General features: G+C 42.2%; 1 protein-coding gene across 1 annotated transcript; it reads right to left on the bottom strand.

Moving 5' to 3' along the window:
- Positions 1-30,562: 30,562 nt before the first annotated feature.
- Positions 30,563-89,337, bottom strand: LOC124613470 (odorant receptor Or2-like). The gene is made up of 6 exons (XM_047142177.1): positions 88,517-89,337; positions 77,078-77,177; positions 69,853-69,954; positions 64,715-64,870; positions 59,241-59,390; positions 30,563-30,619 (listed from the first exon to the last, which is right to left on the bottom strand). The coding sequence occupies exons 1-6, from the start codon at positions 89,335-89,337 to the stop codon at positions 30,563-30,565; spliced, it is 1,386 nt and encodes a 461-aa protein (XP_046998133.1).
- Positions 89,338-144,179: the final 54,842 nt, after the last annotated feature.

Raw genomic sequence — 144,179 nt, 5'->3', positions numbered from 1 at the left:
CTATGTAAATTCGTACAGTTCTTTGATAATAATTCTGAATTAAAAACAATTTGTGTAAAGCTTGAACACCATTATACTCTGTCGTAGAGTAAGGGTCCACTCCTTGCCCCAGTCATTTATTCTCTAGACGCTAATGCACTCAAAGGGTGTTTGTGCTGATGTCTGACGGCAGAGAAAAGAAGTGGAGTGTCAGAAGTGGACACACGGTTTGTGATTTTACAGTCTTTAAAACTAGAGAGCTGAAGAACAATCCTCACATGCGGTTTTCCTCTATGCATAAGATTTTCGTATGATCATCATACGAAATACACACCAGAATACTTCGGAGCCCAGTGATCTTGAAAAAAGGTTCCCAGTGACGAAAAGTCTGGATGTTGTGACACTTTCCCGAAAGTCAAAGAAAATGGACAGGTATGGCCTAGCTAAAGTGATATTCTTCACTGTAAAGGAGGGTGTCCCGTTTTAAGACTGACTGATAGCTGAGGGACGCTTCAGAGTTTCGAGCACCTGAGACACATTAGCAGGAGATTAAAAGAGTTCCCATTAAGAATAGATGGGGTTGTTGTTAAGCTGCAGTTGTTAAACCTCTCGACGGCTCAGAAATACCGAGACACAGTGGCAGGTGGTGCAAAAGATGGTGTGAGATCGATCACCAGAGTTCCCGTGTTCGACACTGCCTGCCGTCCAGGGACTTTTGGAAATAAGATTGTAAAGTTTGGCATCTTATAATAAAGAATGCTAAGGGTGGTTACCCACCGTGTCATTCAGTGAGTGACATTGAAAGCTGAGCCTACCATTGAGATAAATGATATGACTGGAAAGTCGGTGCCCTGAACGGTTCAGCGGGGGAAAATGAAGATATCTGCAAACAGGGGCAGCTGGGGGATCTTGGTGAGCTGGAAGCTTAGTGAGTGCACATTCAGAGGATTCTGTCATTTGAAAGTCTTGATGGTTCTCTTGGAGATCATTCAGAGTTCATCACGGGGAACTTTGATTCAGAGATGAGTAGAAGAGGTGACCGCAATATCGCTCTAGAGATCAGCAGGAGATTCTCATGCGTCATGCTAAGTGATTCTAATACTGTTTCGCATAACGTGTTCTGACTTTACGCTATACAGGCATGCCAGCCTATTTTCTACTGTTTTCAGACTGTGGGTCATACGTGCATACGGCCTTATGCGTATATTTACCTTGTGGCATGTCATTTTCCATTCCATTTCGGACGTTCTTTCTTGAGGTCCAATGCTTGAATTACTAAAAATCCGACTGCGTTCCCTTCGTCTGACCTCACCTTCTAAATATAGCTGGGACACACCCTCTGCTATGTAATTACTGTAAACAATAACAAGTTTGTTTGCTTGGCCATCGTCCGCAGCAAGCACAGAAGTATTATTTTTGTAAATAAAAACCGCCTTTTTTCTTGCTGCAACGTATTTTATTTCTCCCAGATGCGCTTCGTCTTTTACTTTCAGGCATTCTTCAGTGGAATATAGAATGCTATAGGTTGTAAATCATAAAAAAGATCACGTCTTATTTTTTACGTAAGGAAGTGATTACTTACAGTTATTTGATTTTGGGCTGGTGTCTGCATTTCTTCTCATCTGGTCACATGCTGGAGGTTGAACTACAATTTTACTTACGAAACGTAAGTACATTTCCAAATTACGAACTTTCTTGTTCACGATGTTCATGTTCTTTGCGCTAATTTCTGTGGAGCACTATTATTCTTTTGTCACTAGCAGGGAGTGGTTGAAAGTTTTGCTGGTTTGAGCTGGTTTGAGCTTTTTTAAAATTTTTGTGGAGGGGTTCATGGAAGAATTGGAGGTGAGGGGTTGGGTGGTATTATTATGGTAATAATCATCTGTTGGGGTGTTACTCTACTATTCTATCCGTTAATGCAAACAGTGAGTTGTTAGTTATGTATACTTGCTCATTCAACAGAGGTTTCTTTCTACCTTGGCTTTTTGTATGTGATAATTTTCTCGCAGGATTAGAAAGTGCTGTTTTCTTCTTTGTACTAATTATTTTCATGTCTTCTTCTCTAGAGGTTGGCTAGTGATTGTGTTCTACTAGGAGCTCTACATATGTGGAGTGGTTCGTCTCATACTTCCAGGTTCTCATATGTTCTTTGAATCTGTCATCAGACGTTCTGCCCGTTTGTCCTACGTATATGCCATCATAAGTGTTAACATTAAATTTGATGTGTCCATGCCTCTGCAGACAAAAGACGACACGTGATGTTGGGAGCCAGCGAGTGGCCAGTCCGCCGAGGAAAACAGCACCGAATCGGTCGCTGAGTGGTACCTGGAGAGTGGTTAGGTGGGAAGAGCAAAGCGACAGATGGCTTAAGCTGCACTGAAACTATGTTACTGTGACGAAGATTTTCGTCCTTTGTAAATAATTTAAGAGTGTTATCGGTTTTTCTTTAGTTATGTGTGCTTCCAACGTAATGTTTTACTGCCAATTTTTATTAATACCAAATACAAAGCGCGTTTATTCGTATATGAGTGTATTTAATCTCTTTTGAATATGCATTACTTTTGTTGTACATCTATATAGAGTTAAAATATTGCACACATAGCGTTACCGCAAACACTTGTGGTCTTTGTAAATGAAGTACTATGCCCGTTGGGCCGAAGTAACATCTACATCAGTAAATGAACAAAGAGACACATGAAAAGAGTTTCAGTGGAGGCACATTTGTGGAAAATATAATTTGTGTAACAGTGGAAGTAGGAGTGTTATCGAGCAATATTCAGTCTAGGACGTGTGGAGAATTGTGCAGGGAGAAATTCTTCCATGAGAAAGGTTTAAAGTGAAGCTAAGTGGAGCAATTTACAGCCTAACTAAGAGTGTTACGGCGAACTGTAATGGAGTCGTACTAACACAGGAAGACGAACTGTAAACCATGACATTCATATGTAGAAATTATTTTGAAAGATCGTGCAAGTGTAGTAAGAAAGAAGAGTTGCTAACTGAGAGACACAAGAAGAGCAATATTAATTTATGGGTGAAAATTGCAAGACGAGAAGAGAAGAGAAGAGTGAAGAACTGTTTAATGGCGTGTGGCAGATGTGGCGATTTTGAAGAAAATAAGTTGCTTATAGAACTCAGATTAAAATTTGGGAGAGTTGAAATAACTGATTTAATGAGAAGTGACGGTACGAGTTATTTTAACGGTCAGCAAAGTGAAAAGTAGATGTGGACTCTGTTGTGTGCAAGGACTTTGACGTCAGAACTAACTGGTTTACCGAAACCTGTGAATGTTGCAGTGACTTTCGTTTGCAACAAATATTTAGAATTGCTTTTAAGCAACTGTGAGGGTATAGTGCATGTGTGAGGAAATTTTAGATAAATGTATATTGCACAATCCAAATATATGTAATAGTATGAGTGTTCATTGTTGGCATAAATCAACATGTTTCCCCTGGAGTGACTGTTAACATTTCTACACAGCGAAGCATTTTCTACAATTATGAGTTGAAGAATAAAATTTTCAGTTTGTTTATTGAAAGTTGAAGCAGATGAACCACCATATTGCCCCCTCTTGGATCGGCAACATCGTTGAATCCAGCTACTGTCTACAGAAGGTAAGAGCATCGCTGATACACATCTCTGGGAGCCTTCTGATTCACAGCAGTAGCAAGACAACAATCGTAACAACACAATAACATGCAACCTCGAATAAATCTGTGCAGTTCGATGAATTAATAAAATATTAGAACGGTATTGTACAGTAGGGAATTAAATAAAAAAAATTTAAACTAACCTGATTTGCGAAAACTGTAAAAAATAAGGCCAAGTTATCAGTATCCAGCATAAAAGTAATTGTGTACAGAGCCATAGTAAACTTTCTTGCAGCTGTTTGTCATATAGCGTCGATACATATACAACTAGCTACACTGAAGTTACATGTGAAGTTTGTCGAAGATTGAATCAAAATTAATCAGAATACTTGGCGAAGTTTGAACCAAGATAAATACTCGTTTGTATTGAAAAAACTGAACTGTAACGTCAGTGTTTGAAGTACTTTTTTCTTATTGGAATTCGTTCTACTAAATTTATCTCTTGTTATATACATGTGAGCTGCATGTGAATGTGTATATTTTGTCATCTATGGAGTGACGTGAGCCAGAGCAGTAACAGAAAAGTTTGTTCATCGGTGCATGTTGTAATCAACTGAACAGATGTAAAGAGGGTATAGGAGCGTTTGGCGTATGTCTGATGAACACCAAAGAGCACACGGTAATCGAATCAATAACATACTGCGAAGAGATAGTGCAGAATTGACAGCTGTTTTCTTTTTATTGGATAAGATGGCAGTAACTGAGAGGACGTGAATTTCTGTTATAACTAGCACCGTTTCAGCACATGAAGGTAAGAACTGCCCATTGACAAGCAAAACCACCAGAGACTCACTGGGAGATCGGCATGACGCACTGACATCACACCAGCTGCCCATGGTTACATGTGTCATCGTTTATCATGTGTTGGGATTAAGTGGTCAGATATCGAGCAAGATCTACGCCCAGTCAGATCAGCTATGTAATTTTTGTACTGATGATTTGTGAATGATGATAATAAAAGTAAATTTTCATCATGTTTTCTCATTTTTGATTTATTCCATTTGCATGTCATTACAAATTTGAATTTTATTCGGAGCATGGGGGTATTTGTAATCATTTGAATTTCACAGTAATGCATTTCTAATGAAAGTATCATGATACAATTATGAATAAAATCATATAACTAATGGACATTCTTTGATTTTATATCGTATGTCAAACTCTACGTCAAACAAGTAGCAGTACATCCTCTGTTTAATTATTCACTGCAAAACAAATATTTTAGGCAGACTTCTTACGAACACGCTCATCTTTTTGATTAAAAATTCTGCTCAAACACCGCACTGTTACTGTCAATATGATTCTTTGTCGATCAGGTCTGATCTATTGCTCTTGAAAGTTCCTATGGGATCACTTTGGTATCTGACAAACCATCTTTAAATAACTTCCTCCTTTACATTTAAGCAGAACATGAGAGCACAACACACACAGAATCAGCTCTGGATTCGTACACGGCGCATTTTATACGACAAAGACTCATACAGTTTTAAACTTCTGATTAGAAATTTGGTAAGCAATAGTACCGTTCTGTGTCTAAGCACAACAACCTCCCGTCTGGACTTTCACGATAAACAACAGAATGGTTCCTCCTACAAATATGCTACGCCGAGTACCTTCTCGTCTCACACTCGCACGCATCCATAAGAGGGCTGACTTCCTAAAAAATCCCCTCTTCCTTAATTCTATTCTTTTTTGCTTTCATGCCTATAGGTTCCAGTCCCCCAGCCTACCGCATAGCAGACCTACGTGCTGACCACTTGGCTACAAAGGGGGACAATTCCTAATATGTACATTATGTAATGACTTATTTCCAGTTCCATGTCGTATAGCATTTAATTTCTGCTTTACTCACCGATGAACCAAAGCATTGTAACCAGTACCCACCTAATGGTGCTGCAGGCACTTTATGCGGCAAGTAAAGTACTGGGTGTTTATAATTTTCAGTACAGTTATTCACAGAGGCCAACATGGGCTGTAATTAGCGTCTGGCAGCTGGCAGCGAAACTTTGTAGATGTTCTAATGCGTTAATGCGGAATCGCTTTACACTGAAAAAAATTAGTTCCAATTTTGGCCACCATGTACAACTCTGGCGATGTGAATGCAAGAGCATGGTTATATAATGGACTACGAACGGCATGTGGGCAGAAAGGGTCGGAAAAGTGCGAAAGGCATCATGACGGTACTATTATTAACCGACAAAATCACATTTTGCTCCAAATGAATGCCGGAGACGTTGAAGAGTTTCTGTACAGCATCAGATTTAAACTTTTTTTTCCAGCGTAAATCGTTTCCACGTTAATGCACCATCATATCAACCAATTTTTGCTGCTGTACAATAATTACAGTCCACACTGGACCTCCATGAGTAGGTGGACTTTAATTATAACCACCTCGTACACTGCATAAGCTGAGCAGAGACGAATAATGAATTATTCTAGCGACGATACGAAACACAATATGAGAAATTCGTTGACACAAATGAATTTGAAGAAGGGCAGTTTATTACATTCTGGCACAGGCAAACATGCATGTCGGATACAGTGTAGCTGGTCGGCTGATAGTTTACTACAGTCATGAACATCTAGGGGAGTGGTTGAAGAGCACTGATATCACAAACAGATGAGCTGGTGGACGTACACGCCTCATCACATGGATGCGGAGGCTTGGCCGCTCTATGAAGCTACCTCTGTAGCTGACCGGCTCGTAGCTCCAATCATTGCCATGAGATGTCGCTCAAAACGCCAATATTTCTTTGTTTTTATTACTTATTTAACCTGATCTGATTAGGGCCATCAGATGCTTTCTTACATCAGACCACGGTTTCACACATATATTAACTTTTTTACCTGATAGTTGCCTAAGAAATAATAATTTTAATATGACAAATAGGATTAAAATGACTTAAGTATCTATAGAGACGTTGTGAGTATGTAACACTGACTATTGAGTAATGAAGTTAATACTGGCAATATTTCTACTGCTGCTCCCGCTGCTGACTGTAACAGTACCCATGGTAATAATAGTAATAATAATAATAATAATCACAATAAAAGTTATAATAATAATGATAATGATAGTGACACTTACAAAATGAGTTTATAAATGTAGAAAATGGATATTTTATGATATAGCAAGTCTGGGCTAAGAAAATTTAAGAAGTCTACACGAGCTAAGAATACTGGGAAATGAGGAAGATCTAATATCAAAGAAGATGAACAAGGCTAACAAGTGTGTACAGGGACAATGGTAATCATTATTGCTGCTTTAATAGATATGCCATTAACTGTCTTCTGAACCTGGAGATATTATCCTGTTCTCTAATATAATGCGGGAGGTTATTCCTGAATCAGATTCCTGTTAGTGAGAAGATTTCGAGAAGGTGGCTGAACGATGGAATGGGACACAGATGGTTTTTGCTCTGATGGGAATGGGTGTTTATACCATACTCTTCAGATAAGAGCGTTAAGATCAAGGAGAGATATGGGGGACATTGTGCAAGGATAAGACAATATAGAATGGTGGAGAGTATGGAATTCTCTGCACTTTACTGTTTGCAGCCACGATAACTGTGATATGAAGGTGAAATATGATCAGATTCGAACATCACAGTTGTAGTGAATACGGGCGTTCATAACCAGTTCATCGCGACGTGAGCTCTGCTGAGGAAGATGTAGCAGGATAACATCACTGTAATCAGTAATTGGAAGTATAAATGTTTGTGATAGTTTCTTTTTCAGGTCAAGAGGGAAGACCTTTTGATATTTTTGTAGGTCTTCGAGAGAAGCTGATGCTTTCTTGCAGATTGCAGTTATGTGCTCTGTCCAATTTAGAGTTTAATCTGTTATTACTCCCAGACTCTGCTGAGGAAGCGAAGTTACTAGTTTTCCCATTTAGGATTACAGATGGTAGGGAGTCCCGATATTTCGGATTAGTGAGGCAAGAATAACTAACCAGTACCGCTAAGGTTTTGGCTGGGTTGAGTTTTAATCATATATACTACGTACATTTGCTAGTGCTGGCAGGTCTATATCGGCGTGACAGATGTAGCATTACATATAGTTCATACTCATCATTGCTATAAACATAAGTTATACGCAGAAACCTTCCTAATGAAGTAATCTATCTATTAGTAAAAGCTATATCTAAATGCCTATAGTGGCTTGTGTGATAAGCCTTCATATACAGATAAAAAACGCAGCAGGGGACTTTAATTTACTGTCTGTAAACTGAAGGTGGAGGGGGAGAAAAGAAAGGAAAGAGAAGGGATTATTGATGTCAGCTGCATCGGGACATTATGCGGAGTTAGCAGTTACGCGCGAAAATGTGTGCTGCACCGGGATTCGAACACAGGACCTCGCGTTTAGTGGGCACTTGCGTTAACCACTGCCCCACCCAGACGGGGTCGGCCGAGAGGTGTGCCGAGACAGTCCGCGTAGGTGCCCTGAAGACTGTGTCCAGGTGGCGCAGTGGCTAACGCAACTGCTTAGCCGGCATGGTAGCTCAGCGTGTTCGGTCAGAGTGTTGGCTGCTGTTTATAATAAAAAAAATTGAGTGAAGGGATCATCAAGGAACTTCAACGGATAACAGATGTCACGTGACGTCCGCTACGACCAAACACAACGAACAATTACACAAAAAAAGTAAGCGAGAGATCCTGGGTTCGAATCCCAGTAGGGGGCACATTTTCACTCGTCGCCGCTGATTCTGCGTAATATGACGATGCAGCTGACATCGCCGGCCGAAGTGACCGAGCGGTTCTAGGCGCTTCAGTCTGGAACCGCGAGACCGCTACGGTCGCAGGTTGGAATCCTGCCTCGGGCATGGATGTGTATGATGTCCTTAGGTTTAAGTAGTTCTAAGTTCTAGGGGACTGATGACCTCAGAAGTTAAGTCCCATAGTGCTCTGAGCCATTTGAACCATTTTAGCCAGCTGACATCAATAATCCCTTCTCTTTCATTCCCTTTTTTTCCCCTCTCCACCTTCAGTTTACATATAATGTATCACAGCTGCAGATTCTCCTTGATGTCTGTTCTTTCGGACATGTGCGAAGGAACAGACACCACGCATTCATATACTTTAATTTATACTGTGTATAGATTTTACTGTGTTATCATATCTTGTATTGTTGTATTATATTCAAAGTCATATTTATATGCATATGATTAGTATTTTATCACAAAGGCTCACTGTAGGTGTAAGTAACGCCCTCAGTGTTTTGTATATATGTAAGGACTACGCAGCAGGTTTCCCATTCAGAAATCACACTTCATTGTCGGTTGTTTTTTAGATGGTTGTTATTATACTTCGTGCAAGATGGAGAAACGTTTAATAACTTGTGTTCGAATTTGACAGCAGCAGGGTCATGGCGTATCGAGAACACAACTAATGTTCTGCCTTAGTGTTGCTTGAGTTGCTCGGGATCTCACGCTTATCATGGGAACAGCCCGTTTATCGGTTCAGGATGTCAGCCATGCAGGATCTTAACGAGCACAGCTGACTAACACCAGAGACGACCGACATATTGTTTGCTCGGCCGTACAGGATGGTACAGCGGCGTCACAAGCATCAGTCAAGAAATGGGTTTCTTTGCAGCAAGACAAGTAACAACACCGACAACAGGAGCGACAGCACGGCAACCCTAGCTCGGGCAGCCGAGAATTGTGCTGACTTTGATGCGCCTATGGACGACACTGGACATAGAAGTGGACCGAGTCGCAAATTCAGACGAGACCCGGTTCCGAATAAAGTATCAGGAGGGCCTATCCGGCAACGTTGCTCGCCTCAGAGACATCACCACAAGGTATGATGGTATGATGCTGTGGAGTAGCATTGAGCACACAACACGATCACCTCTGGTTCTCTAATTTGAACAGCAGTCGGTACATTTCTGAACATCTGAGGCCCAAATGTCAGTGTCGTCCCTATAGAATGTTTTTCTTGCGTAATATGGCAATTGGCTTAAATGTGGCTTAGTTCCTTAATGAGAAAAATGACCCTTGTTAGAGGAATGGTTTTTATGAGATTCGACATGTGGAGGACAGTATTCTACGGAAGTGAAACGTGGACCACTGAGTCAAAAACTGGAGGAGAGAAACCTGGAAACTTTCCAAATATGGTGCTGTAGAAGGACTTTAAATACTGAAATGGAAAACCAAAGTCCAAAATTAGCTGGTACTACAATGACTTGGCGAGGAAAGAAGTTAAAAGAAAACTTGTATCAGAACAATAGAAAGCTTGTTCGACCCATAGAATGAGTGACTGAGAGGTTATCATGTCTACTGCAGGTTTCATTCCTGGGCATTTGAAATGTGAGGGGCTTGAAAGGGACTTCCTGTATAGTGTGCTGACTACATTAAATACGAAAATTACTAACAGGAAATGAAAGGTTTATTACAATGAGTTCTCAGTCGGGGAGCTCGGGGGAACGTTTTTCATGGAATTTATGTACCCCTATTTATCCTTTTGACACGGAACTTTTGTACCATGACAACATGGGGGTGAGGATGACGTCAGATGGTTAAGTGATTTCAATTTTTACACCAGATGCTGAAAATGTAAGTGTTCCGAAACCGGTCGTGTAAGCAATAATAAAAAGATTGTCGCTTCAACGATTGTTGTTCGGTGTCTTCGTTTTACAAAATAAAAAAAGAAAAATTTATTGCTTCTTCTGGCTACGAGCGTTACGACAGAGAGCCAAGAAGAAGAATTATCACTGACCCCATTAATGATCAGTGCTGACAAGATGATTAGAAAATTTATTCTGGTCCATGTCCCACTTACACTTTACTCATTGATTACATTGCCACCGAAACGGTGTCATGATATACTATAGAAATTGATAAATTAGGTACTATACTAGCCCAGTTTTTAGAGCGTTAGGTTGGAGTATGCTGTATAATGCAGACCCCTCTAATTGATGGAGATTGGTGGCTCAGTAAAGCTACTACTGAAGATGAAAGCTATGAATGAACTGTGCAACTAGTCCCTCAGAAGAAGCTGATATTGTGTAAATAACGCCATCTACGTTTCATTCTAAAGCGAAATACATTTTTACATACTGCATTTGGTACGGTAGCAGCAGAGATGCATCGTCTGCCAGCTGTTACGTAACCAGTGTCACAGGGGTACGTACTGCACAAGAGGCAATGTGGTTCGCTCATCGTACATTAAAGTTTCGGGAAAAAAATGTGCTTATGATACTACAAATGTTTATTTTGAGAAAAAAGAGATACGTCTAATGTAACACTTAAAAAATTGTGTGTAGTATTGCAAATATGTTAACTTCCTGCAAGACACACACAGTAAACGCCGTTTTACAAATTTAATTTGACACGTTTATTCAGCTGCAGGAATAAAATCACGAAAGGTAATGCAAATTCTTAGCTTATGTGAAGGAAGGAATAATTTTCGTTATGAAGCGTGCAGCTAATTAAATATTGCAGTCATTGGCGTAAGGTTCATAACCAGAATTAAGTAAATAAAACTTAATCACGTATACATGGTTCAAATGGCTCTGAGCACTATGGGATTTAACTTCTGAGGTCATCAGTCCCCTAGAACTTAGAACTACTTAAACCTAACTAACCTAAGGACATCACACGCATCCATGCCCGAGGCGGATTCGAACCAGTGACCGTAGCGTTCGCGCGGTTCCATACTGTAGCGCCTAGAACCGCTCTACCACACCGGTCGGCCACGTATACAGTTTTCGAAACTATTTGCATGACTGCAGAGTGGCTTATAGCGGAGACGACAGGAATCTGAAGGCATGTCTAAGTTGTGTGCCCTATTTTTATAGTTCTGCCGCCAGGTATTACAGAGCTCACAGTTCACGATGGCCGGCCGAGGTGGCCGAGCGGTTCTAGGCGCTACAGTATGGAAGCGCGCGACCGGTACGGTCGCAGGTTCGTATCCTGCCTCGGGCATGGATGTGTGTGATGTCCTTAGGTTAGTTAGGTTTACGTAGTTATAAGTTCTAGGGGACTGAAGACCTCAGAAGTTAAGTCCCGTAGTGCTCAGAGCCATTTTAACCATTTTTGAGTTCACGATGGTCCCTCTTCCCATGATTCGCCCTATTTCGTATATATTATCCAATCAAAAATATCCGGACATCTAACCTGTTAGTGGACTTTAATGTGGAGTGTATTCACCCTACCGTCTTATGACTACTTGAACTCTGCTAGGGACACTATCAAAGAGCTGCCTTTATGTTTTCTCAAGTGCCGAGGCCAGAGGGTACTGATGTTGGTCGCTGAGGTCTGGAGCGTGTTCGACGATCTAGCTCATCCCAAAGGTGTACCATTGCGTTCAAAACGGGTCTCCGGACAGAGCAATCGAATTTAGGACTTTACTTGTCCACAGACTACTGCCTCACATATTTTGCCTTATGAAAGGGTGAAATATTGTGCAGGTACGAACAGTCATCGCCTCCAACAGTTCCTCTTCTTTATGCACTACAGAATGCTGTAAAACGTGTTCATATCTTCCGGCATGTAGTGTCTTCATAACCGCAATAAGGGAATACACCCTAACCACGAAAAACATCCCCATACCGTAACAACACCTCCACAGTACTTCACTGTTGGCATTATACACGACGGCAGGTAACGTTCTCCAGACAATCGTTCCATCGGATTGTGGCAGAGTTCAGTTCCCCAAATCACTGATTTCCGTTCGTCTACTGCCACCACCTCAACCGTCACTTAGCACTGGCTGCAGAAATGTGTGGCTTATGGTGAGCTGGTCGACCTGATCATCGTTCTCCATTACTTTTAACCCTCTACGCACAGTCTTTGTGCTAGCTGGTCTTCTGGTAACACTTTGGAACTCACGAGTGATTCCTTCCGCTGATCGCTTGCGAGTTTTCAAAACGACCCTCGGCAATGCTCGACGGACGGTCCATGTCTGTCAATACATCAGCTCTATCTTGTCATGATTTAGCGTTTTGACTCACAATCCTATCACCAACAGTGGTCTTGGGTGGCTTTAGAAGGGTTGAAACGTCCTTGATGAATTTGTTACTCAGGTGACATTTAGTGAGTAGTCCTCGTGCAAAGTCAATGAGGTCTCCTGATCGATTCACTCGGCCGTCACTGCTGCTCTGCTTACAACACGATACTCCCCCCCCCCCCCCCCACTCCTTTTACTCTGGAGACATGTAGCGGTCAGTTCCGTATTACACAGGGGTGCTGGGATACTACTTGAAACGTCCCTTTGAACAATTTATACACGACTGTGCTTAACCTGACACACAATATTTTGTTAGCGCAACGCAATCTGACTTTCAAAATTCCCTACAAAAGAATGGCCCTGACTAACATTAAACTATACCTTTCACAAATCACTTACCTCACAAAAATCTTCGCTGCTCAAGCTACTGCAATACAGCGAGCGCCACTACTGCCAGCTAAATAAAAGATTCAAACTATGGAAGGCACTAACTACTGATAGGGATAGTTAGCAAATGAAAGATATTAATAGAGAACAAACAATGTATTTACCTTGATATCATCATATATAAATATAGCAGTTCATGACAAATTTCAAAACTCCGCCATCTCTCTCCCCACGTCCACCACTGCTGGCGGCTCACCTCCAACTGCCCAACGCTACGCGCTGTTCACATCCAGCTGCCTAACACTACAATGGCGAGAATTACAACAATGCAAAGCAGCCACAGACTGCACACAGCACAGCCAGTGATTTTCATATTGAGCGCTACGTAACGTTGCCAATAAGAAAACATAAACAGCCTACTTACATAGAGAAAACATAAACAGCCTACTTACATACTGATGAGATTGTGTAGGCTCCATGTCGACTTCTGTAGGCAAAATTTAACAAATACGCATAATGATCTAGAAGCTCCAATATTGGGAAATGGTAAGCACTTAGTTTTGGGAGAAAATAACATTATTTCACCATTTCTCCAGAGAACTCTCACTTGCTAAACGAAGAAGTCAAATTGCGGAAAGGTAATTTATAACGAAAAAAAACTGAAATCGTACTCGCCTCCTCTATCAACTTATCAGATTCAGCAGCCTATTCTTCGATCTTGAACACCTCAGAATATTCCACGCTACACGCTCGACGCAACCCATCCCCTAGTTTCCCCACTGCTCACTGCTACTGTTACTCTGTCGCTGCTCTACCAGCACATTCCCCCAGCACTACACCTCATTACCCTCCATATCCTCTTCCAACGAAACTTTAATCGCCTTCACTTACCTGATCATTAAGTCCGTTCTACCAGATCTATGAGGTCCCTACCACCCACCCCTAATCAAGGCTCCCTTTCCCTCCAATTCCCTCCACTCAGTTCCGAAGTCATTTTCGGAACCACATCCCCTCTCCACTTTCCCCCCATCCTTTCACTAGGCTTCCCTAAACATCCATCTACAAGTCCCCTCCTACGCACTACTTTCAAATTCTAAATTCCTCTGATGCTCTCGTCCCTGGTAGTCTATTTCCACTCATCTGTGTATCTATTTTATTAAGACACACATTGACCTTTCTGTTTTACTTTATGCAACCGTCTATCTGTTTTTATATCTTCGGGTGCGGCGCTCATTTTCCATTCATTCGTGACTGTATTTTAATTAATCACCGAATCAACCTCTTATGTTTTAAATTACGCAACTGACAATCTGTCTTTTTATTGTACAAAAAGTTTTTGTCAAACGCTATGTCCAGTTTTTATACTATTCCGCTGACAGTCCTCTTACTTCGATATGGGTTGGTGGTGGTGGTGGGGGGGGGGGGGGGGGGAGGGGGTATACCACCAAAGAAAAAAAAAATCAATCATATTACTGTGATTACCCTGTAAATTAGAAACTCAGATAGAGTCAGTTGGACTACCTGACGCTCTGCTAATCTTCAATCTCATATCACCAACACACCCAAGTACTTCTGAATCAACTTCTCGCTGAAGTAAGACAAATGCTCGTGGAATATAAATGAAAATCCTTGGAAGGAAGACAACGAAGTTAATGCGCAAGCCAGTTAGGTAAAGTTAGACAACATATATTGGAAGAATGTATGACTGCTACGACACCACTATCTTATCTCGGGTAGGGAGCATCAGAATGAGATAAGAGAGATCATGGGCATGTACAGAGTCATGTGACAATCATTTTCCCCTCACTCAGTGCGTAAATGGAATAGGAAAGGTAATCGATGACATTTGTACGATAATATACCCTCAGCCATGCACTGCACAGTGGTTTGTGTGGTATGTACAAGGTGACAATTATTGAACTACATGAAATATAATCGACATAACTTCTGAACGATTTTCGTTAGGACGTTCAAACTGCACTGTTGGCCCCGGGGCACGATGGGAATTAGTATGCACGTGCGCACCCCCCTTCTTGTTGTCGGCCCACTTTCATTTTGATGGGTTCGCCAATAAGCAAAATTGGCGCATTTGGGGGATTGAGAATCAGAGTTTCGCGATCTAGAAGTCTCTCCACCCTCAACGGGTGACTGTGTGTTGTGCAATGTCCAGTCACGGAATAGTCGGTGCGATATTCCTTGATGGCATGGTGACTACCGAACGGTATGTGAAGCTTTTAGGAGATGACTCCACCCCATTGTCCAAAGTGAGCCTGATTTCGACAAGATGTGATTCATGCAAGACGAAGCTCGACCCCATAGAAGAGGGAGTGTGTTTAATGTTCTAGAGGAGCACTTTGGAGACAGCATTCTGGCTCTGGGGTACCCAGAGGCGACTGTCATGGGCCTCGATTGCCACCGTATTCTCTGGATCTGAAAACATGCTGTTCATTTTTGTGGGGTCATATTAAAGACAAGATGTACACTTATAACCCAAAAACCATTGCTGAGCTGAAAACAGCCATTCAGAAGGTCATCGACAGCATCGATATTCTGACACTTCAGCAGGTCATGCAGAATTGCGCTATTCCTCTGCGCCACATCATCGTCAGTGATGGCAGGCATAGCGAACATGTCGTAAACCAAATCCGAAAGTTTCTAGTGACGTTTGCATGTTGAATGAAGTGTGTGCACGAATCATTTTGTAACTAATTTGCATTTTTTTCATATAGTTCAATAATTGCCACCCTGTATGTACTCAGTGGTTATGCAGCCACTCACGGTTCAGTATGGGTTATAATTATTGTATGACAATGAAACTTGATAGGTGTGCTAAAGCTTTAATGAGGAACCGATTTACGTTGAAAAAAGTTGTTCTGGTTTTAGACATCAGGGGAAAACATGGCGAACACCCATACTGTCATTTTATAAGCCATATGGTGAGTGAACAGTATGGCTATAGAGAAGAGCGACCGTCTGCTGTTAGTGACGCTGATTTACGTCAGCGGCAGCGGCAGCAGTCACAGTACTGCATTGAGAAAGTATCGCCGACTGAAAGGTCTAAGTAAAGACTCGATGTCATTAAATGGTTTTAAGGAAATGGTAATGAAATTTGATAACACGGCTGAGCTGAAAGATAAAGGTGTCCTGTGCCGGTGGAAGTTACTGACGTGGCTTCTGTTTCTGTTGCTTTAACTCATCATACAGCATTTTCCCTGGGTAGTGCTAGTGTCCATGCAACATCAAGAGGGTTTGCGAGCTAAATTACACTGGTATCCGTGCAAGATCAAGATGGTGCAGCATCTTCATGATGTGAATCAACGTCTTAATTTGCTCTTCGGTTCCTTGCACGGATCAAAATTGATGACATATGGGCGGTAACATTCTTCTGAGCGGTGAGGCGTATTTCACACCACAGTGTGCACTGAATACATAGAACTGCCGAATTTGTGGTAATGTTGAAACACGTATTGTAAACCGAGAGCAACCGCAGTAGCCGTATGTGATTGTATGGTGTGGATTCACAAGCATCTTTATTCTCGGTCCCTTCTTCTTTGAAGAGAATACTCCCAGAAGTCCTGTCAGGTGTACCGATACCTCTGCACGTTATTGAGACCTCCTTGTGATTCCTGCTTTGGAAGAGCGTAACTGTGTGGAAACCACTGTTTTCATGCAAGGTGGGGCAACACCTCGTGCCACTAGCCCAGTGAAAGATCTGCTTAATGTAACCTTCCACGAACATATTATCTCAAGAGGTTTTCCAGATGCATGGTGTGCAAGATCATCTGATCCGAATCCAAGAGATTTGGGCTCAGGAGACATCTGAGAGAATGGGTTTACCAGGGACCGTTCAGTCCCTACCTGATGTGAAGCCCTATGTACAGGAACACGTTGCTCATATTCCACCAGAACTGCTGTGAGCACCTATTGATCAGGTCCTTTTATGGATGCAGCGTCTCGTCGACATTTACGGAGCTCATATTGAACTAACTGTCTAAGTTTTTGTTTATAATAAAATAAACATTATACTTTTGCCAATTTTTTTAACCTTTTCTGCCCACGCCCAATTCCTAACCTATTACAAAGGGAAATATTTCTATACGTCTTTCTTGAATTCACAGCGCCAGCCGGCCGTTGTGGCCGAGCGGTTCTAGGCGCTTCACTCTGGAACCGCGCGAGCGCTACGGTCGCAGGTTCGAATCCTGCCTCGGGCATGGATGTGTGTGATGTGCTTAGGTTAGTTAGGTTTAAGTAGTTCTAAGTTCTAGGGGACTGATGACCTCAGATGTTAAGTCCCGTAGTGCTCAGAGCCATTTGAACAACTTTTTCACAGCGCCAGAGTTGCATATGATTGTCAAAACTAAAACTAATTTTCTTGCAGTGTAAATCGGTTCCGCATAAACGCGTTAGCATATCTGCCAAGTTTCGGTGTCATACGATAACTACATCCCACAGTGGACCTCTGTGAGTAGCTGCATTTTAGTTATAACCATCCGGTACATGGAGATGTACTAAACGCTAATCTAAACTATGCCTTATGACCCTCGTCAATACTAAGATGTCGTCCTGTATGCCACTTACAATTACTCGAGCATCTTCGTGTATACTCGCTGAGGAGTAACGAGTAAATTTATTTTCTCCCTGCCTTTGTCTCAGCTATTGATAGTGATATCACCTTACCAACAAATTTCAGATGTTAATCAGTGATGTGGTAGATTATCACCAATGTGAAGGATGTACATTTTGTGGTCAAATGAAGCTGATACATTGAAGCAAATGTAAAGTCAAAATAACGTACATGCTGTCTTTAAAAATGGACTTCTAGCTCCGAAACATATTGAACGTAACAGAAAAATAAAACATAGTGGCGGAAGACGACGTCTTACCAGTAATAATCTTAGTTTGTGTTTAATAAATAACAGGGATTTCTGAATCAGCTCGTGACATTTCTCTGTTGAAATGACGTAACTATTCACCAGGCGTGCGTGATACAGATTGCGGTAGGAAAATAGAACGATGATCCTTGAAGAGGGGTCCATATGAACTCATAAGTATCGTTTACATCTACTTACAGCGCTAGGCAGAAGTACGTGGCACTCGCTCATATAAAGATGACAGTGACCTTGTAATACACATTGCTCAGTATTTTTAGCAGAGGTGACTGAATGCCCCTGTAACAAACCACAGGCACAGGTTAAGGCTCTACCGTGATACGAGCAGCGGTTAGCTTGTGGTAACATTGTGACAGACCTCAGTAATTCCTACTCTGCTTAACCAAATGGCTAAAGCGGTCACCCAGTGACAATTGCAGGATGCTTATCAGCTGTCAGGGCAACAAAAATTCCATTTTCGGTATTTCGTATAATTATTGACAGAATTTAAAAATTGAAAATGCTTTCGTAATGAACTCATTAAGAGATATGATATTATGGCATAGGTTTAACATAGTACGTCAAGAATTAAATTTAGAAACCATATGTGACTTAAAGTAGCGTAACTCATGGCGCGAAGAATATCCAGACTACAAGATATGAAACTTCCTGGCAGATAAAAACTGTGTCCCAGACCGAGACTCGGATCTTTGCATTTAGCTGGCAGTGTTCTACCAGCCGAGCTATCCAAGCATGACTGACGACCGTTCTCCCAGCTTTACTTCAGCAAATACTTCGTCCCGCAAGTTTTTCAGGAGAACTTCTTTGAAGTTTGGAAGGTAGGAGACGGGGTACTGGCGGAAGTAAAGCTGTCAGGACAGCACATGGCTCCTGCTTAGATAGCTAATTGGTAGAGCACTTGCTCGTGAAAAACAAACGTCCCGTGTTCGAATCTCAGTGCGGCATACAATTTTAATCTGCCATGAAGTTTCATATCAGCGCATATTCGGCTGCAGAGTGAAAATCTCGTTCTACACAGAGTACGTTCATCCATTATTTGCGAATGAGAGCACTTAGCAACTTTCAATAAACTTTGCAAACAATTTCAATCTTTTTCTAAACTTTTTTTCTCGCTGACGCCTTCCTCCCTTCCACTAATAATCAAGGGGAAAAGAGTTATTGCTTAGTACATTTTCGCTGCTAATCCGGCAAAACTTCGCCATTATGCATGATTACTTCTTTACTACAAACTCTATTCGCAACAGGTTTTACGGACTGTGTCCACATATACTACTGAATATACGTGCAAGATTAGATCATGTTTGACATATAGTTCAGGAAATATTACGTTATAAACACAGACATGAGTGAAAAACCGTTTCACGTTTTCGTCTATAAAGATTTTTACATGCTTAAGTGAAACATTTAACACACGACCTCACTTTAAAGTAATCAGGCAGTTCAATTTGTTTTATACATAGAAGTGCAATTCTTTAAAGAATCGGGTATAGGGGTTATTGATCATGCTGTAAACGGTTAAAATCACATGAAAATTTGATCATAGAACACAAAAAAGTGTCCAACGAGAAGGTGACGACTCACGACTCAGTTCATTTTACATTCGCTAATCTAGATCACTACCTAACTCCGACATGACAAATACGGAACACCTCATCAAGAAACCAAAACATTAAAACAAGGTCGAACAACATGTTCGTTTCATTCAGCCTCTTAATCTTTATTTCTGCGAAAGTGGCGTTAAATGAACACTGTAGAACTCTTCAGTTCATTTTCTCCGGGACAAGCTGATTCATGTCGATTACCCATTCCTTCAAATTGGAGAATAGAATGGTGGTGGACATTTCAAAAAGTCTGCTAAGTAATGTCTTTATTCGAATGGTATGAGAAGGTTATTGGACTTACGTATTTACAGATTTACGTGCAGTACATACGAGATGTTTCAGGAGGAATGGAAAATATTTTAGGAGGTGGTAGTGTAAACTAATTCGAATAAAGCATTCTGTACAAGATGTCTCCAGTTATTATTCGTTACGGAGATACAGCTGCCTAAATAGAAAAGTTCATTTCGTATGTTGGTACTCAGGCTGCCGTGGGTTTATTTATTTACTGTAATTTTTGATTTCAAGTTGTAGTTGTCCAGCAGATCTTCTTCTTCATTTTCCCTTTCTTGTGTTTTGTCTCTCATCGGTGTAGGGTCGGCGTGGTTGATTACGGATTTGGCATGGTTAGTTTAAAGGGTGGGCGGCTGTCCTTTCAGTTGCGTAACATGCTCTCGGTACGGAATTTATGTACCCCAAAATTTGCGTACAGTATTCATGTGAAAGCTTCGTAAACGTCTGCGAATCATGTAACTGAGTCCGGGACGGGTACCAGACCGGTATTCACCTGTGAGATGTGAGTAGTCGCTTAAAAACCAGAGGTGGGTTGGCCGGCACAAAGGCCATCGTCGATAACAGAGGCCAACGAAAAATTTTTTTGAAAAACACTTTTTTACTTTGATAGCTGATAGATTTTTATGAGCTGAATCCAAATCTAGCCTTAGTATTTTTGTATCACCCATAGTTTTCGAGCAACATGCTTTTTATTATATTGTACAAAAATCCTATGCTATATGGTAAATTGGGAAACTAATGAAACGCTTTATTACAACATAAGCAATGTTTGTATTTACAGTAAGATACTTAAAACAATGATATGTGTTATTAGAGGTTCCACTTGTCAGTTGAAATTGGTTTGTATTTTCTTTCTCCTTTTTCTTTGAAGCTTGTTGTGTAGCTTTTTCTACGATGAGTTGCTTGCTGAACTTCTCAGTGAAGTGACCAACAGTAGTCCCCCATCATGTTGGCGTTCCAGCGGCCTTGGTAACGTTTTTCCATCACTTTAATGTCCTGGTGAAAACGCTCCCCTTGCTCATCACTAATATCTCCCATACTGTCCGGGAAGTAATTAAGGTTACTGTTCAAAAAGTGAACTTTCAGGGTCATTAAACATCCTAAACTTCTAAACTTTTTTAACATTGTAGCTATAATAGATACATATTCTGGGTCTTTTTCATGTCCTAAGAACTTTGTAACGACTTACTTGAATGATACCCACGCTTCTTTCTCATTTAAGGTCATTGTGGATTCAAAGCTAACATCAAACATCAGTTTTCTAATGTCAGGCCGACAAAGACGCCTTCTTTTAGTTTAGGTTCTGAAAGGTGTGGAAACGTTTGGCAGAGACACTTAAAACATGGTCCATCTTTAGGCAAAGCCTTTACAAACTGTTTCATGAGCCCTAACTTTATATGTAGAGGTGGTAGGTGTACGTTTTTTGGATCTACAAGGTTTTTGCATAGAATGTTCTTCTCACCAGGTTTTAAAGACTCTCTCACAGGCCAGTTCTTTCTGCACTAGTGTTGGTCCATTGTCCTACTGCCCCATCCACACAAGAAACATGGAAATGCAAATCTAATCACGCTCTATTGGTCGGATGGCGGACGGAAGCTTATTACCTTCTTGTTTTTCGAATTATGACCAGTAATGTCAACATTGCAAAAGTACGAATCATCGGAATGACTTCTTGGCTCCCTCCATATTATAGGAACAGCAAATCTAAAGGTTTTTTCTCCTTTTTCGACCATTTCTCAGATCTTCAACACGCGCATAACATACCTTATGTGGCGCCCAAGATTTATCTTGATCACCAAGTTCAGATCCAAAGTATAATAGATAAACGTTTTTCACAAAGTCTGTAATGTTTCTTTGATGTTTTTTAATCACAATTTCACCACAAATGTAGCAGAAACTGTCAGCAGAGTTTGCACAACCTCTATTAGACATTGTACTGAGCACGTGTACATGAAACGGAAAAGTGAGGTTAGGTTGACAGTAAACAAAACACCTTCTGTTAGCACAAAAATAGAATCGACCTTTTTTGCCGCAAATGTTTTTCAGCAGTGCCACCACGTCATCTACATTCATTAACCTCCTTTTTAAATTATTTTGAGTATACAAAATCAGTTGAATTCTTTAAAAAATCGCTTAATTTAATAAATTTAACTGTAAAACGTGTAGAAATGGTGGGTGATACAATTTTTTAGTATCATATTTGGATTTCCCACCCTAAAAAACATATGAATAAGGTATTTTAAGCAAAAAAGTTTTTGGATCGTTGGTCTGTGCAATTGGATGATCTTGAGACACAGGACTATCTGGGTCCAGCAGCACTTCAGCTTCTATAATTGAATGTTTCTGCTGCGACTGTGATTATTTACTGAAATATAATGTATTGTTTAACGTGTCGTAAGTACTTACAAACTCTGAGTATGCAAATATAGTATTTGCGTATGGGTTTTGTAATGGAAATGCTGTTGCTATTTGTGAAGAATACGGTAGACGATTTTCTTATTGCAGAATACAACATTCACTATTGATTACTCGTGTTTTCACTAAACAGTGAGACGCTATTGCATCACTTAACAGTTATATTTCATCTGAACGTGCAAATGAATAGCATGTGGATGAAGCAGAAGACATTCAGTTGGTAGAACTTAGTTCTTCAACTAGAACACAAAGAATTTCTATATGTATTAGTTTTCCACATACAAGAGTATGTTAGAAATTACGTGTGCACTGTCTCTGTACTTATCATGTATAGCGGATTCAGCAACTTCGAAAAGGAACTGAAGGTACACTACTGAACATTTGTCGTCGAGTAATCCAGTTAATAGCATTTGCTGATGAAGCCCATTTCACATTAGTGGAACTAACAACTCATATTAGTGGAACGACGAAAACGCACATGCTTTTGTGGAGACACAAAATATCATGTCACATATCGTGACCAATATGTGGCATCAGATGCTGTAAAGTTTTAGATGTGGGTTGAACCTAATGTAATTATGGAATATGACGTCTAATTCTTAATGTATAAAGTAAAAGAAGCTGATAATTACAATAGGCAATACGTGACACTACAAATGTCCTTGAAAGTGACTTATTGTCTAAATTAGCTAATCGCACTATTTAAATAAAGAGTTTTTACCTTAGATCCTACAACGGATCAAGTTTTCTTTTATAAAGGGTTTAGAGATGTGGACCCTCACAAAGAAAATCGCAGTTAATAAAATACACGCATGGATCTGTGGTCAACTGTATGCTACAGCTGTTGAGATAATGATAGACTTGATTTACTCCGATGCTGTCGCCAGATTGCGGGATGTTTAGCAACATTAACGAGGTTGTTTTTCCTAATGATGGCCACACTAAAATATGTGACTGCGGCGTATGTCTTTCCTCGGCCGTCGGGGTGCCCTGAGGTTCTATGCGTTGAATGTTTTTATGATATATAATGCTCTGTGGAATGCACAGATTCTCTTGAGGTATTATTAAAAAAACGGAAGCAAAAATCGAAATACTGGGTTTTATACGTTTCTCATACAAGTCTGTATAATATTTTTGATGATAAAAATCTATTTTTAACAAGATTTGAAATCCAAATTTCGTGTCTCAGTAATACCGTTGCATTTCTCAATGTCACAAAAAATATTGATCCCATTAACGACACGGACTTCTGCGAAAACAAACAACATAAGAATGGTTTTAAACATGGAGGACAAAAATTCGGAACTGTGTTCTTAGTCACCAAGCTACCGACTCGCTTGATCTATACTGAGCGCGCTAACTCGTAAAGTAGTGTCGGAACGCTGACTGTCATTTTCGAGGAATTATTGAGTGTTGGCACCTACGACAATATAAATGTCCTTTTATTTTCATCTTTCTTTCACCAAGAGGAATTTCGACTGCATCAGAGAGCGACCTGTAACGTGCTTGCCATGTAAGAGGTTAGCGTAGGAGAGGAATTCGTGGCGGGCCGCATCAAACCAAACAAAAGACAGATAACCCGAGAAGGGAGTCCCTGATATTTCAGGCAGACACAGAACACATCTCTTATCACAATTCGGGTCATTGAGGAGCTGCAATCCCTGTTGCGTGACTTACTGTTCAAGTTACGCCAAGTTCGTCACGCAAGCCTTCCGTGTTGCAGTCCGCTCTGGCTCACACAGTTCCTTAATGATTGATAACCCCAACTGAAGCAACAGATACGACCAAACAGATGTTTATTTCAGTTTATTAATTTATTTTCTCCCCTCATTCGCCCCCTTCGCCATTTCAGTCTAATATGCATCGATATGATAACTGACCACTCTGTATATTTTTCCCTTTCGAGTTAAAAACATTTTCCTAGTTTAAAAATGTAAAAAATTGATTTCAAATACTTTCTTAATATGGAAAACAACAAGAAGTAGTTTAAGTTACGAGATGATTAGTCGAAAATAAAGAACACTACATGAAAAAAAACCAAATTTAGACAGCAAAATTGTGACCGATGCTGGAGTCAAATAGTTTATGGAACGTTAACGTCGGTACTAGGCTAGCCGTTTTTCATTGCTCACAGGTAATAAACGCTTAGCTAAGCTGATGGTGTTTTATATCCTTTAGGTAGCATGTGTTGTTCATTATTTCATTTGTGTATAGTGATGTTATTCTTTTCCTGAATCACTCCGTCAAGTGGGTAAAACACAGTCTTCGTCCAGACGTGGAATAATGGTATAAGTTAATTTTCTTTGGCACATCAGTGTCGAGTTATGATGAGCAAAAGCCAACAGCTTACATTGGTTTATCAATATGCTCGTTAACAGATGTGATACGACTAGTCTGCTGTACTGAACAACCAGTCTGAATGTCTGAATTACCTACAATTCCAAGTACTGGTATCACAAGGAGACACACCATTCATGAAACAGGTGATTACAGATATTTGATAAAAATAACCATTGGACTTTATTAGAGGTAAAGTATTCGAACTTTGAAGTTACTGAAAATAACACATTGTCTGAGTCTTTAAAAAATGAATACTGAAATAATAATGACATTTTTTCAACTAAACATTTTTAAGCAATTTATTAAGACAAAGAATAATTTAAGGTTATCTCAATATCGAATCTAGTATTGCCTAAAAGTAAACCGTACAATGAAGTAATTATTCCTACAGAAAATAGCAGAACACTGATAATGATTAATAAAATTGTAAGATACTTTGGAAGAGAAGTGGAGCAAGCAGTGGAGCTTTTTGTCTTGCGGGTAGCATTCGAATATAAACCATAAAGGGAAGAGTGAAATCTGTTTGGAGGCACTGAAACAGACACTTTTTACAGTTAGAGAGGTCCTGAATACTTTCAAGGATCTCATCAGCTTCGTGACGTTGGATGAATTGAAGAGAACAAGGGAAATTGCTGATTGTTTTTCTTACAGATCACGACCAGTAAACCATGTAGACATACATCCACAAGCGTTCTTGAATAGCTTGGAGTATGTAATATCCAGGCAATAATGAGGTTTCTTGCAATCTGGCTACAAATCACACTTATCAGTCTCAGTGCACACATTTTTCTCGACATTTAGGAAGGTGTTTACATAAATTTATACCTCATTCTGCAGGTCGGGAGTCTCCTGTAACATCTGCAAATGTCTGATTGTTGTTGCTATAAAGCTACTCAGTCCGATTTTAGTCTGTCAGTACAGAACTATTGGTTCGCTGTCATAATATGAACCAATAGTTCTCTACTGACAGGTTACTCTGTAATATATGATCTGAAGATGGGCAGCTAGCCTGAAACCGGTTATTGAAAATAAAAAATAGCGATCAAAGACTGAAATGTCATATTTTTATTCAAAGAGCTATCGCGGATATCCCAGTAAGACAATCATGTCTAGTTTTGATATTACAACAATATTTCAATTACTTACCAAATAAAACAAAAAACAAATTACAGGTCGCTAAATCAACAAAACAATATTTAAGACAAAGTAAGGTCTTTGTAATAGAAGAAACAAAAGAGTAGTCTTGATGGTGCAAATTTCCGATGGCTGGCGCTGTACTTCTGGCAGCTAGATGTTTGCGACATTGCACATAAGCTTAGAAGCGACGACACAGACAAGTACGGGTTTATGCTGCAACTCACAGGCACTCCTCTTCAGCACAAAAGCGTACAGGCCGACCTCGTCTGTTGGCTGACAGAGACCGCCGACAGTTGCAGAGGGTCGTAATGTGTAATAGGCAGACATCTGTCCAGACCATGACACAGGAATTCCAAACTGCATCAGGATCCACTGCAAGTACTACGACAGTTAGGCGGGAGTAGGGAAAACTAGGATTTCATGATCGAGCGGCTGCTCATAAGCCACACATCAAGCCGGAAAATGCCAAACGACGCCTCGCTTGGTGTAAGGAGCGTAAATATTGGACGACTGAACAGTGGAAAAACGTTGTGTGGAGTGAAGAATCACGGTACACAATTTGGCGATCCGATAGCGGGATGTGGGTGCGGCAAATGCCCGATGAGCGTCATCTACCAGCGTGTGTGGTGCCAACAGTAAAATTCGGAGGCAGTTGTGTTATGGTGTGGTCGTGTTATTCATGGAGGGGACTTGCACCCCTTGTTGTTTTGCGTGGTACTATCACAGCACGAGCCTACATTGATGTTTGAAGCACCTTCTTGCTTCCCGTTGCTGAAGAGCAATTCGGGGATGACGATTGTATCTTTCAACACGATCGAGCACTTGTTCATAATGCACGGCCTGTGTCGGAGTGGTTACCGCACAATAACATCCCTGTAAAGTACTGGCCTGCACAGAGTCTTTAACATTTTAATTGTTCGGATGATAAGTTGCCGTCTCTTTAATCTAAGAATAGATGATCAACGCAGCTAGCCGTTATCTCTGTGTAATGTCTTGTCTGTATAGACGTGTATCTGTTGTCTTTAAGATCCCTTCACCTTCACACATAAGTCTATACAGTAAAGTAAGGCTCTCCCAGTTCTTGGCTGATCCGTGATAAGACAGGCGAAACATTAGACTAGTGGAGGATTATTAGTATTATCTCTATTTTCATTCGCTCTTTCTCTTTCTCTCCTTTATCTATGTATAGTATTTAATGTAAGATTTCATTACGTGATAAAAAGAATCAGCCAAATAGAATCTTTGGTGGAGTCCTTCGTCTTGGTAATCAGCGGCTGGCTTGCTGTAAGAGATCTTTACATTTATTATTACTGTTAAACACTGCAGTCAGTCAGGAGAATCAATCGTTTGGACAATTTGTTCCTTTTACGAAAGATTGCGAATTCCAGATGTGTACGAAGCCTTTTTGGACGATTTAACACAGACTCAGTGATTGCAGGCTCTCTTCGACACAGCTGAAACTTCCCCACTAATTACAGGGCCAACGTGATCATCAAATGATTCAGACAAAAACTCATTCGTTCATTCACTCCAGAACAAAAAAGTCACAAACCTTATTTATGGAGGAAATCGTGTATTAAATCCATCTCCATTACATGTCCAGATCTCCGTTGATTCCACGCCTTAATTATTTTCCTTTTACAATCTCTTTCTCTTCAAAACAAACCGCCAACGGCACCAATGTTCATTGGCTCGCTTTAGCGAGAAGAAAAGCAGAATATGCATCTCTCAGAAACACGTCAATCCCTCAACAGATACTCCAGAAGCTGTCCTAGTTACCACTCTAACAACCATGGAGAATGCATATATGCATCTCTGTTATTTCAAAGAATAAACGCACTAGAAAATACTTTGGCGTCGACGAGCTGTCGCCTTATATATTACGAGAAAATCAGATCGGATAACTTTTCCAAAGTGAATGAATGTGGATGGTTTGATTGAAAATGATTAATTGGTGCGTGGTAGAGGGTATTTGCTGTGGGGACATCACAAGTCTTGACCTGAATCCTATAGAACACCTTAGGGATGTTTTGGAACGCCGACTTCGTGCCAGGCCTCACCGACCGACAATCATACCTCTCCTCAGTGCAGCACTCCGTGAAGATTCCTCAAGAAACCTTCCAGCACCTGATTGAACGCTTGCCTGGGAGAGTGGAAACTGCCATTAAGGGTGGGCCAACACCATATTGAATTCTAGAATCTCCAAAGGAGGTTGCCACGAACTTATAAGTCATTTTCAGCCAGATGTCTGGATACTTTTGATCACATAGTGTATGTAGGTGCATATGTGCCGTACATGCCATACTTATATTTTTTCCCGGTTTAGCATTGCCCTTATTGGATAAGACTGAGTCGACCAAATTCTTGGTAAGTGATCCATCCCTCCATTTGCTCGGAGTAGCTTGAGGAGGGCACTCAAAACAGCAGTCAGTATGGCTGGACAGATATTTAAAATCACCTGCCTCAGAATATGATAAATAGTGAGTCACCTCATTTAGCCTTTACGGAAGATTGACGGTGGCGTTTCAGCGTAACGGAATGATAAATTTTTAAAGGCATATAACAAACAGAGAAGAATTCCGTCGCAGGCTTCCTAAAATTCACGTGTCTTTGTTGAATTATTCTTACTGTTCCTGGCCTTTATCCCCCGTCTTCACGGGGTCGGCATATTATTTTATGGATTTGGCAATATTACTGGTAGAAGGTAGCACGATGCCCTTTCGTCGCCACCAGTTTCCACCCGCCTCCCCAACCTCTGCCACCCATCAACAAGCCCCCTCTACACGCACATTGGGACGGAATTTGTGTACACTTGTTTGTGTCTAGTGTTATGCTATGGGAAAGTGTACGTTTTCTAAATGTTTGTGAATCGTACAACAGAGGCGAGGCCTGGATATGAGCCCCTGAAAACCACTTTCAGGCTGGCCGGCACACCGTCTCTCATCGTTAAGCGGTGACGTGCGCGAAAGCAAGCAAAATTGCGTAAGATTTTTTTATTGTTACTTTATTTTCTACGTGATACTGAAATTTAAATTCCTGAATATTACATTCCAATTTCACTTCTAGGTGTGATAAACATGATAATTAACAAAACCATGCACGGGGCCACGCCTCTGTTTCGTTCTGTGTTTCCTCACATTATTTATTTCTGCGGTGTTTTCTTCTGGTTTTTTGGAGTACAATGTAGGGAATATGTTGGTGTTTAGCAAATCCAGAACTTATACTAAGTTGAGTGCATAGAAAAATTAAAAATGGTAATGAAAGTTACAACTCTCTGATAGGAAACCTATGCCCAAAGACAACATTTGTTTTCACAACTGCTGATGAAGTTGCAGCGTATGAAGAGTGTTTAGTTTTTAACTGTGCTAATTTTGGCACTCTACGGACTTTACATAGGATTTGGTCCAGAAGCTTACACACTGTCGATATTGAAGGAAATCGATAGCAAGAGGATTGATGCAGCCAACGTTATTGTTACTTAATTTGAAAGACAAATTAATCTAAGAGGACAAGCAAAGAAAAGGCTGCTTGAGAATGAAGGGAAGAACGCATATGGTTTGCACAAGTTCACCTAGATAAGGTAAGGCCTAATACAGACACGGTCAAATCCTTGATTCAGGTTTCCCGTAACTTAGATTTTAGCAACTTCATGTATCTTTTCCTCACAAACCACTGACATTATAGCGCTTAATGTGCCATACAATCAATGAGTAGTATAGTGAAACATTATGTGGAAGAAATTATCATGTACAAAAACACTAAGGCATTTGTGTAAGAGAAAAGCATTAAGATTTGGTATTTTGTTCAGAAAAGAAGATATCAATATTCTGTTCAACAGTTATATGTAACAACGTATTTCAAACTTTGGGCAAAAATACATTAATTATCGTTCTGAGAGATTTTTCAAGAAAGGAACATTTGTACTCGCGTTGTTGAAAAAATTTCAGTCGTTTATAATTAAAAAATTGGAAACTTCAGTAAGCAGGAAAACGTATATGTGTATCCATATAACATTCCTTAACAACTGTGACTAATTTAGTTACTTTTCCTTGAGAACTTTGGACTTCATAAGGTTTTTTCAAAGTATTGTAACGTCCATCCGGATTCTATCTGCGATCGCCACGTCTCCCCGAGTCCCAGAAACGACGTGTCAACGCGCGCTGCTGTTCAGGTGTGTCCTCCTCCCTGTCTTGCTGAAAATCGAATATAATTATAAAACAAAAAAATGGTTCAAATGGCTCTGAGCACTATGGGACTTAACATCTATGGTCATCAGTCCCCTAGAACTTAGAACTACTTAAACCTAACTAACCTAAGGACATCACACAACACCCAGTCATCACGAGGCAGAGAATTACAAAACATCCAAGGCCACTTCGTCCTTGTATCTTTATGATAACTGAGCTGATTTTCGGGTTTTAATATATTCACAGACATATAAACTTTAAATAAAGATACAAGTCTAGACGGCCACCCAGATTTAGATTTAACTTTGTCTCCATAAAGGCGAATGCTGAGTTGTATCTTCGAAACGCCAAGGTCGTATTACTTTCTCATCCATCTATGATGTGAGCTTGTGCTCCGTTTCTAATGATATTGCGGTCGACGGGATGTTAAGCCCTTGTCTAAGAATAAATGAAACTTTACATAAAACGTTTTTGTATTTGATTTTTATTTATTTTAGTTCAGTATTGAATAAGTGACATCATAACCTTCATTACAGTGTCAAGTACGATTGTGCAATGGGTTCACTAAGAACAGTGATGTAATAGTATGGCGGCAGGTTTCAGTGACAAACAAGGGAGCTTCAAACTGCTTCGTGTTGATGTATGATAAGCTACGTGTATGTTCCATATATTTATGACGCTCTACTCCTGGTGGCAAGCAACGTGTGTGCTGCTGTGGAGATTTTCTGTTGCGAGACGTCAGCGGCCGGCGAAGTTCTTCAGCACCGCGTAGTAGGAGTAGCCCGCATTCAGCAGCTGCAACAGTTCAGTCAAACCAAGATGCAGCTGTAACCATACAGTGCACATATACACCGAAGCGCCAACGAAACTGCTATAGCAATGCGTATTCAAATAAAGAGATGTGTAAACAGGCAGAATACGGCGCTGCAGTCGGCTGCGACTATATAAGACAACAAGGGTTTGGCGCAGTTGTTGGATCAGTTACTGCTGTTACAATGGCAGGTTATCAGGTTTTAAGTGAGTTTGAGCGTGGTGTTGTAGTCGACGCACGAGCGATGGGACACAGTATCTCCGAAGTAGCGGTGAAATGGGGTTTTCCCGTACGCCCATTTCACGAGTGTCCCGTGAATATCAGGAATCCGGTAAAACATCAAATCTCCGACATCGCTGCGGCCGGAAAAAGATCCTTCAAGAACGGGACCGACGACGACTGAAGAGAATCGTTCAACTTGACAGAAGTGTAACAATTCCACAAATTACTGCAGATTTCAATGCTGGGCCATCAACAAGTGTCAGCGTGCGAACCATTCAACGAAACATCGATATGGGCTTTCGGAGCCGAAGGCCCACTCGTGTACCCTTGATGGCTGCACGACACAAAGATTTACACCTCGCCTGGGCCCGTCAACAGTGACATTGGACTGTTGATGACTGGAAACATGTTTTCTGGTCGGACGAGTCTCGTTTCAAATTGTATCGAGCGGATGGACGTGTGCGGGTATGGAGACGACCTCATGAATCCATGGACTCTGCTTGTCGGCAGGGGACTGTTCAAGCTGGTGGAGGCTCTACAATGGTAAGGGGCGCGTGCAGTTGGAGTGATATGGGACGCCTGATACGTCTAGATACGACTGACACGAGACGCGTACGTAAGCATCATGTCTGATCACCCGCATCCGTTCATGTCCACTGCGCATTCCGACGGACTTGGGCAATTCCAGCATTGCTACAGAATATCTCCAGGAACACTATTCTGAGTTTGAACACTTCAATTGGCTACCAAACTCCCCAGACATGAACATTAGTGAGCATATCTGAGATGCCTTGCAACGTACTGCTCAGAAGAGATCTCCACCCCCTCGTAATCTTATGTGTTTATGGACAGGCCTGCAGGATTCATGGTGTCAGTTCCCTCCCGCGCTACTTCAGATATTAGACGAGTCCATGCCACGTCGTGTTGCGGCACTTCTGCGTGCTCGGGGGGCCCTACACGATATTAGGCAGGTGTACCAGTTTCTTTCTCTCTTCAGTGTATACCTGGTATGTACAACGAACTGCACATGTCGCCAATACAGACTGGGATTGTCATGCACATCCGTATACACTAACTTCCAAAGTACGTATTTGGACTCCCCTATGTAATGCGGAATCGACCACTAAATGTCACGAGAGGTGGGCCCGCCAAAATAAAAAGGAGGCGGGGAGTATCGCCCTATCAAGAGAGAAGCAGTAACAGAAGTAAGAGGAGAGTTCAGTGACTTAGAACGAGAACTAGACATTGGATGTCGCGTGGGTAATAACCGCATCATGGACATTAAAACCCTTCTAAAGCAGCTCAGGTCGACTATTGTTAGTGTGATTGTGAAGGGGAATTGCGGAAGAATAACAACAGCTAAAGCAGGACGAGGCAAACCTCAAATACAGATGAAAAGAGGTAGTTCAGTTTTTCGAGGGTGGTTGTAAAGAGTCCCATGAAATCAGTGGAAGCAACCAGTCGTGAGCTCCAAAGTACGGCAGTCCAGATAGCACAATGACACTGCGCAGGTATTAAAAAGAATGTGGTACATTGATCGAGCTGCTCCCCATGAGCCTGAAGTTCCTGTAGTCTATGCTGAGTGACGCGTGTGGTGATGTAAAGAGCGACGCCACCGGATAGTGCCTGACTGGAAACGGAGGGGTTTGACATGGTGAAGTACAGCCGATGGAGGGGTTTCGGTCTGATGAATGTCTGAAGACGTTACTTGCCATGGTGTGTAGTGCCATCGGTGAAGTACAGTGAAGGTTGTATTACGGTATAAGATGGTTTGTCTTGGTTAGGATGCGGGCCCCTTATTTCACGCAAGAGGACGCTAATGCGTAAGGATGTGGACTTATTTTATGGCACCGTGTACCGCTTACGGCATAGGAACAGATGGATGTTGACGACTGTATCTTCATGGCAATGCAACCTCACATTGAGCAGTGTCTGTGAGTCAATAGTTCGTACACAATAACATTAATGAACTGGACAGGGTTGCACAGAGTGCCAAATCTGAAACCAGTGGAATACTTTTGGAATGAGTTAGACCGTCGACTTCTTTCCAGACTCTAGCGTCTCACATCACTACATTCTACGGATTCGGCTTTTGAGGAAGAACGGGCTGCCGTTTTTCAGCAGACATTCCGACGCCTCACTGAAAGCCAACATAAAGGCAAAGCGTGGACACACCCCATATTAATACCCTCTAATAGGTGTCCGGATGTTTTTTTATCAGATTTTTTAAATAAAAGAACAGCGATCGCCAGACATAAAAATAAGCTTATTTTGATAAAAAAGCATCACATGTAACTGCCTTGTGATGAATATTTCCAGTTTTGATTATACAATTTGCAATGCCATTCGTTTACATTTGGGCTAAAAGTTGAACTTAAATTTACACTTATTTGCCTTTTTTTACATATTTCTTTATTAGTAACAGCGATGATTCACAGCTGTTGCTGCTATAGATGCAAATCGAAGTAAGTCAAAGAGGTTTCTTATTGGAAACGTCTAATTTGTTGGACTTGATGTAGTGACGAAGTAATACGTGAAACCGATCCAAGTAACACCTTATGGCTTTGCTTGCGAATCTCTGAACAATAAGGGAAATAAGCCTCACGAATCAAGACAAGAAAATCATACAGAGTGCAACATAAGCGATACACAGAACTGACGCGAGCGGTGCAACCTAAAACAACATAGTGCGGGTGAGAGTCAGCGCTGCTCCACGCATACACAGGCGCGAGTCGGTGGTGGACGGCCGTGTGCACACTTCCTAAGGCGGCCTCTGGTGGCCGGCTCGCGCTGATACAGTTGGTTGATTTAAGTACACACGCGAGGCGACACTGTACTCCGCGCACTCACACGCAGATGCAGTAGCAACAGAATACAGCGGCTATCATACCAGTAAGAGGCATGTAAGTGTTGAAACGATTTCGAGACAGAGGATAATACAGATTTGATATCACAGGCCTCATTTGTGTAGCTGTATAGCGATATATTCTAATAAATATAAATCTGGCAGTGTGGGACTGTCCTGCTAGTCTGTCTGCTGAATATATGCCATTTAGAGCAATTTTCATTTGTAGATAATAGCTGAGTTGGTGAAAAACACAAAATGTCGTCTGGGCGGAGGAATTAATGTAGTCACACATGTTTGTGCATTGGTGGTTGAGGTGGTAAGGGGGAGGTTCAAAAAATGGTTCAAATGGCTCTGAGCACTATGGGACTTAACTTCTAAGGTCATCAGTCTCCTAGAACTTAGAACGAATTAAACCTAACTAACCTAAGGATATCACACACATCCATGCCCGAGGCAGGATTCGAACCTGCGACCGTAGCGGTCGCGCGGTTCCAGACTGTAGCGCGTAGAACCGCTCGGCCACTCCGGCCGGCCTAGGGGAGGGGAGGGGGGGGGGGGGGGAGGTCACGAGCAACATACTAAAAGTCTTCACTAGTATGTCACTGGGTGGTGAGGGGGGGGGGGGCGGGGGGTAGTAGCGATTAGTCAGTCGTGTAAAGGTCATTTTTTTAAAGGTTTTTCTTGAGTATTTCGAAAACCGCAGGTTCTAGTGAATACTGCGCAGTACAAACGTAAAATACATTAAATGTCTTACAAAGAAGGTCGTATTTATCTTTCATCTAGGACTAATAGGAGATGTAGGACCCGCAGATTATAAAAAAACTGTGTTCCAACGGTATAAAACTGATGTTCATTGTTAAATGAAGTGGCTCAGGAAGAAATATTAGATATGTGTACCACATCTCAGTGTAGTAGAACCGTATTAAGGGATAAATTGTGTTCTATGGGTTAAACAGGGTGGAAAAACGGGGGCGGAGGTTTGAGGCGTGAGGAAAGGTAGCTCAGCGGATTATGGTCATGCACTTCCCTCTTTCATACGTCTGCAATATTAAGAGTGAGCAGACAATTCCCCATTCTCTCTTCCGCACAACCGCTTGAAAAGCATGCACAGGGAATTTCACAGTTATACCGACCGTTCTAGAGCTTTCCTCATGAACCACAGGCGAAGCGGTATGCAGACACGTCCAGAGGGATATGTTTATTTTTTACAAAGTCTGTTAACACTACTTTAAATACCGATAAGGTAAGAAAAGCCTCCGGAAAGATTCTACGTAAATCTATGCGCACAGTGCCACAGTGCTATAGGGGAATTTGATTCTTAATCGTAATTAACCAGTATGGCAGATGTAGCCTTCCTCTGGAAAACGCGGCTTCCTCCACAGCATTTCATGTCCATTTCTCTTATGAGACAAAATACTTCTCTGAGCTCGTGTTTATTTAGTAGAATTAATTTCAGTCTATTGAGTACTTATTTGCAGTTGTTAAATGAGCATTTATGTAATGTAAGTTCCTATAAGCTATGTCTGAGAAATACTTAATTTGTGATTGTGATGTTGTCAGTGACTTATATAATGTTGGTTGGAAGTGTTGGATTGGTAAGTGTGACATCTTGCTGTTGTCGGTCGCTGAAAGCATATTGTAAAGCCATATAACCATATTGTAGTCGCTTGGTGATGATTTAATGAATGACCAGAAAGTGCAGTTTGCTTACCATTAATTGTTACTGGTGGACTGCATAAATCCTCCCCATTCAGGAATTACCGGTACTAATACGTTTGACTGCACTGAGTTGAGACACATGCCAGACTTCCACAGTAATATTTTGCCAGGTGTGTGCCAGTATTTCTGTTGGAATAGGACGGACAATGTTTAAATCTAGAAGAGTAACCTGCTTGACTTGTGTTGAAATATCTGAAATTCCATAACACTGAAGCGACCTACCTGTGTTACAGATAGAGCCAGCGTAAGCCTGTGGGTCTCTTCCGATTTTGGAAGAGCTGAGGCTGGGTTTCATGCATTTGATACCCTCAAGCAACGAAAAGTATTCCAGACATTGATAGCGAAGACAATGAAATCAACATTGTCGAATAAATATAACAATATGTTACATTTGGGTAGGCCCTTCTGTGTGATAGACAGTTGACAGCTCCAGCTGTTGAGCTTTTTACGTAATAGCACTTTTAACAACTAAATAAAATACTCACCTATTAAACTGAAAGTAGCTCCATTATGATAAACACAAGCTCATTGAAATTATTTTGTCTACTCACATAAGAGAACAGGATACGGTACGCTGAGGAGGTATAGTCTGACTGTAAACTGGAAAGGTTCAAAATGGTTCAAATGGCTGTAAGCGCTATGGGACTTAACATCTGAGATCATCAGTCCCTTAGACTTAGAAATAATTAAACCTAACTATCCTGAGGACATCACATACATCCATGCCCGAGGCAGGATTCGAACCTGCGACCGTAGCAACAGCGCGGTTCCGGACTGAAGCGCCTGGAATCACTCAGCCACAGTGGCCAGCTAAACTGGAAAGCGAGCTGCACTCGTGGTGGCGGAAACTGCCTTCCCCTCATGAACGCTACAGCGGATGACTAAGGAACCATTTCCCCTCAAACGTTGCAGAATAGTGTGAAGAGATTTCATGCATTAGTGCTACTGTAATATATATCTGTATTCAATGGCCGTCCGTAGTGGCCGAGCGATTCTAGGCGCTACAGCCTGGAACCGCGCGACCGCTACGGTCGCAGGTTCGAATCCTGCCTCGGGCATGGATGTGTGTGATGTCCTTAGGTTAGTTAGGTTTAAGTAGTTCTAAGTTCTACGGGACTGATGACCTCAGATGTTAAGTCCCATGGTCCTCAGAGACATTTGAACCATTTTTGTATTCAATGCACTGTTAACTCACTTTGTGGAAAACGACCACCCCAGGCATGTCTGCTCACTGCATCACCACTGATTCATAAGACAAGCGGAAGGGCCGGTATTATTTTGTGAAACGTCCTGTAGTTGCTATGTGTGACGCGATGCAGTAGAAAGAGTGGGGAATTGCCTTTTTGCTCGTCATTTTACTGAACTGTGAAGAACTGAAGTGAATGACCACAATCTGGCAACATACCTTACCTCGTGCTTCTACCTTCCAACACCATCTTTCCAACCTGTCACATACCCAGAACAATGGTTCTACTGCAATTATATGTGGTACAAACAGTTAATATTTCTACTTTGTTATTTGTTATTGAGCAACATACATTAACTTTATGCCATTAAGACACTATTTTAATTATCTGTGGTTCTCTATCCCCTGCAACGTGGAAATTACTTGTCATAGAGAAAAAGTGATACGACCTTTTTGTCCGAATTTTAATGTAGTTGAAGTTTGTACTGTGAAACATTACCGCTAGAAGCCGCCGTTTTCAAGTTATTCAAGTAAAACGTAAGAAAGTGACCTTGAGACATCGCCCCCCCCCCCACCCCCACCACCAATCCCACCACTACGCTGACACCCCGCCGATCAAGAATTTTTTGTAGTTAGTTTCTTACACTCGTCTCTATAACTGTATGAAATTTGATGCTCAACGAATTTTTTGCCTAATTTTCCTTCTTTCACAAGACTGTGAGATTTATAATATACAGCATAAGCATCACATACTCATTATACAGATGTCCAATTAATTATGCTCATTTAAAAGTTGCCACACAATAATATTTTAATTTCTACAAGGATAAACGAAGAGTAAACATATGGCACCAAAATGTAAACCTGGAAATAAATCGTCACTAAAATAATATAGCGTGATAATTCGCTATTTTGCCCAATTTCATAGATCGAAATTTGATGTTCATCGAAGTTTTCGTTCTAGTCATTATTTCCTTACGATGTCTTACATTTATCATTGTTGTATATGGAAAAGAGACTGCACGTTATATCAGAAAATTGAGTCCGCCTTGATGCAAAACACCTTGTTTTTCGTTTTTTCTTTATTCTCCCAAACTAGTTTTGGCGACAAATATCACCATCATCTGTGGGGCTTTTTTAATTTAAACCACGCAGAAAGTAGCATGGTTATACAAACACAGTTGCACATTATTACATTTTTACTATTAGTTTTTTGAAATATAATTTTCTGAGGACACTTTTATACCACCACATTTATTGTATATTACAGCACGTTTTAAGCAATTATTGTCGCTGTCTGCGACATATTTTCCGTGCGCTTTTTTCTGTTGCCGTTTTTTCTTAGCGAACATCATGTCATTTGCAACCATGTGAGCTAGAAGGTGAATTTCGTATGTCAGCAATATATACTTGGGGTTGTGGTAGTGTTGTGGAAACTAGTTGTTTGGTGTGTACTGAGCTGTTACTTAGCTATTCGTGTACTCACGTTCGTTGGATGGTATGTGGCTGCTTTTATGCACAAACAAAACTTTCGCACTCTGTTTCTGATGCAGAACATTACGCCATATTGCTGTTCGCCTGGGTCGCGAGAGGTGTATCGCATGTGGCTAGAAAGGCTATAAAAAACTGTAGCGCGAATTACGACGACTTACGTTCATTATTTATGTCTTTGTGTGTGATGGGGAAGTAGTTCTTTTGCGTGTGTGTGGTTTCTGTTTCGTGTCCTTGGTCAGTTCTCTCAGAGCGGTAAAGAGTGTGTTGCTACAAAGTGTTGTGTTTTCGTTTATTACATTTTCCCCCTCGACTATAGCCTTTTGTACGTAGTGATTTTCTTCTATTGTTAATTGTCGGTATAGACTTTTGCTGTTTTTCAGAATGTATAGATCGTTTTCGATATTAGTGGTTATGGTTTTTGTTCATTACATGTTCTGCAACGATTGAATGTGTGCTGTCAGTCCCAATGTATCTGACATCGACAGTTCCTTTCCTTTCTCCTCCCTCCACCTACAATTTACATGATGTTCACAGCTGCGGATTTCGTGTGGTGTCTGTTCTTTCAGACATGTCCAGAAGAACTGACACCATACATTCATATAATTTACGAAATACTTCACCCCGTAGATGAAGATTTTGCTTGAATCAGCACAACAACACGACGAGGATCTTGTATGTTTAATTGAAAAATACGACTAATTACGTGAATATAGTAAACAAACGTCGTAATATTGTTAAATTAAAGTTTAAAAATAAGGTTTTAACTACGTGAAATATGTAATGAAATTATTGGAAATATAATAAAACAATATCAGAGAGCATTTGAGGTCAAAAACGATAAACTTTTATGTAACATCAGGTACCTGATATGTGGCTGGATAAAGAAACTCCGTATTATTAGAGAAGTATAAACAGTCAGTGTAATACTTGAAGAGAATAGAAGTGTCGTAATATGTGGTGCGCAACCCAGAACATTTACATATTAACGTCACCTCCAATCATGTCTAGCCGAATTCCGATATCAGAAATTTTGTGCTCCTAAGACTAGTTTGATATTCCCGGATAAGAAAAAGAGGAAAACGTTACAAACAAGCTGTTCTGACGAACTATAGAGATACCGCACGGCATTAATTACGTGAAAATATTCAGCAAATGAAAAAGATCCTGTAAGAAGAAGATGTAAGACAAAGCAGACAAAACATCAGACAAGAACACGAAATCTTGAGACACAGAAGAAACTCAAACCCCAAGCACTCAGGAAGTAACAAACAAAATGACTATTTCTAAATAAATCAATGAGGTGAAACTTTGGTACAAAGTATGCCAAATTTTGTGTTGAACTTGAAATAAATTTGAAGATAGTGTTTAAAAGAAGGAGCAGAACAAAGATAAATGTGTCTCAGAGCACCAAAATGAAAGAAAACGAGGAAAATTCATATACACACCATATGCATTACGTAACCCAAATCACATAAAGTATGTAATGGGGTCTGCTACAAATCAATGTGGTCGCTAGTAGGTAGTTGTGGCACGAGCACAATTTTGATAACAAACTGATATGTAAATTAATTAAATGGATCAATTAATCACTCCCACACCCGGCCACGCCCACCCCAACCCCCGACCACGCCCATCCCCGTCAGATGACGCCATGTTTTTCTCAGCTTGCTCATGGGCCCCAGCCCCTTCCCTCTCCCCCAACCTACCCTATTGGCAGGAATTTCGAATTTTGGCAGGAATTCCTTGGTCCCGGGGCTGTGCTGACGACCCACCCCCACCCAGGATTTGGCAAGAAATTGCAATTGGTGGTAGCCTTTTCCGCAACTGAGACCCTGGTCCTCCTGGACGGAATGTCCAAGTGCAGCCTCCTAACACAATTATATCACCAGAGGCGCTTGGAATTGACAGAAAATTAAAAATGGCGGTGCCGTTTCCGATACTCGAGCCCTGATTGAAGTGGATGGAAGGCCCAAGTACTGCCTCCAACACATGGAAACTGTCCAGATACAGGAAACGAAGGTTAGGTTAGTGTACTTTATTTATCCAGAATAAGATATTCACTCTGCAGCGGAGTGTGCGCTGATATGAAACTCCCTGGCAGATTAAAACTGTGTGCCGAACCGATACTCGAACTCTGGACCTTTGCCTTTCGCGAGCAAATGCTCTACCGTCTGAGCTGCCCAAGCACGACTTGCCTCGTCCTCACTGCTTTACTTCTGCCAGTACCTCGTCTCCTACCTTCCAGACTTTACAGAAGCTCTCCTGCGAAACTTGCAGAACTAGCACTCCTGAAAGAAAGGATATTGCGGAGACATGGCTTAGCCACAGCCTGGAGGGAGGATGTTTCCAGAATGAGATTTTCACTCTGCAACGGAATGTACGCTGATATAAAACTTCCTGGCAGATTAAAACTGTGTGCCAGATCTAGACTCGAACTCGGGACCTTTTCCTTTCGCCAAGTGCTCTACCATCGCAGGAGAGCTTCTGTAAAGTTTGGAAGGTAGGAGACGAGGTACTGGCAGAAGTAAAGCTGTGAGGACGGGACATGAGTCGTGCTTGGGTAGCTCAGATGGTAGAGCACTTGCCCGCGAAAGGCAAAGGTCCCGAGTTCGAGTCTCGATCCGGCATACAGTTTTAACCTGCCAGGAAGTTTCATATCAGCGTACACTCCGCTAGAGAGTGAACATCTCATTCTGGAAACATCCTCCAGGCTGTGGCTAAGCCATGTCTCCGCAATATCCTTTCTTTCAGGAGTGCTAGTTCTGCAAGGCTCGCAGGAGAGCTTCTATAAAGTTTGGAAGGTAGGAAACGAGGTACTGGCAGAAGTAAAGCTGTGAGGACGGGGCGTGAGTCGTGCTTGGGCAGCTCAGATGGTAGAGCACTTGCCCGCGAAAGGTAAAGGTCCCGAGTTCGGGTATCGGTCCGGCACAGTTTTAATCTGCCAGGAAGGTTCAGGTCTTTGATGCTTTCCTCGAAAAAAGACTACCATCTTGCTCTAAACGTACTTGTATATGCGTTAAAGGATGACAGACAGTGGATGGAGTGATCGGTTGAGATGGAATCGTAACGAGGTAGGATTTAATGGTAGACTGATGATACATTCTAGAGAGAGAGGGACATGTTGCTGCAGGTCATTTGACCATTTTTTCCATTGTTTTGTCGGGATGCAACGGTTGTTTAACATAACCTGCATTCGACTCTCATACAATTGCGTGTTCTTTGTGTGACTTAGAGCACAGCTTACTTGCGATCGTTAACAGCAGACCTCTCGGTCATCAGAGGACTTCCATCCTGTTTCGACGCATTCCTATAGGCGGACGAAGATTTATCCGATGTACTCCATTCACCTGCGCATCTTGGGCATACAATCGAGTCTTCACTTTCATAACTATGGTGATTCTAATTTAGCGACAGCTGTTTGTGAGGTACTACAATCCCCGTGTATAAATCTGCTTGACAGATATCCTGTTTACGGAGCTAATGGCGGCATTATGTGTAATTTCACATGTCACACACCACTGCTATGCGTTTATTTCTTTCGTTGTTGGAGGCTTTCCTCATTACTAATGATCATTTTATACAGGACTGATGCGAGCACAGTATAACTTCTGAACCATGATTGGATGTGAATAGTGGGGGCTATAAACCTCTGGAAAGCTGTATTGTACATATATCACAAGGAATTGATGTTTTAAGGAAGTAGTTTTTTTCATTTTACAGTTTGTCACCTTAGTTTATTGTAGAGAAACCTGCAAGGAGAGAGTATGTCATGCGCTAGAAATATATTTCTTATATTTGGATAGTAACAAATTTGCATTCTGTATGACTAATAGGTCAGAAACCGCAACGATCTAATGTTACAGCATGTCTTAAGTGCAGAGCCTTGTAGCCTTTGCCGCGCGGTGTAGCGAAGCGGTCTGAGGCGTCTTCTAACGGTCCGCGCGACTTCCCCCGTCGGAGGTTCGAGTCCTCCCTAGGGCATGGGTGTGTGTGTCGTCTTTAGCGTAAGTTAGATTAAGTAGTGTCTAAGCTTAGAGAGTGATGACCTCAGCAGTTTGGTCCCATAAGACCTTACCACAAATTTCCAATTTTGTAGCCTTAGAAGTGTATAGGTTTATGTTCTCTCTTACCAATACCTTCTTGTTAATGACCCCAGACACTAGGGCAATACTTTAGAATTTATAGTACAGTTAATTTACATAAAATGCTACAAACTCCATCTGACTGGAGCTCCATCACACATAAAAACCATCCGTTTCTTGTTCTTAACCGTCTGTTATATCGTCACAACAGATGCATCTCTATTATACACTGGTAAGGGGTGCTAAGCTCCTCGACATTCGCGCATCTGAAGAAATCTTGTGCTCTTTGATGGGTGCAGGACAGCAGTTATAGCTCAGTTCGCACTGTTCCTACACGAAATGTGGAATGCTGCGGTCTACTTCCGATTAGTTGCAGAGAGCGTTGGTCAAAGACAATGCGAGGAGATCTTACGCTCTCTAACTTTATTCTAGGAATGCGAGAATGCCCCGTGACTCACATCCACACAGAGAAAAATCATAAATTACGCACTATGACCAAAGTGCTAGAGGTATGTAGGTCGCTGTCTGGTATACTTTGGTGTATAATTAACAATGAATTAATGTACTGCACAGTCACCTGTTTACATTCGTAATGGTGCTCGCAAAGTAGTGAAGGGGCTGTTTAGCGAATATACAGAAATTGGTAAGCATTCTGCCGCGTCATTGGTCGGTGCCGAAATTATGATAAAATTGCTAAAATTGATCGCACCATCAACTATGATGTTTATTATTACGGTACATCGACGGTGTCTTTGACTGACTGACATCGCTTGTTTGGGATGGAGAAAGAGTCTTGGTGGATGGGTAATACCTTTCTGGGATGGCTATCACCGAAACAGTGGTCGCATGCATGGCAGCAATATGAGGAATCAATCAAACGTAACACAGTGCCATCGGCTATCCCGTCACTGTGAATGATGAGTTTAGACGTAGAGGTCATCAATCACCTTCAGACAGCACTTTGGAAATGCGCCACAATGCCTCAAAACTCTTCCAGTTTTCTTTTGTTGTGACTGTCTTCTATTTCAATCACCCAGTGTGTGGGTGTGATGTGAGATCAGCAGCATCAACATGATTTACACTGTGCGATGTCTAGTTTCCTGGGGCAGCCAATGGACCAAAACGTTTTAATGTCAGTTTAGAACCTGACACAGACGTCGAAATCGTGGTGGAAAAAAAAGTATGGCAATGTGCAAAGCGTGTTTCAGCAGAAAAAGCGGTGCATCAAACAAAGAAACAGGGACCCTCTCCTGTGACTGATAATCTGTGGGAGATGGTCCTCGTAGAGTACAGGCGATGAAACTTTACACCGGTTTGTGCGAGAGACGTCGATCACTGGCTACCTGCTCCAACGGATCAATACCTCCATATTTAATAGGATCGCTGCATATACCTGACGCCGGGATGCAGACACTATTTGTTTTCGATATATCAGAAGTGAGAGATGCTGTAAAAATCTATCAGATGAAGTTAGTTCTCTGTTGGATGGTACAAAATAACGATGATAGGATGTTTGGGATGTGGATCTGGTTCAGACTGTAGTATCTGTATGATCTTGGGTCTTCCTAATTTTCCCGTTAAGAAACACCACCGTAACTGTTCGTAGTGTCTTTTATACTAAGTCGTGTTGTAGGAGCGGGCTTCGTTTGGCTCCGACCTTACACATCGTACACGGTTGGTGGAGCCACAACAGCATGTTCCATATTCCAGAGAGTGGTCGAAACACGGTCTTAAGGCATTAACTCAGCTCACTCTGTTTCTACTCGAGTTGTAGAATGTGGCAGATATCACTCTCTCCGACTTCTGGGTAAAACTGCTAAAATTGATCTCACTATCAACTGCGATGTGCATTACACTACATTTTCCCATATCAACAGTGTCTTTCCCATTCTGACCATTCACTGAGTACACTGTTGATTACCGCAGAATGACTGACGGACACCACTCTGTTGAGATGTAGGGAGCCTTGGCGGAACACCGGGTACCTGCTACTTGTTGCTGTGGAGCACGGGATTAAATATAGAAGTCATCACCTTCATACAGTTGTTTGGAAGCGTTCCTAATTGCTACAGACTTGTCCTGTTTCCATATGCTGCGATGCCCATCACATATTTCTTTGTTCAGCTTTCTGTGAGAGCCAAAGGATCGAAATGTGTTAATGTTGATAGCTGATATGGATGTCTAAGTCATGGTAGAAAAAACAAAGTGTATGCGGTGTACATTGATTGGATGTGTTACAAAAGGAAAAAGAATGTATTAAACTGCTTATGAAGGAATCTTCTCGTGTGATTGATAGTCTGTTGGATATGGTCCTCCAACTGTACAGGTGATGAAACTTTACACTGGTCTGTGGAAGCGACTTAGCTCATGAGCCACCGGCTCCAATGAACCAATACTGGTATATTAAATAGGATCGCCACATATGGTCAATCTCGGAAAACAGACTGTATTTGTTTCTGGTATATCAGAAGCCAGGGACGTGGTAGTATCTTATCGAGTTCTCTAATGGATGACGTAAGTGGGGTTTTTATAGTTCGTAGGTTTCCTCTGTTGGATGGTACAAAATACCGAGGTGGGAGAGAATGTTTATGTGATAGATATGAATGCACCCTGAGAGAGGCAGATCTCCTTCGGACTGCAGGACCTGTATGAAGTTTGGAGATGTGTTGCAATGCAATAGCAAAATCCTCGTCCTTCCTCCAGCCCTGTATGATGCGGAATCTTCCTAATTTTCCAAACAAGAAACACCACCATAACTGATTGTACTATCTTTTCTACTACCTCGTGTTGCAGGGTAAAGCTTCGTTTTCCGCTGGCCTGACACATTGTACACGTGTTTCCATTTCCACTGAGTGGACGAAACGCACTCCTGTTGCATTAACTCAGCTCGTCCTGTTTCTCCACGAAATGCAGAAGTTGTTAGATATAGCGCTCTCCAACTTCCATTCAAGTCTGACTTAAATTGGGAAAATCACATAGGGACTGTCTAAAATACAGCGTTGGAGTGTTTGCTGTATGGGATCTTAGCAGATAGGTTCGAAAAACCTGACTCGTTTCGAGATATGAGTACAGCACGGACATGATTCACCAGTGGCTGTAATCATTAACAGACGCCTCTAAAAGATCCAACGCAAACATGTGGCAGAATGGATAAGCTTGATTCCAAATCGCAGACAGCATTTCTACCAGAAAGCGTAACGCTATCACTGACTCATTTGCGCCTGTAGACTCAAGACTGTTTTTTATGCAGGGTTATGGTAACATAGTCACTATGATCGTGTTGTTAATAGCGCGGTCCTTACGTGAAAGGTATGTTGTGGCCTATAGAATCCCTCTGTGGTCAACTTCAGATGTCGTTTCTCAATAGCGTTCCTCGGAAAAAACATTGTGTTCCCTCCATGGATCCCAGTTGCCCTGCCTGGTGAGTATAATCCGACCACTGAAAAAAAAATTATTCGCCATGCAAAGTGACTCTCATGATCAATTTCATTAATTAACCTGTCTATTTGGTAACAATGACGTGCCGCCTGGCAGGTGGAAGGGATGGCTAGGGCGTCACAGAATGATTCATGACAAGCATTTTTTTTCGTTGCGGCGATATCATTTAACAAAATTTCAATCTCCCACCCACCCAGGGCGAGACAGGCTCTCACGATTTATTTCGTAATTGCTATTATGATATGGCACTGCATTGGTAAAAGGAGACCGGGTCACAGTATAAAATCTCTTGAATTACAGATTGTTGTTGACGGATGTAAAATGATTGTGTTTTTTCTGTTGTATAAGTCAATGGCGTGAAAGATTGTATTCTCTAATGTTACTTCAAGCATCTGAAATGTTTGTAATACACACGTGAATGTGAGTGGAGGGGCGACTACAGTAATAAAGGCAATATGGATGGAGAACCCGAAGGAAGTAGACGACTGGAACGGCCGAGAACGAGATGGAAGGACCACACCATGAGAGAAATGCAGATACTGGATCTGGGAGATGAAGATGCAGCTGACAGGAAGGTGTGCAGGTCTGTACTGACTGAGGCCAAGGACCATCTGCGGTTTTTGTAACCAGTATAAATCGGTAAGTTTTGATTATTTACATTGAATATTCAATTAAAATCTTCACAGATGACAGTTTACATATTTCTTCCATTTTTCATTTCCATAATTTCGGCTCTTTAAATGCTCAAGTTGGGTATTTATTGTATATACTGACAACCCGTCTACATCTCATCTTATTCTTCTTTTGAACAGAGAGCGTAAGACGGAGTGTTTAAGAGAATTGCAGTCGTGTCAGATCCCTAGAGCTGTTCACGCATTAGAGTGGCAGATAGACCTGCGTTCATAGATGTACACTTCTTGTAACAAATCAGTGTCAGTTACTGGAGCATATAAGAATTTTTCGAAGCATTATATTTACACATTAATGTTAGTTAATATTTGAAAAACAGAGGTGTGAAGAGTTGAACAGCTGCTTCCTCTTTGTCAGTGTTTGGTATAACATGACACAAGTAGTAGGGAGTTGGGGGTACAAGCACAATTTTGATATCAAATTGATGTGCAAGTTAATTAAATTGACCAATTAATCATTCCCCGCCCCCAACCATCACAGCTCCCGACCATGCCCATCCCAGCCTCCGACCACCCACTTCCCCAACTCCAGATGACGTCACACGTTTTTCACTGCCTGCACGTGGGCAGCAGCCCCTCCCCTTCCCCTAACTTACCCCATTGGCGATAATTACGAATTTTGGCAGGAACTTCGAATTTTGGCGGGAATTACTTTATCCCAGGGTTGTGCTGACGTTCCACCCCAGTCCCATCCAGGAATTGGCCGGAAATTAAAATTGGCAGTACCCTTTCCGCTACTCGAACCCTGGTTCTCCTGGATAGAAAGCCCAAGAGCACTCCCCTAACACAATATCACCAGAGGCCCTTGGCACTGACGGAAAATTAATAATGGTGGTGCCATTTCCGGGACTCGAACCCTGATTGTACTGGATAGAAAGCTCAAGTGCACCCCCCAACAGATGGAAACTGTCCATATGCAGGAAAGAAAGGTTAGGTCCGTGTACTTTATTTACTTTGGTCGGAAAAATGAAGTAAAGATCGGTCCTAATTGCGTAATTATTCATAAAGATTGGGCATAATTACACAACTATATGCATAGCGCCGCACTGGATGGCCTATAATTGCAGTACAGCTCAAACCTTGACGATACCATACAACTGGTGTTATCCAGCAGGGAAAATATTTCGCAATACCATTGAAAACTAGCGACAGACGCACTCATACTTTACCCTTCACCTGCAAGCTAGATGGAAAAAGGCATTTTTGGTGGAAATAAGTTCAACTGACGATATGATGCTGTTGGACAGAGAGGAGTTTTACCTGTAAGCAAGCAGTACCTATCGTTGTTTGATGTCAGAATACGCTACAGACTCCTACTCAAAAACCACCCTGCAGCCCAGCTAACTGAAACCAGTACACAGTACTATAACTGATGGAGAAAAATGCATCACAATTCTAATTACACTTCGAAATTTGTCGTGAAAAAGCCAGCACTCGTAATGAATAAGTCATAATGCAGCACATGTACTGGGGAAAATCGTCGTCCTAAAAAAATGCAAAGGAGGTGGTAGTTGAACATGCCCTTTCCTCAATGTAGAATCACAAACTGCCAAAAATCGAGGCCCTCTCCCTGCCTCCATCCATCCCTCCCTTCCTCCGTCCATCCATCTACAGGTGGGACACAGGCTTTTTCAAACGGCCAGCTGCTCCGCCGACCACCTCGCCGTACGTGCTGGCCGCTGGCGCCCTTTGCGGTGTTTCTGCCAACCCTCTGCGGCTATGGGCCTCACCAGGCCCTCAGACAACCTCTGCGGTAGGAGGCATGCTTTAAGGCGACGGTCTAGACAACACAAAAGGGACATGTAGAAGCTCAACCCCGCCTATCCGGAAAACATAATCGCCATGATAATAAATGTCCTCTTTTCACAAAAATAAGCAAAGTCCATTTTGTTTAGTTTTTATGTTCGACTGCAGGATGCAATTCGCATCTCATTATTTTGTGATGTCCAATGAAGTGCGCTGCCACCGATCACAAATGATCAGCAGAGACATGTCCACCCAGCGTAAAATCAGGAAAAAAACTTAGACTATTTTTCTGTGAAAATTTCCAATCAGCGCAGAATGGCCTCATTATCACGAAACCCTCATCGGGGTAAAAAAAAAAAAAAAAAAGCGAGAATTTAAACCCCAAAGAAAAAAAAGATCTATATTAAGAAATTTATTTCAGCTTATTCAACATGATCTGAGAGCGTCTCTTGCGTTCAGTGTTCAGGGTTCGAGTCGCGGAAAGGGTACTGCCAATTTTAATTTCCGGCCAATTCCTGGATGGGACTGGGGTGGAACGTCAGCACAACCCTGGGATAAAGTAATTCCCGCCAAAATTCGAAGTCCCTGCCAAAATTCGTAATTATCGCCAATGGGGTAAGTTAGGGGAAGGGGAGGGGCTGCTGCCCACGTGCAGGCAGTGAAAAACGTGTGACGTCATCTGGAGTTGGGGAAGTGGGTGGTCGGGGGCTGGGATGGGCATGGTCGGGAGCTGTGATGGTTGGGGGCGGGGAATGATTAATTGGTCAATTTAATTAACTTGCACATCAATTTGATATCAAAATTGTGCTTGTACCCCCAACTCCCTACTACTTGTGTCATGTTATACCAAACACTGACAAAGAGGAAGCAGCTGTTCAACTCTTCACACCTCTGTTTTTCAAATATTAACTAACATTAATGTGTAAATATAATGCTTCGAAAAATTCTTATATGCTCCAGTAACTGACACTGATTTGTTACAAGAAGTGTACATCTATGAACGCAGGTCTATCTGCCACTCTAATGCGTGAACAGCTCTAGGGATCTGACACGACTGCAATTCTCTTAAACACTCCGTCTTACGCTCTCTGTTCAAAAGAAGAATAAGATGAGATGTAGACGGGTTGTCAGTATATACAATAAATACCCAACTTGAGCATTTAAAGAGCCGAAATTATGGAAATGAAAAATGGAAGAAATATGTAAACTGTCATCTGTGAAGATTTTAATTGAATATTCAATGTAAATAATCAAAACTTACCGATTTATACTGGTTACAAAAACCGCAGATGGTCCTTGGCCTCAGTCAGTACAGACCTGCACACCTTCCTGTCAGCTGCATCTTCATCTCCCAGATCCAGTATCTGCATTTCTCTCATGGTGTGGTCCTTCCATCTCGTTCTCGGCCGTTCCAGTCGTCTACTTCCTTCGGGTTCTCCATCCATATTGCCTTTATTACTGTAGTCGCCCCTCTCCTCACATGGTCATACCACCTAAGTATTTTTTTTTTTAGTTCTCACACTTGTTGTGATGTCAGGTAGTGTCTTATTCGTTATTCTCCACTGTTCATTTCCTTTCATTGGTCCATATATTTTTCTCAATACTTTATTTCCAAAAGTGAATAGTTTGTCTGTGTGTAGGTGTGTAGGTGTGTGTGTGTGTGTGTGTGTGTGTGTGTAGGTGTGTGTGTGTGTGGTTGTGTGTGTGTGTGGTTGTGTGTGTGTGTGGTTGTGTGTGTGTGTGGTTGTGTGTGTGTGTGGTTGTGTGTGTGTGTAGGTGTGTGTGTGTGTAGGTGTGTGTGTGTGTAGGTGTGTGTGTGTGTAGGTGTGTGTGTGTGTGTAGGTTTGTGTGTGTGTGTGTGTCTGTGTAGGTTTGTGTGTGTGTGTGTGTGTGTGTAGGTTTGTGTGTGTGTGTGTGTGTGTGTGTGTGTGTGTGTGTAGGTTTGTGTGTGTGTGTAGGTGTGTGTGTCAGGATCCATGTCTATTTTGCCTGGACAGTAACTTAGATCTTATGACATTGTGTATAGATCCTAGACATCTCCCCCCCCCCTCCCGCCCTTCCGCCAGCCCTCCCCACTCCCACCGTCCGGCATGTATTTTCGTTGATGTCGACACCGAGGTAGATGAATGTGTCTGTCTTCCGTATTGCTACATGGTTTGGTCCTAACTGAACTCTTCTTCGTATTACCATGAACTTCATTTTACTGTAATTTATATTTACACCTACTTTTTCAGCTTCTTTCATTAGAACAGTTCACATTTTCTCGTGGTCTTCCATGCCCTTTCCTACCACAACAATATCATCCGTGAAAGCCAGAACATTCATATTTTTTCCTGTGATGACTCCTGCACATTCTTGTGTTATTCTCCTCAGGGTGTTGAGTGTGAAAATGAACAGGGTTGGTGATGCAATATCTCCCCGTCTCTCTCCTGTTTTTACCTCAAACGTTTCTGAGATCGCCCCCTGTACTTTCGTTCTACACTTCGATTCCATCACACACATTTTAGTTAGTTTTATCAGCTTGTTAGGAATCGCCCACTCTGCCATTATCCCCCACGTCTGCTCTCTCACTATGCTGTCATGCTGTGATGAAGTCTATAAACATAACAAAGAGTTGTTTCTTCGTCTAATGGTTTACGTTCTTGTTGTCGTCGGCCGTGTTTTCGTCGTCGTAGGTGTCTACCGGGTTTGTCAGCAGTTCTTTGAAGTACCTCATCTGGTTCTCTAGGTTACCTTCATTTGTAGAGATCAGTTATCGTCCTTCACTATCACAGGATTAGCTCTGTATTCTTTTCTATAGCGTCTCATTATCCTCTAAAACAGTTTACAATTGTTCTGGCTATAATCCTCCTTTACCTTCTCTATTTGTTTATTTATGAATGATTTTTTTCTCTCGCCCGATTGTTCTCTTCATTTCCGTGTATTTTATTTGGTTTTCATATTTGTTAGTGATCATCACTGCCTGTTTGCTTATCTTCCTGTCCTGAACTGCTTTTTAAACATGTTTCAAAGAACCATTGTTTGTGTATGATATTGCTATTATTAATATCTCCTCACCCGATGGGCTAACTAGGAACCAAATAGACCAAGTATCGAAAGAGAAAAAACATAACATTACAGTGACAGACATTAGGACAATGATAGTGGCTGAGGCCGGATAAGACCATTCTCTTGTGTTAATAAAGATAAACCAGTTTATAACCTAAACAACCAACCAAGAGGAAAGGTGGCAAAAGAACCCAAAAGACTACATGTGAGTAGGCTAAGAGAAGAGGAGATGAACAAACAGCTTAAGATTAAGCTTAGAAATACAATCCCAGAATTTGAGGACGAAAGCAGTAGGAAAGAAGGTGAAGATATCAATATAAAACGAAAGAAGATAACAAGAGTTACAATAACAAGAGTTACAACTGTTAGGACACAACAAATAATCAAAAACCCAAATATAATTAAAACGTGGAACTCATAGCCCAGCACCTGGACTTATAAACATCCACGATGCTCCGGATACACATACGTTGACAGTAGATCTGCACTACATTACACAAGTATAGGTAATAAAAAGAGCATTTAAAGAGCATAAAAACAAATTATAGGTCCTGAAATTTGGTCAGCCAGACATTCTGAGGATGTAGCGTACGTAACAGTAGTAAATCTCCCGAAGCAGAAAATTTTCGGAGAAAGAAGTGTTTGGACACTTTAATCATCATTTGTGACAGGCGTATACTCTCTACGAACTGCAGGGCTTCTGTTCGATAAACAAAATTAGGATGATGCTTATTTGATACATAAATCACACCGAAACGAAACCAAAATTCTGTGTGATTGATTGAGGCTCTATTCATCATTTGCACAATACATAATGAACCGCACAAGAGTCAGGATTTTGGTCTGTGGGAAGAGAGGGTTTGGTCCGTGGGGAGAGGGGGGGGGGGGGGGGAGGGAAGGGGGGGAGGGGGGAAGAACTGATAGAAATTCATCAAATTATCTAGAGCATATGGATGTGTCTTCTTGATATTTTATACACTATGTGATCAAAAGTATCCGGACACCTAGTTGAAAATGACTTACAAGTTCGTGGCGCCCTCCATCGGTAATGCTGGAATTCAGTATGGTTTGACCCACCCTTAACCTTGACGACAGCTTCCACTCTCGCAGGCATACGTTCAATCAAGTCCAGGAAGGTTTCTTGGGGAATGGCAGCCCATTCTTCACGGAGTGCTGCACTGAGGAGAGGTATCGATGTCGGCCGGTGAGGCCTGGAAAGTAGTCGGCGTTCCAAAACATCCCAAAGGTCTTCTATACAATTCAGGTCAGGACTCTGACCATTGCAGGGATATTACTGTTGTGTAACCACTCCGCCACAGGCCATATATTATGAACAGGTGCTCCATCGTGTTGAAAGATGTAATCGACATCGCCGAATTGCTCTTCAACAGTGGGAAGCAAGAAGGTGCTTAAAACATCAATGTAGGCCTGTCCTGTGATAGTGCCACACAAAACAACAAGGGGTGCAAGCCCCCTGCATGAAAAACGTGACCACACCATAACACCACTCCCTCTGAATGTTACTGCATTCGCCATACCCACAACCTGCCGTCGGATCGCTATATTGTGCACCGCGATTAGTCACTCCACATAACGTTTTTCAACTGTTCAATCGTCCAATGTTTACTCTCCATACATCAAGCGAGGCGTCGTTTGGCGTTTACTGGCGTGATGTGTGGCTTATGAGGAGCCGCTCGACCATGAAATCCAAGTTTTCTCATTTCCAGCCTAACTGCCTTAGTACTTGCAGTGTATCCTGATGCAGTTTGGAATTCCTGTGTGATGGTCTGGATAGATGTCTGCCTATTACTCATTACGACCCTCTTCAACTGTTGGTGGTCTCCGTCAGTTAACAGACGAGGTCGGCCTGTACGCTTTTGTGCTGTACGCGTCCCTTCACGTTTCCACTTCACTATCACATAGGAAACAGTGGACCTAGGGATGTTTAGGAGTGTGGAAATCACGCGTACAGACGTATGACATAAGTGACACCCAATCACCTGATCACAAGTCCCTGAGTCCGCGGAGCGCTCCATTCTGTTCTCTCACGATGTCTAACGACTACTGATGACGCTGATATGGTGTACCTGGCTGGCATTAGATGGCAGCACAATGCACCTAAAATGAAAAACGTATGTTTTTGGGAGTGTTCGGATACTTTTGATCGCATAGTGTACTTGACGCTTTCGCCAGACCAACATGAGGTCGCGAGCATTAAGAAATGGCTGACTTAAAAATGGCTGATGCGAATTACTGATAAAAATGCGACGCGGTCACGTACCATCCAAAAGGAAACAGCCCCAAGGCAGTATAAAGAGTCCACCAGTTCGCATGGCAGAGTACAACCGTTCGAGAGTTCCTACCAGCTGACGAGCATCGGGTGTCTGTCAGCCGACAGCGAAATGTCATGTGAGTGAAACAATGTATTCTCTAAGAATGACATGGATTCTTGCCTATACGTACCTCTTGACTGTGGGTAGTCAGTCTGTCGTCGCTTTCTTGTACCTATGACTGACTGTCACATACATTGTGAGATGTGATGGAACGTGAGGGTTCGATTTGAGCAATAAGAAACTGGCCCCTTTTCGTGATTCGAGTCAAAGTGATAGAACTGGCAGGTTATTTGTTCTAGCAATTTGACTATCTAGTAAGCCTCATCTATGTTCTACACCACTGAAATTATGACCCAGTGTCTGTCATCTTCGAGAACATCATGTAAACTCGCGAAGACGCAATAAAATCACACCAAGGTACCAACAAAGAAGCTTTTCTTGATATGATACCTGAGTCTTTTTGTGGTGTCTCCATACATAGAGACCTTATAAACCTCAGCAAGACCCTGCCACCGACTTATTCGCATGCACGAAGCCGCTGGCGTACCAAAGATTTGGTAAACCTGAAAAATCCCACATCACTTCCTATTCGACTGAGTGATTCACGTAAGAATTTTGCGACCTCCGTCGGGGTACGACAGGATAATTTGAAATACACTCCTGGAAATGGAAAAAAGAACACATTGACACCGGTGTGTCAGACCCACCATATTTGCTCCGGACACTGCGAGAGGGCTGTACAAGCAATGATCACACGCACGGCACAGCGGACACACCAGGAACCGCGGTGTTGGCCGTCGAATGGCGCTAGCTGCGCAGCATTTGTGCACCGCCGCCGTCAGTGTCAGCCAGTTTGCCGTGGCATACGGAGCTCCATCGCAGTCTTTAACACTGGTAGCATGCCGCGACAGCTTGGACGTGAACCGTATGTGCAGTTGACGGACTTTGAGCGAGGGCGTATAGTGGACATGCGGGAGGCCGGGTGGACGTACCGTCGAATTGCTCAACACGTGGGGCGTGAGGTCTCCACAGTACATCGATGTTGTCGCCAGTGGTCGGCGGAAGGTGCACGTGCCCGTCGACCTGGGACCGGACCGTAGCGACGCACGGATGCACGCCAAGACCGTAGGATCCTACGCAGTGCCGTAGGGGACCGCACCGCCACTTCCCAGCAAATTAGGGACACTGTTGCTCCTGGGGTATCGGCGAGGACCATTTGCAACCGTCTCCATGAAGCTGGGCTACGGTCCCGCACACCGTTAGGCCGTCTTCCGCTCACGCCCCAACATCGTGCAGCCCGCCTCCAGTGGTGTCGCGACAGGCGTGAATGGAGGGACGAATGGAGACGTGTCGTCTTCAGCGATGAGAGTCGCTTCTGCCTTGGTGCCAATGATGGTCGTATGCGTGTTTGGCGCCGTGCAGGTGAGCGCCACAATCAGGACTGCATACGACCGAGGCACACAGGGCCAACACCCAGCATCATGGTGTGGGGAGCGATCTCCTACACTGGCCGTACGCCACTGGTGATCGTCGAGGGGACACTGAATAGTGCACGGTACATCCAAACCGTCATCGAACCCATCGTTCTACCATTCCTAGACCGGCAAGGGAACTTGCTGTTCCAACAGGACAATGCACGTCCGCATGTATCCCGTGCCACCCAACGTGCTCTAGAAGGTGTAAGTCAACTACCCTGGCCAGCAAGATCTCCGGATCTGTCCCCCCGTTGAGCATGTTTGGGACTGGATGAAGCGTCGTCTCACGCGGTCTGCACGTCCAGCACGAACGCTGGTCCAACTGAGGCGCCAGGTGGAAATGGCATGGCAAGCCGTTCCACAGGACTACATCCAGCATCTCTACGATCGTCTCCGTGGGAGAATGGCAGCCTGCATTGCTGCGAAAGGTGGATATACACTGTACTAGTGCCGACATTGTGCATGCTCTGTTGCCTGTGTCTATGTGCCTGTGGTTCTGTCAGTGTGATCATGTGATGTATCTGACCCCAGGAATGTGTCAATAAAGTTTTCCCTTCCTGGGACAATGAATTCACGGTGTTCTTATTTCAATTTCCAGGAGTGTATATTGGCTAATTGTAAGGACTGCCAAAATGGTAAACCTTCGACACACGGTATGCAGGCACCTATGTTTCCGATTATTCCAAAGGAATTAAAGCAGTTTGTATCCCTCTAGGGTCCCCGCCCCGGTGAAAGCAATGTTTTTATTGTGTTTTTATTGTTACAGAATAATCTTCTAAATACGTAACACTTACGCCGTTGAGTAAAACAACTCCGTCCGAACAGGCCTTGGAAGACCGAGCGGTACCGACCGGCTGTCGTGCCATCCGCAGCCCACAGGCGTCACTGGATGTGGATACGGAGGGGCATGTGGTCAATACACGGCTCTCTCGGCCTCCCGGCCGGTATGTCAGTTTCCGAGACCGGAGCCGCTACTTCTCAGTCAAGTAGCTCCTCAGTTTGCCTCACAAGGGCTGAGTGCACTGAGTGTACCCCGCTTGCCAATAGCGCTCGGCCGGCCGGATGGTCACGCATCCAAGTGCTAACAGCGCTTAACCACGGTGATCTGACGGGAGCCGGTGTTACCACTGCGGCAAGGTCGTTGGCTGAGTAAGGCAACAGCGGTTTCAAAAACATTTGAGAGGGATTTATTGACACAGGTGGGTCGTGTGGAGAGATTTACTTCGAATAACAGTCCACAGTTTCGATCGCAACGATGGGTGGAAATGTTAAGAAGGCATAGGATAGAACTATTTTCATTTCATCCTACAGACCTGCTTCCAACCCTGCAGAACGTATTATGCGTGATTTAGGAAGTCTACTTAGGATTTATTGCTGGAAGCAGGACATGAGCTGGGACGTTTTCTTGCCAGACTTACAAGATGTCATGAATGAGTTGCCACACAGCTCCACCAAGCTTCCGCCCATCACGGTTCTGAATAACCGATAACCGCGAGATCGGATGAGAGAAGTAGTGTACTACCCACCGAAACAAAAGGAACGACGCAAGCACATTGTCAAATAAGCGCTATCCATCTCAGAGCGGTAGCCTCGAAAAATAAGGAAAGGCCAGCGAAGAAAGCGAGGATTAGACAATTCCAATTAGGACAGAAAACGTTGGTACGTTGTCACCGTCTCTTGAACAAAAAAGCGATTTGCCACAAATTTTTTCCGGTCTATGAAGGACCTACACGAATCCACAGAACGGCGCACGAGAACGTGGTGGAACTGGGATCCATGAATACAGGAAAATCAACTGGTCCCCACCATATCAGCAATGTCAATCCCTTCACGAAAAAAGGAGTTTGTGTGGAACAAACAAATGCAGAATTTAAATGGAAGCAGGAGGAAATCGGCCTTGCATAATGGCGCAAAAGTCGATGTTACATTGTATTTTGTAAGAACAAGTATCATTCAAAAAAATGGTTCAAATGGCTCTGAGCACTATGGGACTTAACAGCTATGGTCATCAGTCCCCTAGAACTTAGAACTACTTAAACCTAACTAACCTAAGGACAGCACACAACACCCAGCCATCACGAGGCAGAGAAAATCCCTGGCCCCGCCGGGAATCGAACCCGGCGTAGGAAGCGAGGACGCTACCGCACGACCACGAGCTGCGGACTATTTCCCTTCTGTCATAGTTACTACTTATGCAGCAATTAAATTAGTCACAGTCACTGAAAACATGGTAGAGTTGTAAAATGTGTAGAGGTATTGTAAAAGAAGTGAACAGTTTCTATATAAGGTCGGTAACATGTTTTTTCAGGAAGAAAAATGTGGTTTTCACGATGAATGTGAAGATCGGAGAAGTAAGTAGACGGCAATGGAAAAGGGAAAGACTGGGTTATTTTTTGTGATAAGGGGGTATAAAGTGGAGAAGGTTTCTGCTGCTCAAAGTATCAAGAGTGGCTATGCGCTTGTTGTTTCATAGGGCTGTTCTTAGAATGGAGGGATGTGGTATTGATGTTTATGGTATTAAGGTCAAGGCCAAGATTGCATTTGGACAGAGATTAATGGAGTAGAAAGACTGGGAGGGAGATGGCGAGCGGCGTTTCTACCTGAATAAAGGTAGAGAAGGAAAGAACGGTTATGTAGGCCCGGCCAACGTGCGTTTCTACTAAATGTGAAAGGAATATGGGAGGAAAGATGTTGGGTGTTCAAGCGTAACCACAAGCGCCGGAACGAAGATGAAGAACGCAAGGGAAGAGAAGGCGGTGAGACGACGTCGGCCAATGGTGCGCTGACTAGGACCGCACCACGACAGGAGCGCCGCCTGCAATAAGTGAATATAATCGGCGCTCCTGCGAGCCTCGGCCGCACATTATTAGCACAGTACCAGAGCAGGACTCGCAGACCAGCACAGTACTGGCACAGTAGTAGGAGAGCACTACGATAGCACTGACGTGTGCTCCATACAAAGTGCTTACATGGACCTTGTATAGAGCAAAGTACTTTGATTGTTTGCTTGTCGCCCATCACTGGCGACACCATTGTAAATTCAAAGACAACTATTGTCTATGTTCTTTATTGTAATAAAAACTATTAATATGATTTGCTTGAATTGTTGTATATCATTCCAAAAACGAAGCATCCTTTAGGCACCCTACACGAGAAAAGTGGGCAGGACTCCATATTTGGCAACGAGGTCTTAAAACCGAACTCCGCACTTGACGGACAGGGAATTTTCTGTTAACTTAGTTTCTTGTCGTTTTTTCTAAGCAGTGTTTTCAGCCAGGTGAAGCAGAAAATTTTCTTTGCTTTTTTTGTTTGCTTGCCTTGTCTTTTTGTTGAATTTATGTCTTCCCACATGCCCACCCCACCTCTCTCACCCCCTGCTCAGGCGCCACAGCCACAAGCGTTAGATGCCACTTTCCTTTGCCGGATATGTTTCCGATGCATCAAAGATCCAGTTGTTCTCAGTTTATCATACATATATTTAAATGTACGATGTGTAGGGTGAGTACGTTGAGGATACCTTTCAGCGTATAAGTTTCTAGTTCTCACTGAACTTCGTCGGCATTCTCCATAAATGAGAAGCATATCGACTTGTTATTCAAAGGAATACATAATTCACATTCCCTTGATTTGACGGTACTGGTCTTACCGTTCCTATTAATGTATTGCGAAACTGTTAAATGGTGTTTACATGCCATGCATATTCGGCGAATACTTACTATTTACACGATGTACGAAAGAGAATTTTTAGAGCATGTGCTTCAATAAGTGATAAGGAATAACACTCAATCCATGATAAGAAGATGGCACCACTGCATTGATACCAATGGTCATCACTTCGAACACCTTCTGTAGATGGACGTTCATGCTGCTAATCAGAAAATAATTACCAAACTATAGCATCCCATTTAAGAAAACAAAGTTGACCTTCATAAGTCTGAGGCCACCTAGCAACAAAAACCCAACGTCATATTATGGCTCCTGTTGTCCCATGCAACATTTGCCCCACAAACTTTTCAGCTATAATCAAACTTTCGGAGTTATCCTAGGTGGCAATAGTTAGTAACTCACCCTGTATATAAGGCATTTTCACAAATAATTTCGTGGGGAATACTTTCTATTAAAGTTTAATCAGTTCAATTTCTAATTTACTATGTATGTACAAAGTGACTGTCATAATCTAATGTTTAGTTGGCAGTAACGCTATGATGGGCCAGCAGACGACACGGACTGGCGAGTGGGTTTCACTTATGCTTGCCTGACAGGAAGGAAACGACAGTAAGATGGCCAGTGGCTACGGAAGTGAAAGTAGGGGCTGGCTGACCCACTTTCTGCGGGATGAGATCACAGAGGCGTGAAGCAGGCACCGCAAGGCGGCAGGAGCGCGACCCTGTCTGGCTTCGAGGGTCGCGTCGTCCCTGCAGACTAGATTCTTCATGGCCGCCGATGGCGTAGTTTGGACGTTGACAAAAACAACTCTGCAGGCGGCAGCGGAAGTCAAGCAACGACGTGAGTTGGCATCACATGAAATGAAGCTAAACAACTCCATAACGTGAAATCATTGCTAACTTTGTGCCACACTGTGAACTGTAGGCTCAAAAAACAGCATATCCGGTTAGCCATTCCAGTATCTCATGCCATACTTACTTTCCTGCACCATATCATTATGAATACCTCATACAACTACACTCTTCACCGTACATCCAGGATGCAACAACTCATAGAGCTTCTTAATTAATAGGCTAAAAGGAATGCCAGCCAACACAAGACTCCTATAGTGGAGTACTGCAGTCCAGTTGACTAAGAAGAACGTGTATGCTACTGCTACGTGCTGCTGAGAACCTGACTCCTCGGTAGTGAGGCATGAGTATGACCATGCCAGCTGTCACTAATGGGTGAGATGCGTTGGAGAACGGCAGCAATGGTGACGAGTTTCTCGTCGCCAAGAAGCAAGGACAATGTTACGCCTTTTCACCGAGCGACTTGACTTTCACCCCCCCCCCCAACCCCTCACCCACCCACCCACCCACCCACCCATACAGACAAGCTGGAATGAATCATTGTCCACATAATAACTGTGTTATCCCTTTGTATCCAAAAGTACAGAAAAAAATGTTGTCCTGTATGTTGTGTGCCATCTCTAATTCAGTGCAGGAAAAACAGTTTTGTGAATTTAATATATATATATATTAAATTATATAATATATATATATATTGGTGAATGTTCCTTTTCAGCAAGACTGTTCTGGAATTCTTTGTAAAGCTTTATGTAATTTATTTGTTTTAACATTATGTAATTGAATTATTTCTCAGTATTATGCAATATGATATACTTCCAAATTTATTATTATCAGTTTTTGTAATTGTTGTATATGTTTGATTTGTTGCAAAGCTGAGAACCTCAATGTACTACTTTTTGGATTTCTTTGTAAACTACTAGCGTATTTATGAATTCACCTGAGACGTTCACTTTATAAGAAATGTTTTGATGCTGTGTTTTATAATGTATAGTTATTGTGTAATTGCTTACTTCTCTCATTTGTTCATATTTAATTTTAAGTAAAAATGTTTGAATGGAAATGATAGGTGTAGTGTGACCTTATGAAAATTTTGGTTCCCTTGTAAACTAACATTTATAGGGTACCATCATATTGATAGGGAAGAGTGAACAGAATATACTGTAACTGAGTACAATCTTTCCCGAATTAAGTATGATTCTGTTTGTTTTTTAGTGAAGAAAACTGGACTGACTTGCTCTTCAGGCTGTTTAATTCTTGCAGCTGTTGCCATCCTGAAACTAAACTACACAAGGCTTTCAACATACGTAGGTACCTTCTACAAATCAGACAGCAATGAGGGTGGTTGTCGTAGGGGTGAATGTGATAGTAAACACTGTGCTTTCACTTATAGGTTGGCAGTGCGTCCCATCCCATAGTTCTAGTCAGTTTTGTTTCGAGTTACCCAACCTATAGTTTATGAAAATGCCCATTCCCAGTATAAAAATAAACTGCAGTTTCCTCACATATTTCGTTCCAAATCCAAGTATTTCTCGTTTCACTAGATATCGATGACGCTCCAATATTACATTATTTCGTTGAAAAAATCTGAAGTCGCTTGAATATTACGCTCGATGAGGAAGTTTCACAAATTAATTATATAGCGAAATACTCTCGTCTATGCATAGTATCATTTGCCAAAATATTGTTTCAATATATGAAGCCGTTTACGAAATACAATGAATTTTGTGAATGTTTGTTTCTAGCTTTTTCACTGGCGCGAGAGTTCGGTATGAAGTTCCTTATATATGATCCATTTTCTCGAGACTCGTAATAGAGAGTAGTATCGAAAAAATGGTTCAAGTGGCTCTGACCACAATGGGACTTAACTGCTGTGGTCATCTGTCCCCTAGAACTTAGAACTACTTAAACCTAACTAACCGAAGGACATCACACACATTCATGCCCGAGGCAGGATTCGAACCTGCGACCGTAGCGGTCGCTCGGTTCCAGACTGTAGCGCCTGGAACTGCTCGACCACTCCGGCCGGCAAAGTAATATCATGCAACGTTTAAATTCATACACAGAAACATAGGACCTAAATTCGTAACATCAACTTTCCACTGCAAACTTTCCGAAATTCTTGCAGTAGTTTACTTAATCCTGAATTATCATAATAAATATTAGCAAAATTATGGGCAGTTCACCATGAAGCTGACGAATAAAGTTATAAGATTTTTTTACTGAACAGCTTCTTTACAATCGTTTGAGAAAGATTACAGTCTGGATGGCTTGCGCGCCCTGCTGTTCACAGAGTCAAGACAGCCAGCTAGCTTCCACGCCGAATCATACACCGTGTGGAGGGTTCAGCAAGGGAGGTAGTTGTCACCCCCAAGGGCTGGCCAGCAGCCATGCAAGCCAACTAGCAAACTTGTGGGGAACCTTGTTCTCTAGGAGAGGGGCTTAACACTCTTACTGGCATGCCAGTTGACTCAGGCGCGGTTAGAGGCGCCATCTCACGAATCGCACGGCCCCTCCCGAAGGAGGGTCGAGGCCTCCCTCGGGCATGAGTGTGTGTGTTGTCCTTACCGCAATTTAGTACAAGCAGTGTGTAAGTCTAGGGACCACTGACCTCAGGAATTAGGCCCCTTAGGAACTGAAACATTTTTGAACTTACAAGCTTATATTTCGCACAGGGACCATAATAACAAAATGAGACACCATGATGATCTTTTCTTTATTGGTGCTAAAGTCATAATACGCTGAGGTGACAAAAGTCATGAGATAGCGATATTCACATATGCAGATGGCGGTAGTATCGCTTATGCAGGTTATAAAATGGTAGTGGAGTGGCGGAGCTGTCAACCTAAGTAAGGTTTCCCGCCTTTCTGAGGTCTTCTCCATCCTCGATGATCGCCACTTTGATTATTTTCTTTTCACCACCGTCATGGAACGCGCTGATACCTCAGTCGCTCGACTTACTCCTAGTCTCCAGTACTTGGGGCAGTTGCCCCCCTCCGACATCAACACTCCAAACACAGTATACGACATTAAACTTATCCTACAGTCCAAATGCAACAAGGTCCCTGGTCGCGACTGTGTCACCTACCGCCACCTTAGAGAAAGCTCCTTCACCTTCCTGACTGTCCTTGCCAATCTCTATAACGTCATCCTACCGGCTTCTACCCCGACCTGTGGAAGACTTTCTGCGTCCTCTTATTCCTCAAACCCAACCCAACAAACCCATCTGCCTCACCTCTATCTTCAGTAAGGTCTTCGAATCCTTCCTCTCCCATCTTAACCATCAGCACCTTACTCAACACCACATCCTCCCCCTTACCCAGTGTGGCTTCCAATCCTCCTCCTCCACTGACGACCAACTCTTTAGCCTTGTCCACCTTCTCTCCCTCCAGTTTAACTCCCATCGCTCCGCCATTTTTGTTTCCTTCGACCTCCAAAATGCCTATGGTTGCCTATGGCATCCCAGTCTCCTGTTCAAACTCCAAACCTACGCCCTGCCTATCAATTTTGTTCATCTGGTCGCTTCCTTCCTCTCACGCCGTCCTTCCTATGTCACCCTCCACAACACCAACTCCTGTGTCTTTTAACCCACTGCTGGCATCCCCCAGGGCTCCGTCCTCTCCCCTCTCCTCTATCTCCTGTACACAGCTGATATATTCACCTTCTACAATATGCTGATGACACTGCCTTCCTGGCACTCTATCCTACCCTTCAATGGTCCCAAGGCACCCTTCAAACCCACCTTGACCAGTTCACCACTTAGTGTAACCAGTGGTTCCTTTGTCTCAACCCCTTCAAAACCCAGGCAATCATCACAGGCCGCACCACCCGCTCCTTCTGTCTCCACGATATCTACCTCACCATTTATGATCATCCCATCCAGCTCACCCCCACCCTGAGATGCCTTGGCCTCACCTTTGACCGTCACCTCACCTGGACCCCTCACAGCCTCACCCTCCAGCAGAAAGCCCATTCCCAACTCCTGAAACTCCTGTCTGCCTGGACATGGGGATTGCATCTTTCCACCATCCTCCACACCTGCAAATCCCTCATCCTTCCTATCCTCTGTTATGCCAGCGTTGCCTGGATCTCTGGCCGACCCCCCCCCCCCCCCCCCCACTTTTACAAGGCTCTCCAAATCCTCAAATGCCATGCACTCCACCTTACCTTCCTTCCCCACATGACTCCTGTATGACCTCATCTCCTTCCCCCACCTCCTCCTTTTCCTCCAACATCTCCGCATCCTTTCCATTATGCGCAGGCTTGATTTCCCTCATCCCCTGGTTTCCTCCGTCCTCTCCACCCCCCACTCGCTGGTGTGCCTCTATCGCTGTATCCCTGCCTCTCTCCACCTCCACAACCTCCATCTCCTTCATCTGGGTAATTTCCAATACCTCCCCCTCCCAGATGTTGAACCACGTCATAACATCAACTCTTCCTTGCAACTGTAACCTGGCCTTGTTCCCTCCCCTCCACAGGGCCCCCCTTTTCCTCTCCCCTCCTTCTCCCATAGTGGATTTTCCTACTTTCCCTCAGAGTCCCAGCATCCCCTCCTCAACTGTCCCTCTCACGTTCTTCCCTCCCCAGCCCTCGTCGACGCGCCCCTGCTTGTCACCCCCCTCTCCACCCCTCCTTACCTTCTTCTCTTTTTCCCTTCTCCCTCATCTCCATGTCCCTGGCAGATCCTGTGTTTGCTCATCGTCATCAGTGTGCTACGTCAGTGTTGTGATTGGTGCTGTTCTCCTGTGCGTCCAGAGCTGTGATTTTAGTTGTGTGTTGTGTTGGACTTAGACATAGTGTTACTGACAGTGACAGTTATACGCTACGCCGTCCATCGCTACTTTTATGCTCCATCCATACAACACCATGCATTATTTTAATTGTCCCAGTGTGAGGGTTTCTGTGTGCAATACTTTTTTAAGTTTTTTGTCTCCATTTTACAGACGCCTCCTTTTTGAGAGAGAGAGAGAGAGAGAGAGAGAGAGAGAGAGAGAGAGAAAGGGAGCGAGAGGTTTAGTGCACACTAGTCTTAAATTCACCACTGTAGTGGAAAATTGTATTACTATATGCGGCATCAGGACTGTAAGCGCTGTATTGCGACATGTGGAGTATGTCTGTACACGTAAATCATGATGGTATTATATAGGTAGAGGTAGACTGTTTGGATGTTAAATCATCACGGAAAAGGGAATACAAGTTGGTTACAACATGAAATAAAGATCTCGCGATGGAGAGATTATGCAGCAATAGCCAAAACAGTCAACAGTGTGAAGAGTAGAATTTACCGAGAGGAAGGTGCCCCTCTGTATAGGGTAGATCCCGCCGGCGGTGAGCGTCAACGGCCTCTGCCCGCGAACCATGACCAGCAGCAGCTTCTTCTGAAAGCAGATGTTGGTGTCTGGCCAGTCGCAGCTGTACGCAGCCATGGACACAAGCTCCCCCTAAAAGCAAGAAAATAGGGCAATTTTTCTTTTCTTAGGGAAGGGGGCAAGAATTAAGTCGCTACAATGTACATCAAATGTACAAAAGCTTAAAAAATCATAAATTTATATGTTCCGCTAAAATCAAATTCTCTTCCACTCATTCTCGGTCACAGTCATCGATACAATCGTACTATCACCGAGGCTCTAAAAACTGTAAACATCGTCTTCGCTGTAAGCGCCCCAAATTAGAGTACAATAACAAGAAATTTATTGTAGGCCTATAAGAGGCGAACAAAAAGTGTTAGTTTGAGCGCACCTCTGCAGCATACATACAACGCAGCATGACTCCGATGCAGGTATATAAGCCCTGACATGCAAGGGGTTAGTGTGTCATTGTTGTTTTTCCGACGCGTGTACGGTAGCTGCAGCGACGCGAACAATGGGGAATTCATTACCAAATGTTCCCAAACAGGAACAACATGCTATTGTTCTGTTCTTGGCTGCCGAAGGGCAAATATCGGTAGACATCCAGCGGAGAAAGAATGTGTATGAGGCAGCAAGTCTGCAGAAAAATAACACTATGGAATGGTGCGCCAGTGGTGCAGTTGCTTCAGGGCAACGCACCTCCTCATAAAGCAAATATCGTAACGCAGAAGTCACGCCAACTGAAGTATGACACACCCGAGCACGCGCCCTGTAGTGTGATCTCTTCTCATGCGATTATCAAGCCTTCGGTCCCTTAAAAAAGGCTCTGAAGGGTCGACGATTCTTCTCGAAAGAGGATGTGCAGCAGGCCGTTACGGACTTCTCCATGCAGCAGGATACAGTGTTTTACCAAATGGGTCACTTCAAGCAGGTGCGTCGGTGGGATGATGGCATCAGAGCTCACGGTGATTTTTCCTGGTTGGCCTAACGAAAAAAATGTTCAAATGTGTGTGAAATCTTATGGAACTTAACTGCTAAGGTCATAAGTCCCTAAGCTTACACACTACTTAACCTAAATTGTCCTAAGGACAAACACACACACCCATGCCGGAGGGAGGACTCGAACCTCAGCCGGGATCAGACGCACAGTCCATTGGCCTAACGATTCTAGACTGTACGGCCTTCGAACGGAAACTTTTTGATCGCTCCTTATAGTCGGTTTATTTTTTAAAAGAAACAATAAATCTCTATGAAACACCCACATCGACAAAATATTAAAATCTACCCTTCAAGAATTTAAGAAGAGAGTTAAATAGTCGCAGAATTTTAAAAGCCGTACCACATTCATTTCGTCACTTATCCGAATAGAAGCACTTCAACTGGTAAACTATCATCTGCACTCTTTCCTCATAATGAAATAAAGTACACTGAAATGGAGTCTACTGAAATTTATGCGCCACAAACACCATACATTGGTAACGAAATTGCATTGCCTGCGTTATTCCGATGACGATGCACAACGTGTGATCTGTACGGGAATACATATCATGGATGTGCTAGTACAGATCGTAGACGTATAGTTGACGACATATGGAAGTTTGGGTCTGGCCGTGAGTCGTGCAAGTATAGCTGAATGGTAGGGCGATCGGTCGCGATAAGCGGGAAATCCGGGTTCGAGTCCCGGTCTGGCACAAGTTTTCATTGTCATTCCATTCTACAGCTGATGGTGGTCATCATTTGCAATTGCGAATTCATCTGATGTGATACATTGATAAGTCCTCTATCTGGACCACAAAGCCGTTTGTCATCACACATTGTCCCGTCGGTAGGCTAATGAGAAGGATCTCGGATTTTCTGAGTTCGGAAGGATATATGTCAGAGTACAGCTTCATTTTTCGCAGCTTATTGTCCACCACTTCCAGACACACTTCGTTTCACTAAAACATGACCCCGTTGAACAGCGATGTGACAAGATGTACGGTGATGGTAGATCGAGCTACGGTAATTTTAGCACTTGCTTCCTTGACTCCCACATACAGTAATCTTTTTCCTGAATTCCGACGAGCCCCGTTTTACAAAAAAAAAAAAAAAAAAAAAAAATACCCTCCCTCCTCCAGAAATTTATCTGAGGAGGTTTAATTTGTTCACAGAAAGTCTTAACTGGAACAGCTGCAATACAAGCTGCACGTGACTCTTACAGTCTCATCACAACCTATACTCGATCAGAATCTCGAAAAAGGGGCCATAAATGTAAAAAAATGTTCGGAGTTCCGAAGTTTCGTGTAATCATGGGACTGTTGAGTACCGGTCTTAGAAGCAGCCGGTTGTTTCTTCCCGAAGCTGAACTGCAGGTTTGAGCCGTGCACCGGGCTAGCCGGGCTGGAAGATCACTGCGTCGTTTGGATGAAATGTTTTTGTCAGCGAAATCAGACATTTTCTAATGGGTATTCCACGAGTTTTATACTTAATTAATTATTTATCAATTAACTATTGGTTTTTGTTAATTCGCTTCTTACCGGAATGAAAGCTAGAAAACTGTAAAATGCGAGAGAAAGAGAGGATAATTTTCTAATTCCACGACATTTCTCCTTCTTACAGTCCGTCTTTAAGTAATATTTACTATGTATTATCTTCGTGAATCAGCCTTATAATCCAGCTTCTAGCCGCAACTCCGTCTTTGGACTATTTTTTTAAGCGACAGTTGCAAAATGCCGTTATTTACTCTGAGAAAATGAAAACTGATGTCGAAAAGTTTCGAAGCTACGTTGTTGCAACAGCCATGCATTATGTCAAAGAGTACTAATGGTGCAATTTTCCAACAGGAGTCCATAGACTGTTGATCTGCAATTTTACCAATAGGCCAGCTGCTGGAAGATGCACAGGAATGAACAAACAGGTTAATAAGGCAATATCGTCTAAACTTTGCGCGTGAAAAATATGAAGGATGCTTTCAAATGGTTCAAATGGCTCTGAGCACTATGGGACTCAACTGCTGTGGTCATTAGTCCCCTAGAACTTAGAACTACTTAAACCTAACTAACCTAAGGACATCACACACACCCATGCCCGAGGCAGGATTCGAACCTGCGACCGTAGCAACAGCGCGGCTCCGGACTGGAGCGCCTAGAACCGCACGGCCACCGCGGCCGGCGAAGGATGCTTTCCGGAGAATTCTAGCAACAAGCAATCCTTATAATTCTTCTTTGTGGAAACCATCTCCAAGGAAAGTGAAAACTTTGTCGTAGGAAGCTGTTGCCCTGTTGGTGCCTACTGCAGATGATTACGAGGGACAAGATGGTGCGGGTGATGAAGGCCATAAAAATGTCGAAGAGGAGGAACATGAAGTAGGAAATGAAGATGTAGAAAGAGGAAGAACAAGAAGCCCAAGAGGAAGAAGATTAAGGAATCTTAGAGAACTTTCAGTTTTTGTTACCAATATATATTTTCTGTAATAAAGAGAATAACAGAGCAATTTCGTAGTAAAGTTTGCCATTAAAATTGTAAGCGAAAACATTTTCTGTCGACTTCATTAATTTTTTCCATATTATTGTCGCAATATTGTATCCGTCATTTTGAATTTTTCAATTTTGATACAAAAATACAAGGTGTACAACTTCGCTTCCGCCGTTTTTCCCCCAACATTTGAGGCTTTAATGAAACAAATTGGTTACACATGTATCATTCAAAGTATTTTCCATCGCTGGCCACTACTTTCTCCCATCTTTCGGGCAGTGTGCGAATCCCACGTCGAAAAAATTGTTCATCTTTTGAAGCGATCCACGAGTCGATCAATTTGTGACTTCTTCATGAGATCGGAGCGTTGGTCAGTCAGGCCATGCGCCATAGATCTAAACAGGTGATAGAGGGAGCAATGTCTGGAGAATACGGCGGGTAGGGTAGGGCTTCCCATTTTAACGTTTCCAAGTGCGTTTTGACCTCTTTTGCAACGTGGGGTCGAGCGTTGTCATGCTGCAAAATCACTTCACGGTGTCTTCAGCTGTATTGCGGCCGTTTGTTTTTTAATGCTCTGCTCAAATGCATTAATTACGTTCGATAACGAGCACCTGTGATTGCTTCACTTGGTTTTAACACCACGTAGTACACGACGAGCTAGTGCCTCCAAATACAGAGAATGATCTTGGAGCCGTGGATATACGGTTTGGCCGTCGACGTGGAAGCATGGCAGGGATATCCCCACGATTTTTTTTGCGTTTCGGGTTATCGTAATGAACCCATTTTTCGTTCCCGGTCACACTGCGATGCAGATATCCCTCCCGTTTTGGCCTCTGAAGTAACTGTTCACAAACACAAAAACGCTGTTCAACCTCTCTTGATTTCAGCTCGCACGGGACCTAAGTTCCTTCTTTCTGAATCATGCCCATGGCTTTGAGACGTTTAGAAATAGCTTACTGTGTCACTCCCACTAATCGTGCCAATTCTTGTTGAGTTTGATGCGAGTCTTCACTCAGCAATGGCTCCAATTCTGCATCTTCGAAAACATTCTCTCTTCCACAAGTATGTCGGTCTACGACATTAAAATCACCGTTCTAGAAGCGTTGAAGCCACTCACTCACGTTCTTTCACTAATAGCGTCCTTACCATACGTACTTGAGAGCATTCGATGAGACTCAGCGGCTGTTTTCTTCGTATTGAAACAAAACACTAACACCTCCCGCAAATGACGAGAATTAGGGTCGTATACTGACATTTTCAATCAAGAACAACTTTAGGATGCAGACACAAATCGACTAATGTTTGGATGAGTTTATGTTGACCGAGGTCCAGGCTAACTGCCTGACGTCTGCGATCGGTTTATTTCGACCGCTACTTACCGTTATCGCCACCTATCGGCAAACGGCGGAAGCAGAGTTGTTCACCTTGTAGTTATCAGAAGGGTTAGAAATCCCAGTACAGCCATTTTTGCCAATATTGGAGCAATTTTGAAATTTTGGCCAGGTTTGCAGGATTCTAGCAAATTGTGCAGGGTCGTATTAACACAGCGCTCTCCGTGTAGTGTCACTTTTCGTACTGGAAGGGAGAGAAGAAACAGTTTAGAAGAGGAACGTGTGTCTCACCTGCTCCCGCACGCTGTGCGCTCCCACACAGTAGAGCAGCAGCTGCATGCTGACCGTGGGGGCGCACATCAGCTCCTTGAGTAGGGCTCCGCTCTCAACACTCTGTGAACACACGGCCGCCCTTCAGTATCTGCAGCGTTGGCAAGGAAGTATTTCTAAGTCATCAGACTTTCGAGTGGTTTCATACTGTCCTCCATATTTTTTCGTATCCTGGGCAAATGTTACGTCTTTACTTAAGAAGGGTAAGATGTCAAACGGGCCGACTTGGAGCAAGAGAGGCATTTTAATTTCCACTGTCTATAATTTTACGAATAAATTCATAAAACCTTGTCAGCATGACTAGGAAGGATTGAGGATTCACAATCAAAGCAGTGGAAGTTCAAAAATACAACAAAATAAATTTTTTACATGTGAAATTTCATCATTTTTTTCACTTATTATTGGCTGCAAAGTGGTTGTCTTTACCCGTGATAAGGAATCTGGTACTTCTCGCGATTTTCAGCTACTTTTGCTTTTTACAAACGGAACAACAGCTGAACAGGACTGTAAACAATAAACCTCTACCCAGTCGTGTGTATTGTGTCACAATATACACTGGCGCATCCTGGCGTGTTTAGTAGAACTACTTGGACAGGTAAAGTCAGTTTACACAAAGCTGAACAATGCCAATTTGTACCAATATGTATGTATATGTATAATAATTATCTGTACAATACAGTCTCATTATTAAGCGTTATTTGAGCACACTATTTTGTATTCTAACCAATAACTCACATGAATCACTACCGTATTGCTCCGTTGTAACAGGCAGCCGGTGTTTCCAAACGTATGGGAGGGGGGGTGGGGGGGGGGGGGGGGGTAGGCTATTTTTAGCAATAGAAACTGAGATTGCTAATTTCCTACAGAACTCTTTCAGTGCAGATTTTGTGCCCCTGATTGATTGGCATGAATAATATCACCATCTAACTCACGGGGGACTTAGAAATACGTAATAAGTTGAGTGGTTCTGCTAATTAATTTTTCAAAGAGTGCATAACGACATGTTTCATTGTTGAGTAACACATAACATTTTGTCACTTAAAGGATTAACTGACTGTAAAATAAAAACGTTGTGTTACATATAAAGCCTAGTAAAGTGTTTTTCTTCACTATTTTTATTAAATGTGATAATATCAACTCGTTTTCCAAAAAGTTCTTTAGGCCAGTAACAATATTCAGTAGTGTGTGTCCTCAAAAGCGTAATTCTGACATTTCGAACGCCTCTCGCTCGTGTCTACAATTGACGTTTCCTCAGCTGGTGGACGAATCAGCTAAATATCGTATCCTTCGCGTGTACAAATTCTTATCAAGTTCGATTTGCGTTTCTAGCCTACGTCATTGGAAAGACTGTTGTAGAAACGACTAAACGGACAATAAAAGGGCGTTGTACAATGTGCATATCATATTGTAGTTAGGCTATCCCTCAAACTGTTATTCCTACAGTTACACCGAGATGGCGATGAGGTACGTGTCTCCAATTTCACTTCGCGACACGCCCGGACAGCCAAGTACGTAAACGAGCTGCTTCCGGGATACGGGGAGAGGAGCCTGACGCGAATGTAACACTGCCTTGCCTCGATACACAGATACGTGCATAGTTATACTGCACACAGAATAGGGAATTGTCTGAAAATACGACGTTGTAGCACTCCTTGAAGATTCCATGCAACAAATGTCATATTGGCGACATGTGCACTATATGCCTGGTTACGCAAACGATCAGCATTTCGGTGAAGCTACACAAAGTAAGCAGGAGTAAAGAAAACCAGAATATATGTAAAAGGAAAGATTAATACGAGCTCCTCCCGCTCAAGGGATGTCTACTGGCCACCGTGCCATCGACTGCCTTGCGGCGTCACGCGGAGCCTCAAAAAGCAACGCAAGACCCCATGTCGCCCACGCTGTTCTGCCACACCTCGACACAGAGGTCATTAGACTGTTAACTCGGCCAGCATAATCTACAGGTCTCATACTGAGTGAAAATGTCTGCTCTTGAGTCTCTGAGAGACTGGCATGCTAACACTTGCTAGTCTCTGTGAGTGATGAACTTTGGAATATAGAATCAAAAGACGTACCTATATGTGACAATAGCCCTCGCAATACCAAGGGGGGATGGGGGGGGGGTTACTTTATGCCCACCTTTTAAAAACAGTGAAATCTACTAAGAGACTTTATTTTTTAAAATTTTGTAAAAAATGTTTATCGTCTTTAATGAAGTCCTCTTCCAGATTCTATGATTTTTTTGACTCCCCACAACAGTCGTCTTACTCCGCAAATAATAGCATTACGTGACCTTACAACACATGGACATTATATTGCTCTAGGTTGATAGCAACACATCCTATGGAGGAATTACAAGCTAACATTACAAACTAATAGGAAACACATATCTCAAGAACTGAAAGATATCTCAAGAGGAGAATTATATTCTACCAAATTTGCTTTCAGTGACACTGGTACTGGAAACATTCCAATGTCAATTGCCCGTGAAAAACCCAGAGGAATCTGCTGTTTGTATCGTCTCAACATTATGACGCTGCAATTGGTTCTCCTACTGACACTAAGGAGAAAACAGTTATCCATTTATATTATAATGAGACTAAAGGTGGCGTTGACACGTTAGCTCAAATTATGAGGAAATATTCAACTAAGAGGGCTACAAGAAGGTGGCCGCTGTCTGTTTTCTATACTATTGTGGCCATAGCAGCGATAAATAGTTATACACTATTTTTGTTGAACTTCCCGGATTGGAATAGGAAAAAACCTAGTAAGCGACAACTTTTTTTTTCAAGAACTCGGAATACAGCTCACGAAACCATACATTGCAGAAAGGGCTACAAATATTGCAAGATTGCCAAAGCCTGTAGTTTCAAGTACGGAGGGTATTCTCGGACGGAAAATCAAGCGGAAATTCGTACAAAGGAAGCTTATGGAGATAAAGGTAGACGACATTTGTGTGTTAGTGAAAGCCGTTCAAAAGTAGAAAAGTACAACAAAGGGAACAAAACAACAACAATCTGCAACAATTGTAAGAGGTACACATGTGGTAAACACAGCAAAAAAACTGTTGTATGGCCGGCCGGTGTGGCCGAGCGGTTCTAGGCGCTTCAGTCCTGAACCGCGCGTCTGCTACGGTCGCAGGTTCGAATCCTGCGTTGGGCGTGGATGTGCGTGATGTCGTTAGGTTGGTTAGGTTTAAGTAGTTATAAGTTCCAGGGGACTGATGACCTCAGATGTTAAGTTCCATAGTGCTCAGAGCCATTTGAACCATATTTTGAACTGTTGTATGTTCCAAGGGTGAAGTAGATTTCGAAGAAATTGGTGAATAATTCTTGTCACAAAGAAGTTTTTGTAATATTTTTTCATTTTAGTAAAGTGTAACTCAACAGTACTACAACTACTTTTATTACCAACATTTGTCAAGAAAATTAGACTTAGCAAATTTAAACGACGAAGTAAGTGAAAGATATAAAATGCATTTTGAAAACAATTTTAAAAGAAATATTCAAGTTCTGGATCCTGATTATGCATCAATAGACCTTTCAAAAGTATGTTATTAATGCAATCCAAGAACAATTAATGAATATTCCTCATTTTTAAAATTTTTTATGATGGGGTCAACACACATTACCCCGCCCACTCCTTAGTAATACAGGTTACTGAAAATGGCTTGGTATTGCGAGGGTTAAGGTCAGTTCGAATCGATACCCAGACGGGTTCGAGCCACTGTTACTGTGAGAGGAGAAATTTCTGCATACTATTTGCACCCCATGTACTCTCAGATCTATTACAAATTTATTCATGTATTCTTGTCACTATACTGTATACTTACAATAAGTAAAACTTCGTTATTTATTGTCCCTCCTGGTGCTGCACTTCACTGAACGGCTGTGTGTACAGGGTGACCCAGCTGCTCCTACCTGTGAATTTTTCGTAACCTGCAAGGCCTTCGAAATCCACATGCGAGATCTTCGTACTCTCTCGTTCGCTACGTGCAAACTATCAGCCTTACAGAAAAAAAAATTACCAGGAGATTTTTGTAGGAAATTTAATTTAGTTAAATTATGTATGGGGATACATTTTTGCTAGAGGTCACAGCTTTCGAATTATTCAAGCAAAACGTACAAAAGTGACCTTCAAATAAGTTTTTCTTGAATAACTCGGAAACTACGGACTCTAGGGGAAACATGTCCCAGTATTAAATAGAACTATTTTAAATTTCCGAGAAAAATCTCCTGTTCATTTTTTCTGTAGGACTAACACTTTGTGCATAACAAGTGAGAGAATATGCCAATCTCACACATGATTTTTGAAGGCGTTGTGGGCTGCTTAAAACCAATAGGCATGAATAGCTGAACCATTGTATAGAGACCTGAGCGTCTGAACATGTGATTTAGATCTATAAAGGAGATGTTTAAGATACTCTACTCATCCATTGATCATACTAACACTTCCATTATACACACATCAAAAGAAGTTTTCCATAACTCTGGTTCCCAGAACTCCTGAAGACAGACGTTGACTGTGGATATTGTATCACAGACACAGTCTCTTTGACTGTAAAGAAATGTCACTAAACCCACCCATAGATGTAACCAATCATGCTTGAGCAACGCCTTAGACGGATGGAGTCCGACAGCAGATCAGTTCCAGACATTCCACCAGGAAGTACACTGCTCGTGTTGTTTGTTGTTCAACCATGCCTAGACGGTCAATACCGCGGTTCGATCGTATCCGCATTGTTACTTTGTGCCGGGAAGGGCTCTCAACCAGGGAAGTGTCCAGGCGTCTCGGAGTGAACCAAAGCGATGTTTTCGGACATGGAGGAGATACGTAGAGCCAGGAACTGTCGATGACATGCCTCGCTCAAGCTGCCCAAGGGCTACTACTGCAGTGGATGACCCCTACCTACGGATTGAGTCTTGGAGGAACCCTGACAGCAAAGCCACTGTGTTGAATAATGCTTTTCGTGCAGCTACAGGACGTCGTGTTACGACCCAAACTGTGTGCACGGCGAGGTCTGTCTTTGCAACCACGGCATCATGCAGCGCGGTAAAGATGGACCCAACAACATGCCGAATGGACGACTCAGGATTGGCATCACGTTCTCTTCTCCAATGAGTGTCGCATATACCTTCAACCAGACAATTGTCGGAGACGTGTTTGGAGGCAACCTGGTCGGGCTGAACTCCTTAGACACACTGTCCAACGAGTGCAGCGAGGTGGATGTTCCCTGCTGTTTTAGGGTGGCATTATGTGGGGCCGACGTACGCCGCTGGTGGTCATGGAAGGCGCCTAACAGCTGTACGATACATGAATGTCATCCTCCGACCGATAGTGCAACCATATTGGCAGCGTATTTGCGAGGCATTCGTCTTCATGGACGACAATTCGCGCCCCCATCGTGCATATCTTGAGAATGACTTCCTTCAGGATAAAGACACCGCTCGACTAGAGTGGCCAGCTTGTTCTCCAGACGTGAACCCTATCGAACATGCCTAGGAGAAATTGAAAAGGGCTGTTTATGGACGACGTGACCCACCAACCACAATGAGGGATCTACGCCGAATCGCCGTTGCGGATTGGGACAATCTGGACCAACAGTGCCTTGATGAATTTGTGGATAGTATGCCACGACGAATACAGGCATGCATCAATGCAAGAGGACGTGCTACTGGGTATTAGGGGTACCGGTGTGTACAGCAATCTGGACTACCACCTCTGAAGCTCTCGCTGTATGGTGGTACAACATGTAATGTGTGGTTTTCATGAGCAATAATAAGGTCGTAAATAATGTTTATATTGATCTCTATTCCAATTTTCTGAACAGCTTCCGGAACTCTCGGCACTGAGGTGATGCAAAACTTTTTTTGATGTGTGTATTAAAATCTGATATGCTTTCGTGTACTTTCATTTTATTTAAATTATTTATCTGAATAATCAACATTGGGCAACATTGCCTATAATTGTAAAAGGGGATAACATCGTTCTCAGTATGAACGTATGTAGGCCTAACTGTAGTGTTGTACTGAATATAATAAAACGTATTAAAATCTGTACGAAAATGAATTTAAATCACGCCGAAAAATTTTAGAACTTAGGCAATTCTGTAAATACCGTACAAGGTTGCGTATAATTTAGTACTAAAAAGTTAACGTTTTGTATCATGAGTGATAAATACATGATAACCTAAAATTTAGAAGCGTTAATATTTCTGCACATACATATTTGCACCAAATGTTCGTAATTGCCAATATGATCTTTTAAAAGAGTTCTCCTTTTTGTATCAGTTTTTGTTGTTACTCCTAGTTCAACGTTTCCTTCCTCTGATTAAAGAAATTTTTATTTTAAAATCTAATTAGTGGGTACATACAGCATTATATGGGCCTGTTGAATTCTATATTTACAGTGGCATGTGTAAATCAAAAATGGTTCAAATGGCTCTAAGCAATATGGGACTTAATATCTGAGGTCATCAGTCCCCTAGACTTAGAACCACTTAAACCTAACTAACCTAAGGACATCACACACATCCATGCCCGAGGCAGGATTCGAACCTGCGACCGTAGCAGCAGCGCGGTTCCGGACTTAAGCGCCTAGAACCGCTCGGCTACAAGGGCCGGCGATGTGTAAATCAAAGTTACTCATTAACGAGTAAGACAAGTGCCTCACTACACAGAAGTTCAGATATGTAGCTTCTGATCTTCTATCCTGCATACCAAAGAATGTGACCAAAGATGCTCTTTAAGATTGTACGACACTCGTTGTTACCCATTCCAAAACGATAAACGGCGCTCTAAAGGCTGCACAACTTACTTCTTAAATGTTGCAGAGGTTGAAAACACCGCTTCAGTTGTAAGTTACTTTATTTTGACACGACCGGTTTCGGATTGTTACAAGTCCATCCTCCCCGTAGCTGTGCTGTGGTCCCCGAGCGCCGCGTGTAGCAGGCGCGGTGTGCTGCCTATGAGCGCATAGACAACACACCGCGCCTGGTACACTCGGAGATCGGGGACCACAGCACAGCTACGGGGAGGATGGACTTGTAACAATCCGAAACCGGTCGTGTCAAAATAAAGTAACTTACAACTGAAGCTGAAGCGGTATTTTCAACCTCTGCTATAATACTCAGTTGCGGAAATTCTTCCAACAGGAAGCATTCGCTATGAAAAACAATGGTACTCACATATGCCGCTGGAAAAATCATCATACAGCCGTTGAACACTCCGATGGCCAACTGCATCATTGCTATAGGGTTCATAACACTTTCTAGGTACCCGATAAACCTGTAAACATAAAAACAATTGCATTATGTCAATGGAAATAAAGAGTACTTCTTTGGATTAGTTTCTGAGTTTATGAAGGAATGTACAACGCTCACTCGTAGTTGAAAAGTTTTGGTACAAAAATAGTTTGGGAATGAAGTGGAGGCACGAAGTAGGAATTGAGGCCCGAAGAAAGAAAGGGTTATTAAGATATCTTCCAAGCCATGCAAGAATTGACAAGTGGAAATTTGAGGCCGGCCGGAGTGGCTGTGCGGTTCTAGGCGCTACAATCTGGAACCTAGCGACCGCTACGGTCGCAGGTTCGAATTGTGCCTCAGACATGGATGTGTGTGATGTCCTTGGGTTAGTTAGGTTTAATTAGTTCTAAGCTCTAGGCGACTGATGACCTCAGAAGTTAAGTCGCATAGTGCTCAGAGCCATTTGAACCATTTTTAGGAATTTGAAGGGACTGTTGTAGTGCCCCATTTTCAGTTTTTTGCGTTTTGTAGGACCTTTTCCAGCGTTTCTTTTGTACCAGCATCAGTCAACATGGAAACGAATACCCTTACTTGTAACACTTAAGTAATAACTGTTTGTTGCCTAAGGGAAGATGTCAAGAACAGAGACGCGCTTAATATCATAGCCGTGACACCTGGTAAGATCGCAGTTACGCCAGGCTGCGAGCTTCAGGTAATCTTGGGTAACAAACAAACATCGCTACTAAAAGGGATCTGTATATGTATATGCATCAATGTCTAGCATGCGGTTTACCTTTTATTTAGCGTCCAGATCGGACGCATGTTTAGTGAAAGCGAGCAAAAGCACTTTTTATTGCCCGAGTAAATAGCGTCTAAATCATTTGATTTGTAACGAACAGTTGTGCTGGTTAGGGTTGAAAATGAAGTAGCAAAAATTGCTCCCAAAACAGATTACATATAACTGATAAACTTTTTGTTTGATACATGATGATGATGATGATGAGCGTTTGGCGTCATTGGCCGGGAGGCCCCTCGCGGGGCAGGTCCGGCCGCCATATCGCAGGTCTTATTACATTCGGCGCCACATTGGGCGACCTGCACGCCGGATGGGGATGAAATGATGATGAACACAACACAACACCCAGTCCCTGAGCGGAGAAAATCTCCGACCCAGCCGGGAATCGAACCCGGGCCCAGAGGACGGCAATCCGTCACGCTGACCACTCAGCTACTGGGGCGGACGTTTGATACATAGGAAGTGGTGACTTTGAATAGATTTTTTCAATCCTCCTTTTCTAGAGAATCGTCGAGTCAAAAGTATAATGATAATAAATTGTATATGTCTTGATACGCTCGAAGCCGGCCGTTGTGACCGAGCGGTTCTAGGCGCTACAGTCTGGAACCGCGCGACCGCTACGGTCGCAGGTTCGAATCCTGCCTCGGGCATGGATGTGTGTGATGTCCTTAGGTTAGTTAGGTTTAATTAGTTCTAAGTTCTAGGGGACTGATGACCACAGATGTTAAGTCCCATAATGCTCAGAGCCATTTGAACCATTTTTGATACGCTCGAGGCCGGCCGAAGTGGCCGTGCGGTTAAAGGCGCTGCAGTCTGGAACCGCAAGACCGCTACGGTCGCAGGTTCGAATCCTGCCTCGGGCATGGATGTTTGTGATGTCCTTAGGTTAGTTAGGTTTAACTAGTTCTAAGTTCTAGGGGACTAATGACCTCAGCAGTTGAGTCCCATAGTGCTCAGAGCCATTTGAACCATTTTGATACGCTCGAGGATGTGGATCTACAAAAGTAAAGGTTACGATAGCAAATTGCATCAACTTGCCAATTCAGATCGCTATTCATGGGTATAAGCGATATTTGCATTAAATTATACATTTTGGCTGAAACAAAACTGTTGTGTTACTATTGTAACTAAAAGTGGTCCCGAGTTGTGGACAGTTGAAATTTCTTGTACGTATCTGAAATATTAACTGAATAGTTATAATTAGTTACATGTAAAGTTTGTAGCTCCAGACACAACGACTTATTAAATACTTTCGCTGCTTAACTAATAGTTAAACGGTTTCACAAATAAAACAGCAAAATCAGTTTTACCAGGGAGTCTAGAAATATTCCATACTACTTTTTTTTCTTAAATTCAGCCAGAGGCGTTATTTTCGGGCTCTAGTTTACGTAAAAGGGAAAGAGAAGTTTGGAGTAGCTGGTTTGTCATAAACTGACACTGCAGTGGCAACGACGACCAAGAATACAATACGATAAAATAAATAACAACAACCAGCAGTGAGATCAATTGTGTTTATTCCCATTAATTTTGTATGTAACACAAGCGCGAAGGCGATGTTTTTCTGTAAACTTACATCCATTTGTCATAGTAAACCTGCCGAGGTTAGCCGTCGTGGCTTGTTGGGTTGGGTTGTCGCGAAAAGCAGGTGGAACGCTCCACAGTACAGATGAATTGCTGTAAGGCAGAGAAAAGAATGGTATCGTACACAATACGTCTGTTATCTAATCAATACATAGGTAATGACAAAGTCGAATCAATTTAGATATGCAGCGACGTCAAAGCTATCGAGGCATTTAAAACTGTACAAGAATGAAGAATGTTAATTACAATATTCCTTTCTAGTATTCGATGTAATTTCTTCTGCTGAACCTTATTCAGAATATGTAAAGTTTCAAAGGAAAGTTCATAATATTCCTTGTACAGCTCCGACTGGTTTGTGCGGAAAAATGTATGTAAGGCCCTACGTTATGAAAGTGATAACACTACTTGACTGAGAAATAAAGTTCAGCGTTCGGAAAAAAAAATGTGCTTTCTTGTTCACGCATTACGACTACCATCACTATGTTCTTCAGACCAGAAATATGTAAGTGACATACATGTATTATATTTACAAAATATTTAGGCCAATCAACACAATGAATGTGGACAAGCTATCCGCACGGAAAGGGCAACACAAATGAAAATGAGACAGTTGGTAAAAAAGTAAGTAAACTGTTTATTATGTCGAAAGTAATAGCCACAAATGTTAGTACAGTTATACCACTGTGAGACAAGACGGTTATTGCCTGCATGGAAAAAGTTTACGATTGCCTACGCAACCATGTATGTTGCTGGGCGTGCTTCTCTTCTTCCGAAGCAAATCGATGGCCACGAATGTCTTTCTGCAGGGCTCTAAACATAAAGGAATCGCATGGGGAGACATGGGAACTCTATGGACGATGCGTAGGAGTTTGCCACAGAAATTCCTGCAGCATGATCGGGACAACCTTGGCAACATGTAGTCTACAAGATTCCCTCGCTTCTAAACTGATACTGTTATTACTCAACTTAGCCGCGAGTCCGTAGAGGGTGATATATGTGACTTACAGTATAACTGGTCAGCATTTCCATCCGGAATTTGCGAGTATAAGTCGAACCTTCCTTGATCCTCCTTGGTGGGTCGTGTCGTCGGATTTCCTCCTACCTGTGCGCGGTGCAGCTCTCGTAAATGTCATCCCGTGCAGATTCTTCATTGGCGCATTGGATGTTTCTGTCGGTGAAAGCTAACTATCTGAAATTGCTGTCGATCAACTTTGGGGTATCTATTTACTCGAAATTAACATTCAGAATGCCGTAATATCACTTTTTTTACTTGTTTCGCGTACGCTGCAGAATTTTCGCTGGGAAGGCCTTACACACATTCCATACAGTACTGATTACTCCCCGTGCGATGTACATATTTGGAGCCCTGAAGTAACACGTTCGTTGCCGTCGATTTGGTTCGGAAGAAGAGGTGTATGCCTAGCTACAATCATGGTTCCGTAGACGATTACAAACACATTTCCATGAAGTCACGGACCGTCTTGTCTCACTGTGGGATAAATGTATTAACAGTTAGGGTGATTACTTTTGAAATAATAAACAGTTTATTTACTTTTTTGCCATCTGTCTCGTATTCATCTGGTCCATACTCCGGTAGCCACTTTATGGACGACGACTATCAGTTACCTCCTTTCGTGTTCGCTTGATAATGGTGGGCAGGAAGAAAACTCATAAAATTTCTCTGATTTTTCTGTCATGGAGGGAAGTTATATCTTGTTTTACATTTCTATGGTAAACCTCTCCGTGTCGCACAATTGCTCTCAAATAACGTGAAGCTCTCATGGTGAACGAACATGTGTTGGCGTCAGGAAGGGCATCCGGCCAGTAACTGTCACTAACACCGCCTCAACTCATGTTACAAGGCTACTCCGTAGAGAAACGTAAAACGTCAAGGAAGAAGAGGAACTAGAATACCCGGAAAACAAATTCGCTGTAAACTTTGCTCACTGCTGCAAGTATCCATTTCACATTCTGGCAGTAGAGAGCGCGGAGGTGTGAAATGGGACGTTATATCAGTCGTGGATAAGACAAACTGTCACTGTTACTGTTTGGTAGAGTACTGTGATACTCAGTTAGGTCCTTAAAGCGGATGCTCGGAAATCGCTTGAGCGACATCCTAATGTTGTGCTTGACTGTGTGATCCATATAGTTAGACTAACATAATGCACGCTCCGCACAGAAAGCAGGGAAGACAACGACACACGGTTTCTTTCCTCTCGTGTATCTTTTTTTGTTTATTTATTTGCAACATGCTCCATTACAATATTTGTAATGTTTGTACTGGATGATGATGATGATGATGATGATGATGATGATAATGACGAGAGAAAGGAGAGGGTGAAGCCCGGCAGCAGCACATAGACTACTCCTCGCGAAAAGCACCAAGGGGACCGTCAAGATTAACGTACCTATCCGACGGACGGATCGCCACCAACAGCGTCAAATGCCCTCACTTCATGAGACACTACGGAGAGATCTGGTATTTAAACCTGGTCAATAGCACAAAGTCTTGTGATCAAGAGCCTTACCACCACCTCCTATTCTCCCGTTGCTGGCCAAATATTGCAGTGAAACTCACGTGAATTTGACACGAGAAAAAAGACTTAACTTGGAAACATTCCAAAACAGACGCCATGTTCTTCACCATACGTAGACAATATCAAGAATAAGTTCCCAACGGAAAAATGGTAATTTTCAATAGAATAAGTTCCCAACGGTGAAAATAGTAATTTTCAACTATAGCGGAGGGTTAGAAGGTAATATTTGATAGCTTCATTTACCATAGAAGTCAACAGAGTGAATAGAAAGATCCGTAACCAAGGACTGGAAAGTTGCACAGGTCACACCAATATTCAAGAAAGGTAGTAGGAGTAATCCACAAAATTACGGGCCCATATCGTTAACGTCGATATGCAGCAAGATTTTGGAACATATATTGTGTTCGAACATTATGTATTACCTCGAAGAAAACGGTCTATTGACATACACTCAACTTTGGTTTCGAAAACATTGTTCCTGTGAAACACAACTACTTCTTTATTCACATGAAGTGTTGAGTGCTATTGACAAGAGATTTAAGATCGATTCGGCATTTCTGGATTTCCGGAAGGCTTTTGACACTGTACCACACAAGCAGCTCGTAGCGAAATTGCGTGCTTATGGAATATCGTCTCAGTTATGTGACTGGATTTATTATTTCCTGTCAGAGAGGTCGTAGTTCGTAGTAACTGACGGAATGTCATCGAGTAAAACAGAAGTGATTTCCGGCGTGCCCCAAGGTAGTGTTATATACCCTTTGCTGTTCCGTATCTATATAAACGATTTGGGAGACAATCTGAGCAGCCGTCTTCGGTTGGTTGCAGATGACGCTGTCGTTTATCGAGTAATAAAGTCATCAGAAGATCAAAACAAACTGCAAAACGATTTAGAAAAGTTATCTGAATGGTGCGAAAAGTGGCAGATGACCCTAAATAAGGAAAAGTGTGAGGTCCTCCACATGAGTGCTAAAAGGATCTCGTTAAACTTCGGTTACACGATAAATCAGTGTAATCTAAAAGCGGTAAATTCAGCTAAATACCGAGGTATTACATTTACGAACAACTTAAAATGGAAGGAACACTTAGAAAATGTTGTGGGGAAGGCTAATCAAAGACTGCGTTTTATTGGCAGGACACTTACCAGATAGGACCGACGGAGTACGTCGAAAAAGTTCAAAGAAGGGCATCACGTTTTGTATTATCGCGAAATATGGGAGAGAGTGTCACAGAAATGATAGAGGATTTGGGCTGTAAATCATTAAAACAAAGGCGTTTTTCGTTGCGACGGAATCTTCTCACGAAATTCCAGTCACCAACTTTCTCTTCCGAATGCGAAAATATTTTGTTGACACCGACCTAGATAGGGAGGAATGATTACCAGGATGAAATAAGGGAAATCACAGCTCGTATGGTAAGATATAGGTGTTGATTCTTTCTGTACGCTATACGAGATTGGAATAATAGAGAATTGTGAAGGTGGTTCGATGAACCCTCTGCCAGGCACTTAAATGTGATTAGCAGAGTATCCATGTGGATGTAGATGTAGATGTACATGTAAAAACTGAAGAAAGTGTCTTCATCGCAGTAGAAGTCACAAATCGTTCAAATTACCGTCTGCTGCCTCATTGCAGGAGAAATAACTAATCGTTCAAATTACGATCTGCCCACTAGTGGATGGTGAAGTTCCGATGGGACAATTATTACACAGTTTTATACTGCATGCCACTACAGCATTTGCGTTGTCAGAATTTACAATACTTTTTCGTGATAACCTCAATTATCAGCATCCCTCCAAAGAGCTGTCTCATACAAGCATCCAAAAATGGCTGCAAAACATCGGCGAAGGACGTTTACGGCCTGTTGACCGTTTACTGCTTCTTATACGCTCCTCCGTATCACCACAGAACACTTACATTATGAAGGGGACTTTTTGCTCTGCCTTTCTTGATGATATTAAGCTTTAAATTTGCCTATTGAAGAATCCTATTAAGTACGGTGTGGTGGCATACAGAACGTCTCAAAATGCTGCACTCTTCAAAAACATAACTCCTGCACACGGTGGACAATGCTGACAGACCTCAAACATACGCAGTAGGAGTGCTTCACACGAACCGATTACCTATAAGCGCTTTAAAATTAGATCAGAAAACATCTGAGAGTTTCGCCGTTCTCCGCACCAAAAAACTCCTACAATCATTCACATAGTTCCAAATTTACTGTTGGAATACCACCCTCCACACTCGGTGTGGAACGTATAACGTAAAACATAGACAAAGCTCATTGTTACATTGTCATGCAGCCTTTCCAAAACTACTTTTTTTACGATAGCACAGCTAGAAGTTTGACAGCTGTAGTCCAGAGGTGTTCCTGCACGCAAAAAAAAAAAAAAAGATTTCAAATGTTTTTAAAGGATGTATTTGTTTGACATTCTACGTACATAAGACGGAGAGAAGGAGCCTAGATAGCAGATGCCTGGAACTAGATTCACTCCGTAACCGGCCGTCCGCTGTGGCCGAGAGGTTCTAGGCGCTTCAGTCCGGAACCGCGCTGCTGCTACGGTCGCAGGTTCGAATCCTGCCTCGGGCATGGATGCGTGTGATGTCCTTAGGTTAGTTAGATTTAAGTCGTTCTAAGTCTAGGGGACTGATACCTCAGATGTTAAGTCCCATAGTACTCAGAGCCATTTGAACCACTCCGTAACCAACCTGCAACAAACAACAGTGCATATGAGAGAATTGCACCATAGATGTGTATCGTGGAAAATATTAGTTTGCAGGTGTAAATCGACGTGAACTTCGTTGTTTCTTTATCCGCTCAAAATCGACCCGCAGAAATTTATTGTGTTTCCTGCGCATCGTATATCAGTCCACGATCGGAACGCAAAGGAAGTTTTCGCTGCTTATACAGCAGAAAGAGCGGTCACGCAGCTCTTAGTGTTTCCGAGCTGCACATGTGACTATGTTACATTTCAGTCGTTTACTTGGCCGGACAGAAGAATCTGAAACAATGTGAGACAGGCGGACGAGCTTACGTGCATTTTAAATGGATAACATATTTCTAATTCTGCGACAAGCAGATATTAGGACGTTTTGCTTCGGCATTCTTAAAAATAACGTCTTGTTTGCAAACATATTTCGAGATATGTGAGACCAGTTAGGCCCCGCAAATTAAAATCTCTCTGTCTCAATATACTGAAGAATATCAGTAAATTCCAGTTACCTACCAACACAGCAGGAATGGCAGTTTACGTAGAAAACGAATGAATCCGCGACTAAAATGTAAAAGCAGGTACTTCCTTTATTTAGCACCTCTGAGTACTTCATTTTACTTTAGTAACATTAATATGACAGAAAACACGGGCACTGATAATAAATAGGTTGGCATGCGCTGCAGACAGTATAGAAAGTATTCATTATTCATCAGTGTCACTCTTGTGCGAATAAATTTACATGATGCAATCTGTTACTCTCGGCATTTGTCGGACAGTTTCACTTATGAAATCGTTTCGTGTTATCAGTCGAGTTGCATTGTCGCCTTGAAGTTCCGTTGCAACGAGATTCCTACTCGTCACCATCAGAGAAAGTTATTTCTCTAGATTATAAAGTAGGATACTCGTTGAAGCGTATGTTCTACACATCGCTGCATCTCGACTCATAACGTGATAAGATTTCATAAATCTCTACCTCTTTGCAGTGTAACTCACTTCATAACTAAGTCCCAAGCTTTGTTACTATTCGAAAACAGGTAAGAAAACGCAATATGGCTGAAGCAGTTGCCCAGAAGGGAATTTGATTTCCGCTTCTCCATGTCAAATGCGTCAAATACTTGTCGATTCTGATTCCAATGACCACAAAAATTTTCTTTGGGTCGTCATCTAACAACATGATCGATTGTCGTCAGATTCAGTAGTTGCACAAGAACTTCAAATGGATGCGGTATTGAAATATTATTATCAAAGAGTTTCAAACATCTTTTAAGGATTATGAACACACACATTTTCGTTACCCATGAAACCTCGCTGAGAAATTCTGTCAAAATGTAGCGTATGTGCGCTGTCCACATATCCATTCTCCCTTGCACTGTCTCTTTTAAGGAGGAGCAAGTCGCGCCCAGAGAAAGCAACCACATAATATAGGTAGTTCTAATAAACTGTGATTTACATAGCAAAGTTTATCAGACGGTACATTACCATGCCATTACTTGGAGATAAAACTAATAAAGATTTTGCCTCACATGAAATTTTCAAAGTCATAGTTATTTAAAAACAGTTTACTATTTTCTGAATCCTTTTGTAGACAGTGTAAGTCACTCAAAGCGTCAACACGAAAAGTGGTAGCAAGCAAGATAAACATTCAAAATTACAGTTAGTTGAGGTCACTGTTCTCTCCCTTGACTTGCAGGACATATGAGTCATTTAAAATGACGACATTGAAACGGGAAAAGAGGCTGGAAGCAAAAAGTTCTCTCTAGCTCTATGGATGAGGTGTTCCAGGCATCTACAACTTAGTCCCACCTACTTGTCTAATGTACGTAGCATGTGGAATAAATATATGCCCCTTAAGAAACAAGCTGGAATGTCTTATTCATATCAAAGAAGCATCTTTGGGTTGTTACTGTTCGTTTTTCTTTCTGTGATGAAAAGTCGGTTTTGTAAAGATCTGAATCATGGCGTAACTATGAAGTTCATGTTTAACGCATTCAGTTCTCGGGAAACTAAGTAGATTGTTGTGTTAATCGAAATAGTAGGGTAATATGAACTTGCAAATGTATTAATTCGTAAGGGACAGTGGAGAGATTCCCATGTGGCTTTTTCTGACATAATTTGAGGTACATTTGTTTGTTTCGGGTACTTCGAGAAAAAATTTTCTATTTGGTGATTACAGTATTTTGAGATAGCATTTCAGCTCCTTTAGAATATCTCTTGGCGCTGTTATGGCGCAGTTATGTATAAGATTTACATCTTTATGTAACACACAACTTTTAAACGATATCTGTTAACTTAGACGCGAAATGGTTTCTATCGAACTGAAGGCAACTCCAGGTTGCAACATCCAATACAGACATAACAATCTGAGCTTCATGGTTACGAACAAATACATCGATAACAATTTTTTCGGGTTGATTTGAATGCCTCAAATTTTGCACACGCAGATATTTCTGTAATAACAGAGCTATTAAGCTAAATAAGGAGCTACAGATTTCAACACAGCCATGCCGTTGAAGATAAGGCAAACCTACCAGCTGTGAATTTAAGTGGTGGTTCAAATGGTTCTGAGCACTATGGGACTTAACAGCTGTGGTCATCAGTCCCCTATAACTTAGATCTACTTAAACCTAACTAACCTAAGGACATCGCACACATCCATGCCCGAGGCAGGATTCGAACCTGCGACCGTAGCAGTCGCGCGGTTCCGGACTGCGCGCCTAGAACCGCGAGACCACCGCGGCCGGCTGAATTTAAGTGCATCGTAGGTGTATACAGGTATGGGACCTAAGAAAGAGCGCTCTGGGTTCCCGAGCATGCTGCTGTTAATTTCTGATAAACGATGCTTCTCATAAGAAACGACATGCTCACGACAAGCGAGTCAGCCACGCCATTTAGAGTACTGGACTTCTGCAACAGCCTGTATGTTTAACTATTATTTTAACGCTCTCAAATTCGGTGTCAGCTGTAAGACAGTCTAGGCAGAAGGGAGAAGAATATCCAGATTTTATAACTGTTTAAAAAAATCCATTTGTTTCTTGTACAGTGACAAAGACTGAGTGTTCGTTGGTATTTCATAAATATAAGGCAAGAAACCGTAATAATCCGTGTAATCAACCCAAACTGCGATTATTTTTTCATATTAGTAGATATAAATATCTTTTGTGTAAATGTTAGCAGAATCAAATTAGTGTGCCATCCGTATGGGTAAATCGAGATAAATGTGCTGTAACTGAGGTTGGTTTTACAGGAGCCGTGGTCTTTTCAGCATAACGTCACATCATGATTATAAGGGAATAAAAGTTAAAAAAATAATACAAATAATGGAAACAATGGAAAATCCAGGATCGAATAATGACAATATTATGACAAAGAAAGTTTATTAATCATCATATAGTGGAGATGATGAGTCGCAGACAGGCACAACAAAAAAGCTGCCAAACAAGTAAGCTTTCGATCAAAAGACCTCCTTCTGAATTAGACAAAATACTGACGTCTGCCTAGGCCAGACCAGAGACAATGGTCGTGTGTTTATGTGTTGCGAATGTGTGTGTGTGTGTGTGTTTTGCCTAATACAGAAGAAGGCCTTTTTGCCGAAAACTTACTTGTTTAGCAGTCTTTTTGTTGTGGCTGTCTGCAACCCAACATCTCCCCTATATGGTCAGCAGCAATCTTTCCTTTTCATAATATTGCATTCAGTACTGCTCGTCTTCTTCTATTAGTTCCCGGAAAAACAGAAGTGTAGGTTTCTCTATATTTTGTACCTTGTGATATCCTGATGTGTGCGGATGCAAAGGCACAATTGTTTATATGCCTCAATAGCAGCCATAGACTTCTGCAATCTCTTGTTTTCATTAGACTCAAACAGTTCATTCTTGTCAGCTCTCAGAAGCTGAAGATCAGCGATGCGCTCGCTCAGAATTTTGAGCTGAGCTGAGATGTGAAACATAACCACTATGAAGAAACTATCCATCTGCACGTGGATTAAACCAACGAAAAACATCGAGACGACCTGCAACGCGTAAGACAGCTCATACGCGTACATGGGCAAGATCGTAGTGTTCGTCACTGGGAGTTGCTGGAAAGGTAATCTTTTTTCGGGTGACATCAGTGGTGCAACAAACCAAATAGAGAGCAGGGAGATATTATACGCGTTGAAGGCCTTCGAGATGCGAATACCGCGTCTTTGCACCTCCTCGAAGATTGCCTCGCGCGTAGACCTACTCCGCACGTACTCTCTCTGGCTGTTTACCAGCGCGTCCAGCCACCGCACCAGACGGCAGTAGCCGGCCTCGTTGCAGAGGAAGAACGTCGCCTTGGTCGAACCGACGACCATTATCGACAAGCACGACAGTGACAACGTGTAGTCCTCCAGATCGCCGCGCAACGTGCAGAGGTGGACAACGCCTTCGGCAATGTGTCCCAAGCTCAGCGCGGAGATGGTGACTGTGAAGATGCGAAACAACGGCGAACCCGACAGCGGCCACACGCCGAATGCGTGCAGCCAACGCAGGTTGTACTGGAGAACGGACCCAGCCGCGTACTGCCACGTCAGTGGCTCCACGGCCTGTGAATCCCACTCCATGGGGAGCGACTGCCCGATAACGGGGACTTTCCTCGCTTTCAGCTCTACCGTTCCGTATCGCCACCGGCAGCTCAGATGATGTGGGCGAGACACGACTCCCGGCTGCGCCGTCCTCCACACGCGGACGCTCTTAAAACGAAGAGCGGCAATCAATAGAAAGGTCAAACCAGATTTTTTTTTGCGCAGCTCGCAGGTCGCTGGACTGACCTCGCTGCGTGTTAAAGAGAATTTCTGATTAGCATAATACACTCTTGTATTTAAAAGCATATGGTGTGGCTAGGAAACCAGTTTGACGTCACTACTATGTACACAGTTTACTCCAATAGCTGTGCGAGAACGACTGTGCATCTCAAAAATCCCACGAGAGAAATCAAATGTCCCCAACGAATTAATAATATATTGCTACACAACACGCTTCATTACAAATATTATTCAAAGGGAATATTCCACTGCCAGCACAAATCATGCTTCTCACCGAGACAAGGAAATTCAGGAATGAATAGTTAAGTGGACTCGATTACAACAACGCGTAATTGCAAGTTGATTGTAAACACAGACTGCGTACCTCGAACCGAATCCGTCTTCTAAGCTAATTAATTAACCATTTTGAGCTTCTGTTTTCTAATTGATGTCGAAGACGCAACGTTTCTCGGAATCGGTAAACTGAACGTGTATTATATTAGGATCTCCGTTTTTCCGTTCAGCAGAGTATTTCACGTAGGATTAAACGTGACGTAACAGAAGATAGGCGGTAGTAACAGAACTATACTCGTATATATAAATAATTTGACGCTCAGAGGACTTTCATGAATCGATTGTCTTCCACCGCTGAAATGTGGACTACTGCCAGTTCTCCCATTCGTCGAGACTAGTACTTTGGACGTAGCAGGTGTTACAACTCTTATTGAGCATTATGATTCAAGCGCCGCTACGCTGTGAAAGACAGTTCTCCTATACTTGGCCTTCTTTATTGAACTCGCAATCCTGGCACAGACGTCAACGACTGTGTTCCGTAAGTAACAATTTGCTCCTCGATGCACACTGCATGAAATGCATGTAGTTTGTCTTCTTTTTGTTACTGAACTTCAACACAGTACATGCAGTTCAGTACTTGTTAGAAGTTTCCTATCAGTATATGCCTAAAATATGACGACAACCAGACAGAAGAAGTCGACAGTGTTAAATTCTTGAGATTAGACTTGATAATAAGTTCACTAGTAGGAGCATACCACGTAACTGTTGATGCGCCTAAACAAATCACTATTTGAAATGCGAATGTTGACAGACGCATGTGACACAAAAATAAGAAAGCTTTTACTTTCATTCCATAATGTCACATTGGATTATTTTCAGGGTTAACATATCTAACCAAGCTAAAGTTTTGCGGATCCAAAAACTTGAAATAATAATTACTTGTGGCCTTAAGACTATCCTGCAGAGGACTGGTTAGGGAACTTTGGATATCAATTACTGCTCCTCAATACATTTTTGGTTAGTGAAATTTATCCTTAAAAATACCTCTTTTTCAAACCAACAGCTTAGTACACAAAATCAGTAAGAGAAATAAGAATAATCTTCACGAATATTCAGTCACTTAATTTTGTCCAAAAAGATGTCCCTTATTCAGGAACACACATTTTCAATAACTTGCTAATAAGATTCAGATTAAGAGGAGCTTATAGGGTTTTCTGGTGGCCAGATCCTTCTATTCCACTGAACAAATCCAGTGCAGTAAGCGCTCTAAAATCATATTTCTATATTGATGATGCTTGGCTACAATAGCCTAAGAATTATCATATAAACTCAGTGTATTGAATATCTACATGTCTTGTAACAAGTTATTTATTACATTTTAAATGAAACATGTTTAAGATTTTTTCAACTTGTTCCACATCCATGAGGACCATTTCACATAGTATCTGTGGAAGGTACATTTGCTTATTTGTGTTTCGTCGTAAATATTTATTGTGTTTTCTTGTTTTTCTGACGTGTTGTACATCGTGGTGGATCTCCCCACTATGAATCTACTGGAACGAAAAATAGATCTAATGTAATATAACCTAATCACGTTAGAAAACCCTACTTCCCGTCTATATCCAAATAATTCTTTGTTTGCAGAAAAAAGGTAAAAGTAACATGCCCATTGCATTACAAGACACACGAGGTTTAACTGGATGCAGGTTAATTATTTACTATTATTGGCGAACAAGTCTGTCAGGACTGAGCGAAGTGTTTAGAGGTGCGCATTTGCCGTTCTTTGTGTCTGCATTTCTTTCATTATCTTCCCGTGGGCTTCTTTTCTATGTTCATTCCATGTTTTTCCAGTCTTTTTCTTTGGTTTTTCCATTTGATAATCTTGCAATTGTGAATTTAGGATTTGAAGACTTCGCTGTTTATCGACATATTCTGTGCAGTCCCTGACAATTTCAGATCAGTTTTGATTTCGGCAATCCACTTCGGCGTGTCCGTTTCGGCCTTACTCCTGTCGTTAAAGAATTCGACTATCTGTTTTTTGAGTTGTCTGGGTTCATTCTTTTAATGTGTTCATAGAACTCTACTCTGCATTTTCTAATGTCACTAGGGATATTTGTGTATTGCCCAATTTCCCGATTCCCTCTGACAATGAATCGGTGTTGTTCGTCTACAAGTTTTGGACCCAGGCTTTTTTTTAGGATTTTACCTTACTCTTTCTCAATGTTTTCATTTATATTTTCCTGTTCAGTTATTGTTTCGGTTCTATAAAGACATTCTTGTTTAATTGCTGCATTATAATGTCTTACTTTTGTGTGCTTGAGAATCAATTCCTTATTGTAGCCATTTTGGGTAAATCGTTAATGCAGTTTCCATCTTCTTGCAATGAATTTCGTTTGTCTTCTGAACGTATTAACTAAGATATTTAAAACATTTAAATTGTGGGACTCGTTTAATTTTGCTATAGTTCATCTCCATAAATTTTGGCATATGTTTGTTGCAGGGCACGTATTCTGTCTTTTCAAAAGATCTCTGTAAACCAACTCTTCCTATAGTTTCTTTCAGAAGTTCGGTCAGACTTTGGACTGATGAAATGTTGCGAGTTAAGACTGCTAAATCATTTGCAAATGCTAAGTAATCTATAGATAACTTGCTTCAGCCTGAAGTTATTGGTTGATTAATTTTGATGATTGATTACTCTTTGCGCCATTGTTGTATAACTTTCTCAGCGTCACAGTTGAAAAATAATGGAAACAGCCTTATTCTTGTCTTATTTCGATTTTCATTTCGAAACTGAGATTTCCCCTTAAATTTAGTCTTTAACGTTGTGTCTCTCAGTGTATGTTTTATGACTGAAAGTGTTCTCAGTTTTTGACCTTAATCTTTTAATGTGGAAACAGTGATTCGCGGTCACCGTAGTCATAGGTTTTATTGAAATTAATAGATGCACGAACTTAATTTTCCTTACAAATTTGTGATGTCTTATGATTAACTTTACGTTCAAGATTTGCTATTGAAACGAACTGCCTGGTCTTAATCCTGCCTGATATTCTCCAATTTTTGGATCAAGTTGTTTCTGTGTATGCAGCTAATATTAGCGAGACTCCCCTGCGATTATTTACACCTGTTCCTTCTCCCTTCTTGTGCAACCGTTAAGTATCTCACTTTCGCGATCTCCTGGAACATGTTTTATTTTTTTATTAATTAATTAATTAATTATTATTATTATTATTTAGTTTGGTCCTCTAAAGAGCAGGTACATTCAATAGCTAGCTATTGTTTCCTTGTCCTTATCTTCCCAAATCTGCTTCATCCCGTCACTGTCCATCTGTCATCTTTCCAGCATAAATAAAGTGTTAAGTGTCATACTTCTTTCCCTTAGTTGTTTTGACGTGAACTTACGGCAGTCCATTGTCTATTCTTATGTCGTCCTTCTAGTTGCCACTGGGTCAACAGCAACTTAATTCAGATACTTGTCCGTGTCAGCCATATTACTTTGGTTTATCGCGAGTTCTGTTGTGAATCTTAGGCGCGAGAAGGCTCTACATCTACATTTACATAAGTTGTTTGCAATCTACTGTGGAATGCATGACAGAGAATGCTTAGTGAGGTACTACATGCTGGTGGTTTTCTCGTTCCAGTCGTATATGGAGCGTAGAAAGAATAAGCAACGCCTCTGTGCGTGCTGTATTTAATCCGATCCTGTCTACCCGTATCTAGGAGAGTAGTACGTACGGGTATGAAAAATATATCTAGATTCCAGAATGAGATTTTCACTCTGCAGCGGAGTGTGCGGTGATATGAAACTTCCTGGCCGCTGCAGAGTGAAAATCTCATTCTGGAAACATCCCCCAGGCAGTGGTTAAGCCATGTCTCCGCAATATCCTTTCTTTCAGGAGTGCTAGTTCTGCAAGGTTCGCAGGAGAGCTTCTGTAAAGTTTGGAAGGTAGGAGACGAGATATGGCAGAAGTAAAGCTTCGGTAGCTCAGATGGTAGAGCAATTGCCCGCGAAAGGCAAAGGTCCCGAGTTCGAGTCTCGGTCGGGCACACAGTTTTAATGTGCCCGGAAGTTTCATCTCTAGATCATTCACTTCACACAGGTTCTACAAACTATGCAAATAGGTTATGACTGCATTTGTCTTCAGTCATCTGCCAATGCAGGTTTTCCATTTGCGTGACAATGGAAGGAATTTTGTCCCGACGGGACCGATAAATTGTTACATATCGTGCCAACTCAGCCCGAGGCCTTTTTCTTCCTCCTCGGAACGGGAGAAGTTCACACAAAATTTGTTTTCAGTTCTAAGCATTTACAATAACACTGTCTAGCACTGTCTGTTTATCCGTTCATACTACATTTTATCTAAATGTACAAAGCATTTGTAAGGTAAAAATAATAAAAGATTTGATGACAAACGTCTTGATTTTTTTCTTCTAAATCACATTAGCTTGGGTCCTGATGAGGCAAGATGCATCACGGTGTCCCGTTGTCAGGTCTTCTGAACAAAGTTGAAAAATTTCAGTAATTGTCTAACGCAGTTACATGATAACCAAAAGTAATTATTTTCATTTGAAACGAAATAATAATGATGTACAGATCTCCACTTATCCTTCAAGTATTTTCATTGGAGAATATCTGTATCATATGCAAATTATTCGTGTATTTGTTGCTCCCCACCCATTTCCGAGTATGTAAACATATGATTTCTCTCGTGGAGCAGCTTAAACAAGTTACCTGCGTGTAATAGCAAGACACTTGCGTTTCAATTCTTTTTTTCTTTTCCACCTATCACACTGGAAATGTCGTGTTCTTTTTAAATTATCTGACAAAATAAATTAAAGTAACTAAATTAAAAAGGTAATGTGCCGGTGATTTGTGATTTCACACTTCTGGATGTGATAGGAAAACTTTACGGATGAAAATATCCTATCGTGAAGCTAGATTTGTGAGAAGCAGTTACATACAAATTTTTAATCAAGTTCGTGCTACGGAGGTAGTGTAGTTCTTCACACTTATATTGTGATGTGATTGCTATTGATACATTCTACGATTGTGCAATATTGAAAAGTGCGAAAATGTTTATTTATATCAGTGGGGTAACAATGTTTCAAATTCACCTATTTGCAAACGTCCCTCATCTGCATTACACTTGTAAATAAGATCTGAAAAATTAACAGTGGACTGTAACAAATATTTCTCTAAAACATGATTATGTTCTTTTTTGTTTTTACATGTGCTGAAATTCGGTGCGAATAATATTACCATGTGTATCCGTATTGGTCGGAAACGGAAACACGCTTCAGTTATCAACTGAAGAGAAGCTCCGCCGCAGCCTAGTTGACATTCGGGAACAGGAACATTCGCTACCTGTGAGTGCATCTTATTGTGTCTTGAAAATTTAGAAGCAGATGAAATTGAAGAAGACAAAAAATTTTTGCAGTGCTGCTTGCAATTAAGAGTACTCTAAACTTTGTTTTAAAAGATGTAAAACTTTCTGACTTTTCGTGACAACGATACATTTTTACCTCTAATATATGAAGGGCTTATTTCAATAGTGGTACAAGTCCATTTTTGTTCATTTTCAGATACAGAGTCCTATAGTTAAATGAGCGCTGAAAAATCTGCAGTTGAGATTCCAGAAATATTTAAGAGTATGGCTTCTTGCTAGAGATGAACCTTTCTTTCTGTTCGTTTGGATCATTAATGTCAGAGAAGCAATATAGACAGAAAAATGGAGGTAATGGACTTGTTCCACTATTGAAATAAACCCTTCACATGCATCTCGTGAATATTGTTTAAGACCTTTTTAAGGAACATTCTCGCAGCCGTTGTTGTAGTCGGGCGAAATTGGTACGTGATGTGATAATTGCAACAGGGACTGATGACGGCCTCCGCTTCTCAGTTTGTGTACGTGCTGTGGAACGGAAGCTTTGAAAGTGATCTGATCTTCCAGTTTATTTTATACCCACACCATACATGCGTCTCTTACTAAAACTTTACGCCTGTCTACAGGTTCGGCCTACAACCTCAAGAAGCGTGTAATAGGAATACGAAATACCCTGTATCACAATAATATCAATTTCTCTAATGACGATTGTTACAGCCCCAAAACAGGTACTCATCAGTACAATTAAAACTGATGCGATTTGGACTGATACTTTTTGTTTATAATAGAGCTATGAAGAAGTGTACAACCTTAGCGCTTCCACAGGCACAGTCAAGTTCAGTTACCATGCGTTACACTACTTCAGAAGTATCTACATCGCATCTGCATCTACCCTAACATGTACATGCACACTCTATAGGCACTGTGAAGTGCGAGGAAGTGTGTACGTCCTACGTCCTACGCTACCATACGCTAAGGTTTCTTCCAATTCCAAATGCTCGCGGAGCGCCTTAAGAATGACTGCATTAATGCTTCTTTGTTTGTCGTAATTGATTTAGTCTTCTCTTCACGATCGCTATGGGAGCCATATGTAGGGGGATGGATAATATCTCTAGAACCTTGACTGGTTCTTTAAACTTTGCAAGTAGGATTTCACGGAGTGACTGGCGTCTGTGTCCAAGCGTCTAACAATTCGGGTTTTTCAGCACTTCTCTCGCTCTCCCGTGAATTAAACCTGTCACCACTGTTGCTGACATTCTTTTTACATCTTCAATACGCCCTTTTAGACCTGTTTGCTACGGGTAATTCACAGTTGAGCAACACTGTAAAATGGTCGCATGAGTGCTTTTTAAGTAGTTTCCGTTGTAAACTGACCGCATTTTCCCAGTATCCGGTTGTTATAAAGCAGTGTGCCATCTGCTTTCGGCCGGCCGGAGTGGCCGAGCGGTTCTAGGCGCTACAGTCTGGAACCGTGCGACCGCTACAGTTGCAGGTTCGAATCCTGCCTCGGGCATGGATGTGTGTGATGTCCTTAGGTTAGTTAGGTTTAAGTAGTTCTAAGTTCTAGGGGACTGATGATCTCAGAAGTTAAGTCCCATAGTGCTCAGAGCCATTTGAACCTGCTTTCGCTATGAATGAGATGATGTCATAATTACACTGAGGTAAAATAAGTCGTGGGATACCTCCTGACATAATGTCGGACTTCCTTTTTCCAGGCATACTGCAGCAGTTCGATGTGGCATGGACTCATCAAGTCGTTGGAAGTTCCCTGGAGAAATATTGAGCCACGCTTCCTCTACAGAAGTACATAAGTATGAAAGTGTTAGCGGTGCAGGATTTTGTGCACGAACTGACCTCCCGATAATGTCCCATAAACGTTCAATGGGATTCTATCGGGTGATGTCGGAGGCCACATCATTCGCTCTGATTGTCCAGGTTGTTCTTCAAACCAAACGCGAACGACTGTGTCCCGGTGACAAGGTGCACTGCTGTCCATTAAAATTCCATCGCTGTATGGGAGTATGAAGTCCATGAATGGCTGCAAATAGTAACCGAACATTTTCCAATCAATGATCGGTTCAGTTCAATCAGAGTACCCAATCCATTCCATCTACACACAGCCCGCGCCCTTATGAAGCCACTACCAACTTGCGCAGTGTCTTATTGAGGTCTTGGCTCCATGACTTTGTGTGGCCTTCGCCACGCTCGAACCCTACCATCAGCTCTTTCCAACTGAAAACGGCCAGTTAACGGTTTTTGAGTCGTATAGGGTCCAACCAATATCTTCACGAGCCCTGGAGAGGCGCTGCAGGCGATGTCGCTCTGTTAACAAAGATACTCGCGTCTGTCGTTTCCTGCCATAGCCCATTAACTTCGAATTTCGCCGCACTGTCCTAACCGATAAGTTGCTTGTCTGTTAGCACTGACAATTCCACGCAAACGCCGCTGCTCCCGACTGTTAAGTGAGGACCGTCGGTCACTGATTGTCCGTGGCGAGAGGTAATGTCTGAATTTTGGTATTCTCGGCACACGCTTGACCCTGTGGCTTTTGGAATACTGAATTCCCTAACGATTTCTGAAATAGAATGTCCCATGCGCCTAGTTACAACTAGCAATCCGCTTTCAACGTCTGTTAATACCGTCGTGCGGGCATAATCACGTCGTAAATTTTTAAACACGAATCACATGAGTAAAAATGGCAGCTCCGTCAATGCATGCCCGTTTATACCTTGCGTACGCGATACTACGGCTGTATGTAAGTGCATATATCGCTTTCTCGTGACTTTTGTCATCTCAATGTACGTGTCATACCCCTACAAACTGTTCCATCTGGGTTTTTGTATGAGTTGACAGGTCCTAATTGTGAATCGCTGATAACATACTAATAGGATATGACGCATTTCCATTTTTCGAAGTACATTGATTTACGCTACTGTACGTTTAAAGCAAGATGCCAATCATTGCAGTACTTCGAAATATACCAAGATCTGTTGGAATGTTTGAGTAGAATTTTTCAGACTGTACTTCGTTATAGATAACTGTATCGTCTGCAAAAAGCTGTCTGCCTGGTCAGAAACACACAGAACGAAAAACAAGAGCCCCAACACAGTTCCCTTGCGCTCCACAGAAGTTACTTCTACATTTGTCGATGACTCTCCACTCAAGATTAAATGCTGTGTCCTCCTTAACCAAGAAATCCTCAACCGCGCGGGGTAGCCGTGCGATCTAGGGCTCTTTGTCACGGTTCGCGTGGCTCCTCCTGTCGGAGGTTCGAGTCCTCCCTCGAGCATGGGTGCGTGTGTTGTCCTTAACGCAAGTTAGTTAAAGTTAGTTCAAGTAGAGTGTAAACTTAGGGACCGATGACCTCAGCAATTTGGTCCCAGTAAGACCTTACCACAAATTTCCATGAAAACTTCAGTGCAATCGCAAATTTTGTTTGATACCCCATTAATCGTATTTTTGTAAATAATGTATCGATTTAAATGCTTTTTGTAAGGCAAGAAATGCTAAATCCATCTGATTGCCTTAATCCATCGCTGTACAGAATGTCATGTAACAAAAGGACAAATTGAGTTTCGCACGATAATATTTTCTGAAACTATGCTCGTTTTCAAGGAGGTAAATTCTGTTCCAGATACCTCATTATTAGTGGGACTGGAAAGTAATGTCACTTCTGCGCATGTCGGCATTCGTCTGTCATTTATTAATTCAATGTGTCTTTCGAAGTCGTACAAAATGAATTTAATGTTTGAGTTATTTATTTACTGACGAATAATTAAATCTTATGTTTATTTTTGATATTTATGGTGAAATGGCAAGCCAAATACCAGACGAGGAACATACCCACCATCGTATGCTTTTTGCAGGGTTAGTAACGCTGCAGTTGCTACCTGAAATATTTACGATGTTTATCCAAATGCCAAAAGTGGTTTTCTAGGATCAGTTTCGGTGTAATTTTGATCTTCCCGACTCGTATCGACTGGAAGAACAACAACTTTTAACAATGGCGTACTAAGTGCAAACAATCGAGGAACTGTTAAACACTCTTAACCAGCCTCTGTAGACCATCCAAGAACATTTGTAGTAGGTTGGTAAAGAGAAAAGGTGTCAACCGATACACCACATGCAACTTATTGCTTCAGCTGCACAGTACAGAAGCGTTTGTTTGGTCGCTTTATCTCTGGGTCTTCCACGATAATCAAAAACGCAAAACGCATCTCCCCGAATGAATCGCCACTAAGTGTAGCTACGCCAGGTTTACAGCCCAAAAATGCTCTTTTGTAAGTTTGACGGAGTATTCTCAGAGTCGTCCATTTTGAAGTGTTGAAACCTAGACAAACTGCGAATGCAGAGCTTTAATTTGAACTACTGGATCGAGTAAACGAATGTTTAATTGAAAAGTATCCAGCGATTGTCAACAGAAAAGGTTCTATTCTGCAACACGAGAACGGAATTCCGCACTGCGCAATACGAACCCTGGAAAAAATTAGTTGTGGCACGTAATGCCTCACCACCCACACTCGCCCAGTATTGCGCCAAGAGATTTTCATTTATTGCGATCTCTAGAACACTTTCTAAGCGGCAAAATAAGGGAAAATATGGATGATGTCCACAATGCCATTTCCAGATATTTTACTTAAAAAAGCCAATTGATTTTTATCGATCAGACATTGAAATTTTTGATAAAGTTGTTGATAAAGGCCGGCCAGAGTGGCCGAGCGGTTCTAGGCGCTACAGTCTGGAATCGCGCGACCGCTACGGTAGCAGGTTCGAATCCTGCCTTGGGCATGGATGTGTGTGATGTCCTTAGGTTAGTTAGGTTTAAGTAGTTCTAAGTTCTAGGGGACTGATAACCTCAGAAGTTAAGTCCAATAGTGCTCAGAGCCATTTGAACCATTTTTTTTGTTGATAAAGAGAGTGAGTACATCATTGATTAAAAACAAAAACTTGTTTAAATATATCTGCTTGAATTTAATGTAAAAAACGGCATTACTTTCCGTTCCTCCTAACATGTTTCAGCTTTCATATACCTTTTATTCCATGTTTTAAGTTAACGCAATACTCACTGAGACAACACATATTCAGATATGTCACTGTCATTTTCCATTTTTGAATAATCCCGCAATTATATGCCAACATAAATAGTACCACAAGGACTGACATAGTCGAACGCCTAGTGAAGACTTACAGTTGAGTGTAACAGCGTTGACGTCAACTTGTGACGGTCGCCCTCATTGTACACTCCTGGAAATGGAAAAAGGAACACATTGACACCGGTGTGTCAGACCCACCATACTTGCTCCGGACACTGCGAGGGGGCTGTACAAGCAATGATCACACGCACGGCACAGCGGACACACCAGGAACCGCGGTGTTGGCCGTCGAATGGCGCTAGCTGCGCAGCATTTGTGCACCGCCGCCGTCAGTGTCAGCCAGTTTGCCGTGGCATACGGAGCTCCATCGCAGTCTTTAACACTGGTAGCATGCCGCGACAGCGTGGACGTGAACCGTATGTGCAGTTGACGGACTTTGAGCGAGGGCGTATAGTGGGCATGCGGGAGGCCGGGTGGACGTACCGCCGAATTGCTCAACACGTGGGGCGTGAGGTCTCCACAGTACATCGATGTTGTCGCCAGTGGTCGGCGGAAGGTGCACGTGCCCGTCGACCTGGGACCGGACCGCAGCGACGCACGGATGCACGCCAAGACCGTAGGATCCTACGCAGTGCCGTAGGGGACCGCACCGCCACTTCCCAGCAAATTAGGGACACTGTTGCTCCTGGGGTATCGGCGAGGACCATTCGCAACCGTCTCCATGAAGCTGGGCTACGGTCCCGCACACCGTTAGGCCGTCTTCCGCTCACGCCCCAACATCGTGCAGCCCGCCTCCAGTGGTGTCGCGACAGGCGTGAATGGGGGGACGAATGGAGACGTGTCGTCTTCAGCGATGAGAGTCGCTTCTGCCTTGGTGCCAATGATGGTTGTATGCGTGTTTGGCGCCGTGCAGGTGAGCGCCACAATCAGGACTGCATACGACCAAGGCACACAGGGCCAACACCCGGCATCATGGTGTGGGGAGCGATCTCCTACACTGGCCGTACACCACTGGTGATCGTCGAGGGGACACTGAATAGTGCACGGTACATCCAAACCGTCATCGAACCCATCGTTCTACCATTCCTAGACCGGCAAGGGAACTTGCTGTTCCAACAGGACAATGCACATCCGCATGTATCCCGTGCCACCCAACGTGCTCTAGAAGGTGTAAGTCAACTACCCTGGCCAGCAAGATCTCCGGATCTGTCCCCCATTGAGCATGTTTGGGACTGGATGAAGCGTCGTCTCACGCGGTCTGCACGTCCAGCACGAACGCTGGTCCAACTGAGGCGCCAGGTGGAAATGGCATGGCAAGCCGTTCCACAGGACTACATCCAGCATCTCTACGATCGTCTCCATGGGAGAATAGCAGCCTGCATTGCTGCGAAAGGTAGATATACACTGTACTAGTGCCGACATTGTGCATGCTCTGTTGCCTGTGTCTATGTGCCTGTGGTTCTGTCAGTGTGATCATGTGATGTATCTGACCCCAGGAATGTGTCAATAAAGTTTCCCCTTCCTGGGACAATGAATTCCCGGTGTTCTTATTTCAATTTCCAGGAGTGTATGTGTGTTGAGCCATTTGACAAAACATTACTGGAAGTAGATGTTTCCTGCGCTTCTCGATGCGTTACGGTTTTCAGCTATATACGTGTCAGTGATGCTCCTACTTTCTTATTAACCTCATCTACTCACCTTCTGTTGGGTCATCTCTCGGAACTCAGAAAGGAACATCTATAGTCCACTGACAATTAATCGGCCGTAACATACGAGGGTAAGTCAATTATTATCCGCCAAGTAGTTATAGTCTCCTTGCGTTTCAACGCAATTGGTCCATCGTTGTGTAGGTTTCCTGATACCCTCATAAAAGAAGGTTCTCGGTTGAGCTGCGAGCCAGGAATGCACCGCTTCTTTCACTGCTTCGTTCGAGGTAAATCGTCGGCTCCTTAATGCGTGTTTGAGTGGACCAAGCAAGTGATAGTCAGAAGGGACAAGATCGGGACTATTTGGAGGATGATCCAGTACTTCAGATTTGAGTTTCTGGAGCGTTTCAGCAGTGTGGGCAAAAGTGTGCGGACAGGCATTGTCGTGCAACAACACACCTTTTGACAGCAATCATCGGCGTTTGTTTCGAATTGCAGGCTTTAGCCTGGCAGTAAGCATCTCACTGTAACGTACACTGCTTATTGTTATGCCCTTTTCCCCATAATGTTCCAGTACCGGACCTTGTGCGTCCCAAAAAACCGTAAGCATCAGTTTCCCTGCGGACGGTTGGGTCTTGAACTGTTTCTTGCACGGCGAATTTGAATATTTCCATTCCATACTCTACCGTTTACTCTCCGGCTCGTAATAATGGATCCATGTTTCGTCACTAGTAATGATCCTGATTAAGAAGTTGTCCCCTTCGTTACCATAGCGATACAAATGTTTTTAGTAGATGTCCAAGCGCGTTTGTTTATGCAACAGTGTGAGTTGTTTTGTCACCCATCTTGCACAAACTTTATGAAGCCCAAGTCTGCTGTGGATGATTTCATAGGCAGAACCGTCACTAATTTGCAGACGATGTGCCACTTCGTCAATAGTTAATCGTCTGCCTAACAGAATCATTTCACGTGAACGGTCAATGGTTTCTTCATTTGTGGCGGTAAACGGTCGTCCGGCGTAACACTTGTGCGACCATTTAGAAATTTTTCAATCCATTCGTAGACACTCCCAAAAATGGTTCGAATGGCTCTGAGCACTATGGGACTTAACATCTGAGGTCATCAGTCTGCTAGGACTTAGAACTGCTTAAACCTAACTAACCTAAGGACATCACACACATTCATGCCCGAGGCAGGATTCGAACCTACGAACGTAGCAGTCGCGCGGTTCCAGACTGAAGCACCTAAAACCGCTCGCACACTGAGGCCGGCTCTTAGAAACTCCGTTGTGGCAAAACACTGTTCCCGTACTGTAACGAAAGTCTTCGATGAATCTCGGCCGCTGATACGCTTTCCGACCACAAAAAACGGATGTCGGAACGCTGGTCTTCTTTGGTGTTCTTTGGTGCAAATAGACAGCGGAGCAGCGACAACGAAACTAACCTAGCAGCTTGGAAATTGCAAAGATGTAACAACAAATAAACAAAGCATGCGTCATCAACGTAAAACGACAGTACTACCAAAATAAACGAAAATATAACTAAATTGAGGATAATAATTGACTTACCCTCGTTTATCTAGCTGATATCCATTTCGTTTTCGTTACAACCATGCTTACTTTTTCCACGCCAGTTGGCTGTATGATCCATTTATTTTTTCCCTCTCCCCTCATCGTCTTTTTTTTCATATGCTTGTCTACCGAATAACATTTCTTGATTGGTTTTCGCATTGTACTCTCATATCTAAATGCAGTATGTCAAACCCGCCGCAATACACATTGATCGTGAATGTGAACCTCCAGTCTGACATTCACTGGCAGCTTCTAACACAACACCTACAGATATAAATTAATTTTTTCTTGTTGCTTTTGGTAATTGGCATTGTGTTCTAAATTTGCCGTATCTGACTTGCATTCAGAATTTTTCATGATTTATACTCCTCTTTAATAAAGAATACGGTAATACGGTAGTAAATGAAAATATTTAATTGCGGAAGAAAAAAATCAGATTTTATTGTTATAATTATCAATAATCTACACTGCTCTGAGACTGATAAGTTGCTGTATGAATGTACAGAGTGATCAGAAAGACCCATTACCCTCTATCATGTGCCACTTATCTTTACAGCGCAGAAACAACGCTATAACAAATGCGATCCAGGAAAAAAAAATAAAAAACAAAAAAAAGACGCACCACGAAGGAATTATCTGAATAGGACGGAAATCGGTAATCGTCCGTATACAGACAAGTGAATGATTACAATTTCAGAAAAACTGGACGAGTAGAGAAAGAACTTCACAAATTCAGCAAGTCCAGTAATGCGTTGAACCACCTCTGGTCCTTATGCAACCAGCTATTCGACTTGTCACTGACTGACGGAGTTGTTGGATGTTCTCCTGAGGGATATACCACCAAATTCTGTCCAATCGGCGCGTTAGGTAATCGAAATTCCGAAACGCTTGGAGGGGACCTCCCATAACATTCCAAACCTTCGCAGTTGGGGAGAGGTCCAGCGACCTTGCTGGCCAAGGTAGGGTTCGACAAGCATGAAGACAAGCAGTAGAAACTCGCGCCGTATGCGGGCTGGAATTATCTTGCTGAAAAGTAAGCCCAGGATGGTTTGCCATGATGGACGACAAAACGGGGCGCATAATATAGACGACCAACTGCAGTGCTGTAATACAGTGTGTCCCAAAAAGAATAACATGATTTTAAATAGAATTATTTATTAGGAAGAAGGGCTTACCACCAACAAATTGCGTACTAAATTACTCAGAAAAGACAGAAGTTTATAAAAATCCATCATTAATGTTCATTATGTCCTCCACTGGCTGCACAGACGACATCTAGCCAATAGCCCAATTCATCCCAAACTCAGCGTAAGTTGTCTTCTGTCACTGAAGCTACAGCAGCTGATATTCCGGTTTCTAGTTCATCAGTGTCACAAGGTAAGGGGGGAACGTAAACGCACTGTTTAACATATCCCCACAGGAAGAAATCACATGGTGTTAAGTCAGGGGACCTAGGAGGCCAAGAGTGTAAAGCCTGGTCTCTCGGTCCTGTACGCCCTATCCAACGTTGAGGCACATTGGCACTGAGGAAACTGCACATTGTTGTGCCAGTGCGGTGGTGCTCCATCTTGCTGGTAGATGAAATTATCAGAATCAAGTTGTGGGAATAAACAGTTACGTAGCACTGCAAGATATGATTGTCCTGTTACGGATTCTTCCTCAAAAAAGTAGGGTCCATAAACCTTGCTTTGCGAAACACCACAAAAAAATACTTTTGGGGAATCACGTTCGTGTTCAATTGTTTCATGAGGGTTTTCGAGCCCCCATATACGCACATTATGATGGTGAACCTTACCACTAATATGGAAAGTTGCCTCATCACTGAATATCAACGTGCCATCTTCCACTCCCTCTAGAATAGCATTGCTAAAGTCCACTCGCTTCACTTTGTCAGTATCTCGAAGAGCTTGCAGCAGTTGTAATCGGTATGGTTTAAGGCTAAACGAGGCTGTAACAAATGCCACACTGTCATGTGCGGTAATGCAAGTTCTCGGCTAGCACGACGCATAGACTTGCGGGGGCTCCGCTCAAATGCTCGTCGGATTTGTTCCACTGTTTGTTCCTGAACGCGTGGCCGGCCAGGACATTTGCCTTTACAGAGCCACCCTGTTTCTTCAAACTGTTTATACCACTGTCGAATGTTCTTTGGTGACGGTGGCTTAGCGCGAAATCGAGTATGAAACGGCCGCTGAACTTTGATCACTGATTGAGTACAACTACATTCAATAACACAATACGGCTTCTGTTGCGCGGACACCATATTGCGCGAGACTGGCTGCACGCTCCAGGTCAGCGCTCGTAGTGACATCTAGTGGATTTTTTCTGAAACCTTAGACCATGCCGATTACATCTAGCGCTGTTTCAGTTACCTAGTGACATTTGTCTCAATATTATTACAAGTTAAAATCGGGTCATTCTTTTTGGGATACCCTGAAGTGGCGCGTATGACAACTGAAGGAGTCCTGCTCTAAAATGAAATGGCGCTCCAGACCATCACTCCTGATTGAAACTTCCTGGCAGATTAAAACTGTGTGCAAATTAGAAATTTGCTTTGCAGAACCTAGCTTCATCCGGATTTTACGATCAAAAAACACGTTTTTCATAGTTTTTTACGCGCCCCAGTTACATGTTTCTAACTTGCGCGATTCGGTACAAATTTTGTAAGAGGGTAGACTAACACGTGTGGTCTGGGCGGACGTCACAAGACATCTGTTCTAGTTGATCATTGATTCCTTTACTCAATTTTTGTATTACAGTGGGTGAGTAGCCCTCTGACCGAACACGCTGAGCTACCGTGCCGGCTTGTGATTAACGAAACTTCCTGGCAGATTAAAACTGTGTGCCGGACCGAGATTCGAAATCGGGACCTTTGCCTTTCACGGGCAAGTGCTCTACCATCTCAGATACCCAAGCACGACACACGCCCCGTCCTTACAGCTTTAATTCCACCAGTACCTCGTCTCCTACTTTCCAAACTTCGGTTGGTATCTCACAGTCGGCGTTTCTTCAGACAAGTCTTCGGCCTGGAATTTTCTTCAGTGATGAATTCCACTCTCAATTATGCCCTGATGACCAGGGACGACGTGTCTGGAGACGCCCCGGACAGTGAGGAGATACCAACCTGATTATCGCTGCCATACTGCCAGACAACGAGGAGTAATGGTCTGGGGTGCCATTTTTTTTTTTTTTTTTCATAGCTATCACCCGCGGCACCCCTCACAGCACAGCGGTACGTCGGCGATTTCTACGCCCAGTTTTGTTGTCCTTCACTGCAATCTATCATTTCAGTAAGATGCCCGCCCACACAAGGCGAGAGTTTCTATTGCTTGTCTTCTTGCTTGTCAAACCGTAACTTGGTCAGCAAGTTCTCCGGATCTAACGCGCAACTTGGACAAAATTTGTCACGATATCCCTCAGGAGAGCAGGAATCCTGTCAATGAATGCCAAGCGGAATAATTCCTTGCTTAAGGGTCAAATGTTGACGAAGGCGTTATTGATTTGTCATATTTGTTCACCTCTTTCTCTTGAATAAATCATCCAATCTGTATGAAATTGTGATTCAAATAGCGCCCAAGCGCCCGGAGTAAATTACGAGGAGGGACTGGACCGGATTCAGGTAAACATCATTAACCATTTTTAAAACATTTATTGCCAAAGGTTATAAAATGCAAACTGATTATAAAGCGCAAATTTACAGTTTCATATTAAGAAAACTTTCAGTATATAACCACCGGCTACTGCCGCTCGATAAATTTGAAATAGAATGAATCCAAAAACCTCGCTAACAATATAAGAACAAATCCACAGGACGTTTAAATAAAACTTGAACAAGAAATAATAGAATGTAGCCTAATTTTGAATTTTTCGCATTAAAGAAAAGAAAAAAACCTGTCGTTTCTAAAATGCGGCGTAATTATTCTGGTAAAGACGACCAGCTGGATTCTAGTGTATTATATCACAATTCAAATCTAGAAACGGTATACCGACTAATTTGAAACCTAGAACATGATGAGTAATAAAAAAATGCATCCCCATTAACGTACTTCCTTTACATCTGAAAATCCATTTAAATAAAATCTTGGCCAGCACCAGATAACGAAACTTAAAAAAAAATCAACAAATCAAGAAACGGCCAATCACGGCTCTTCATAAATTTAAACCTGGCCAGCGCCAGATGATGAAATTTATGGAAATGTAACATTCCGGGCAACGGACGTTGAGGGCCCTCCAGAACAGTCTTAAACTCACGTTAATTAAAACACGAGATAAGATTATGTCACGTTTGGAAAAAGGAGAATAAAAGAAGATATTATAATTATTGTGGCAGAATCCCGTAACAAATTTATGTAACTTAATTCCTTGTGGCGAGAGTTCATTCGGGAGACTGCAGTTTCGGCGAAGACGTTGTGCGCAACCAATGCACACAGGGTGCAGGCCGACAAGAGAACTATGGGGCCAAAGTGTTCGATGTCTTCTGCGTGCGTCGCAACAGCCGTGCAACTGGAACAAACTAAGGGAAAGTATAATTTGCGGCACCCTTTTCTCAATCTCCCGTATTCCGGTGTTTAGTCAACAAAGGTAGCAGGGGCGACCCCCACCAAAGTCAACAGTTCTTCCCACTCGGAATCAACAATGATTTACACAATTTTAAACACTTATATCCTGTCAGATTTACTGCGGAGCGTACGCTTACTACAACCACATCTGCGGCACTGCAGCCCCTGATTGTGCTCAGCAGCGGGAGGCAAGATACCGGGACAGGAAACAAACCCAGACACCACCAATAACACCTTCTTGTGACGTAGGCCTTCTAACGTGCTTAACCAGATGGGCTCGAAGCTCACTGTGTCGACGAACAGTACAATGATCTCGTAATTCAAAGGCCGAAGCACCTAATGTATCAGACTCTCTAAAACACCAGACTCTCCGTACACTACTTCATGCAAACTGAATCCTCACATGAGAGAAAATGACTTAAACGTACAAGTGAGAAAAATTTTGTCGCTCAAGGAATGTTACAATAATGCGCATTGGGAAATAACGTCGGAGAACCGCGTTGTCAACAGGCCTCGCTCCGAATCCAAACAGCCAACGTGACCAATCCTGGGTCTCACTGAGAACATCACTCCGGGGGAGCCGAGTCCGACCAGACGCCATAGACCACACTGCCGCTGACTGCAGCCGCCGAACCGCTCGCGGCGGTACAGCCGCGTCCCCTAGTCGGCAGACGCTCTCCGTGGCGAGGAACCGCCAGTTCTCTGCTGCGCACGCTGTGAGATTTGAAAGATTGCAGTCGCCACGGCTTAGTGATCATTAGTTTACATCTGTCGTACTAGAGCTATGTTACAGTTGCAAACCAGAGCTGGCGCCCAAGCAAGTTGTGCCACTGGATTAATGTCTTTTGCAAAAGATGTTAATTAGACTGAAATACACTCCTGGAAATTGAAATAAGAACACCGTGAATTCATTGTCCCAGGAAGGGGAAACTTTATTGACACATTCCTGGGGTCAGATACATCACATGATCACACTGACAGAACCACAGGCACATAGACACAGGCAACAGAGCATGCACAATGTCGGCACTAGTACAGTGTATATCCACCTTTCGCAGCAATGCAGGCTGCTATTCTCCTATGGAGACGATCGTAGAGATGCTGGATGTAGTCCTGTGGAACGGCTTGCCATGCCATTTCCACCTGGCGCCTCAGTTGGACCAGCGTTCGTGCTGGACGTGCAGACCGCGTGAGACGACGCTTCATCCAGTCCCAAACATGCTCAATGGGGGACAGATCCGGAGATCTTGCCGGCCAGGGTAGTTGACTTACACCTTCTAGAGCACGTTGGGTGGCACGGGATACATGCGGACGTGCATTGTCCTGTTGGAACAGCAAGTTCCCTTGCCGGTCTAGGAATGGTAGAACGATGGGTTCGATGACGGTTTGGATGTACCGTGCACTATTCAGTGTCCCCTCGACGATCACCAGTGGTGTACGGCCAGTGTAGGAGATCGCTCCCCACACCATGATGCCGGGTGTTGGCCCTGTGTGCCTCGGTCGTATGCAGTCCTGATTGTGGCGCTCACCTGCACGGCGCCAAACACACATACGACCATCATTGGCACCAAGGCAGAAGCGACTCTCATCGCTGAAGACGACACGTCTCCATTCGTCCCTCCATTCACGCCTGTCGCGACACCACTGGAGGCGGGCTGCACGATGTTGGGGCGTGAGCGGAAGACGGCCTAACGGTGTGCGGGACCGTAGCCCAGCTTCATGGAGACGGTTGCGAATGGTCCTCGCCGATACCCCAGGAGCAACAGTGTCCCTAATTTGCTGGGAAGTGGCGGTGCGGTCCCCTACGGCACTGCGTAGGATCCTATGGTCTTGGCGTGCATCCGTGCGTCGCTGCGGACCGGTCCCAGGTCGACGGGCACGTGCACCTTCCGCTGACCACTGACGACAACATCGATGTACTGTGGAGACCTCACGCCCCACGTGTTGAGCAATTCGGCGGTACGTCCACCCGGCCTCCCGCATGCCCACTATACGCCCTCGCTCAAAGTCCGTCAACTGCACATACGGTTCACGTCCACGCTGTCGCGGCATGCTACCAGTGTTAAAGACTGCGATGGAGCTCCGTATGCCACGGCAAACTGGCTGACACTGACGGCGGCGGTGCACAAATGCTGCGCAGCTAGCGCCATTCGACGGCCAACACCGCGGTTCCTGGTGTGTCCGCTGTGCCGTGCGTGTGATCATTGCTTGTACAGCCCTCTCGCAGTGTCCGGAGCAAGTATGGTGGGTCTGACACACCGGTGTCAATGTGTTCTTTTTTCCATTTCCAGGAGTGTAAATATTCAGCTAATGGCATCATTTGTATGTGCACCGTTCGGATTTTATGTAAAAATACTTACTAAAAGCACGATTTCCTAGGTTTTATTGAAGAACGTCACTTCTACGAATCGGTCGAAACTTTTCACTAAGATAGATAAATGGATAAAATCAAAACGAATACTTTTTATCCAGCAATCTTAATCCGTTGTCGAAATACGGTGGTGTAAAGTGGAGATAAATGTAATACATAAAAATCATTCTCACGTGAACTGAATGCGCAGAAACGATTAAAAGTGAAATAAATAAAAAATTGATTCTTTAGATAAAATTAGAAATTTGCTTTCATCCGGATTTTACGTTCAAAAAACACGTTTTTGTTAGATTTTTACGCGTGCCAGTAACATGTTTCTAACTTGCGCGATTCGATTCAAATTTTGTGGAAGGTACACAAATACGTGTAGTTAATTGTTGTCGCATTGTTTTGGGAAAGCTTTATCCTTACCACGATAAAAGCAACATGATTCGACAGACAATAAAAAAACCATGCCGGATCAGTCGTCGGCCGAGTTAACAAAAATCTACATCGGTCGCCAAGGTATGGCGGCCTAATGTCAAAATTATGGTAAAGTAAAAGTTGATAAGCAGAATGAAAAATACTACTACCATAGCACAAAAAAAGGCTATATGTCCTGGACAGAGTTAGGGATGTAGAAGAAGGGAACTAGCTTTTCGACTTATCTGGCAACTTCAAAGGCTTTTAAATCAAATGGTCTTGACATATTTGTTGGAACATGTGCATCTTGAAATTTATAAGCTAAAGTTTCTGATCCTGTGCCCAAAATCCAGAAGACTTGTTACTCATAATAAACAGTATATAATATTAATGGCTGAAGAGCATAAATGTAATAGCTAAAAAGGATTTTTTGAGCGGACAAATTTTCTGGGGGTGGATTTGCTCGACATCATGTATCGTGTTACTTTACTTGACATGGCTACTAATATCAACAAGTAAAAAATCGGGCATACGTCAAGATGTTTTTATTTAAATGTCTTTGAAGCTGCCAGATAAGTCGGAAAGTTAGTTCCGTTCTTTTACATCCCCAATTCTAGCCAGTAAATTTTCTTCTTTTTGTTCTACAATAGATGCATTTTTCATTCTGGTTCATAGATGGTCGCTTTGAACCGTATTAATGTGGGATCAACGCAGAAGACAACTTTGAAGTAGTGTGGCTATTGTTTATTATTAATTCCAGAGTGTCTGCACTCTGGAATTAATAATAAACAATAGCCACACTACTTCAAAGTTGTCTTCTGCGTTGATCCCACATTAATACGGTTCAAAGCGACCATCTATGAACCAGAGAGCATCGTTTTCATAACTATGGTTCTCCTCCTTGTTCGAAACAAAATTCTCCTCAACACTGCTGGCGTGATAGAAGTAAATGCATCCAGAAGTTCGTCACCTGTCTCGTAACATGTGGCAGCAACCTCGTGTTTAATGAATCCCCATTATGAATTTTAGTAAGGTGACAGACCAAGACTTTGAGGTTGCCACGCCAAAGGTGCAGGCAAATGGACAGTACCACATGAAACCCATCTATTAGGAAACACCTCACTGAGCTGTTATCTAACTGCAATAGAATTGTATAGTGGGCTGGTGCTGCACTCTGTTGGAACTACACGACCGATCAGTCCCAGATCTTTCAGAGGTGGAATAAACCAATCACGTTTCGAGGTGAGATAAGTGAGATTCGCAATGTGATTCAGAGCACCGTCAAAGAAATCTGGACCTATGAAGCGCATTGCAGACATTGCAGCCGAGAGCATAATCCGTGGTTCAAGTGTCTCAAATGTTGGTTTTCCATACTCCAGAATGGTTTCTCGTTTTTGCACTGCTATATACTACACATTCGTCCGAGGGAAAAGAAAACTTTCCCCCTTTAAGGAAGTGCTGTGAAGACATCGAGCATTCGCCCACAAGCCTGGTGACGCTTTGCATGTCATTACTGTTCAGTTAGTTTTCAATCACTCTTCATATGTTTTTGTAATGTCGAGGATGGGACTCCTCGTTCCTGTGACTGCTTACAAATAGACTTCTTCGGCGAACATTCTACAGAAGCTGCAGCCGCCACACACGTTTCCAGTCATGTTGGTGTTTGTTCTGGGGGGGGGGCTTATTTTTTATGCAACGAGTTGCAAGGTCCTTGGTTTTGGTGGGAGAGGTTTCTGAAACCTTATAGTGAAATCACACCGAATATCTCTCATTGCTCTTCCGGTATGGGGTCGTTCGTCAGCCCACGTACTCATTACGGTCTGCTCCTCCATAGTGTAAGAGGGCTCCTCAGTCACAATTTAGATGTGTAGCAGCACATGCAACAATACGAAACAGCAGTTCATTAACATCTGTGTAGAACATAGGGGGGTAACGGGACTTCGTGATCATTCTGTTTGTCGCCTGTAGAAGTGGACAAGTATTGATAGTTTGAAAAAGCTATAGTTAAAGCGCTGCGCGCAATTAAGAGTCGGGCGCGGGACACTGAACTGTACGGTTCGCTCGTGTTGAAAGAGAAGTGGCGACGCTTGTCGTTACGTGTCCTGTAATCTGTCGTAGACCGAAGTTGCGATGAGCTCATCTAACTGTCCACTGATATGAGCAGAGGGTACAGCCAGATAAGACGTACCGCAGATGTAAATGAGATTATGTGCGCTCAAAACGCAAGGCAGTGTCCACGGACTGCAACTTCATCACCACATCGTTCAGATAGTACAGCGCCTATGAACAAATTCCACGTCAAGAATTAAATCTGAACTGCAAACTGGCCATCTATTTCATTTACAGAGATTAAAGTTAGTATATGGAACGTTAATAATAAAAAAATTAAAACTTGCTTTCGAGTAGAATGATTTACCAACTACAAGAAAGACAGTAGAATCTCGCTAATGCGACCTCGGATGGTCCGACTCCCCGCTTAGTCAAACCATTCCATGTTCGCTGCTACAGTCTATCATCAGCAACGTCGATCAGTAAGCAGTTGACCATTGACAGGTGTATAGTTCAGTCAGCTTTAGTAAGAAAGAACTTGTTTACAGTACAGGCGTTACTGTACATTACCCTTTTGTGTACGATATTTTAGTGTGTGAACGTTTTCATTTCATTTTGTTACTGTTTTAACCCGGAACAATATTTCAGACAGTACTTCCAGTAGAAAATTAAAGTCGTAATCTACTCAACTGTGATGTTACGTGTTAATAAAAGTGGTACTCTGATAATCTGACCTTTCTTGGGTTCCAACTTTTCTGCAATCCTGTAGGGGACGGATTGGCTACGTTCTGCTGTAATTTCTTCGTCCTTAAGAATCATTGTAATATTTAGAATAGTTAGAAAAATACACCTAGTTCTTAAATTCATTAGTAAAATTGCTAAAGATTTTTTGTGCTGTGTATCACTGGGCAAACAAGTTTAGATAGGACAAGCAACTGCGGTACTGCGCTGTTGCTGTAATTATTGTTGTTCAAGTACCTGTATCCAAAATATGATTTGTAAATTTCGTCTGTGTATGTGCGTGTGCGTGTGCGTGTGTGTGTATTAGTATGAATGACGAGTAGCTGTACTTACATAAACGCTTGAGTATATGAGTCACGTTTCTTTATTGTTGTAAATTCTACTTTATTTGAAACTTTTTCAATCGAAGTGATTTCGGCAACGTAACTGAAATATACGGAGGTTCGACCGGTGTTGACATTTAAATTAATTATGTCGTGCATCCCTGAGCATAAAAGTTTTAGTTGCGGTTATCCTCTACTGTTTTGGTGTTACACTGCCTGACAGGAAAGGTGAAGCACGCAGAAACCATGGTCGAACCTCTCTGTAACTTACACGTACACACCACCGACGGGTATGTAAATGAGCCCCACGTGCGTCTATCCACCGGGATCTGAGATAGAAAAAACGCGTGTAATAGGGGCTGACCTCACAGTGCTGGAATAGGGTATTCGACTGTTTCATGGAAATCGTATTAAATTGTTAATTATGTCATTTTATGCTCATAGCAAGCTTTTTTTCCTTGTTTTAAATTCAGTATTCTTTTATAAAAACGGAAATGAAATTCAAATAATTTGAAAGCCCGCTAAAACCCTACTCCATTCGAGTCATGTGATGCCTGTGACATCACTGGCTAGTTCACTGCTCCTACTGTCATAAAACTAATTCACAGTGATGTCTCGTTTTGGAATTTACGTTTCAGAAAATGGTTTAGAAATACATCCATATAAACTCTTGAAAATATGTTTAGAGTGTTCCAGCTAATGACAAGGACTGTGAAAACTGATTGCACAGTACCGGTAAGATGCCACCACATCGATGCTCTGTAACACATGTGAGTCTGGTTCTGATCTGTTTTCCTACCACAGTTGTGGCAGGATGCTTTGTGAGTGTTTTAGGAATTTGGTATTGAGCCTATGGCCTATTAGGTAGGAAGATACCATCTGACGCACGCAGAGTTCAGAAGAGTGCAGCAGTACGGACAGTGACGTAATCACACAATAATCTCAATGTCGGTTCCACTACACTCCATGTAAAGGAAACGTTATTGCTAACAGAAATTAGTGTACAGGTTCAGACGTAGCTATATGTTAGCAATAATAAACATCTCAGATTAAGGTGTATTTTTACTCTAAGTATAATTTTATGACATAGCCATGTTATCAGAATTACATATATTATGGTAAAATATTGATACTAGGTGTTCAAAACTGTGAAGCGAAATTTCTATTATAAGGTTCTTTAATGGTAAGATCGTTCATGACCATGTCTGGGGGAAGATAAAAATACAAACAATTTGAATACAATTGGGGCAGAGATATCAAATACGCTAAAATGCGCAATGAACACACCCAAATTGAGTGGGGGTCGGTAAAGAGCAATCAAAAAGAAATACTTAATTAAAACAACTCCACAATCCATAGTATAAAACACTCTACAGTGGCTGACCAATCCTTTTTGTTAGATCAGATATCAGAGATGCTACTATTCAGCCCGACAATCATGGCTGAATGTGGGAAAAAGAAAATGGCATGGCGCAAGCGCGCATTTGTTTACCTCACGTCAGCAGCGGCAGTGGCGGCTCAAGGCACGAGCTGTGAACCTGAGAATCTATTCTAAATCTCTCTCGACTGTTAAACACCAGTCGGATATATTTCATACGTCCTCAGTGAAGCCGGAACTCCTAGTTATTCCCTAGCTAATTTAACTGCCTCGTTACATGCTATTTGGCTGGAATAGTGCGTATGTCATTGCCCTCGAATCGCTCATAAGCATTAGCTGTCTGTGCTCGGTGCGATTTCCGTACTAGGAGCCTTTGCAGTTTAACTCCTTATAGTTTAAGACGAGCCTGTGAACAATTGTTCACATAATGGCATTCGCAATCGCCTCAGCTCAGCGAGAGTCGTCTTGCTCAAACACTCGATGATTTTCTGCTAGAGAAGAGAGATTACTCTGTCTGGAATTTGCCTGTATCAAAGCTGGTGGCCACGCGTTTTCTTTCTGGCCAGTCAGAGCGTCTTACTTGTTATAACTACACCAACTAGAGTTTTTGTAGCGTATCACAGGTGTCGTTTCATTTGTAGGGCAGAATTTAACTTCTGCTATGTAATACTAAGACAAACTGCTTTTCTTTTCATGTGAGAGTTTAACACAGGTGAGTACAGTGAGTCACTACAGTTTTGAGTTGGGTGTCTCCGGACATTTTATCTGACATCTCCCGCCATGTTCCTGTAGAAGGGCTCTCTGAAAGGTCGTCTTTAAAAGTAGCGACAAGGGGCGACTTTTGCCAATGGCCTGTGCAGTGGCTGCGGTGTCTCGTTGTGTCCGCTAGGTGCCCCACAGCGAAGGTGTCGGCCTCCATGGGATGGGCATTGCTGTCATAAAATTCTCCTTTCCCTCAGAACTGAGTCTCATAGCTTGGATTGTGGAAATTACTTGCATGCAATTACTGGTGTGAGTGTTGCTGGCAGCTATTGACATGGTACACATGACCCATTTATTTTACATTTTATGCGAGTCTTTTGCCCTTTGGGGCGTTTTGTATTAATGTTGGACCGTGCCTCTTTAGGCAGTTTGTAGTTTTAGTGTGTTCCGAAGAAGGCGTGGTTATCCGCGTATAACGTCCCCAATGAAAAAATAAGAAAAGGCTTAAAACACAGTATTTATAAAGAAGAGACATTTAAAAATTGAATAATATACATTTTTCTCATGTACCCGTATTATAATAATTTCTCTGTATAAGTTTCGAGGGCAAAGAAATATAACAAAATGATCTAAAGAGACGACAAGATACGCTCTTTTGTTAATTTTTTAGTCGTCTTCACTTCTTCTCTTGTCTTGGTTGCGTGTAGACGGACATCTTCCGAGTGCTGAAAAATATAAGCATATTTGTACTAATTAAGCAGATAATATATTGATTTAAAATTATTGTTCACTTGTAATTTGTAAGAGGTGATCCCTATTCCATGTCCGCCTTCCTTGAATTAACCTGCATTCGAGTAATTTACAGTGCAACAATCGCAGCGGCCGATGCAGCCAACGACGCCATTACGTGGCGATATTAACTCATAAAATTTAGCGGAAGCGAAAAACTCGCCCGCTATTAACATAATATACATTTTTCTCCACAGCCGCCCGACGCTGCAGAAAATACGTAGCTTTAAGATTCTTATGTTCAGCACCAAAGCCGAGAGCCAGAGCCAAGACTCTGACTACAATGCAATGGTTAACGGAGGTAAGAAGAAATACTGTCGCGCGTGTGGGGTCCGCAATTGTAATTAATAACTAAGATTTTTTGCTTTAAAGTGAACTGACTAGCCGAGGAAATTAATATGAAAAGTTTATTTCATTGTTCAAATGGGTTCAAATGGCTCCGAGCACTATGGGACTTAGAACTACTTAACACTAACTAACCTAAGGACATCACACACACCCATACCCGAGGCAGGATTCGAACCTGCGACCGTAGTGGTCGCGCGGTTCCAGACTGTAGCGCCTAGAACCGCTCGGCCACCTCACCCGGCTATTCCACTGTTCAACTTGTATGTTCTTGCTTTAAGATTCAGTGAGTCTAACGTTCATTAAACTAAAAAATAATTCATACTGAAGATTAATATTGTTAAAAAAAAGAGAACTTCGCAAAACCATTAATTTTAAATCAAAATTGAATGAAATATAGTTTTGATTCAGGCCCATGACGTAAGTCGGCAACAATCAACATAACCAATAAATAATATATTAAATTACGACGTCCGACGGACGCGAGACGCGCCGAAATCTAGGTGAACATCCAGTTTCTATTTGCAATCGAGGTGGATTCTTTATATTCATTAGTGGTTTATAATCAAGAAATGTGGCTAATTTATTACATCTGCATATTAATAAAATTCGAACAGTTTCACATAGCTATGTTGTGTGACATATCGAGTTAACCGGACTTGTTTCAGGAATTCAATGTAAGGTGTGTTATTACATATTATTACCTTACATATCACCACCCTTCGGTGATAATTTTTGTACTGAAGTTAGACGATGGTTGAGTGCTGTCTAAGTCAGTCAAAAATTATACTTTTTCTCTAGTTTAGAATATTGATCAGTCACTTGGTTTAGTCCTTGTTGTATGTAATTCTGTTGGTTTGTATACTTTAATTTTTAACATGGGTCACTTTGTTACTGATTTAATTGGCTTCCCTAAGTGAAGACTATAAATTTTTATAATGATGTCAATTTCTTTTTCTTATTTATTTAAATGAGTTGTGTGTATTTTAGATGTTGTATCAAAGATGAGAAGCCTCTCACATCGATCTTTTAATACTATTTTCTCAACCACTTGCTATTTAAATCAGCTTAAAAAGTTAAATATTTTATTCTTAACCGAAAAATGCAGTGTTTGCGTTCTGCAGCTTTTTTTTTTTTTTACAAAAATTATGATTCTCACAATTAATGTAACCATTGTGAAAATTTATATTAAAAATATAATATACTTAATTAAACAAATTGATTTTTTGCACTTTTTAGCATTTTGATTCCTTATAGGTTTTTAAGCGAATGGAATGTCTTTCACTTTTAACTTACATCGATTCCTGTATTCGCTTTGCTGTTGAGATTTACACAAGTTGGTTAAATGGTTCTCCTTCCCCCATAATTAGTTCTCATTCTTGACCGTGTGTACAATATTGATTCTTAATCGGAGTTCCTCTTCTGACATATAGACATGATATTGGGATAATGCGTGGAAGAAAAGCAAACTTTCGTGGTTTTCCACAAAAACGAACTCTCAGTCTTCATATTTTCATAAAATTATTATTCAGACAACATACTGTGTCACAAGAAATACGTCTTCTCGCCACAAGAACTTGAGACAGAGTTTCCACCATTTGTCTTTCGCCTTCCAGCATAGCAAAATATCTCTTTGCCGACGCTTACAGTGGCCGCTTTAGTGTTCATCTCATTGGTAATAACTTTTATCGTAGTGTGTCGGGGATTTTCCTTATGTACAGTCGTGCTCAAAAGTATCCGAACGATCTGAATTGCATTTCGCCTGATTCGCATGCAACCCACATAACGCAGCTGTCTAGCAGGTCCTCTAATCGCTCCTTGGTACAGTCGTTTGACTATTGAAAATGGCTCCAACAAGTCACCCCTAGAAAACTCGGCTCTAACGCAGTAACTCAAAATGTAAAGTAATCCCACGATACTATAAATATCAGGGAACACCTTATCACAGATATGACTGTCCTTAAGGCTTGTAAGCTCACATTTATTGCAATAAATGACATACCTGAAATGTTACCACTCTCATTATTACGTCAGATAGGTAATGCACCTAGTAAGTTCGTCGTATTCATGATTTCTTCTTCAAAGTAACATACCGTACTTGTTATTTCACACGAAATGACATTAAAAATTTAAGTTATTAACGAGCAGCTAGTTGAGAATATGCACGAAGTTCAAGTGACACGACGAACCGTCTCGTTCTGCATATGGATTCAAACACAGGTCATGCGGACTAATATTTCGTGACTGACGGAATCTAAGAGTCATCCCTGACTAGGCATACAGAGAATGATATACCTCGATTTTAGACAGTATCAGCTAGCAAATATCAACTTCAGATTACATAACGTAAACATTTTTAACGGCCGGCCGGAGTGGCCGTTCGGTTCTAGGCGCTACAGTCTGGAGCCGAGCGACCGCTCCGGTCGCAGGTTCGAGTCCTGCTTCGGGCATGGATGTGTGTGATGTCTTTAGGTTAGTTAGGTTTATATAGTTCTAAGTTCTAGGCGACTGATGACCTCAGAAGTTAAGTCGCATAGTTCTCAGAGCCACTTGAACCATTTTTAACGGACGCGAATTCCTACCCAGTATCTATTGTCCCTGTTAACGAACTCCGAGAGATGTTAAATATTGCTTCTTCACAGGTAACTTACTTGAAATGCCGTGAGGTAAAGCTTTGTGTTGGACAGGGGTTCGAACCCAGAACCTAATCGGATTGTTATCGAAGCACAATCAACTGTGACATCGGATTTTCTCGGCAGTAGTTAGATGTTTTAACTGTAATGATGACACGAAACATTAATTTTTTGCTTCTCAGGACTCCAACCCTGAACCTATCGCTGTTATATTCTAGACAAAACGAACGTTAAATATGGGTTTGTTACATCAGCAGTGACATGTGAGCATGTTTGAACTAGAAATAATATGACGAAGAGTTCAGTGCTGACTGGGAATCGAACCCCACACATACCGTTGTTGACTACACACAAAGAGACGTAAGCTACCGAATTTTTCTCCACCAGAAGCTCGGAAAAACATCCTTGAACTTACAGTTATCTCTCAAATAGTCCTGTGTCTCACTGGTAGTCAAAACCGTCAGATATCGTTAGTGTTGACAACGAATGAAAATGCATTAAAAATCAACATTATCCGCCAGCAGACAGGTGTTCTCATGCTAGAGCTTGATAATACATAATGAAACTTTAGTCCAGGCCAGCATTCGAACCCATTCACGCGCAATATGTGGAGATGTTGAGGAATCTGCAGTTTTGAGCAAACAACAAATTGTAGTCGAGCTGTATTGTCACGAAGGGATAAAATTCCGGGTTAGGGGGGTCTGAGTTGCATTCCAAGTTCAGAACCAATTTTATCGACATACGGAAGCTCAAATAAAAGATGGAATAAGGGTCCTGTGACCCTACATATCGTTTGTTTCGTCACTAGAAATAAATAACTAGTATAAGAAAGGTTACTGGTGATAGAGTTCCCACATTTCGCCACTCCTGACTTCATTGTGGTTCAACCTTACGTCTACTTGGTAGAGAAGGAATATCATGTTTAATGTGAATTTCAGACCACAATGCCTTTATACTTTCTTTACTTGGCGTAGCCAGAAGAGATTAGAATCTGTCTCTCCCTATTAAAAATCAACGGCAGAAGTTGGAATCAAACACAGACCATCAACATAGGAACCCATGACCAATCCAACAGACCACCAACGCCTCTTCTGTATCACTCATTTTCTGTCATAACACCGTTGCGGCACACTCGATAAGAATTCTGACACATAGGCTCCCTGTAGTGGTTTGCAGCATGTTCGGTACATTCATTTACTTGGTTGACCGAATCGCTATGAACTAGCTGCCTCGGGTACCTAGTGCATACATTCGACTTTATTTTGTAATCAACGAAATAAAATCACGTAACTGCCACCTACACAGAACTGCCAACAGTGTAGGATGCAGAAGTTTAAATAGGAAGTGTTCCTTTCCACTTGAGCTATTCTATTGCGCTATCTGTTTGTAGAAAACGTCGTTCAGTAAAAAAAAAAAAAGAAAAGCTGTAACTGTTTGTCTCTCAGAAGTCAAATCCTGGCCATATGCATAATCTCACAGTGCTGTGGAATCAAAAAGTTCTGGAGGAATAGTTGTCAAGCTCTGGAGCTGTTGTAGATACGTGTCAGCTAGTAGCGTAGATAAGATATCGCGAGGTCGAATACATTCAGTGCTACATTTTTTAAAATGCAATTCTGCTGTCTGCTGAAGTTGTCAATCTAATGGAACTTTGAACATACTTTCCTTCACTTCTCAACCCACGCTTGTGTACAGACACTCAGTTTTATCAAAGAGACTTTCGTCGTAAGGTTATGTAATGTTATCGTAGGTAGTTTTATTTCATTTCTTACAATGCAGTGCACAATTTTCGTAAGGTTTCTTTTAGTGTTGTTAATACAATACTAAACATGAGAGACAAATTAATCATCAACGATATATGCCAATTCCCTGATGTTATCTACGACAGTCTGACAATGCACATGCAGTTTATTGATTACATGCAGGTAGAAAACTTGTTCTCAGTTGAAGCTGTCAAACAAGGTTTGAAGAAGAATAAAATGCGACTACCAGACGACAGCTAATGTAGAAAATACTTTTCTGACTATTTTGGCACGATGCGCTCTCCCCATACATAATACAAAAGCTTCGAGATGCATCTGCTGCCTGGCCGTCTATTAAACCTGAAAAGAACAAAATGTCGCAGACGTTATCCCTTTTCCACATGGGACTATTTTGGATTGAGAAGTGAAGGGAATTATGTTCAAAGTTCCATTAAATTGGCGACTTCAGCAGACAGTAGAATTGCGTTGTAAAAAATGTAGCAGCGAATGCAATCGAACTCGCGACGTCTTATCTACGGTGCGCGACACATACCGTGACGCTACTAGCTGTCATCTAGCTAAAGCGCCTCCAGAAGTCGACAAGAGTTCTTCCAGAACTTCCGCATTCCACAGTGCTGTGATATAATCCATATGGTCGGATCTAGACTTCTGAGAGACAGACAGTTACAGCTCTTCTTTTGCACTACAGGATGTTTTCAATTAACAGATAGCGCAACAGAGTAGCTCAACTGGGAGCCTGTGTGTCAGAATTCTTATCGAGCGTGCCGCAATGGTGTTATGACAGAAAGTGAGTCGCACAGAAGAGGCGTTGGTGGTCTGTTGGATTGGAGATAAGTTCCTATGATGATGGTCTGGGTTCGAATCCAACTTCTGCCGTTGATTTTTAATAGGGAGAGACAGATTCTAATCTCTTCTGGCATTGTGGTCTAAAATTCACATTAAACATGATATTTCTTCTGTACCAAGTAGTCTAAGGTTGAACCACAATAAAGTCAGGAGTGGCGAAATGTGGGAACTCTATCACCAGTAACCTTTCTTATACTAGTTATTTATTTCTAGTGACGAAACAAATGCTATGTAGGGTCACAGGACCCCTATTCCATCTTATATTTGAGCTTCTGATGTCGATAAAATTGGTTTTGAACTTGGAATGCAACTCAGACCGCCCTAACCCGGAATTTGATCCCTTCGTGACAATACATCTCGACTACAATTTGTTGTTTGTTCAAAACTGCAGATTCCTCAACATCTCCACATATTGCGCGTGAATGGGTTCGAATGCTGGCCTGGCACTAAAGTTTTCATTATGTATTATCAAGCTCTAGCATGAGAACACCTGTCTGCTGGTGGATAATAATTTTGATTTTAATGCATTTTCATTCGTTGTCAGCACTAACGATATCTGACGGTTTTGACTCCCAGTGAGACACAGGACTATTTGAGAGATAACTGTAAGTTCAAGGATGTTTTTCGGAGCTGCTGGTGGAGAAAAATTCGGTAGCTTACGTCTCTTTGTGTGTAGTCAACAACGGTATGTGTGGGGTTCGATTCCCAGTCAGCACCGAACTCTTCGTCATATTATTTCTAGTTCAAACATGCTCACATGTCGCTGTTGACGTAACAAACCCATATTTAACGTTCGTTTTCTCTTGAATATAACAGCCATAGGTTCCGGTTTGGAGTCCTGGGAAGCAAAAAATTAATGTTTCGTCTCATCATTTCAGTTAAAACATCTAGCTACTGCCGAGAAAATCCGATGTCACAGTTGATTGTGCATCGATTACAATCCGATTAGGTTCTGGGTTCGAATCCCTGTCCAACACAAAGCTTTACCTCACGGCATTTCAAGTAAGTTACCTGTGAAGAAGCAATATTTAACATCTCTCGTAGTTCGTTAACAGGGACAATAGATGCTGGGTAGGAATTCGCGTACGTTAAAAATGTTTACGTTATGTAATTTGAAGTTGATATTTGCTAACTGATACTCTCTAAAATGGAGGTATATCACTCTCTGTATGCCTAGTCAGGGATGACTCTTAGATTCCGTCAGTCACGAAATATTAGTCTGCATGACCTGGGTTTGAATCCATTTGAAGTTCATGCATATTCTCAACTAGCTGCTCGTGAATAACTTAAATTTTTAATGTCATTTCGTGTTATGTAACAAGTACGGTATGTTACTTTGAAGAAGAAATAATGAATACGACGAATTTACTAGGTGCATTACCTATCTGACGTAATAATGAGAGTGGTAACATTTCAGGTATGTCATTTATTGCAATAAATGTGAGCTTACAAGCCGTAAGGACAGTCATATCTGTGATAAGGTGTTCCCTGATATTTATAGTATCGTGGGATTACTTTACATTTTGAGTTATTGCGTTACAGAGCCGAGTTTTCTAGGGGTGACTTGTTGGAGCCATTTTCAATAGTCAAACGACTGTACCAAGGAGCGATTAGAGGACCTGCTAGACAGCTGCGTTATGTGGGTTGCATGCGAATCAGGCGAAATGCAATTCAGATCGTTCGGTTACTTTTAAGCACGACTGTACCTATACAATTGCCCCCAGACTGTGCGGTGACAAGCAATGGAGGCGCACCGTGTTTCGTATACGCCCGTACAGTTTAAATCTAAAATTTTGCCGAAAGGGGTACAATGATCTTTATTTGTCGGCATATTTTTCTTTGTATTTCCGGTTGGAGATGTCAGCTTGTCTTGCTTACCCATTATCTTACAGGAAATACACAATTTACATACGGAATGATAATTCACTAAGTATTTACATCAGAGTGCTGCGAGAGCGGGTACTTGTCCTTTTGGCAACATTGCCAGTCTCTGTGGGCATGCACACGAAATATGTTTGTTGGCTGTGCAAGAGCCGTTAATACTTCACGCATTATTGTTCGCGCTTCCACTCCCGCTTTAGTGTCACTTTCACACTGAGTGCCTTACTGTCCGTCGAATGATTTGCTGTGGCGTGGTCTTCCATTGTGAGTGCGGTGCACGTGCATTTACTCTTCAAGAACTGATGCTGTGGCAGATAATTCACCTTTGATATGGCCCGGGAAGGATCTTCTCCATCGTATCCACATTTTCAGTGGAGTGAATACTGCAAATCAACACCCGACTTCTAGGTAGGTAATGCTTGCACAATTGTAGTTTGCTGTTTAATATATCAGACGCTGCGTAGCATGACATTACCACAACTGATTCGTTGCACTATTGCACACGCCTCTGGATACCGCCATCTATTTCGTCGTTCACATTGGCGTGAGAATTGTTTTTAGTCCTTGAGGTTTCTTCCTTTTTTGCTAGTTTTTCAAGTTCATCTTTTACATATGGTTCGATATACACTTAAAATTCACATAAACATTTGACATAACAATGCATATTACAATGGCTTATATCTAAGGTTGACATTCCACCCATTATTTGTATCAAACGTAGAAAATTCTAAAGGGCTAAAAACAAATCTCACGCCAAAGTTAACGACGAAATAGATGTTGGTATCCAAACGCGTGTGCAATAGTGCAACGAATCAACTGTGGTAATGTCATGCTATGCAATGTCTGATATATTTATCAGCAAACTACAATTGTACAAGCATAACTTATCTGGACATCGGATGTTGATGTGCATTATTCCTTCTTAAATTACAGTTACTAGTTAGTATAGTTTGTTTGTTAGCTTCAAAAAAATTCCTTTGTACATAAATATAAATAACTTATTTACATTCCATTACACTGTGTTACCATATATCCCTTTAATGCATCCACATTTTATTTTCCAGTCATGCATACATCAGTTACAAGAGTTTAATATTTTCCTAGGGAGAAACAGAGAGAAACATTTACATCAGGATTCTATATTACGCGTTGCTGTCTTAACTACGCTTTGGCGCCGCCTCCTGCGTTGGGGAGGGAATGAGGAATACTATTCTCCTGGTTTATGGGTTACTAAGGAAATGCTATTCGTCCTTTCTTAAATCACTTATCAGGGAACTCCTTTTTCATGGAACCGAAACATATTAACGACTCATGTACTACACTCATGCTCATAAATTAAGGATAATGCTGATAAATCGACAAACAGCGCTCTGGTGGGCGGTTTGCGGGTTTAAATCACCTCGGGCTATGACCATGCCGTGCATTTGACCTGCGATCGTCGCACGGTGGCGCCGGCAGCAGTCCACGTATGCAGAAGTGTGTTGGTGCATGTCAGACTACGGTGCAGCGAGTAAGTGTGCAGACGTTTTCAGACACGCTAATGGCTCAAAGAACACACAATGATGACGTTATGAGGGGTAGAATGCTGGGGCGACTGGAGACTGGTCAAACTCAGCGGTTCGTAGACGGGCCCTCTGTGTGTCACAAAGTGTGATCTCATGATTGTGGAAACGATTTCAGCAGACAGGAAACGTGTCCAGGCGCTACAGTACGGGATGTCCACAGCGGAAAACACCACAAGAAGACCGATATCTCACCATTAGTGCCCGTAGACGCCCACGGAGTACTGCAGGTAGCCCTGCTCGGGACCTTACCGCAGCCACTGGAACAGTTGTCTCCAGGCACACAGTCTACAGACGACTCAACAGACATGGTTTATTCGCCTGGAGACCTGCAAGGTGCATTCCACTGACCTCTGGTCAGAGGAGAGCCCGTAAAGCCTGGTGTCAAGAACACAGTACATGGTCATTGGAACAGTGGTCCCAAGTTATGTTCACGGACGAGTCCAGGTATAGTCTGAACAGTGATTATCGTCGGGTTTTCATCTGGCTTGAACCAGGAACCAGATATCACCCCTTCGATGTCCTTGAAAGGGACCTGTATGGAGGTCATGGTTTGATGGTGTGGGGTGGGATAATGAATGATTGGTGCACGTACACCTCTGCATGTCTTTAACAGAGGAACTGTAACAGATCAGATGTATCGGGACGTCATTTGCACCAGTATGTCCGCCTTTTCAGGGGTGCAGTGGGTCCCACCTTCCTCCTGATGGATGATAACACACGGCCCCACCGATCTGCCATCGTGGAGGAGCACCTTGAAACAGAAGATATCAGGCGAATGGAATGGCCTGCCTGTTCCCAAGACCTAAACCCCATCGAGCACGTCTGGGATGCTCCCAGTCGACGTACCGCTGCACGTCTTCAAACCCCAATGACACTTCAGGAGCTCCGACAGGCACTGGTGCAAGAATGGGAGGCTATACCCCAGAAGCTGCTCGAAAACCTGATCCAGAGTATGCCAACCCGCTGCGCGGTCTGTGTACGTGTGCATGGTGATCACATCCCATACTGATGTCGGGGTGCATGCGCAGGAAACAGTGGTGTTTTGTAGCACGTGTTTCGGGACGGTTTTCTCAACTTATCACCAATACTGTAGACTTACAGATCTGTGTCGTGTGTGTTCCCTATGTGCTTATGCTATTAGCTCCAGTTTTGTGTAGTACCACGTTGTGTTGCACCACATTCTGCTATTATCCTTAATTTATGCGCATGAATGTACATACAATTGTGTTGCTTATAATTGTTTACGTGTAGCTTTGTGTTCGTAACGCAAAAGTTTTTGCATTACCTCATGCTTACCTCTTTACGATTATGTGGAAATGTCGTCATTTATATATTCGCCGCCTGTGACGCGATATGAATTGATTAGTTTTATTTGAGGTCACATGCCTCCGTGTTTGTGTGTACTTTGTAGTCAGTAGGTATGGGTAAATGTTTTGTAGTTGCACTGCGACGATGTATATTCTTATTCTTCGTTTGTCTGATGACCAAAATATACACATAACCATACTAATTACTAAATCATTTCTTTGAGGTGCGGCCCGTTTTTTCATTTGGTACCTATAACACCCGTCGTAAATCTCTTCTTCTGCGCCGTGTCGATGCACTGGTCGCTGCAATGTAAAAAACTTATAACTAACTTAAAAACTAATTGTGTTTCGTAGCTCATAGGCCACGCTTATGCTTGCTCATCACATTCACTCGCAGACTTTTTCATATTTCATTGTTATTTGTTTATATATTTATTTACTTGCATTTGTATTCCTTTTATTCAATTACTGCTAAGGAAGTTACTTTGATATCTCCTACGGTATCTTATTATTTATTAGACGTTTGTATTCCCTTTCACCCGCTTCAGTTTCAGATTTATATATATTCTCCATGTATCAATTAAATTCAATATCTCCTGTGTTATTCAAGGATTTCTACTAGGCCTTTTCTTTTCACCTATTTGATCCTCTGCTACCTTCACTGTTTCATCGTTTAAAGCTACTCAGTCGTCTTCTATTGTATTCCTTTCCCCTATTGTAGTCAATCGTTTCCCAATACTCACTCTGAAACTGTCAACAACCTCTGGTTCTTTTCAACCTATTAAAATCCCATCTCATTAGATTCCTACTTTTTTGCGATTTCTTTAGTTTTGGTCTATATTTCATAACCAACAAATTGTGGTCAGTCTACTGCTGCCCCTGGAAATGTCTTACAATTTAAAATCTGGTTCCTAAACCTATGCCTTACTATTACGTAACCAGTCTGAAACCTTGTGGTGTCTCCATGCCTCTTCCTCATACATATCCTTCTTACATGATTCTTAAACCAAGTGTTAACTGTGCAAAATTCTACCAGGCTACTTCCTCTTTCATTCCGTCCCCCCGGTCAATATTCACCTACAATTTGCCCTTCTCTTCCTTTTCCTACTCTCGAATTCTAGCTCCAATCACAATTAAATTTTCGTCTCCCTTAAACTATCTGAATAATTCCTTTTATCTCGTCATACATTTCTTCAATCTCTTCCTCAGCTGCTGAGCTACTAGGCTATCTGGGCTGCAATAATGCGTTCACTATGGTGTTCGTAAGAGCTTACCTGCATTCCTGTTTTCTTATTCATTATCATACATATTCTTGTATTACCGCTATTTCACTTTGTACTCGTAACACTGTATTCACCTAACCAGAAGATATAAATTTAACTTATCCATTTCCCTTTTTAAATGTCCTAACCCACGTGCACGATTAAGGCATCTAACATTCCATTCTCCGGTCTGTAGAACGTCAGTTTTGTTTTTCATTATGACGACATCCTCGTGAGCAGTCCTCGTCCGGAGATCTGAATGGAAGACTATTTTTACCTCCAGAATATTTTACCCAAGAGAATGCCATCATGATTTACCCATGCAGTAGATCTACATGCCCTCGGAAAAAATTACGGCTGTAGCTTCCCCTTGTTTTCAGCCATTAGCAAAACCACCACAGTAAGGCCAGATCGTTCAATCATCCAGACTGTTGCCTCTGAATCTACTAAAAAGGCTGCTGCCCCTCTTCAGGAACCACACGTTTTTCTGGCGTCTCAACAGATGCCCCCCTCTCCCCCGTTGTGGTTGCACCAGCGGTACGGTTACCTGTACCTCTGAGTCATGCAGGTCATCCCACCAACACCAAAGTCCGTGGTTCATGAATTTATTCTATCATTTTAGTGATGAACCCGTCATCACAGACCGGTTGCGTGTCTTCCAATCAATTTTTTTAGCTTCAGAAACCGCTTTCAACTTACATGAAGTTACTGATGCTGTAAACAGTTTCCACAACACTGATTTTAGCGACACAGCCTCGTGACACTATTGACTGCATTCGTAGACGCTGCATCATCATTCCCAACAGTTGTTTCATCTGTCTGTACACTGCGAGACGACTCATCCGATTCTGGACAATGTAATAGGCACAGAACTAAATTTATCAGCTTGCCAAATTGTCACTTATATTTTGTCACTCGAAAAACTGCTTAGTCATGGGCACCATTACATCTGCAGACCACATGCGATGTGGCTTCCACACACCACTGACGCCTGCTGACTGTCTCCGACTGTGTTGTCACTTATCCCAAGTACAAGCAGCTTCCCTTTAAGAGAATGCCAAGCCACTTCCTGCGCTATATGTTGTCCCTTATTGGCTCTCATAGATTCCATTTAATTAATACATATAATTTTTAGATTCAAAGTGTTCATTAACGTGGTCAGTTATTTACAATATTTTTTATTGGCTTTCACAGTTGCTCATTTATTTTATACTTCAATTTACACTGAACCCTATTTCAAAATTAATAGCCTCTGCACTGTGTCTGCCAGTCATCAAGTTGTCCGACACGTGACCTGATACGGGCACAAGAAAGGTGACACAACATCATTCAGACAAGGCGGGAAGATCCCGTTTTAATTCGACACTGAATATGTTGCAAAAAAGATTAAATTTCTCGATATCCAGTAATATTTGCGAGAGCGTGCCCACCCAATATCTCAGAAACTTGTGTACCCTATGGGTTTTCCTTGTCTATTTTTTCTATTTTACAACAGTCCATTTTTTGTGGTTGAACAGAACGTCCTTTATGGACATTTTGTTCTGAACAATCTTGCAGAATTCAGTTTCATATGTTAGACGTAAACATTATTTTAAAAATATTTCTTACAATCTTAAATGATATCTTTTTTTCGTGTTGGTCAGTGGCGTTAGATTGGCTGTGGTTAAGCAAGACAAATGAATGTTGAAATGAGCACAATCCGTCAAGTGGTTTTAGGCCCTCAGCTAAAGGACTTGATGAAAACGCGTGAACGAAGGTTCATTAACGTGATCAGTTAAATACTTTTTATTGGCTTTCACGGTTGCTCATTTATTTTATATTTCAATTTACACTGAACACACTCACGCCATTATCAGTAAACTCTTCCGGGCTAAGTTGCCGTGGTCGATCTGTAGAACTTCTTCTCCCTGACGTTTCGTTCTCAACTACGGAGAACATCTTCCGAGGTGAGTCGACGACTGGCTGCTAGGAGCTGGGGCCGCCGCTTATATAGAGATCGTAGGGGGCGCCACCACACGTCACATGGCGTCGACGTGCAGCTATCTCTGGCTATCGTCTGTTCTCTCGATTGCAGGCAATCGATTGTCACGTGATTGATGCAACGTCGACCGCCATATCTTATCCAATTTTAATCCTTCTTCTTTACGATTAAAATTGTATTGATGTTTGTGGATTTCAATTGCCTCTCTATACATACGTGTATAATAGTGCGACGTCCTCGCTAGCACGCTTGTTTCACCAAATTTTATGTCGTGATCTCCATCCTTAAAAACATGTTCCGCTACTGCCGATTTGTCGATATGTCCCAAGCGACAGTTTCTTTTGTGCTCCGTCAACCGTGTATTGATGCTTCTTTTTGTAGTTCCTATGTAAACCCTGCCGCAACTACACGGAATTTTATATACCCCTGGGGTGGCTAGGGGGTGACGAGCATCTTTTGTTGATCTTAGGCATTCACTAATTTTCTTAGTAGGTCTAAAAATGGTCTCTACCTGAAACTTGGCTAGTACTTTTCCAATGCGATCCGTGATATTATGGATGAACGGAAGAAATACTTTTCCAGCTGATGGTTGTTGCTGTCTCCTATTTTTAGGCATTTTTCTATTTGGGTGAAGTGCTCGATTAATCTCGTTTTTTGTATAACCATTTTTCGCAAAGGCCATTCGTAAATGATTTAATTCTTCTTGTAAGTAGCCTGGTTCACAAATATTATTGGCCCTATCCACTAGTGTTTTTATGACCCCCCTCTTTTGCCTAGGGTGGTGGTTTGAGTTCTTATGGAGGTAGCGATCGGTATGTGTACCTTTCCTGTAGACCTTATGGCCTAAGGTCCCATCCGCCCGTTTGATAACTGATACATCCAAGAAGTTAAGTTGTCCATTCTTCTCCTTCTCCATAGTAAATTTAATCTTTGGGTTGATGCTATTTAAGTGTACCAGAAAATCATTCAAGTCTTCTTCCTCATGATTCCATATTACAAAGGTATCATCCACATACCGATACCACTTCGAGGGGCTTTTTTTGGCCGACTGCAATGCTTGATGTTCAAAATATTCCATGAATAAATTCGCAATTGCGGGACTTAGGGGGCTTCCCATAGCTACCCCATCGATCTGTTCATAAAATTCACCATTGTACTGGAAATAGGTTGAGGATAGACAGTGTTGGAACAAGGCTACTATATCAGTAGGGAACATATTGGCTATATGGGAGAGAGCTTCATCAACTGGAACCATCGTGAACAAAGACACTATATCAAAACTGACAAGTATGTCATTAGGACCGACAGTAATTTCCCTCAATTTCTCAATGAAGTGTAGAGAGTTTTTAATATGACTCTCAGTTTTGCCTATGTGAGGTTGTAACAAAGAGGCAAGGTGTCTGGCTAGTTCTTGGGTAGGAGCTCCAATTGCGCTGACTATTGGTCTCAAAGGAACATCAGGTTTATGTATCTTTGGTAATCCATATAATCTCGGAGGATAAGCCTCCGTTTCACAAAGATACTTTTTAACTTCTGTAGGAATTGAAGACTGTTTTATCAGGCGCTTGGTGGCATTCAGCACATTCGTTGTGGGATCCTTTTTCAACTTCTTGTATGTGCTGGGTTCCAGGAGATCACTGATCTTCTTGTGATAATCCTCAGTATTCATTAAAACAGTAACATTTCCCTTGTCAGCGGCAACTATAATAACATTCTTGTCTGCATTGATCTCCCGCAATGCCTTCCTTTCCCCTTGAGACAGATTGCTGCTGGGTGGCTTAGCTTTGCGTAATATCCTGGAGGTTTCCATTCTAATTTCATCAGCAGAATATGATGGCAACTGACGAATTCCTGCCTCTATATTAGCAATAATGTCCTCCACTGGAATCTTGGATGGAGTTATTGCAAAATTCCCTCCTTTAGACAGAACAGAAAGTTCTTCCTTAGACAATTCTTTTTCCGATAAATTAATAACCGTTTGGGAATTGTTTGGAATCGGTGTTTCCTGTCGGCCCTCTTGTAGACGATCAAACTTGTCCTTCTGCCTATTGGAAGACACTTCTGCACTAATCTCTATAGATCTAAATGTTAAACTGTCCACTTTGTTCCAATGACAAAACTGCATAGTATTGCTAATAAATAAATGAAGATTTAGCAGTTGGCCATCACATACCGCCAGTCCTCGTCGTGTCTGATGTATCCGCTCTCGTAGTAATGCCAGTTCCATACGAGAATAAATACGGTTAGCTTGTGGCGAATGAAACATTCTTCTCACTTTTAAAAACTTGGGAACTATACCGGTATCACGACAGCGTAGCAGAAAAGTGAGTGAGCAAAGTTGTTGACCTTTCTTCTTGCGTAGGTTCTCCAGTCGTCGTACCCTAGTTGACATTTCCTCCCCGTAGAGGCGTCGAATCATTCCATGTAGGCTTTCACGGCTGGCGTCTTTATCAGTAAACTCTTCCGGGCTAAGTTGCCGTGGTCGATCTGTAGAACTTCTTCTCCCTGACGTTTCGTTCTCAACTACGGAGAACATCTTCCGAGGTGAGTCGACGACTGGCTGCTAGGAGCTGGGGCCGCCGCTTATATAGAGATCGTAGGGGGCGCCACCACACGTCACATGGCGTCGATGTGCAGCTATCTCTGGCTATCGTCTGTTCTCTCGATTGCAGGCAATCGATTGTCACGTGATTGATGCAACGTCGACCGCCATATCTTATCCAATTTTAATCCTTCTTCTTTACGATTAAAATTGTATTGATGTTTGTGGATTTCAATTGCCTCTCTATACATACGTGTATAATAGTGCGACGTCCTCGCTAGCACGCTTGTTTCACCAAATTTTATGTCGTGATCTCCATCCTTAAAAACATGTTCCGCTACTGCCGATTTGTCGATATGTCCCAAGCGACAGTTTCTTTTTTAAAAGTGAGAAGAATGTTTCATTCGCCACAAGCTAACCGTATTTATTCTCGTATGGAACTGGCATTACTACGAGAGCGGATACATCAGACACGACGAGGACTGGCGGTATGTGATGGCCAACTGCTAAATCTTCATTTATTTATTAGCAATACTATGCAGTTTTGTCATTGGAACAAAGTGGACAGTTTAACATTTAGATCTATGGAGATTAGTGCAGAAGTGTCTTCCAATAGGCAGAAGGACAAGTTTGATCGTCTACAAGAGGGCCGACAGGAAACACCGATTCCAAACAATTCCCAAACGGTTATTAATTTATCGGAAAAAGAATTGTCTAAGGAAGAACTTTCTGTTCTGTCTAAAGGAGGGAATTTTGCAATAACTCCATCCAAGATTCCAGTGGAGGACATTATTGCTAATATAGAGGCAGGAATTCGTCAGTTGCCATCATATTCTGCTGATGAAATTAGAATGGAAACCTCCAGGATATTACGCAAAGCTAAGCCACCCAGCAGCAATCTGTCTCAAGGGGAAAGGAAGGCATTGCGGGAGATCAATGCAGACAAGAATGTTATTATAGTTGCCGCTGACAAGGGAAATGTTACTGTTTTAATGAATACTGAGGATTATCACAAGAAGATCAGTGATCTCCTGGAACCCAGCACATACAAGAAGTTGAAAAAGGATCCCACAACGAATGTGCTGAATGCCACCAAGCGCCTGATAAAACAGTCTTCAATTCCTACAGAAGTTAAAAAGTATCTTTGTGAAACGGAGGCTTATCCTCCGAGATTATATGGATTACCAAAGATACATAAACCTGATGTTCCTTTGAGACCAATAGTCAGCGCAATTGGAGCTCCTACCCAAGAACTAGCCAGACACCTTGCCTCTTTGTTACAACCTCACATAGGCAAAACTGAGAGTCATATTAAAAACTCTCTACACTTCATTGAGAAATTGAGGGAAATTACTGTCGGTCCTAATGACATACTTGTCAGTTTTGATATAGTGTCTTTGTTCACGATGGTTCCAGTTGATGAAGCTCTCTCCCATATAGCCAATATGTTCCCTACTGATATAGTAGCCTTGTTCCAACACTGTCTATCCTCAACCTATTTCCAGTACAATGGTGAATTTTATGAACAGATCGATGGGGTAGCTATGGGAAGCCCCCTAAGTCCCGCAATTGCGAATTTATTCATGGAATATTTTGAACATCAAGCATTGCAGTCGGCCAAAAAAAGCCCCTCGAAGTGGTATCGGTATGTGGATGATACCTTTGTAATATGGAATCATGAGGAAGAAGACTTGAATGATTTTCTGGTACACTTAAATAGCATCAACCCAAAGATTAAATTTACTATGGAGAAGGAGAAGAATGGACAACTTAACTTCTTGGATGTATCAGTTATCAAACGGGCGGATGGGACCTTAGGCCATAAGGTCTACAGGAAAGGTACACATACCGATCGCTACCTCCATAAGAACTCAAACCACCACCCTAGGCAAAAGAGGGGGGTCATAAAAACACTAGTGGATAGGGCCAATAATATTTGTGAACCAGGCTACTTACAAGAAGAATTAAATCATTTACGAATGGCCTTTGCGAAAAATGGTTATACAAAAAACGAGATTAATCGAGCACTTCACCCAAATAGAAAAATGCCTAAAAATAGGAGACAGCAACAACCATCAGCTGGAAAAGTATTTCTTCCGTTCATCCATAATATCACGGATCGCATTGGAAAAGTACTAGCCAAGTTTCAGGTAGAGACCATTTTTAGACCTACTAAGAAAATTAGTGAATGCCTAAGATCAACAAAAGATGCTCGTCACCCCCTAGCCACCCCAGGGGTATATAAAATTCCGTGTAGTTGCGGCAGGGTTTACATAGGAACTACAAAAAGAAGCATCAATACACGGTTGACGGAGCACAAAAGAAACTGTCGCTTGGGACATATCGACAAATCGGCAGTAGCGGAACATGTTTTTAAGGATGGAGATCACGACATAAAATTTGGTGAAACAAGCGTGCTAGCGAGGACGTCGCACTATTATACACGTATGTATAGAGAGGCAATTGAAATCCACAAACATCAATACAATTTTAATCGTAAAGAAGAAGGATTAAAATTGGATAAGATATGGCGGTCGACGTTGCATCAATCACGTGACAATCGATTGCCTGCAATCGAGAGAACAGACGATAGCCAGAGATAGCTGCACATCGACGCCATGTGACGTGTGGTGGCGCCCCCTACGATCTCTATATAAGCGGCGGCCCCAGCTCCTAGCAGCCAGTCGTCGACTCACCTCGGAAGATGTTCTCCGTAGTTGAGAACGAAACGTCAGGGAGAAGAAGTTCTACAGATCGACCACGGCAACTTAGCCCGGAAGAGTTTACTGATAAAGACGCCAGCCGTGAAAGCCTACATGGAATGATTCGACGCCTCTACGGGGAGGAAATGTCAACTAGGGTACGACGACTGGAGAACCTACGCAAGAAGAAAGGTCAACAACTTTGCTCACTCACTTTTCTGCTACGCTGTCGTGATACCGGTATAGTTCCCAAGTTTTTAGAAGTGAGAAGAATGTTTCATTCGCCACAAGCTAACCGTATTTATTCTCGTATGGAACTGGCATTACTACGAGAGCGGATACATCAGACACGACGAGGACTGGCGGTATGTGATGGCCAACTGCTAAATCTTCATTTATTTATTAGCAATACTATGCAGTTTTGTCATTGGAACAAAGTGGACAGTTTAACATTTAGATCTATGGAGATTAGTGCAGAAGTGTCTTCCAATAGGCAGAAGGACAAGTTTGATCGTCTACAAGAGGGCCGACAGGAAACACCGATTCCAAACAATTCCCAAACGGTTATTAATTTATCGGAAAAAGAATTGTCTAAGGAAGAACTTTCTGTTCTGTCTAAAGGAGGGAATTTTGCAATAACTCCATCCAAGATTCCAGTGGAGGACATTATTGCTAATATAGAGGCAGGAATTCGTCAGTTGCCATCATATTCTGCTGATGAAATTAGAATGGAAACCTCCAGGATATTACGCAAAGCTAAGCCACCCAGCAGCAATCTGTCTCAAGGGGAAAGGAAGGCATTGCGGGAGATCAATGCAGACAAGAATGTTATTATAGTTGCCGCTGACAAGGGAAATGTTACTGTTTTAATGAATACTGAGGATTATCACAAGAAGATCAGTGATCTCCTGGAACCCAGCACATACAAGAAGTTGAAAAAGGATCCCACAACGAATGTGCTGAATGCCACCAAGCGCCTGATAAAACAGTCTTCAATTCCTACAGAAGTTAAAAAGTATCTTTGTGAAACGGAGGCTTATCCTCCGAGATTATATGGATTACCAAAGATACATAAACCTGATGTTCCTTTGAGACCAATAGTCAGCGCAATTGGAGCTCCTACCCAAGAACTAGCCAGACACCTTGCCTCTTTGTTACAACCTCACATAGGCAAAACTGAGAGTCATATTAAAAACTCTCTACACTTCATTGAGAAATTGAGGGAAATTACTGTCGGTCCTAATGACATACTTGTCAGTTTTGATATAGTGTCTTTGTTCACGATGGTTCCAGTTGATGAAGCTCTCTCCCATATAGCCAATATGTTCCCTACTGATATAGTAGCCTTGTTCCAACACTGTCTATCCTCAACCTATTTCCAGTACAATGGTGAATTTTATGAACAGATCGATGGGGTAGCTATGGGAAGCCCCCTAAGTCCCGCAATTGCGAATTTATTCATGGAATATTTTGAACATCAAGCATTGCAGTCGGCCAAAAAAAGCCCCTCGAAGTGGTATCGGTATGTGGATGATACCTTTGTAATATGGAATCATGAGGAAGAAGACTTGAATGATTTTCTGGTACACTTAAATAGCATCAACCCAAAGATTAAATTTACTATGGAGAAGGAGAAGAATGGACAACTTAACTTCTTGGATGTATCAGTTATCAAACGGGCGGATGGGACCTTAGGCCATAAGGTCTACAGGAAAGGTACACATACCGATCGCTACCTCCATAAGAACTCAAACCACCACCCTAGGCAAAAGAGGGGGGTCATAAAAACACTAGTGGATAGGGCCAATAATATTTGTGAACCAGGCTACTTACAAGAAGAATTAAATCATTTACGAATGGCCTTTGTGAAAAATGGTTATACAAAAAACGAGATTAATCGAGCACTTCACCCAAATAGAAAAATGCCTAAAAATAGGAGACAGCAACAACCATCAGCTGGAAAAGTATTTCTTCCGTTCATCCATAATATCACGGATCGCATTGGAAAAGTACTAGCCAAGTTTCAGGTAGAGACCATTTTTAGACCTACTAAGAAAATTAGTGAATGCCTAAGATCAACAAAAGATGCTCGTCACCCCCTAGCCACCCCAGGGGTATATAAAATTCCGTGTAGTTGCGGCAGGGTTTACATAGGAACTACAAAAAGAAGCATCAATACACGGTTGACGGAGCACAAAAGAAACTGTCGCTTGGGACATATCGACAAATCGGCAGTAGCGGAACATGTTTTTAAGGATGGAGATCACGACATAAAATTTGGTGAAACAAGCGTGCTAGCGAGGACGTCGCACTATTATACACGTATGTATAGAGAGGCAATTGAAATCCACAAACATCAATACAATTTTAATCGTAAAGAAGAAGGATTAAAATTGGATAAGATATGGCGGTCGACGTTGCATCAATCACGTGACAATCGATTGCCTGCAATCGAGAGAACAGACGATAGCCAGAGATAGCTGCACATCGACGCCATGTGACGTGTGGTGGCGCCCCCTACGATCTCTATATAAGCGGCGGCCCCAGCTCCTAGCAGCCAGTCGTCGACTCACCTCGGAAGATGTTCTCCGTAGTTGAGAACGAAACGTCAGGGAGAAGAAGTTCTACAGATCGACCACGGCAACTTAGCCCGGAAGAGTTTACTGATAAAGACGCCAGCCGTGAAAGCCTACATGGAATGATTCGACGCCTCTACGGGGAGGAAATGTCAACTAGGGTACGACGACTGGAGAACCTACGCAAGAAGAAAGGTCAACAACTTTGCTCACTCACTTTTCTGCTACGCTGTCGTGATACCGGTATAGTTCCCAAGTTTTTAAAAGTGAGAAGAATGTTTCATTCGCCACAAGCTAACCGTATTTATTCTCGTATGGAACTGGCATTACTACGAGAGCGGATACATCAGACACGACGAGGACTGGCGGTATGTGATGGCCAACTGCTAAATCTTCATTTATTTATTAGCAATACTATGCAGTTTTGTCATTGGAACAAAGTGGACAGTTTAACATTTAGATCTATGGAGATTAGTGCAGAAGTGTCTTCCAAAAGGCAGAAGGACAAGTTTGATCGTCTACAAGAGGGCCGACAGGAAACACCGATTCCAAACAATTCCCAAACGGTTATTAATTTATCGGAAAAAGAATTGTCTAAGGAAGAACTTTCTGTTCTGTCTAAAGGAGGGAATTTTGCAATAACTCCATCCAAGATTCCAGTGGAGGACATTATTGCTAATATAGAGGCAGGAATTCGTCAGTTGCCATCATATTCTGCTGATGAAATTAGAATGGAAACCTCCAGGATATTACGCAAAGCTAAGCCACCCAGCAGCAATCTGTCTCAAGGGGAAAGGAAGGCATTGCGGGAGATCAATGCAGACAAGAATGTTATTATAGTTGCCGCTGACAAGGGAAATGTTACTGTTTTAATGAATACTGAGGATTATCACAAGAAGATCAGTGATCTCCTGGAACCCAGCACATACAAGAAGTTGAAAAAGGATCCCACAACGAATGTGCTGAATGCCACCAAGCGCCTGATAAAACAGTCTTCAATTCCTACAGAAGTTAAAAAGTATCTTTGTGAAACGGAGGCTTATCCTCCGAGATTATATGGATTACCAAAGATACATAAACCTGATGTTCCTTTGAGACCAATAGTCAGCGCAATTGGAGCTCCTACCCAAGAACTAGCCAGACACCTTGCCTCTTTGTTACAACCTCACATAGGCAAAACTGAGAGTCATATTAAAAACTCTCTACACTTCATTGAGAAATTGAGGGAAATTACTGTCGGTCCTAATGACATACTTGTCAGTTTTGATATAGTGTCTTTGTTCACGATGGTTCCAGTTGATGAAGCTCTCTCCCATATAGCCAATATGTTCCCTACTGATATAGTAGCCTTGTTCCAACACTGTCTATCCTCAACCTATTTCCAGTACAATGGTGAATTTTATGAACAGATCGATGGGGTAGCTATGGGAAGCCCCCTAAGTCCCGCAATTGCGAATTTATTCATGGAATATTTTGAACTTCAAGCATTGCAGTCGGCCAAAAAAAGCCCCTCGAAGTGGTATCGGTATGTGGATGATACCTTTGTAATATGGAATCATGAGGAAGAAGACTTGAATGATTTTCTGGTACACTTAAATAGCATCAACCCAAAGATTAAATTTACTATGGAGAAGGAGAAGAATGGACAACTTAACTTCTTGGATGTATCAGTTATCAAACGGGCGGATGGGACCTTAGGCCATAAGGTCTACAGGAAAGATACACATACCGATCGCTACCTCCATAAGAACTCAAACCACCACCCTAGGCAAAAGAGGGGGGTCATAAAAACACTAGTGGATAGGGCCAATAATATTTGTGAACCAGGCTACTTACAAGAAGAATTAAATCATTTACGAATGGCCTTTGCGAAAAATGGTTATACAAAAAACGAGATTAATCGAGCACTTCACCCAAATAGAAAAATGCCTAAAAATAGGAGACAGCAACAACCATCAGCTGGAAAAGTATTTCTTCCGTTCATCCATAATATCACGGATCGCATTGGAAAAGTACTAGCCAAGTTTCAGGTAGAGACCATTTTTAGACCTACTAAGAAAATTAGTGAATGCCTAAGATCAACAAAAGATGCTCGTCACCCCCTAGCCACCCCAGGGGTATATAAAATTCCGTGTAGTTGCGGCAGGGTTTACATAGGAACTACAAAAAGAAGCATCAATACACGGTTGACGGAGCACAAAAGAAACTGTCGCTTGGGACATATCGACAAATCGGCAGTAGCGGAACATGTTTTTAAGGATGGAGATCACGACATAAAATTTGGTGAAACAAGCGTGCTAGCGAGGACGTCGCACTATTATACACGTATGTATAGAGAGGCAATTGAAATCCACAAACATCAATACAATTTTAATCGTAAAGAAGAAGGATTAAAATTGGATAAGATATGGCGGTCGACGTTGCATCAATCACGTGACAATCGATTGCCTGCAATCGAGAGAACAGACGATAGCCAGAGATAGCTGCACATCGACGCCATGTGACGTGTGGTGGCGCCCCCTACGATCTCTATATAAGCGGCGGCCCCAGCTCCTAGCAGCCAGTCGTCGACTCACCTCGGAAGATGTTCTCCGTAGTTGAGAACGAAACGTCAGGGAGAAGAAGTTCTACAGATCGACCACGGCAACTTAGCCCGGAAGAGTTTACTGATAAAGACGCCAGCCGTGAAAGCCTACATGGAACACTCACGCCATGTTTGACAGGCTCGTGGAGAAATAATCGAGAACATACTAACGTTACAGATGCTGTCAGCGATTCACTTCGCTACTGCTCGTGGACTACTATAGTGATACGAGCTTTTGTACACTGAGCACTTGTGACAGAGTGTGAATTAGATTTTTATTATATTTGTTATTATTGATCTTTCCTTTACTAAGTTTTTTTCGGTGCTCATATGCCCCCAGTAACCAGTCACTTTTGATATTATCTTGTTCATTCATTATGTGTTTACTTTGCCTTGTAGTGTCTTATTATCATGTATTCCGCACGTAGTTATTATATTTCGTAGATTTGGATCCCAAGATGGTGATTGGAGTTTCTAGCCTTTATGTGAATTCATATGCTATTACTGTGAGGTCTTTCCAGCAAAATATTTTGTAACTGTTCGGCATTGATTACGATGAAATGTGTGGTGTGCTCGTGATTTGTTGGATGGTCTGTTCTCTGTTTGCATTGCGACGTTCTATGAGTGATATATTCTTGAAAATTGACAGAGTCTTGTCAAGCTCTATTCCAGTGCTAACTAGTCTCAAGTATTACCAAGTATCTTTCCTGTGTTTATTGGCGAATAAATATTGGTTACACGTTCCTGCTACATTGAAGTTCATATTTCGTACACCTGGCTGAGTATTTCGAACGCGCAGTTATAGATGTTTGGACGGATAACCCATGACTGCGCCGACAGACTAATGAAGCCAGAATCTGTGCGGCTTTTATGAAATAAGGATGCTGTCTGATGTTGTGTAGAAATGTAAAGCTCTTTGAGACAGTTTCGAGTGGTGTTATTTTATTGATTTGGGGAAATCGTAACTGTCATACCGAGTACGTATGTAGAAAACGACAGAGCTTCTGGAACGACAGTTTGTAGGATTACGTGTATATTGTATCTCACGTAGCTTGTTTCTCATGTTGTTTCACAATATTTACATGAAAGTGTGCTTCCCGAGATTTTTTTAGAATGAGACTGCCTTTTTTCCTGAATGAATTATCCTGGGGCGAACTATATATAAAGTGTGATGAACATGTTAGCATTTAGTGAAGAGTAATTAGGGTATAAATTTGTTACATGTAGATAATGCGATCATATTTCTAGTTATAGTGTCTTATTAATTAGGACTCAAGTTTCGTTTCGCACTTATTCATCTCAACCCGTCTATGTCCGCATCCACTGCTTCTCGTAGAACATTCGTGTGAAGATTAAACATCTATCTTAGCAGCAGATTAGCAAAACATTCAGATATAAAATGCTGAAGTTTCGATAGCCGTGTAGTCAGTCCATTGGCACGGTTACTGGCTGCAAGGCATAATGAAACGTCGCTTTCTTTCCGCTATCTCAACAGGGCAGCTAGATTGTTAAAAGTGTGGTTAGAGACAATAGAGAACATGGTATGTTTGTCGTGTGCAATCAAAAACGTTATCTATATGTATGCTTTTGTTTCAGTAATAGTAAATTAATTCCGTCGCGTCTGGATATTTACTATAAGCCCGTTGTCCTTGTACACTCATTATCAGTCTATTGTGTTAGTGTATTTAACATCAGTCAATGTGCTTACATAATCATTCTTCGTCAGAACTCCATAAAAATCAATTATGATCAGCTGCACTTGTCTACTTGATTTAAATTATAGTAAACAAATTCCATTCACTCCTTGACTCCGGCTTCAATTAGTGAAACTTTCATCACTCAACTTAGAATGAACGGCACGTACTTTGTACCTTTGTCGAAAATGCTGTGTGTAATGTATACAAGCGAGTATCGGGTTCTTCAGCAGTGGACTGTTGTTTGTTTGCGGTGTGTCTCAATTCAGATAGTAAGTTTCACAGCGTACCTACACTATTCGTCCAAAAAGGCTGATTTTATTCCCGGCGTATAAGCGAACTTTGGTGACGAACATGCACACCCTCACGTTCCCATGCAGTCCGACAATGAGACACTCATATCCAAATGCAGGCAGAACTGCGTAGGCGTGATTCGCCCAACTTGTCAAAAGGAGACTAAAAATCAGGCCCCTTTCGAGAACTGTTAGGTGTTGACAAAACTGTCTCACAGAAATACGAGGCGTTTCCTGTCGTTCATAGTAAACACTCAACGTTCTGTGTTGTTAAAGTCCCTTATACAGGGTGTTACAAAAAGGTACGGCCAAACTTTCAGGAAACATTCCTCAAACACAAATATAGAAAAGATGTTATGTGGACATGTGTCCGGAAACGCTTAATTTCCAAGTTAGACAGGGCCGGCCAGAAATTCTGCACGTGTGCGGTGCTCCTGCACATGTGCAACTTCCGGGTCACAGTGTGCACGCCGCAGCCGTCAGCGTTCATGTAGTGCACGTTTCTACGCACAGATGTCGCTTTATCCAAGTACTCTTTCCACAGCTTGCAAGCCAACCATGGGAAGGTATTTCCCGTACTAAACATTTAAAATACTGTCACAGTATACCCATTGAGACATCTACTTTTATGTTAACAGTTTAACCCAGTACGACAAGTAATACAGTTAACAGCCGTGGTTTTTTTTATTAAGGCAGCTTGACTGACGGGCACGTAAATACGAGTAATGTTTTTGAATTAGTATTTAAGAAAGAGAGCACTTAGCGACTTCCAACGAACCTTATTCATGATTTCAAATAACATTAAACTAATGCTAGGTTTCCTATAACTAATTCTCGGTGCCCTCAGTTACACCCACGTAATTTCTGTCTCACTGACCTGTGAACAGAATGATAACCGCAGACGTCTCGATGATCACCTGTTGTTTCAATACCATTATTGCTATATCTTTCATCAGTTACGTCTGAAATCTGCTAATAACCGACAATTAGATGAATGTTATGTTTTATCGACTTCAGCTGAGCGTAGACCTTCACACATTAAAAAAAAACCTAAATGTAAGTATACATTGGAACAATCGGTTTAATGACTAACTTTCCCGATAATAATGTAACATGGAGCAGAATGAGGCAATAATTCACAGTTAGTAAACAATAATTTTTAATTATGAAAGGAATAAATCCAGACACGTTTATCACTGGTCATGAGAAATGATAATCGAGTTGGTGCGTCTCATCCATTTTCTGAAGGACATTTAATTTTGCTTGCCGTTCTTCACTGTTGAGTGCACTACACTCATCTTTGTGATGTGTATTGTAGTGTCTTTCAATTGAAAACTTACGCTGGCCGCCTATTATTCGGCGGCACAGCAAACATACTGAGTATTCACCAACGGCT

The sequence above is a fragment of the Schistocerca americana genome, chromosome 4, assembly GCF_021461395.2.
Source record: "Schistocerca americana isolate TAMUIC-IGC-003095 chromosome 4, iqSchAmer2.1, whole genome shotgun sequence".
NCBI lineage: Eukaryota > Metazoa > Arthropoda > Insecta > Orthoptera > Acrididae > Schistocerca > Schistocerca americana.
This window is presented reverse-complemented; position numbering and strand designations above follow the sequence as displayed.

What these genes read in the sequence shown, in the direction of transcription:
- LOC124613470 (XM_047142177.1), bottom strand. Translation starts at nt 89,337, where the DNA reads ATGGAGTGGGATTCACAGGCCGTGGAGCCACTGACGTGGCAGTACGCG. An exon ending in ACACATCAGGATATCACAAG is followed by an intron (nt 77,178 to 88,516) that starts GTACAAAATATA and finishes TTATGTTTACAG; the next exon opens with GTTTATCGGGTACCTAGAAA. An exon ending in AGAGGGGCACCTTCCTCTCG is followed by an intron (nt 59,391 to 64,714) that starts GTAAATTCTACT and finishes TGCCGCCTGCAG; the next exon opens with AGTTGTTTTTGTCAACGTCC.